The sequence below is a fragment of the Delphinapterus leucas genome, chromosome 5 (assembly GCF_059928025.1).
Source record: "Delphinapterus leucas isolate spDelLeu-1000000601 "Yukka" chromosome 5, BTC_Dleu_Yukka2, whole genome shotgun sequence".
In the NCBI taxonomy this organism is placed as follows: Eukaryota; Metazoa; Chordata; class Mammalia; order Artiodactyla; family Monodontidae; genus Delphinapterus; species Delphinapterus leucas.
Window position 1 is genome coordinate 69,326,410 of NC_143133.1, and position 144,179 is coordinate 69,470,588.

The window sequence follows — 144,179 nt, forward strand, 5'->3', positions numbered from 1 at the left end:
GTATGTATAATTTCTCACCTTTCTTAGAAATTAAAAAGGGGAAATGCCTCATTAGTTTTAACTAGCAACAGACATTTTTCAAGTGGATTTTTCTCTTTGATTTTTTCCCCTGTTTTTGAAGTCTTGAATTTGTTTTTGAATTTGATGAAAATATGAGTGCATAAATATTAATGGAAAAGATTAGTATCTTTCATATAAATGTTGATAACACAAGATTATGGATATTAAGAATTTTATTAAATGCTGAATTTCATTTCTTAAAGCATGAATTCAATAGAGAAAAATATCATAATTTGTCTTGTCCACACTGTTATGATTTTGATTCAGCGTCTCTGGTTCCTAAGCATGCAAGTGTTAAAAATAACCACACCCCACCCCAGTTTTAATTTTATGCTTCTGGATACTTTGGATTAAGAAAAGGTAAGCCCAAGGTTCCCATAAGACCTCAATTAAAAAGAAAATAAGTGCACTACAGGGTAGCAATCAGTCAACTCATAATTCTCTTGAAATTCTGAATCTTTTTATAGGAAAAAAATCTGAGAATTACTTCAAACATATGCAGATGGATATAGGAATGCCAGAAGACTAATAACAAGAACACCAGTATAATAAAGCTATTAATATGGTCCCAAATTTCAAAATAAGTCATAAAAATGTTGATTTTTCACAGGCATTGTCTGAGGGTAACAAGTATGAAGCATTTGAAAAAAAATTCTTAATAGATAATGAAGAGCCATGACTTTGCAGAAGGTGGACCTGAGCTACTTCCCTTATCCTCCCGTTGGGATGATGACAGGCTGTGTCAAAGTACAACATCCATAGGCTCCATAGAGCTTCTCTGCCCTTTTAGAACCTATGATATTATGGCAGAGTTGAGTTCCTTCAACCAGCAATATGAAAAGAGCCACATCATAAAAACTTTATATATATATATATATATATATATATACACACACACACATATATATGTATATATACCAAAAACTGTGAGTGAAGTAATAGCTTTTGTGCTCTTTTTAAACAAACTATGAACTATTCAAAAAAACTGGAAATGTGGCTCAGGGGGATCATTTATCCAAACCTGAGATAAATTCGAAATAGAGAGATCCCTGAAAAGACTGCTAAACATGAAGATTGGCACTTTAAAAATCACTGAAGTTTAAAAAAAATTATTAGATGGTTCTATATTAGTTCCATTTTATATTCAAACAAATAGAAACATAAATAGAAGAAAAGAGCAGAACAGCCACCATCTTAGCACACTCATGATCTCATAGCTCAATAAACAACTCTCAGTGCTAAATTAAGTTCTATATTACATTTGGTCTTTTATTTAAAGTCTTTATAAGAATGAGATGCACTTTGATTTTCAACTGAATTCTGTGGATGTGATGTGAGTGGTAGTGACACCATCCACATGGCGTGGCTAATAGTAGGAGGTAAAAAATTTTTGTTGAACAAATATTACCTTAATCAGAGCAGTAACTATACAATAATGAGATTATATCTCTATATATGTACATGTATTTATCTACATTTTGTACATACCATAACTCTTTATGTCAATATACAGCTGCATAAAATAGTCATAATATTATGGGCCAAAGAGACCATTGTTAGTTTATTAAAAATGTTTCCCAAAAAATTAATCTTATTTTAATAAATCCATGTAACTTTTTTGTGTTTTTAAAATGATTTATGGAAGGGAGAATAATTGTAAAGACTCTGCTTCTATAATTTAAAATCCTTTTCCATGGAGCATCCTCCCTCTCTCCAGCAAGATTAAAAGCTCCTTTCAATTTATATAAACTTTAAAAGATTAAGAAGTGTGTAAGAAAAAATTCCACGAAAGTAAGAGAAATAATAGAAAATCCTGATCCACATTATTGGAATATCTCAACCGTCAGGATATCATTAGGCTCAAATTAGATTTTAACAGTTGAAAGTAAAAATAAAAATAACAATAATGATAACTTTTCTGGTCAATCTACCATAAATTTTAATAAAACAGGTACCATCAATGCAGGTGCAGCCTTTTGCCAAAGGTATAGATGAGTCTTTTCTGTTGTCCTACAGAAACTGCTATTCACAAATACTTTTACATATGTACATATTTATAAATTTATAATGTATAGTCACACATTAAGGGGGAAATGCAGAACTTATAAGAACAATATTTAAAGTGTCTAACAATACATACCATACAAAGCATTTTTTATTGCTTGTCTTCAGGCATTGTGTACTGTCTTAGACTACCACACCCTTCCCTAAACAGCCCAGAAGAGCTATGATATATTTAAATGTGTAAGAAAATAGGATATCTTCCATTCCAGTGTATGAATAAAGTGCACTTTTAAAAACAATTTAGATGACAAAGAAGGTGCTTTTGGAAGGGAATTAAAGAAATACATTAATTGGCTCATGTAACAAATTTATTTTATTAAGGATTATGGATTACTTTTCGTGAGGGAATTTTTAATGTCAAGGCTGTCTTCACCGCAAATTCTGTTAATAAGATGCATTTGTGACCTTGGTATTAATACAATCATGCAAAGCACATAACAGAATCACACTGAAACAAAGAAAATGAAAAAAAATAAAAGTTAAACGAGGCAAAGAAATAGCAGTTTTTGTTGTGATTTTGCTTATTTCCATAAGATACTCCTTTTATTGATTTTATGAACATACCTATTTATGCACTATACTGAAATACTGTACAAAACAGCAAGAAATGCCACTATTTGACTACTTACGTTTCTACAAAAACACCATCATATAGGTGTATCTATTAGTAAAAGTCAACTAATAACTGCTAATGTATATGTGAGTCAAAAGGATTTTAAGTTTGCCCAAAATGTTGAATCTAGGCATGAGACACAACTATTAATTTCTATTAACATATTTCAGGGACATAAAGAATATTTTTTAAATACTGAAAGGAAAATGAATTTTACTCATTAATAATTAGTAATTATATAAAATTGAAAATTGTGGTTTCTAATTTAGCTACATGTTTGTGTGTGTATCCTAATTGAGCTAATTGTGTGTGCGTGTGTGTGTGTGATGTCTGTGCATGTGAACTAATCCGCAATCTGTTGGTGATGCTTTAAAGTTTCAGTTTAAAAATGTTCAACTCTTACCAAAACCTCTTCAGGTATACAAAGCTGCAAATTTGAGTCAGAGAAATTTAAAGATGCAATTTACAAAAGCAGATTTACATTAATTCTTATCTGAAAGAGCTGCTTTCAAGACAGAAAAATGTGCCAGTTAACTGCCCTTTCCTTTGTAATTAGTGGCTTCTGAGTCCTGATGAAAAGAAGCCTTAAGGCAGAATTTGCAGTAAACAGGAAAGGAGAGAATCATATAAGTGCTTATATATATTCTGTGACACCTATGAATTCTCATTGATGGGAGTTTTTGGCACAATTTTCTAATCCAGTATGAATGTTGCTCCACAGCAGCCAAACTGGATGTTTTTTCCAGTCTCCAGCACCAAGAAAATTTAGCTGATCGATTTCAATACAACACATACTGGAAAGAGTAAGACCTATTTATTGTCTTTTTTTTTAAATTTAAGGTAGTTTCCAATGATTAAAATAATCTGTAGGATTTCAATTATTACTTTCAAATAAACTCTAATGCTAAAAATGTCATGTCCACGACATTCCAATAGTTATTAAATTCTAGGCATAATGAACATCCTGTCAGGGTGACTCATAATTATTTGAATTTGTCATGCTGTAATATGTACATGGCTATGGACACTATACAGGGTAATTAAAAGCTGATTTCAAATCTCTAGTTTTTCTTCTGATGTGTACTAAGCTTCCAATTATACTAGCAGGGATTCTGAGCACTTGGGAAGGGAACTGATGTTGCAGATATGAGGTTCTGTTATTTAGAGGAATTCATCTTGGAACGACAATGTTACCTTACGTTATAGTTAGGCAACAGTAGAAAATACTCCTATGTAAGACCTAAATCAAAAGGGTCCATAAAATGTGGTGTAGGATCTCCATTTTCATCGCTGTTAGGAAAAGAGAAAATAAATCAGGTCATCTGAAATCCACTTTAAACCAGTTCCTAGGGTAAATCTTTTAAAAAGGCAATGGCTTTTTGGGCATGGGGTGCTTTCTGCCTGCAGTACCACAAGTTAGCAAATGCGTGTCTCTATTAGAGGTCTATAAGCTATGTTGCTATATACATACTGTACATGTTGGTTCACAAATTAGCAGTTATTAGTCAGACTGTACATGGCAAAACAAACCAGGTTTAATGTTGCTATACATCCCAAAGACAACCTGTGTCTAGATTCAAGGACTGACCCCTAATACAGGTTCTCTGTTTAAGTATGTAGCCCAGTAAACTAAATTAAATGTACCAAACAAAACTGGGAAAACTATTCTAGACATTCTGTCAATTTTGCTAACACTGTTGAAAGTTTTCTTGGCTTCAGCTGGCTTGTTTTCCGGCTTCTTGTTGGGTTCTGGCGTGGTTGCACTCTTGGAGATGGTGGAGAGAACTGGGTCTTTTGAAAGATTCGGGGCATAATTGGCAACTGCCACTGCATAAGCATTGTTCTGTATCATGACAGAGGCTTTTTCTTTTTTCTATTGAAAAATACAAGAATTAACAGAATGTGGGTTGAGACTGCTTCTTAATATTTTCCAAACTCCAGTTCAAATTCTGAAGTATCTTGATAAGCATCATTATCCATTAGAAAGAAGGAATTTAGGGAAATAAATGTAGTTTATTAAGTCCTAAAACCATGAGGGAGAGGAAACCCCCAGAGTAAATCAATGATATCATTTTCCTGGAGAACCATTTTCTTGTTGTTTACATGGAACACTGACAATCAAAAATACAACTTTAACAAATGACACATTTTTGACTCTTACAACTCACTCAAATATTTGTTGAATGAATGTGTGAATGAGTAAATGAAATGTAGACATAATTTAACATGAGGAATGATCATCTACAGTGAATGACCTCAAATTTTGAATTAATAATTTAATTTCTTTAACTTGATAACAGGATTTCTCCCCTTCATGTCAAAATCATACAGTAATGTTTTACTCAGATAGTAGGAAATTGTATCCATATACAGATGTTAGTGTAATAAATACTAAGAACATAGATGGAAGATGAAATACAAACTTTTGGATTTCTGCCTAGCTCATCCACAACATGTTTCTCCTTATACTTCCCAGTTCAGTTCTCACCCACTTTAGTCTGGGTCACAGTTTTCTCCTGCCTGGACCAAGCAGCATTCCTTTGTACTCTTCCACTTGGCTTGACCTCATCCAATCATTAGTCAAACTACAACCCCCATGGGGACTTTTTAAAGACATAAATTGGATGGGGTCACCCGTCTGCTTAAATCTCTTAAATACCATCTCATGGAACTTAGAATAAAATCAACACTTCCTGCCATGGTGTCTTTTTTTGTTCATTATATACCAGTCTCACTGAAATAACTTGCATTTGGAGGACTTCTTTGTTTGATGCCTTTGGCTATGCTACTTCTGATAGGGCCAGAGTAAAGGGACAAAGTAGGTAATTAAATAGTTAATCCCACTAGGGGACTGTAAGTAAAGAAAAAATTATGGGAGACTCCTGTAAGTTAAGGAACACTCTAGAAAGTAGGTTTGCTTAGCCACGAAACCAAGCAGGCTTGCTTAGCAACAAAACCATGAAACAGAAGCACGAGACATGTCCCAAAACAATAAAACAATGGTGGCATGAGACCCACATCCTGCCCAGTGAGCTCAGTAAATTAATGTTTCCTAGGACACATTCCTATATGCACACTAAAAACAAAAATATAAGGAAAGGTGACATACTAAAACCTGAGATGATTTCACATTTTTAGCACAAGTTACTGCCTTTTTGCTCATTTCCATTGAGGCATGACAGTCCCAGCTTGACCATGTAGGGACAAGAAAACTCCCCTGCCTGACATGGAGGAGGAATTGATGATAGAAGCATGACATCTACTCAAGAATGAGGAAGAAGGGGTTTTTTCCCCCTCCCACTGTTCCTTTGATTATAAAACTGTAGCCTGCTAAGTTCTTGGGGCACAGCACCCTCTGGCCTGCCTGCTTGTAAGCCTCACAAGCATCCTATTCTAATACATCACGTCTTATCTACCTCTTTGTCTCTCACTTAATTCTTTCTGCACTGAGACATAAAGAACCAGAGCTCGGAGTCCCCTGAAATGCCACCTAGTGGTTTCACTTCCTCATCCTGGAATGGCTTCCCTGCATCCCATTTTCCACATGATCAATACCCTCTCATATTGTAGTCTTGGTTGAAGTGTCATTTCCTCAGAAAGTACTTCCTAACCACTCTATCTAATGTCATCCTGGCTCCCCATCTATACTCTTTTAGAGCACTCAGTTTACTTCCATCATGTCATTTTTCAAAATGAGTAAATTCTTTCTTTAGTTGTGTGATTATTTGACTGACATCTTCCTTTCCTTTTAGAATCTAAGTTCATTGAAGGCTTGCGCTATTTCTGTCTTGTTCACCATTATAACCTTAGCATGATTCCTTCCATGAAGTAGGCAGGTAATATGTAACCAAATTAACAAAACCTGAAAATATTTACTCAACATTAAATAATAATATTTAATGAAACCTGGAAAACTATTTAACTGCACTTCTGTATTAATACAAACTCATTGCTAGTTATCTAAATGCAAACAAATTTGAGCCAGCAATGAATTATCCAAAATAGTGAATAGTGTAAATCAACAGATTTATAGGACCAACTGACCTAGAACAGAATTTCAAGTATCAGTATCTCACAATGTCCAAGTAAAATAAGATAACAAAGGGCCTCTGAAAGCCCAGGAGGGTCTGTAAACAGGCTCACATTTCCTGTCCTTCACTGACACTGGGTTTCTCCCTCACCTCTTTCCCTTGCTGTTAAGGCATTCTTCCAGAACTGGCTGGAGCAAAAAAGGAAAAGGGGTAAGGGATTACCATTTGTAGCTTTATGAAAGCTATAAAACAGCTTTTCCCATGTTACACATGGAGGGTAATCCTCAAGCATCTAACTGGTAGCAATGATAACTAACACCCTGTGAGCCCTAGGATGTGTCAGGTTGAGTGTTAAGCCTAAGGGTGTCATTGCTGACAAAATTCACTACTGGATAAGAAGTAAGTTCTATGTTGTAACCCCAAGTTACAAAATCAGAAACAGAAGCTAAAGAGGTTTTGTGACATGACCAGGTCTCCTGTCTACTAAGTGGCTAAAAAAGCACACAAACTCAAATGTGTGTGGTTTTCAAACCTCTGCTTGGAGCATGCCTCGTGACTACCTCTGAGGAAGCTTGTGAGTATCTTTTTCTCAAGATTTTCCAATTGAAGTATATATTACTAGGTCAACCTTCTAAAAGGACTTTTTAACCCATAAAATTCTGACACATAGTGTTTATATTGTTATTATTTCAATTATACCTAAACATCACTTAAAATGATATCGAATTGCAGAGATTGGGCAATGCAGAATTCCTAACAAAGTTCCTGGCACAGGGCAGGCTCAAAAAATGTTTGCTTCATGATAAATGAATGACATCTACTAGAATGATTACTGTGATAATATATATATATATATATATATATATATAATGTATATAAGCATATAATGTATTTTATAGAATACAATAACCATTTATTAGATTAATAGAAATAGATTCTAATAGTGTGTTCTGCAATTCTATTATGTAATTATCCTGAAAGTCCTCAATTTCAGCATCTATAGATGTAGGAGACTGAGAAATAATAAAATAAGCTCAACTGAAAAACAATGCTGTGGAATTTCCACGTTTGTGGAAACTGTTTCACTTGTGATTGAGACATATAAGAGGGAAGTGGGAAAATATGACTATACACTAAAACAGCAAATGATTTATTTTTATACATTATCTGGGGAAAAAAAGTAAATTATGCTGCTTTAGAATCAGTGGATGCTGTTACTTAAGTGGAATGAAAAGGGAAGATAACCCATACTAATTAAACTTTCTTTTTTTTTTTTTTTTTTGCGGTACGCGGGCCTCTCACTGTTGTGGCCTCTCCCGTTGCGGAGCACAGGCTCCGGACGCGCAGGCTCAGCGGCCATGGCTCACAGGCCCAGCCGCTCCACGGCATGTGGGTTCCTCCCGGACTGGGGCACGAACCCGTGTCCCCTTCATCGTTAGGCGGACTCTCAACCACTGCGCCACCAGGGAAGCCCTAAACTTTCTATTTTTTAAATGACATTTTATAAGAATCAGAATATTCTGAGGTTATTACTTTATTAGAGTGTCTAAATATATAATTAAAATTTTAAGTCTGGAAAATTCCTGATTACAGAAATCAAAACATCTTACATCATCGTGGCAAACCAGTTTTGGTTTTCTTGGAGTATTAGATAAAATGAAGTGTTAGTAAATTGAGCAAATGCTTTAGCTAAAATATAGACACCTAGTAGTGAAGTGACCTAGGATATAAATGAAAATAACAATCACATAGTTTCAGAGTTGGAAAGAATCTCAGAGACTGAATAAGGAAATAGAGCTTAGAATAAGGAAATGGAGCTCTCATAAATACAACACTAAATACAACAGTCTTTGGAGAAAACCCCAGGTTTACAAAGTGGCAAATTTATGCTCTTTCTACATACCATGTTGCTTTTTTACAGTCATTGTGGCTACTAGAAAGCCCATTACTTGTAAAACAACAACATGCTCCCTTGTCAGATGCTATTGTTAACTGTCTGCTAACCATCCTGACTGAGAAAAGTGATACTTACAGAAGATTGTTTGAAGGTTATACAGTCCATCCACTTCTCTAAGTACTCTAAAGTCTTTCCTTGGATTAAACTGGGCCATGAGAAAGCTATATACTTGGACCATATTAGCTTAGCTCCTTGAAGAATTGCCTTCACTGAGTTGTATATTAATGTAATGCCTTCAGCTTTTATTGAAGGGGACTACAAGAAACATCAATATAAAATTCATTACTGCTTTTACTGGGAAAATGTTGACATTACTTGCAATAGCACCCAAATTTCCCTAATATCAAACCCATATGATATTGTTTAAAAAAGATTTTTAGTGTAGGACAGTCGTTCTTTCTGAGGAAATTTATACATCCATTTTTTGGTTAAAGAAAGATAAGTTTCCCCCATGGTTTACTCTCATAGCCAAGAAGCTCAAGATTTGAATCTCAGCATAATCTAGCTATGAACTACAGTTAATGTTCTGGCCCAAATGGTGGACATATCTGCAGTCTATTTTCCTTCATCCTGATTTTCTACTTCTATCTATATCTTATTATAATAATTTAAGTACATGCATTCTTTTGGTAAACTGCCTGAAATGCTTTTGGAACAAGGCATGATGTTTAAAAATGCATATAAATGAATAAAAACACCTGAAATACAATGTTTTCTATGAATTGCATGGAGTGAATCACAAAACAATGGCACATTTCATGTTAGTTTGGATATTATGGTGCTATGCCTATATTTCAAGTAATTTAATATATAGTGTATTTCCAGAGAATATGCTTTTCTTGGCCAGTGTAGAACCACTGACTCAGATTTAGAAATAAAAACAATCTCGAGACAAAAGGTATTTTTAAAAATTTAATTCAAATAAACTATGTGCTAAATGCTATGTCAGGTATTGGCAGAGAAATAATGAATAAGACAAAACTATTATCCTCTTAGATCAGGTAACCTACTGTTAGAAACAGATTTGTTTATAATAAAAGTATAATTTAATGAGGTTACATAAAAGAAATTCATGCCAGGTACTGTAGAAGGATAATGGGGGGATGGCAATTAGATACAATTGGATAGATTTGAAGGAATAAGTAGTTCATCAGTTGGAAAAGAAAGGAGAGGGCATTTTAGCAAGAGGGCTGAACACATCTAATGCCATGGAGATGTGTAAGGGCATGGAATTGGGAGATGTTTTTAATGGCTAGAGGAAGCATATAAGCATGGACTTTAGACCTGTGTTCAATCTTGGATTCACCACTTATTAGATGTGTGATCCTGAGCAAGTAACTTTACTTGACCAATCTTATATTTCCTCATTTCTAACATGGAGATATTCCCAGGCACATAGTAGTAAGTGCACAATAAATTACACACACACAAAATTTCTTATTATTTATTATGTAAACAAATATATGAGAAGGCTATATATTTGGACCATATTAGCTGAGCTGCTTGAAGAATTGCTTTCAAAAATGCATTAAAGAGCTGAAAAATTAAATGAACAGATTTCTGTTTTAGAAAGATAACTCTGGCACTACTGTAGAGGATGGATTAAAGGGAGACATGATTTAGAGATAATGAGGAATAAAGAGTCTCAAAATAATGAGAGAGGCAAGGGCATGGTCTATGACATATAGGTAGGAGAATGGACATCATTCAATGACTGATTAGGTCTTAAGGGTAACTTCCAAGTTGTTGGTTTCTGAGATTAGGTTTTGCCATGAACTGAGGTATATATGAAAAAAAAAATGTAGGCATTTAGGAGATTTTTTGTTTGTTTGTTGTTTCTTTCACCTTTTAAAAGAGATATGTAAAGACTGAAATGTCATATTCATGTAGAAATGCCTAGGGAACAGGTTGGATATATGAGCTTGGAAGTTAAAAGAAAGGTATGGAGTATAGCTGTAGATAATAACTGTGGAAGGTAAGATAAAGGTGTTGGCTGTAGTTGTGATTTGGTTATACTTCATTAATTCATACCATATTTATTGAGCAACTAATATATACTAGGCCCTGTGCGAAGGGACAAGGATAAATGATTTATTAAAATAAACATGGTCATTGTTATCATGATCAGTGAAGGAGGTGGTATATAAGCATGCAATTACAAACTGTGATAAAGAATTAAATGGAAATGAGCAGGATACTATACACACTTATAAAGTGATCTAATTATTCAGGGGTGTGGGGAGCAAGTGTTCAGAAATTTCCTGAGGATTGGTATATGTGCTGAAGATGAGTGGGTTTTACCTATTTGGATATAATAAATAATAAACAGTGTGCTTAGTGTTGCTGACATTCCTACAAGTATTGTCAGTAAAATCCTTTAAGTGAGAATCACATATGAATGGTAAAAACAAAAACAGAAAATAAATGTAAATGACTATTTTGGGGATAAACAACAGCAGATGCTAAGGAGATTGGATCTACTCTGAACTCAGGCAAAGAATCTCAAAGAACAGAATGAATAGTGGTAGCTGCCAAGATTTGAGGAAGGAAGTTGATATTCTAAGGCCTGTTTTAAAGGCCTAACAGAAGAGAAAAAGTTGCTGACTTGGACCTGAAATGGAATCTTGGAGTATAACAGTATTCAATGGATTCAATGGGGATCCCTTAAGAATGGAAAATTATCTTACCTGAAAATGTAGAGGTCGTTGCTGTCCTTCAGTTATAGGACAATGAATGGAAAGAATTACAGTGAGCTGAGAAACTAGAAGTGAGAACATACACATTATAAGCAATGTTTTCAAAAAGCTTGAATGGAGAAAAAGAGGGTGGAATCTGATAATGGGGAAATGGGTGACATACAATCTGGAGAGAGTTTTGGTTTTGCCTTTATGATAAATAACATATTAAGCATCTTCAGAAACTTAAAGCAAGGAGACAGTTGAAAAGGAGAAGATAGCTTTGAAGAAGTAAGAGAAGAAAATAATAACTGATGCTTCAAGATTGAAAAAGGAACAAGAAGAAAAGAATCAAGAGATGGGGTGGAAGTCTTGAGGAAGTGGAAGAACACTGGGTGTAAGAGAAGGTTCCGGAAGAACTTGGGGGGTTGCATAAGTAGATATTTTCTTATATGGAAGGGCATAAATATTTGCCCTTCCATATAAGTTAGATTATTTGATCCACCACTACATTTTTAGAATGATAAAATTTTGTTGACTAATTTCACACCTTAGGCTAAAGGTATAGTGTACACACTTGTGCAAGATCACAGAGCAAGGTAGGCTTTGTCTTCTAATAGAGGGCTCAAATGTGTCTTGAATATGAAGTGAGTGGATTTATTTATTTATTTGCAAAAACTAACTTTAAAGATCAACAGAGCACAATCTACATGAAAACTGTATGTTAAATACATATCTCTTTCTTTCAAACATATAATATTAATATGAATCTCTGAGTGATTATTCTTATGAGACAAATTAATACTTGCCAGTTAACAAACCTTTAATAACTTTTTATATACTCTTTGGATTGACAGATAATTTAAGTGCATTTACTCATGTTTACTAACTTCAAAAAAGAGGACTTCCTCCAGTCTGGTTAAACTGAAAGGATGCCAGTTTGGCTGATGGATAAAAACTTTGTATTTCAGGAAAATTATTGTTCTCCACTTAATTAAATCTAAGGATAACTAAAGCAGAGGTAAATTGCACTGAAATATTTTTTTTAGGCATATGTGCTAGTTTGGGGCACTATACTAGATTTCCTTTTAGTTCTAAGGACCTGGTTACTTCCAAGGTAGGTTTAGGAAATACCTCCCCAGATTCATTTCAATCATGAAAATGGATTGAGTACCCATTGATAAATTCACCACTGTAAAGTTTTAAAAGTCTTTCCATGAAGGCAAAGAAGTCTTCTCATTGGTATTACATTGCCAGATCTAATATCAGAAACTTATTTATTCTTTTATTCAGCAAAACTTTCTGAAGTGCCTACTAAGTGACTGGCACTGTGCTTGGCACTCTAGCTGTGGAAAAGTGATTAAGAACAAGCAAGGTGCCTGATATAATGTTCCCTTTAACTTATCCACTGAACTTGAATCACTTATTACTGAAATAATACAAATTTGTTAGTTGTTTTCCTGCAAATTAGGTTGGAACATAAATAATTTCAACCTAGATTTAGCTTCACTATGTGTGATCTGCTATGTGGGTGGAGTTAAATCCAGTATTCATCAGTAGTAGGTTATTGCTTTTAGAATGCATTATCAAGAATGTGTTTTTCGCATTTATAGGTACTTCTCTTTTCCAAGTTCAGGGGGTGAGAAGGCATATTATTTGATATGCCAAATCACAATATCAATTTGATTGACACCCTCATCGCATTAAAAATAATATATCAGTATATTTCTACACAGGGCATTTACACTACAAACCACTATTTATCTTTTGTGACATATTTACAAAGCATTTTATCTTCAAAAAAAGTTAGTATGAAAGTGCATGTGTAACTAATATAAAAAGGAGTAATTGCATAGATAGCAATGGAAAAGCAGTATATTTTATGGGGAATGACAACATCAATCAACAGTAAAATGCAATGGAAATGGTAAAATAACCTAGAAGTTAAGCATGGAAAATTAATCAGATTCCCTTTAATATTTACTCATTGGCTATTAGTATACAAAACATAGCTTATAAAATGAAATAAACCAGCAGTCTTATGAGAACTTATACAGTTTACAAAATTAGGGAAAAAGAGCAAGACTTTTAAACTATAACATCAACTGTTTGTACGCTTTAACTGCAATATTGTCATAGAAATTTGAAAAAAATTTTATATTCAAATAACTGAAAAGGAAAATCAGCAAGTATGTTATTCCAAATTTAATGGAAGGGTATTCAGGTAGATATTTTATTAAAAAGGAGCCCTCCAAGTAGAACTTTTTACTATTATTAAGACTACTTTATATCTCATTGTGACATATACAAAACCTCCTCTTAAGACAGATGAATAATAATCTATAGACTAAGAAAGGAAATGGCTATTTATCAATGCACAAAACTCCCACTTCCTTCAGTACTTGAAACCTAAAAATAGACACCTGAAATAATTACCAAAGAAGTTAATCTTCAAAACAAATACTTTTTCTCTTATAGACTGCAGGAGCAACTTAAAATGTCTAGGCATTCCTACCTAGTTACTTATTCCATACAACATGGGAGAGATTACGATGCTGCCAGTCTCTTACATCCAAGCAACAGAGATGGGGGTAGGTGAAGAGTAACTCAGCCCACTTGATAGGGCCTAAAATTCTATAACTGGGAAAGTTAATGCCCACTTTTCTTTTCCAAATCTTTTTCCTATAAACCAGCGTGGTTAAGAGCATGAATTTAATGGTCAGGCAGATCTGGGTTTAAGTATACTTATTAACTTGTGTGAGCTTGAGCACGTAAATAACCTCACTAAGCCATCCATAGCTTCTTCATCAGAAAAAAATGAGAATTAAAAAGAAACCCTAGTTATAAAGTTGTAAAGATTACATGAGAGAACATATCTAAAAAACTTAGCACAGTGCCTGACACACAGAGCTCAAAAGATGCTAGGAAGTGGTTTTAACGGAAGTAATACTACCAGCACTCCTAAAGGATTTCAGGCAAGAGCGTACTTTGAAAGAAATCTTTTATGTTTGAATGTTCTTAATGTCAGTTTTGAGGAACAGTATCTGTTGCAAGCTAAATCTGTTGGAGGATTCTCTTAATCACGGTGAGAAGGAAGTTCTCACTTACCTTGTCATTTACTACACTCTTTCCATCCCAAGCCCATCCTCTTTTGGTGAAGTAATTAACAGTTGCAAATTCAATTAGGGCAGAGAACACAAATGCATAACAAACAGCAATAAACCAGTCCATGGCAGTTGCATAAGCCACTTTGGGGAGAGAATTCCGAGCACTGATGCTTAGAGTTGTCATTGTTAGAACAGTTGTTACTCCTGCAGAAAGATAGGAAGCAAAAACGTCAACAAATACCAGCAGGACAGCATTGGAAATACTTTTTTTTTCTTTCCCAAAGGTACTTTCAGTGCCACCTCTAGCCATTAAAAAAGCAAACAAAAATCTTCAGAAAGAAAACAGTGTGAAGTTAATTATTGTAAATGGCTATTATACGTTTTGAAGTGATGACTCTGAAATGCTTTCATTTTCCATTTTTGTTTGTATGAATCTCCTTTTTCTCTTAAATACCGTTGAGGTTAGAAAGACTGGTGAAACTGAAATAGAATTTCCTATGAGGAAAGAAGGACTTGAAATTGACCCATTGTCCGTTAACATTAATTAAAAAAAAATCTTTCACAAAGCCTCACATTAATTTGTTCATCATTTATTTGAATCATTCTAAGCAGACGACCAATCATCCACACTAGTAGTCACAATAGAACTATGATTAAGAAGTTCTTCATTCTAAGTATAGCTACCTAAGGATGAAATTAATTCTGGATTGCCTAGCATTGTGAGGACATAATTTCTTTCATAATGCAGCTTAGAATCTTCAGAAAATAAAACAAGCATCTAAATCCCAAACCTTATAAAATTAAAATCACTAAAAAGGTATATTATATACCTTTGTTGGTTTAATAAATAATTTCATTCCTTGCATTATAAAGCTTTTCTGCCTATAGTCTGGGAAGTCACAATGGTTAAGTAAAAAGAAAGCAATAACTCAGAAGCCAGTCACAGTATCAGCAGGTCAAAATGTCTACAATTACCTGTTTTATCAGAGATTCAAGAGAGGATTAGTTATGTACATAGGGGATACATTAAATTAAAAGACAATTGAAATGTTCATTCATATACTGAAATTTTTTATATTTTATTTTTTACTTTCCCTTAGGATAAATAAAACAGCCTTTTTTCTCACTTACCATAGAGTTAGAAGTTCAAAATAGCAATAATTCTATTTAATCATGAGTGAATGCATCTGGGAATATGATGGTAGCAGTAGGGATAAAAAGTAGAAAAATAAATTTATCTCACCTGCTGCTGAGTCAATATTAAAAACCACATTTACAGAAATACATTGTGTTTGCATGCATCAAACTGTGAAAGGTTTTAGATGGTGTCTTTTTTCGAGAATTTGGTAGAGCACATGCCAGATACACCCACACATACCCACAAATACAACCATATCCACCTGTACACACACACACACACACACACATATATATACATGGCAATGCAAATGATGAATCAATATATGAAACTATATTTAACTTCACCAGCAGTCAAGGAAAAAAAAAGCAATAATGAGATACCTTTTCAAAACAATATTATCAGCAAAATGTTAGCAAAACCTTAAAAGATTGATACTATCCTGGCATTGGAGAGGATGTGGGGCAATTGACATTCTCTTTAATAGGGATTACAAATATCTAAGAGACTGTTGCCTAATCTGAGGTCATAAAGATTTAGGCCTATATTTTCTTTTGAGTTTTATAGTTTTAGTTCTTACATTTAGGTCTTTGGTCCTTTTTGAGGTGATTTTTGTGTATGGTAGACGTCCAAATTCATTCTTTCTCATGTGGATAGCCAGTGGGCCCAGCAACATTTGCAGAAAAGACTTTTCTTTCCCCATTAAATGATCTTAGCACTGTTGATGAAATCAATTGATCATAGATATATGGGTTTACTCTGGACTTTCAATTCTATTCCATTAATCTACACGTCTGTCCTTATGCAAATTTCACAGTTTTGATAACTTAGAGCTTTAGAGTAAGTGCTGAAATTGGGAAGCAGGAGTTCTCCAAATTTCTTATTCTTTTTTAAGTTTGTTTTAGCTTTTCAGGGTCCCTTACACTTTCCTATGATTTTATGGTCAGTTGCTCATTTTTTCAAAAATGGTCGCTGGAGTTTTGATAGGTATTGCATTGAATCCCTTGTTTGGGGAAGTATTACCATCTTAACTACATTAAGTCTTCCAATTCCCAAACATGGGATACATATCTATCCATTTAAATCACATATACATATATCATCTCCATTTATTTAGAACTTTAATTTCTTTCGGCAACATTTTTTTTTTTTTTGCGGTTCGCGGGCCTCTCACTGTCGCGGCCTCTCCCGTTGCGGAGCACAGGCTCCGGACGCGCAGGCTCAGCAGCCATGGCTCACGGGCCCAGCCGCTCCGCGGCATGTGGGATCCTCCCAGACCGGGGCACGAACCCGTGTCCCCTGCATCGGCAGGCGGACTCTCAACCACTGAGCCACCAGGAAAGCCCGTAAACTGGACTTTGAATACTGTAATGTGGCAATTCTGGAAATCATATTCTTGCCCTCTCCAGGGTCTTTTGTCAATTTTTGCTTGTTGTATTTATTGTCTCTGTTTGTTTAGTGACTTTTCTTAACTAATTCTGTGAAGTCTGTATTCTTTTCATTTGGGACCACTTAAGTCTCTGTTTTCTTAGCTTAGTAGTCATCTAATGATTGCATAGATTTTTGCTGAAACACTTGAAACCAAAAAAACTCTCAGTCTTTGTCAGGTAATTCGGTGTGCAGGTTGGGATATGTCTTCATCATTCAACCAGGCAGTTTACAACTCTGCCTTCGCATCCACTTCCTGCTTGTATAGAGGCTCAAGCTCAACAAGAGGGGAGCGCTTTGGGCTTCCTCAGTCTTTTTTTGTGTATTCACATAGCTCTATGTATGCATGTGGTCTTCTAGATTCCAGGAAATATGTCAGTGCTTTTCAAATCACTTATGTACAATTAGTTCACCAGCTTTTCCTCTCAAACCTTTTGGTTAGCCCATTGTTTGCCCCAGATGTTATCCACTGCCTCAGGCAGAAGCAGCTAAAATATTTGCCTGGAAATGCTTTCAGTATGCATCCTTCAGGTGGTAGCTTTGGCACTGGGGGAATTCTGAGTCAAATGAAATAAAAACAAGCTTTTTGAGAAGATCTTCCAGGGAGGCATAATACGGATGAAGTAATGACAATTCTTTTTGGATGAGCTCTATTCTCCTCCTTCTGGTACCAGGAATTCAGGCTTTATTTTCAAGACTACCACTTAGGTAGGGAGTGGGTATGGGACTAGTGTAAGTTGCAACACCATAAGGATTACTATTCTTTACCAAGATTCTACCATTTTTCTTGAATACATGTACTCAGGGTTGCAAGCTGTTGGCTAGTTTCCAAAGTTCTGAAAAAGCTGATTTTAACAGTTTTACCAGTTTCTTATTGCTTTTATGAAGATGTGGGATTTTAGTATTTCTTATTCCACAGTTTTTGGTGATGTCACTTCTAACATTTTGAGGGTCTACCCTGAGACCTAGGAGTTATCTTTCTTGATAAGCCAGGGCAGTATAAAATACTGGATAACAGTATAGATATTTCCTCAGAAGGCCTTATCATCAGATGGCTTGGGTTTGAATTCTGGCTCCATTACTTGCTGCCTGTGTGATTTTGAGCAAGTTTCTCAACTATTCTCATTATGTTCATCTTCAAAATAGAATTTTAGACTATATCTACTTCAGAAGAACATTGTGAAGGTTAAGTATGCATTTACCACAAAGCCTGGAACATTGTAGGAATTTATTAAATGTTATTTATTTTACTTCTCTTTTTCGTTGTTATTACTATTACGTCTATCAGAAATCTACTTTACTTAAATGATAGCAGAAAAATATTTAAAGGTAAATGATACACAAGGCCCTTTACATGAATACTGCTTATAAAAGTAAGAAAGTGGCAAAAGTGGCATAGTCAGTGTTTGGTAAATAGTTTAATAAATTGTTGAATACCTACATTAGTAATACCAATACAATATTGAAAAGAATAAAGTTGGGCTATACATTGATGGCAAAAAATCTACAATACATTTTGCTTAAAAATGTTTCATGATTCAAGATTCATGAAAATATACACAAATGGATTTGTGCATCAATATAGATATACTGCATGAACTTAGTAAAAAAAAAATCAGAAAAGACACTCATCTTAAGTTACCACTTTGGTAACTTTAGGGGAGAAGATAGCACATGGTCTGGAATGATGAAACAGAACTGGACTTGTGACTGACTTTTCATTCTTTTACTTTTTTTGGTATTTTATCAGGTAAATATAAAAGGAAAAAATCTCTAAGGATACAATCTAAGACAATAATATTAGTTACTTTGGGGAATTAACATTGAAGGAAAGTCATTCTTAATAATTTTTCTTGGAGTGAACCTGCTTTGCTTCTGTGATAAGAAAAAATACAAAATTTTTGATTTAAACAAGAGATACTTAATGACTTTTAATCTTTTCTAATTCAAGTGTGAATTCCTGGGAACGACTGATATATACATTAGTGTTGACTAACTTAAAGAAAATCTACAAAAAATGCATGTTCAAATTATGGCCAACTATAAATTTAACTATGATTCTAAGTCTATACTGCTAGCTTAAAATTAGATTTGAGTCTAGTCATTCAAGCCAATAAAATGTTGTAGCAATTTCAATATGAATCTACTATGAGGCTCTTTTTCACCATATTCAAATCTTCCCTATATCTAAATTTTATTTTCTTTCGTCTGATTGTGGAAACTTGACATTAAAATTGTTAACATGGACTATAAGCTCCTTCCTCCTTCCCTCCCTTCCTTCCCTTTTTTCCTTTTACTGGAGGGGTAAGATTCTCATATGTCAGCTTTTCTGCCTGCTAGTTGAGTCTAGCCTGGTCCCATTACACTGTAGATAGAAGAGCTAAGAATTAAAGAGCTGCACTTAGCTAGAAACCTCACAAACCTTCCACAAGCCCATCTCCCAACAATGGGCATTCTTCTATACCTAGTAGGGCCTCCATAAATGAATGTTCCCACAACATTACTTTAACAGACTTGTGTCTTCCCTTATCACCTCTGTGTGACCACCAAATCCCAATGCTTCTTTGGGAAGCCTAAGTTGCTTTTTCAGTAAAATAAAAGGTAGGTATTTTAAAGTGCTTTCAGCACTAAAATTCTATGCATATATGTGAAAACTATGCGACCATTTCCCATACACAGACAATATCTAATGTATAGCTATTTTATATTCTGATTTTATTCTGTGTAATATTTATTTCAAGGTGTAGGTGCCCAAAACCTCAACTCATAGTAGCTGAGAAAATGGTGTCAAAGTAAAGAAATGCTAAGTATTGAGTGAAAATATACACTGAAAGGAGAAAATCAAATCAGGGGAAATGATTTCAGCACAGAGACTGAGACTGTGGGCTCCAAGGCCAGATGCCTGAATTCTAATTTTGTGACCTTAGGGAAATTTCCTAGCCTCTTCGTTCCACAATTTCCTCATTTGTAAAGTGGGGATTAGGTATAGTGTTTTCCCATCCTGTTGTTATAGCAACCAAATGAGTTACTGCATGCAAAGCAATGCCTCTGTTATAAAAAAGACACCTCAGTGTGTGTGAGAAAAAAAACATCACTCTGAAAGCAAAGTCAGGGCATATTTAAATCAGAAAAATAAAATAAAATACTCCTTGAGACCTTTATCCCCATCAAATGCTTGTTTGTGGTTAGGGTGTGGGAAGTTAGGAAGTTAGGAAGAAGTGTCAGAAACCAGACAGGCACAAAAACTGCAATAGAACAGAAATGTAAAATTGTTTGATACCACCTGCTGGCTACTGCTAGAAATGGCAGAAACAACAGACATCCTGGAAACAAAATGGTGGATTCCCCACCCCACCCCTGCCTGCCCCTTCAGCCCAATGGACAAAACAATAATCACCCCTTTCCCCGAAAAATGATAATAATAACATTTACAAATACAGTATAAGTGCAGTATGAAAGGTTGTGATTTTAGTTTATTTTTAAGGTTGAAATTTTAACGCATAACTGTACTACATCTGAATAACAAAAAAGTTGAAACTCCTATGTGTTAGAGACGGAAATTAGAACTTGGAGAGCATATCATTGTCCTAAAACCTAATTATCTCAAATTCCACTAATTTAAAATTTGTGAACTATTGATTATAATCTAGAAGAACATGATCGAAAGGTTAATTATAATGTAGACAACACTGTGAGGGATTACAAAGTTTTCTTTATGATTACCTGAATACATCATGGATTTAATAAATCAAAACTCATATCCGTTTCCCCAAACCCTTTGTATCTTGATGTCCCTTTCTCAATGAAAGGCCTCTGCGATCAGAATGAAGTCATTTTCATATTCTGTCAGTTTGGGCAACACATGGTTTCCTCTCCCTAGAATCTTTTCCTTGTCACACATCCTTCTTTTTTACCTAGTTAAATCCTATTTCTTCTCTTAAATTATTGAGTACCTTCTTACTGCAGGTACTTTTTGTAGGCACTGGGAACATACCAATGAACAAAATAGCAGGGATTCCTGCACCTAAAGAATGCACATTGGACTAATGCTGCAGTACACACAGCTCAACTTGTTCTTTCTGCAGGATTTCATCCATAAAGGAAAAAAAATAGGCAACTATGACCTGGTCCTATGCATACCTCCATAGGTCGTGTCCTTTTTAAATTTTCTGTTGGTTTACATGACTGTATATCCCCAATAAACTATATGGATTACAGTTTGTTTGCCTTCTTCTCCCCAAAATGTAAAAGTGTGCATAACAGAGGGTAGGAGATCATTAAGTAGTTTTTAAATTAAATAGTTTTTAAATAAATAGTGCATAGCAGAGTGCAGGAGGTCGTTAAATAGTTTTTTAATTGAAACTACTCCCCCAATGATCTGTAATTGATAAGCCTTTACTTATTAGGATAATGGCAAGAAATCTCTTCCTTCTTTTATAAAGCAAGTAGGCACTGAGTTCCCGTTCTGTGCTGGGCTCTGTGGAGCTGTGAATGGAATGCGAGCCAAACCAAATCAGCTCTCTACGAGACATTTTCTCAAAAGAGCACAAACTAACATAACATCACAAGTGGGCAGGGTCTATGATGAACTGTAACGGGGTGACCTACCTAGACGGGAATTTGGGTTAGACTTCCCCAAGGAAATGAAGGGATAAGTTAAAATGGCCACCAGACAATGGAAGATAATACTAGACTGAGGAAAGACCCAACCACAGACATGGGGAAACACGGCATTGCGAGGCATGGAGAGAATCCTGCAAGGTGGGAAGGCAGAAGAGAAGGGTTTCGTGAAGAAGAGGAGAGAGGGGGAGGCAAGAGCCAGACTATCCAGGGCCTGTTTGATGGTGTTCAGGTGATATAAATTCTTTTCAAGAGCAATGGGAAAGCTTTACAGAGTCCATTTTGAACTGGTTAGTGACATGGTCAGTATTTCTTGTTTAAAAGATTACTCTGGCTATTGTTCCTCTATAGTTAAGGTGGTTGCTATTTTCTTTATTTTTTTCCAGCATTTTCTGTTTGCCTTTTGTTTACTGTAGTTTGAATACGATATGACTAGGTATGTTTATTGTTTGTTTTGATTTGTTTTGTATTTATCCTTCTTGGTGTTCTCTGAGCTTTTGGACCTACGGTTTGGTCATTAATATTTGGCAAGTTTCAGCCTGTTAATGTCAAATATGTCTTCTGTTCTTACTGTCTTCTTCTTCTGATATTCCAATTATGACTATGTTATACCTGTTAAAATGGTAGCACAGTTCCTGAATGCTTTGTTGTTTTGTTTTTGTTGTTGTTTATTCAATTTTCTTTTCCTGTTTGAATTTCAGTCTGTGAGGTTTCTAATGATCTACAGACAAGCTCAGCCTTATTGAGTTGATTGATGAGCCCACTAAAGGCATTTCTGTTATTGTGTTGTTTTTTTTAAAAATTTCTGTCATTCCTTTTGATTCTTAGAGTTTCCATCTCTCTAATTATATAACTGATTTCTTCTTGGATGTTGTTTCCTTTTTCCATTAGAGACATTAACATATCAATCACAGTTATTTTAAATTCCTTGCCTAATAATTCCAACATCCCTGGCATGTCTGAGTCTGGCTCTGTTGTTTGCTTTTTCTTTTCCAACTGTGTTTTGTTTTTTATTTTTCCTTTTGGCATGCCTTCAAAAATTTTCCCCAAGTTTTATTAAGATATAATTGGCATGCATCACTGATAAATTTTTGTTGAAAGCTGATCATGTTGATTTGGGTAATAGGAACGGAGATAAATAGACCTTAAGGGTAGGATTTATGTTAACTTGGCTAGAGGCTGGCTGTGTTTAATGTTTGCTGTCATTATAGGTGCCGCAGGATTCAAGGGTTTTTTTGTGTTCTTGCTTTGGCTTCCCCTTTTGACTTTGGACTTCCCTAACTACTCCTCCTCCCAGGGAGTCTGTGTCTTCAGCTTTTTCTGCTGTAAGCTGCTGCTCTTCTACGGGCGTCACCTTGGCATGGCGGTAAGGTGTACGAGGGGGAGACTGGTCTACAATCTTCGAGTAGATCTCAGGCTTTTAGGCAGCCCGCGTCTCAGACTGTAGCTTCGCGAGTGTTTCTCCACTTGTACAGCTTCCTTCCCCATTCTGCTTACTCCTTGCAGTGGCTGTAGCATGCCCAATCTATTTCCTTGATGCTCTGATCTCTGTTGATAGTATTTCATTTCCTCAAACCTCCTTAGGTGAGAGAGTAAGACTGGCCTTCTGTCAGCTGGGATGAGGCTCTGGCCAAGTCCCTTCCCCTGGACATGGGCTTTGGCTATGGAGAAGGCTCTGGGTATATTTCAAAAAGCTTCTTCTCCCTTACCCTTTCCTCTGCCATTGTCAAGAATGGATATTTCTCAGATCTTTCCCTTGAGAATCTAGTGGGGTTCCGGGGAGGTAAAGCCCACGAATATGTGGGAATCCCCCATAAGATTGTGGCCTTAGGAGTTTCTTACTTTCACATGAGTACACGCTCAGTTTCTAACAATTCATGACAATGACCATTCAAGTGCCTCTACCAGATGCTTGAGCAGCATCTCTTTCAGGTAAAAAGAAAATCTTAGCTGTGTCTCTCAGTGTGTCTGCCTCTTCACAATTTGGGATGGCAGTTTGCCTGTCACCTTGATTCTTGTACAAATGCAGTAAAAGCCCTTAATTTTCATTTGTTTAGCTTTTTCATATTGTAAGGATGGGAGTGACAGCTTGCAAGCTCTTCACATGTCAGTGCTGAAACCTGAAGCTCAGCGCCTTGATTTTAATACATGATTTTTTATAACTTCCCATGTTATTAGTCATACATATATTTTTTCTCTTCTGGGTTTCTGGTTGTGTCTGGGTAGTTGAGTTTGACAGTTAATCAGAAAAGCTAGGTAATATTTAGCAAGGTAATGAATCAATATAATATAGACAACCTTCTGGAAGTAAAGAATGAACTGATATCAGCAGATGACTGATAGTCAACAAGGCAAATTCATGAATCTCTGCATTTGGCCAGCACAATTAAATTTGAAACAGATGCTCTAACAGTTCCCTGTGTTCCTGCTAACTGCATCTTAAAAGAAGAAATTTGAAGACATATAAAAATGAATTAAAATGAATTATAAGGTCAGAGTATTTTTATATCACTATATTGACATCATTTAAAAATAACTTGTTAAAAACAGGAAAATTCAAGAAATCAACCAAATTTTTAATCATATGTACCTGATTTATTCAATCAGCTTGCCTAATATTTCTTCCCCCACTAACTGGCTTGATTATATTTTTGGCAAAAATACTACTTGTAAAATCTGGCCAAATTATTTAATGCTTCACTACAAGCATAAGCAAAATCATATTTTAAGATTGAAAGTAAGAAGAAAATTCATACAATAATGTTACTGACCTTAATTTAACATCTGTACACACTAGTTGTTAAATTAATAAGATATTAAGAACCTTCCTGGGTACAGACTGCAATTTATTTGCAATCAGTGTATGTGAAAGTACATATACATACATGCATATGAATATTCAGGAACTCTGGGGCATCAGTGGTGGAGCCTCAAGCAATGAGGATCAATTAATATACCAAGTCTGTGTTGAGTGCCCCTTCCAGGTTATCAGAGAGCACCCTGAATATTCCCAGAACATAACATATCATAATATAAACCATTGTTTACCTTCCCTTCTCCTCAAACATACTGTAACCTCTTTGAGTGTAGGAATAACATCTTTTTTGTTTACCTTGTGTTGCTAAGGTCTAGCAAAGTGTCTGGCACATATTTTCTAACTGAATGGGTTAATAAATATAGTTTTGAAGCAAATACACCTATTTGTGTGGATATAGACATATATTATAAATGAGTGTGTATGTTTGTGTGTGTTTGGGGTTAAATACCTAAATACACAGAAACAGTCTGATACTAGCTATTTTTTTCCCAGAATTCAGTGACTAGGGAAGTGGATGCCTTGGAAGATTTGGGATTAAGAGATGCCCGATCATTTAAACAGTTTTAAGTAAATATTTTATGTGCTCCATAAGTCTAATCAAAATATTATATATGTAACATTTTATATATATATATATATACACACACAAAATAGTGTGTACATAGTATATGGTGTACTATATACTAATATATAATGTATATATATATAAAACATACAGTTATACATGTAATATATACATATGTAAAATTACATAAATATACTAATGTTATGGTTAGTTCTTAGAAAAGTTATTAAGCTAAGCACCAACTAAAGACTGTTCTCTGGAGTGAGCAAGTAGGAAAGCAGACAAGGTAAAATGAAAGTACCGCCTCATCCTCTCTCTCATTTAACAATTGTGGTGGAAGACATCCAAGGGTATGATTGTTGTGGTATCAGAGACCTAGGCTTCCTCTTTCTTGTTTCTCTGCCATTTTTAAGGTAGTGCCCATGTCCTTGAGGTTGAAGAGGGCTTGCCAGCACTTGGCCTGCATTCCAGCAAACAAGAGGGGAGGGAAAAGGAGGGGCACATAAAATATTTAGGTTCTTAATATCTTATTAATTTAACAACTAGTGTGCATAGATGTTAAATTAGGGTCAGTAACATTATTGTTTGAATTTTCTTCTTACTTTCAATCTTAAAATATGATTTTGCTTATACTTGTAGTGAAGCATTAAATAATTTGGCCAGATTTTACAAGTAGTATTTTTGCCAAAAATATAATCAAGCCAGTTAGTGAGGGAACAAATATTAGGCAAGCTGATTGAATAAATCAGGTACACATGTCTTTGAGAACTTAGTCATATGGCCACATCTAGCAGTAAAGGAGGCAGGGAAATGAGTGGTGTGTACATCAAGTCAGTGTAGTGTTCACTTGATGTACACAGCTAGAATTGAGACTCCTAATGTTCTGTAAGTTATTAGGGAATAACTAATCATCTCTGACAGATGGAGGCCTGTGATGCTTTAGGCACAGACTATATAAATTATCTGAAAAATTGGGAAAGGAAGAAAGGAGTGTTTTATATTAACCCTCTAACGTATCAGACTACGTACTAAAGCAAAACTCTGCATACCTATGTACACTGGCCTCCTGCAAGTTATTCCAATGGGCTTGATTTGCAAATGCAGCTTTGAGACAGTCTCAAGGCCCACTTCCCAATAGTTTGGTCCTATCGAAATAGAGATTCTAGACCTACTATTTCCATGCACATTCTGTCTTTTGACCACTCTCTTCTTTAGTTCTCTCTGTAGGCCGTTTGTTACCACTCGTAGTTCGATTGTTCAGATTCCACAAGGTAACATAATTGCTCTTCTACTCCTTTTACTTTACTATTCTCTCTGGGCAATATAATTTACTCTCATCTCCTAACCTGTTCCTACATGACAAATATCTTTAAGGATGTATCTTATGAACTCCAGTGCCAAATATCTCACTCTGGCCATCTTCTGGATATCTCTAATGGGCTCAATAAAAGTTTATTGAGCTTCCTATATGACATTTTTTTTTTTTTTTTTTTAGATTTTAAAAAAGTAATTTATTTATTTTTATCTTTGGCTGCAGTGGGTCTTCATTGCTGCGCGTGGGCTTTCTCTAGTTGCGGCAAGCAGGGGCTACTCTTTGCTGCGGTACGCAGGCTTCTCATTGCAGTGGCTTCTCTTGTTGCAGATCACGGGCTCTAGGCACACGGACTTCAGTAGTTGTGGCATGCAGGCTCAGTAGTTGTGGCTTACGGGCTCTAGAGTGCAGGCTCAGTAGTTGTGGCATATGGGCTTAGCTACTCCACGGCATGTGGGATCTTCCTGGACCAGGGCTCCAACCTGTGTCCCCTGCATTAGCAGGTGGATTCTTAATCACTGTGCCACCAGGGAAGCCTGATATTAGTTGTTGTTTTTTTTTTTGCGGTACGTGGGCCTCTCACTGTTGTGGCCTCTCCCGTTGCGGAGCACAGGCTCCGGACGCACGGGCCCAGCCACTCCGTGGTATGCGGGATCTTCCCGGACCGGGGCATGAACCTGTGTCCCCTGCATCGGCAGGCGGATTCTCAACCACTGCGCCACCAGGGAAGCCCTAGTTTTTTAATTAAAAATCTATCCAGTCTACTACATGTCTGCACTTTGTTATACATGAGTATACAAAGATATGAATTATATGCTCAGGGACAATATAATCTACTGGAAGATGCAGATAATCAATAGGCAAATTTTGCAGATGGTGTAATAAATAACAGAGAAAATATGGGGTGCTCTGAAACTGCCTAAAAAGTACCTGTCCAAGATTTTGGGATCAGAGAAGGCTTCCTACAGGAAGTGATATATAAAAGGAAATTTGAAGAGTCTGAAGAATATGTTCAATGAAGAAAAAACATGTTCCTGGGTCTAATGTAAGTCAGTGTAGCAAAAGGTACCCTCACAACAGGTTAGGTTGGGGAGGCCCATGAAGGCCACATAAACATGGTAAGTGTTTCAGTCAATGGCTGTAACATACAGTCATGGAAAAGTTTCATGCAGGAGAGGGTTATGTGACTAGATTTGAGTTTTAGAAAGATCACTCTTGCCACAGTGTGTAGAATGGAATGAAGAATAGTAAGACTAAGGACAGAGAGATCAGAGAAACCTTTTATAATAATCCCACACAGTTAAGTCCCATAGAAATCTCAAGTTTTAAGCCTTCACAACTGAATCTATAGTCGAAGCCAAAACCTACCACATCTCCCATAATTCTCTATTGTAGGGAATGACGTTACATTTATCTAGTCACTCAAGTAGAAATCTAGGAGTATTCTGCAATGCCTAATTTCTCTCCCCTTCAGATTCACCATGTCCTGCATGTTCTTCCTCCCTAGCTTCTCTCAGATCTATAACTCTTTCTCCACCAATATTCATTGTCCTATTCAGGCCTTCATTATTTCTCACCCAGATAATATCAATTGTCTCTTAACTAGTCACCCTCCATCACTAATACCATTTCAATCTATGTATACAATATTCCCCATAATGGTCTTCCCCTACACTCAAATGCCTCCAGTTTACTCCCTCACTAAAATACCCTTCAAGCAGTTTCCATGGCTTTAGCATGGAATGTAAGGCTGTACACGAACTGGCCTCTGTCTAACCATCCTTACAAACAAATGAATCCCATGCCTGAGATACACTGAGCAGTAATCTGCTGTTCTTCATATGCTCCATGTTGCTTTTGGTAATTGCACACCCTCTGCTTAGAATATGGCCTTTTCCATTATGCTAATTTGCAAGGCTTGAGTCGATTCTTCTTCCCTTGGGGTTTCTCTGACTTCCTCAGATTTAACTGCTTCCTTCTTTTTGCTCTTACCCTATTTTGGAATATTTCTCTCCCAGCACCTATGATCCTCTATACCACTTATTTATTTACATGTCTCTCTCACTCCTCCATACCCTGAGCAGCCTATAGGCACGTGGAAATGCTACCACCTCATTCAGATTCTGGCAAGAGTAAATCCTTATTTTTTGTTGATTCATCAAATGAAATAATTAATTTAAAAATCTGTGAACAGTAACACTGGGAGACCATACTCACAAATTCTATAAGAAGGAACATACAGGTTAAGAAGCTAATAAGCTTTAGAATGAAACAGAGGTTTAATCACAACACTGTAATATAAATGGAATATAAAAATAGTGTAAATTGATGCCTTTTCCACTTAAGTCGCATATTCTTACATTACTCCAGATAGGATTAAAAAGTATCATTTAGGAGCACCTACTATATGCCACATCTCATTATAAGAACTTTTCATGTATTAATTTGTTTAATTCTCATAACAACCCTGTGAGTTCGGTATTATTATCATCCTCACTTACAGTTGAGGAAACTGAGGCTAAGTGAGGCTGACTACCTTACTGAAGATCACACTGTTAGCAAGTAGTAGAGGTGGAATACAAACCCAGGCAGTCTGCCTTAAAAGTCCACACTCTTCACTAAATTGTACTGCCTAGGGCTTCCCTGGTGGCACAGTGGTTGAGAGTCCGCCTGCCGATGCAGGGGACACGGGTTCGTGCCCCGGTCCGGGAAGATCCCATATGCCGCTGAGCGGCTAGGCCCGTGAGCCATGGCTGCTGAGCCTGCGCGTCCGGAGCCTGTGCTCCGCAACGGGAGAGGCCACAACAGTGAGGGGCCCGCGTACCGCAAAAAAACAAAAAAATTGTACTGCCTAGTCTATAAATGGTCTTCTCTTTCAAAGCGAATTATATGTCCATATAGTGTCTTTTTCAAAATCATGAACCTAACACTTCAGCCCCTAAGCTCTTTATACATTTTAAAGTTATATCGTGTATTAAAATGTTTCGATTGCTTGAGAAATGGCTTATACATAGAGACAATGTGCAGTAAAATCAGGCACAGATTTGGATTCTGCTTCTGCCACAGCAGCTCTGTGACCTTGCTAAGCTTCATTTCCATCTGTAAAATGTAAATGATTTTTTTTTTGGTGGGAGGGGGATTGTTGAGAGGATAGAGTATGAGCATGTATGCCTGGTACATAGAATTGTCCAACAAATGTTAAATTATCCTCCTTTTTCTCTCCCTCTCCCTGCCACCTTCTCTCTCTCAGCCTCAGTGACTTTATCTCTAAAATGGGAATTATGATATATTATAATATAGTATTTTATATACTTACACATTTGCAAATGTCCCATTTGGAACCTGTCAAATAAAAAGTGCTATAGCTTCCCTGTTATTTCTGAGTTGTTTAGGCCCCCAATATGTAGATAAAGCAGCTAAGAATCCAAACCAAGGATGCAAGAGTGCCATCTAGTGGTGGTTTAAGAAAAAAATCAAGACACCTAAGGATTATACTGCTTAAATGGTTGCCTAGAAAGCCCTGGGCTATTTTGTTTTATTCATTTCCCACCTTGAGAAATAATCTAATGTGGCTCACAGGGAAAGAGAAAGGAAAGCCCTGAACTGGATTCTTCTCTGTTCTTCCATTGTTCCAAGAATGTCCAAAATCTTTTCAGAATGGATCCACAGATTTCTGGTCTTGTTAAACTCATTATCTTCATTGCTGAACTACTCTATTCCTAGATTTCTAAAAGGATGTGATTCAGCTCCTCAGTTAGGCATGATTTGATAGCCTAATGCTATCATATGGATTCAGCAGTGTCGTTATGACTTAAGACCAATCTCTCGCAAGAACACCCATCAGTCAAAATCTATTACATTTGAGAGGTGACTTCCAAGAAGTCTAGCATATGGTTTACATCTAATCCCAAATGATATCAGGAATGAGGTGGAAGTTCTGGTTAAGGTAAGGCTAGATCTAAAGATGGTTGAAAACAGCCTTTCTGGGATCCCTGCACCTCTGCTCCATTACCCAGGGAAGTTCAATCCAGCGTAACTGCTAAATACCACAGTGATTGTTATGAACTAACTGCATGTTTGTGTTCCCCCCAGATTCATATGTTGAAATCTAATCCTTGATGTGATGGAGGTGGGGACTTTGATAGGTAATGTGGTCATGAAGTTGGGGCCCTCATTAATGAGATTAATGCCCTTATAAGAAGAGGCCAGAGAGTTAGCTCACTCTCTTTCTGCCACGTGAGGACACAAAGTCAGCAACCTATAATGAAGGAGAGGCCTCTCACCAGAACCCCGCCATGCAGGTGTCCTGATATCCAACTTTCAGCCTCCAAAACTGTGAGAAAGAAATTTCTGTTGTCTATTAACCACCGAATCTATGATACTGTGTTAAAGTAGCTTAAACTAAAACAGTAATATTCTGATTTCATAAGTTTAAAAGAAAATAATATATTCAGTATGATGACAATAAGGCAATAAAAGAACAGACCACAGAAAACACTATCTTGTATAAACTCCCCACTGTTATCAAATCTTTTTATTATTTCAATCTTGTAATTGTATTGTCATAAAATGCAAGGTGACTGTTCAAATATTAATAGTTTTGGTGGTATGGTGGTATCTTATAGCTCCCTGAGGTGATCTAACTAGGGAGATATTACGTTGTTTGTGATAAATAATGCATTATTAAATAATTTTTATCAGAAAAAAGTCACCCAAGTAGAAATCATTTCCTTGAAAGACTAGTAGGTATTTGAAAATAAACAATAGTTTTAATTTTTTTGAGAGTTTAAAAACTAAGAATAAGGCTTCCCTGGTGGCACAGTGGTTGATAGTCTGCCTGCTGATGCAGGGGACGCGAGTTCGTGCCCCGGTCCGGGAAGATCCCACATGCCGCGGAGCGGCTGGGCCCGTGAGACATGGCCGCTGAGCCTGTGCGTCCAGAGCCTGTGCTCCGCGACGGGAGAGGCCGCAGCAGTGAGGGGCCCACGTACCGCAAAAACAAAAAACAAAAACAACAACAAAAAAAACTAAGAATAAATATGCGCTCAAAATTTTGCTATAGTGAAAATAAATATTTAATGATCTAAACCCGTTTAAATAGTAAAATAATCAGAGTAGAAACATCTATTATTTTCCACTTTGTTATTTCAAGGCGTAAGTGAAGAAAACAACTAAAAAATAAAATCAAAACAAAACAACAACAGTAACAAAAAATCCTTCTCTTGAAACACCTAAAATCTCCCTTATATATTCTATAAGGTTATCAAGCTTTCACAGATGAGTTCCAAGACAAAGTACATTATAAGAAATGGTTTTACAGAATGCAGTCAAAAGCAGTCATAGAATTCTCCACCTCAGATTAAAATTAAACAGAAGTTTCTAATGACTAAGGTGAACCTATTATAAGTACCTATACTTTTAAAGACCTGGATTAACTAGGTTAATTTTGCTTAAAAATGCAGAATATGACACCAGGACAGGAGAGAACGTTGAAAAGTCATTTAATGCGTTAGTTACTATACCATGATGTGACAGTATCAACTTCTGGGCAGGAAATAGGGCAAGGAATCTGAAATACTTCAATAAGCGCTGCTAATGCCAAAAGTTAACTATTGTTCAAGTCTGAACATTCACCTCTAGTTCTGATCTATGTTTAGTAAGCCTGACTCTCAAACAGAAATTACCTATGTTTGAAGCAATCACCCAGGAGATTTCTGATTTCAAGCTCTAAAAGAAAAGAAAACAAAACCAAAAAGAAAGGGAAAAAGTAGTTTGATGGCATAATGGTGCAGTAGAAAAAGTGAAAAGATTAGAGTCAGAGAGTGTGAGGTCAAATTCTTTCTTTGTTACTGACCTGCTGTCTGATAGTGGAGTAGTCTCTTGATACTTCCGGACTTCAAAATTCTTGTCTGAAAAGGGGGGATAATTACTTTCCTAATTGGGGATATATTTTTTTCAGAATTAAATAATGATTAAATTTGAAGTTTCTAACACAGTATGTAACCCATAGAGGTGCTCCGAAACACACTTTAAAATTTTTTTCTCATCACTATGACCACATAGATTTCAGTGTAGAAAATGGGATTGGATAATCTGCCCTCATAACTTGAATGGTTATAACTGTATTGAAGTGACATTGGCATGTCCTGAAAGAATCTAAAAAAAAAAAAAAATTCACTGACGAAATAACAGCATACACTTTTAATTCTCTTCCTGTGCCCTTACTAATAATCCATTCTCCTCAATCAAGCTTAAGCACCTATATTCCTGAAACAACTTCTAAACCTGCCCCCAGACTTGGACCAGCAAAGCTTTCTAATCTTCCTTGCCATGGCTTATTAACGTATCTTGCTTCAGTCACTTTCCTAATTGGCAGTGGCTGACTGGGATGAGTCTACCAGCAGGGAGGAGTGTGGCTGGTGGGCTGGCAGCTTGCTGATTAGCGTGTGCTGCCTTGTGCCAAAGTCAATTCTGGGATGCCAGGTGTGCAGCCTGTTAGCGCTCTGCAGCCCATGCCTTGTGGAAGACAGGGATTTGGAACGAGGTTTGCAGAGACTTTTTTTTTGCCCTGCACAGGCTTTCTGTTCATTGCTTTCATGTCCTGCTACCACCCAGACATTCTACTCCTGCTGGCACTTTCTCCATACTTTCCAATTAAAACCGTCCATGTCTCCTTCTAAGGCTGCCCCGATTCTTTTGCCTAGATAGGCTGAAGCTGTATCCAGGTGATTTTCTGATTTTCTCTCTCTTTTTAAAGTTCTTTTCAGCTTGATTGTGGTATAATTGGCAAATAAAACTGTAATATATTTAAAGTGTACAGTGTGATGAATTGATATACATTATGAAAGGATCCCCACCATAGAGTTACTTAACCTCATCTCACATATTTACCTTTTTTCTTTCTTTTTGGTGAAGACACAAGTTCTTTTCCCTTAGCAAATTTCAATTACACAGTACAGCATTATCAACTAGATTTACCATGTTATACATTAGATCCTCAGACCTTATCCATCTTATAACTGAAAATTTGAACCCTTTAATCAGCCTCTCCCTAATGCCTCACACCCAGCCCCTGGCAACCGAGATTCTATTCTCTGTTTCTATGAGTTCAACTTTCTCTTTGCTTGGAATTTTTGCTCAATTCTTATGCAGTGCTCTTTCCTATCTCTTCATGCCTTCAGCCATAGACCACTTGGATTCACAGAACATTCTACAAGTATCCTTGATTCTCAGAAAATACTCAGGCTTGCTATTTGTTGAATATATAAGACAGTAAAAATGTATGTTTACTTTAAGATTTAATAAAACCTGTACACATATTGTTTCAGGGATCCTCTTAGCATCCCAATGAGGTAGACAGCATAAGTTTTACATCTATTCATAGTGGAGAAAATCTAGACTTTACAGAGGTTACATGCTTGTTTAATCTAGAAGTGGAATCAGAACCTAACAGAAGCTCTCTTCATTCTTGGTGCAATATTCTTTCAAACATGTAGTTAAGTGCTCAACATTATTTGCTGTTTTATTTAATAATTTTATTTATTATTATTAGTTGTTTTATTATTATATTTGTTACTTCAGATCTTGATTATCTCTTTATTAAACTACAATAACCTCATTATTAAGGGACTTTCTGCCCAGTAGGTGACTGGTTTCTCAAAAGTTGAAGTGGAATGTTCTTCTTATCTGCCATTTTTATGATCACCTATAGTATGTGTTTCATGTAACGGGTACACAGAGCCCACTTATTATATAGCTTTCCTGAACTAAATGAAGAAGCATGTTTTTCACTCACCAATTCCACTGTAAAAAAGATATTTCTAATATTAAATAACTTGTCGGACATGCTGGTGGAGGGGAGAAATGCTCCAGAGTAGGACTAATGTTGAGACCTATAGGGAACTAGACAATGATGAGGGCAACAGGATAAAGGGAAGGTAAGCATGAGGGAAGGGAGGAAGACTAGTGGCAATATTGAGAAAGGTATGAAGAAAGCAGATATATTGGTAACTCAAAATGATAGTCTAATAATTAGATATTTAATATTTGGTTTTATAATGTATACAGTTTACATAATATAGAATTTTAACCACACCCAAAGAGAGGTCAGGCCTTTGCTCTCAGCTTCTGGGATGTGATTTCTAGGCCTGGAATGTCACACTTGATAAGAGTGGCTTTGCCTGGGGGCTTTGGTGCAGCTCAGTAGTGACAGTTGAATTTAGGGTGGGAGTTTGGGAACATGCCATATCAGCTCTACCTCCTGAGCAGCTGGAAACTGAGATCAGCCACAAGACCAATCAACCATGCCCATGTGACAGATCCCCAGTAAAGCCTCTGGACACCAAGGTGCAGGTTAGTTTCCTGCTTGGCAATATGTGCTGTCACGTATCAGTGCCAGGAAAGTACTGCTGTCCCTGACTCCATGGGGAGAGGCCAATGAAAGCTCTGCATTTGGTACTTTGCCTGGACTCGACTCTATGTGCTTCTCCCTGTGGCTGGCTTTAATCTGTATCTTTTCCCTGTAATAAACCATACCTGTGAGTGTAACAGCTTTCACTGTGTTCTGTGAGTTCTTTTAGTGAATTAACAACTCTGAAAGTGGTTTCGTGAACTCCCTGAACTTGCAGTTAGTGTCAGAGTGACTGCAGCCCTCTGCCCTGTGTTCCTTCTAAACTTCACAGTTGGCTAACCTATTGCAGTGAATAAGTTTTATTTGCTTATTGTTTTTCCCTGTATCCATGCAACCTTCTTTTGGAAACAGCACTCTGATTCCCTAATTTTAAAAATTAGGAAAGTACCCCACTTGACACTTTTAGTCTCTATAATTTTGCTAACCTAACTCTCGTTGAACTCACAAATGTGCTTATCTATACTATCTATCTATCTATCTATCATCTATCTAAAATCATTTTCCATTTACTTATTGCCTCAGTTTAACCTACTTAATTGGCCATCAGCTTAAAAAGAGGTAAAAATAACTGCCCTCTTGAAATTTAAATTCTTGTCGGGGAGGCAGATTAAACAAAAGTATATATTTTTTCTATAAAATATTGGAAGATGATATGTGCAATGGAAAAAAAAAAACATAGAATAGGGCCAGCGGGAGCAGAAGATTCAGGATTGGGAAGCAGTTCACGATTTTAAGTTAGATTGTCAGGTAGGTCTCTTCAAGAAGATGACATTTTAGAAAAGCCTGAAGGAAATGAAGGAGTTAGCCACACAGATATCTGGGAAAAGAGAAACCCAAGCAAAGGGAAAAGACAAACCTTAGAGGTGAATGGCTAGTATATTCATGAAATAAGAAAGAGGCCTGAGTGGATGCTAGGGGAAGGGAGGTCATAGGAGGGGTGTGAACCTGTCCATGATGATTGTATCAGGGATAAGAATGTGACCCATGTCTAACCAATAAGACTCAATTAGGGGACTTTGAGATGGGATGCACATCTAAGATGTTGTTTCTTATGGATATCTATACAAGCTCATGATTAATTAAGAATAAAGTTAACAAAGAGGCTTAAGTCCACTGGACTTGAGCTTCATTTGACATAACAAAGGAGACTCGATTAAAAACTGAACACACACTGGCGTATTTCACTTAAATACAGAAATATCAAAAATTCTGAAATTCCCTTCAAACAATTGAACACTGATGATATGAATATCAAAGAAGTTGGATAACTGCCCAGGTACGTCTTACCTAGAGGTGTATAGAGTTCATAACTCCCAAAATATGCCATCTTGGGATATCCAACCTAAACTAAAACAAGATCTGACCACTCCTTACCTATTTATTGATAAGAAGGAGAGAATTAAGTATTAGATAATAAATAGTAATAATAATAGCAAACGATTACATAGAATTTTACTATGTGCCAGAATTGTTCTAAGTGTTCCATGTATCTATGAATGTATGTGTGTGTGTTGATTCCCTAAAATACTTAATGAGGTAGATATTATAATCCCAGTTTTACAGAGGGATGAAACTAAGGTACAAAGAGGTTTAAAAAGACGTTCCATAGCTTACCTAATTTGATCATAGAAGAGCCAGATTTTGAACCAAGATACAAACATACCTTGGAGATATTACAGGTTTGTCTCCAGACCAGCACAACAAAGTGAATATCACAATAAAGCAAGTCACATGGAATTTTTGGTTTCCCAGTGCATATAAAAGTTATGTTTACACTATACTATAGTGTATTAAGTGAGAAATAGTATTGTCTTAATTAAAAAATACTTTATTGCTTAAAAAATGCTAAGCATCATCTGAGCCCTCAGTAAATTGTAATCCTTTTATAATAGTAACATCAAAGGTCACTAGTCACAGATCACCAAAACAAATATAATAATAATAATAAAGTTTGAAATATGGTGAGAATTACCAAAATGTGACACAGAGACATGAAGTGAGCAAATGCTGTTGGAAAAATGTCACCAATAGACTTGCTTGATGCAAGGTTGCTACAAACCTTCAATTTGTAAAAAATGCAACATCTGCAAAGTGCAATAAAGTACAGTAAAGGTATGTCTGTGCTCTGATTCCAGAATATGTGCTCCTAATCATTTCATGACCTTCATAGCAAACTGCTATTTTTTCTTTTTTTTTTTCTTATTGTAGTAGAAACCACTAGCTGCCAATCCAATATTTAGTCAATCATAATATTGGAACACTGAATTTATTCAGGGTGGCAATTTCTCAGACTCTCCGGTTATGAGACCAAGTTAGGCTAATAATATATAAATAGAGATTGCTTGAAGGGACTTCTGGGAAAGTTCATTAATGGCAAACACAGAGCTGGAACAGGTCTTTTGCCCTTTTTGCTTACTCCTTCCCGTTCCTGGATATGAATGTGATGCCTGGAGCACCAACAGCCATTTTGGACAATGAAGCAAAACGCCATGCTAGGGATATAAAAGAAGAAAGATGAAAAGAGACAGACTGCCTGATGCCCATGATATTATCATATTAGTCATGGAGGATCTACTTGAGGATTTTTTTCACATGAAAAAAAAAAAACACCTCATATAATCAAGCCACTATCTTTTGGATTCCCTAACATAAGCAGTCAAACTGAATCATGGAAATCTGTGATCTAAGTAGAAAAATGAGCAATCCAAACATATCCCTTCTGGAGTTTTAGTTACTCCAAAAATATAAGACAAGCAGGTAAGTCGCTTGCAAATGCAATGAACTTTGTATATACAAACTTTGCAGTATAAGGCATTTGAACTCCCTGTACTCTTTTAGCAGACAAACATACACCCTAACAGATGTTTGTTATTTGGTTTTAGTTCTTAATAGAAAAAAACTCTCTATTCCATAATGAATATAATATTAAGACAGAAATACCAGTACATATTTCTTATATATAAACTTATTCATGTACTCATATGTTCATATATTAATGTGTAGTAATATATTCATAAATAAACTTACTCATAAATTTGAAAAATGATTTGGCTTCAAATATGCAAACAATAATTGGCAAGCTCGTTATCACTATTCTTATTTATAGGAAGTTCTGAAGGATGTTAAGCAACTAAAAAAACCATAAGCCACAATTTCACAAAATAAGCTATATGTTTATACAAACACAAAATGAGGTTTGTACACTGCAAATACATTGTTTAGTCACAGGAGGCTTGAAAGCACAAAACCTGAAGTTTAAGGTTAGAAGTTTCCCAAGTGCTTTCTTGTACCGTTGGCAACAGAGAACAACTACCTCATCATAAGGGTGTTTGGTTTTGTTCAAGGACATACCCCAAGTATCTAGAACCATGTGATAAGTAGGTGCTCAGTAAGTATTTGTTGGTGTTGAATGAACTGGATGTGAGCACTCAGAGAAAGTCAAAGGAGGTTTTCCTCATCTATCATTTCAAGATACGTAGGCAGCCCCTTTGAAGAAATATCTTTGAAATATCAAGCTGCCCCTACAACCACAAAATAAATGCAATATAAAAAAAAACTGAATAGATAAAACCTAATACAATGGAACAAAGTTTCTAATATCAAAGGGGTGCACATTCTAATTTCAACTCCTCTGCCTGCTGTCTTATTTGCTCTGTTTTCTTATTCTATTGATAGCATAAAGTCAGACCTCAAACGCTGAGAAATTTGGCATCTGTGTCCCAGGGCATATTAATTTCTTAACTGTAATAGTTGTTGTTGTTGTTGTTTTAACTTGGCGGGTTACCCACCACAGAAAGCCTCTGAGGCAGGAGGAGGGCAGATGATTTAATGATATATTGTAGACCTGATTTAATGGTAATCAGCTTGTAGACCTGACTGTGGATTCAGGGAGAGAAGTTTGGAGAGGGTAGACACTTTGTTAGGTAACTGCTGCACATCGGTCAGAGAATGATGTTAAGGAGGCAGAAAACAGTGAAAGATAGAATGGGGGTGGAGAATAAAGAGGCTGGGCAGGTTTCAAATCTCATTCCACACGGGATGTAGGATTTTTAGCTTTTACTTTCACACACATATACACATACACTCACATGGAATTATATTTATTACAAACGTTACACAGAATAACTTGTAGAGATAATACTAAGAATGCCTTTACCACCTAACAGTTTATATTTACATGACAATATGACTTTTGGGTCCTTAAACCTGTATCGTGAATCATTCATACATAAATGAATTTACACATTCAAGTATAGCCTGGATTTTTAACTTTGTATGTATTATTTTTATAATCAGTCTTTAGAAACTTTTGTACATTTGTTATAGTTGAACCTAGCAGCCTAGATACTAACACATTCTGTTGATTCACTGTTAAATATTTATCCATCTATTTATCTCTCCTTATACTTAGGTAGTCTTCTATCGGTTTTTTTTGAAAACATACTCCTCTCTATGATTTATGCTATAAAATCTGTCTTTATTTACCTCAATGCAATATTTTGTTTTCCTTAGAACCTTTATTAAGCAAATACTTCATCATTTAATTTTATCTGATATGCTATATATTTATATATAAATTTAGATCTTTCTGGAATATCAACTCTGTCCTAATCATTTCCTTTCTGTTATTAATTATTATGTACTTTTCCCTAAAACTTTATTTTCTGTATTATTTGTGCTCTGAAAATCATGTAACCTTATTTTTCAAGTCATTTGAATGGAAGTTTTGTCATATTTTTAGCCATGTCAGTTTTTTTTGTCTTTGATTCAATAATTTGCAAATTTTGAAATAGATATCTAAGAAGATTCCTAAATCCTGGGAAATCCTTGGTGTGCTCATCAATTTTTTTTTTAAACTCGTGACTTAAAAATTATTTTACGGAGATGAAATTCACATAATATGCAATGAATTATTTTAAAGTGTACAATTCAGTGGCATTTATGCATTCACAGTGTTCTGCAACCATCATCTCTCTCTAGTTTCAAAACTTTTTTATCACCCTAAAACACCCTGTTCTTACTACAAAATCACTTCCCATTTTCCCCTGCATCCATCTACTGGCAACCACTAAACTGCTGTCTGTCTCTATGGATTTGCCTATTCTGGATAATTCATATGAAAGGAATCATACAATATGTGACCCTTTTCATCTGCCTTCTTTTACTTAGAATGACGTTTTCGAGATTCATACATGTTGTAGCATGTTATCAGTATTTAATCCTTTCTATAGATGAATAATATTCTACTGTAAGTATATACTACATTTTGGTTATCCATTCATCCACAGAAGGATATTTGGGTTGTTTCCATCTTTTGACTATTAGAAATGATGCTGCCATAAATACCTGTGTACAAGTTTCCATGTAAACATATGTTTTCATTAATCTTAGGTAATACCTAGAGATGGAATTGTTGGATGATATGGTAATTCTATGTTTAACCTTTTGAGGAACTGCTGAACTGGTGTCCACAGAAGCTGTACCATTTTATATTCCCCCAGCAATATGAATGTTTCTATTTCTCCACATTCTCACCAATATTTATGTCCTTCTGTTTTGTTAATTATTATGGCCATCCTAGTATGCATAAAATGTACTTTATTGTGGTTTTGATTTGTGTTTCCTTAATGTACAATGATATACATCATTTCTTGTGCTTGTTTGCTATTTGTATATTTTCTTTAGAAAAAAGTCCATTCAAGTTCTTTGCCCATTTTTTAAAATCAAGTTTTTGGTCTTTCTGTCTTTGAGTTGTAAGAGTTCTTTATTTATTCAGGATATTAAACGCTTATCAGATATATAATTTGCAAATATATTCTCCCATGCGTAAGTTGTCTTTTGACATTATTGATAATGTTATTTGAGATACAAAAGTTTTCATTTTAGTGAAATCCAATTTATCTATTTTTTCCTTGTTACTCATGCTTTTGATGTCAAACCTAAGAATACATGGCTAGATCCAAAATCATAAAGATTTATCCTATATTTTCTTCTAATAGTTTTATACTTCTAGATTTTACATTAATGCTTTGTATCCATTTGAGTTAATTGTGGTATCTGGAGTGAGGTAGGGGTCCAGCTTCATTCCTTTGCACATGGTGGTCATAGAGCTGTCCCAGCACCATTTGGTGAAGAGACTACTATTTCCCCACAGAATGGTCTTGGCACCCTTGTTGAAAATCCATTGGCCATAGTTGTTTGTTTGTTTGTGGACTCTCAATTTTATTCCATTGTTCTATATGTCCATTCTTATGCCACTACCACACTGTTTTGAATAATGTAGCTTTGTACTAGGTTTTGAAGCTGGGAAGTATGAGTCCAGCAAATTTTTTTTTTCTTTTTCAATATTGTTTTGGCTATTTGGAGCCCGTTGCAATTTCATATGAATTTGAGGATTGGAATTTCTGCAAAAAAAATAAAAAGCCACTGGATTTTTTACAGGTATTGAATTCAATCTATAGATTGCTTCGGGGATAATTCTATCTTAACAATATTGTCTTCCTCTCAAAAAGCATGAGATGTCTTTCCATTTAATTAGGTCTTCTTTAATTTCTTTCAACAAAGTTTTATAGATTTTAGTGGACAAGTCTTTCACCTATGTGGTCAAATTTGTTTCTAGGTATTTTATTATCTTGGATACCATTATAAATGAAATTATTTTTTAAATTTCTTTTCGAATCATTCTTTGCTAGTATTGAGAATAAAATTGAGTTTTCTCCATTGATAATAAGAATAACCAACAGTTATATAGCACATATTAAATGCCAGGCATTGTTCTAAGAGCTTACACATGTCTATGGTCTCAAAACACTATAGTCTATAAGATAAAGGTACACTATCTTAGCATGGCCTACAAGGACTTCCCATTAGGCCTCAAGCTATACTTCTATCTGTATGTATATCAACTGACACTGAAACAGCTCACTGTCACTGAATACACTATGTTCTTTCATCCTTCAATATCACTGCACACTTTATCCTTTTTTGGCTAGGATTCTTGTCTCATATCATCTGTCTGGGAAACTCCTACGTATCCTTCAAGAATTAGCTCGAATGTTGACTCAGCTACTTAATCAGTCCTTTTAGGGAGGATCCATGCTCCTGTCTTTTTTAATGGTTTATATGTGCCTCTTTTATAATGATTTCATCTTGTGTTGCCATTATCTTTCCTGCTTATTCTGATGCCCTCCACTGTACAGAGATAGTTGAATGCAAGGACTGTATTTTATATGCTTTTGCACCTTTAGGGCCTGATGCCATATCCAACTTAGTAGATTCTCAATAACGCTTTCCTAGATGAATGAGTGGACCAAATACACAAAGGTGATCTACTTTGTCACAAAATGTACTCATCCTAGTTCATATATCCAAAAAGCAGTAACCAAATTCCCCTGCATGGTTTAAATCAAGAAAATTAACTTTGTTATTAAACACACTACTGGTAGCGAATGAGGGAGTCTTTTTCTCCCTCTCTTTCCCTTCCTCCCTTATTCTCTCTCACTTAAAGTACTAAGGTCATATTTGTTCATCTAAAAACCAAACAAAAAAATGAAATGAAATGAAATGAAATAAAATAAAATAAAATAAACATAGCTTAGAAATATGGTACTGTTATACTTTACATTAAAACCTCTAAGAATATTCTCCTTATATTAACATGGAAAGAAACGTTGATAAGCAAAATGATTTAACAGAAAGAAGACAATGTAATTCAGAAGATTTGAGAACTTCTTATATTCCTTTTTAAGAGTGTGACACTGACTCTATATTGTACCTCTCTGAGCCTCAGTTTCCTCATCTATAAGGCAAAACGAATACTCCCTGCTCTGCATACCACAAACTACTGGGGTGAAGATCAAGAGAGATAATGCTTTTGAAAGAAAGTCATGAAACAAAATGTGCTGTACAGCAAAGTATGTAGTTATTCACTCACCAAACACAGTTCTTGCAGGCACAGATTCTCTATTAAGCCAGAATGACACTTGGGAGAGAATGACAGTCATGATGCAAGGCAGATATGTCTGAATCACAAAATACCCAATTTTTCTTTTCAAGTGGAAATGAGCTGTCATTACGGTATATTCACCTAGAAGAAAAATTTAAGAAGCTTAAGAAACTGTAATAGTCAATAGTTTGAACATTTTGGAAATGGAAGGGATTAGGCAAAGAACAGTCCCTGATTTAAAAAAGGAAAGAATTTGCCCCATATATGACATGGAAAGTATATAACATTAAAATGCCCACTTAGCATAGCAAGAGTATTTAAAAGAAAATTTTCATATGACCAAAAAATTTGAATGGCATGTGTATCGTGTGGAATTTGTTTTTCTCTCTAGGTCATGCTTACTGACCAAGGGATAGAGGATTCATAAATGCCCTGACCATGGATTATCTTACTTGCTCAGGTTCTCATCCCCTTTGGTCCCAACCTCAAGCCTCTGTTTTGACTGTTTCCAGTCCAGTCCTCTCCGGCTCTTTAAAGTATTGATCTCTGGCCACATCTCCAAGACTGATCTCCTGGCCCAGATTTTCTACTTTTAATCTTGTCACCAATTCTGAATTTATGTGTTAATGTCTGCTCTAATATAGTGGAGTCAGTTCTATCTGATACTCATAGCTACCTTCCTTTCTGCTCTCTGGGTTTTTATCTGCCAGATGTGAGATCATTCGTTCATACAGCTGCTTTTTCTTCAAAAGGGCTTTAGCTTTCCCACACAGACCAATAGTAATTATCCATAATCAAGAGTTGAATAGTCATAGCTTATCCAGAATAGGAGGAAAAGAATTACAAAGTGAGGGGAATTGTAACACTGTGTGAAGGTAAAATTGGCTTGTCTCAAAAGACACACATGTTTTGAATTGGGAGCATAAGTTAGACTAGTTTTTTAAACTTTAATGCACACCTTGGTATCTCCTTGAAATCTTGTTAAAATGCAGATTCTGACTTAGTAAGGAGTCAGGCCTGAGATTCTGAATTTCTAAAAAGCTCCCAAGCACAGTCTGCTGCTCCTTCTTAGGGCACAAAAGGTTTTAAGCAAACTGACACATTTCCAATGACGTTCACCCATTAATCTTCTCAGGAACTAGCTTTTCTTTAGACTCATTTTACTAACCTGTACTGGATTTAATTGTCTCCTTCCCAATTGATTGGCCCAGCAGATCATACTGATTTAACCTAGAGCCATCAGGAGCAACTTGTACAGAATCAGATGCATTGTATGTCCAAATGTAAGTGACCTCCGAGGTTGTATACGCATCTGTAGGAAATCAGGAAAAAAATCTTTTTAAGCATTTTAGTAAGAACTATCAATAACATCCAGCATCAAAGGTCGCATATTTCATAGAATTATTGTTTACTATAAAAATTGATATTTTTTAGGGCAAAAAAGTGCCTTTGAAATTTACAACTTCAGTATGAAGGGTGTGAAGCAGACCAAGAGAGACAAACATGACCACAAGAGTATTTTCACTGTAACCACTTTGAGAGATGAAGAGCAAATTTCTCTTTAGAGCCTGCAAAAATCACTGGGCCCTGAGATGGTTAAAACATCCTCCATATTCGCAAGGTACTAGATGACGGCATTACAGTAAACAGGTTATGAATGCCCAAGGCCCATTTAACCAGTTAATTTAGAAATAATAATCACTCATGAAAAACTTATGTCCATGTGAGAATAATGACATGTGTTTATTTTAGGTATTATTTTTGTAGTTAGTTTTGTAGGTTTTTCTTCAAAACGTTCACCTAGTTAAGAATTAAGTGACTTGGGCTTCCCTGGTGGCGCAGTGGTTGAGAGTCCGCCTGCCGATGAAGGGGACACGGGTTCATGCCCCGGTCCGGGAAGATCCCACATGCCGCGGAGCGGCTGGGCCCGTGAGCCATGGCCACTGAGCCTGCGCGTCCGGAGCCTGTGCTCCGCAACGGGAGAGGCCACAACAGTGAGAGGCCCGCGTACCGCAACAACAACAAAAAAGAATTAAGTGACTTAACTATCATAGTACAATGCATTTCATTAGAAGAATGAGAATTTTGCAGAATATGCAAAATAATTCAGAATGCTATAGTTTCGCAAGTTGAAAACACTTTTTAAAACCTGTTCATTTTAAAATTAATTAATGCACACAGATCTCACTGAACTATACTTGCATAGCATCCTAATTAAGCTATGGATTGGCAGGAGACAAATCACATACAGACCAAGTATAATTTTCTGATTTATTTGACCAAGGATACAGAACTAAGCAGAAGTGAGATGACTCTAACGCTGGAAGGCAGGCAGCCTATCTTGTCTCAGTACTTCTCTGGCCCTGGCATTTCCCTTGTGCCTGTAGGGGGAACAGCTGACCTCTCCATGCGGGCAGAGTCTCTCCACAGTTGAATAACCAGACAATTCCAGCTGTACTACTGTCCTTTCAAAGAACTTCTATGCACTTTTGCTCAAGGGAATGTTTAGAAATATTAGTTACTCCTGGTCCTTGAGCAAAACTCAGCATCACAGTCACATTTTCAGTTGAGGGAGAGAAAGAACCAGCAATATCTCTGCCTCTAGCTCTCCAGGACACTGGAAAAGCTCATTTACCTGCCATCTAATAGGTTTTCTAGGTTAATACCATTGTTCCGGGGTGGTTCTGGTACTTACCTTGATCTAAAGTCTGTGATCACAAATCCATTCCCACTTAAGCATTAGTTACAATAAAGTGAATGCTGTGTCTTATTCACTGTGTGGTCTTTTAATGACATACTACAGTGTTGTCTGGTTTTCAGAATGTCACTAGTAAATGTTAATATCAGTGAAATACATGTATACACCTACATCCACAAATAATTATATTATGTGAAACAGTTTTTGAAATAGCATTCTAAAAAAGTATGTATGTATGTATATCATTATACATACTTCATATCATTATATGTATATATATATATGTATTTGTTTTAATAGCAGATCTATTCCTACAGCTTGCATATGAATGAATTCAGTTACCCTAAGGTCTAAATTTTTATTAATTAATTTCAATTAGTTAATCATTGATGATTCTGCTGTTACGTATAAATAAGTAACATTAGTAATGTGTATAACTAGCAATGCATTTGCAGATCATCAAGTGGCCTTCTCTTCAATAAAATTTCAAATGACACAGAATTTAATAAACCAAAAAGACATCACATACTCCAGTTCATATTAGAAGGCCTCAGAGTACTCAGTAGTTGTGGATCTTAATAAATTATGAGGTTTTATTTTAAGCAATTATAATAATTCTACTTTTGAATTTTGACGTTTACCTTTAAACATAAATAAGAGAAGATGAAACTCTACAAACATAGGAGATATTTTAAAGAAACTAGCAAGAGACTAATGGGAGGGACTCTATCTTACTCATATCTATACTTCTTGCACCTGGCACAATGCCTGTCACGAGGAAAATGTTCTCACTTCATTCTTGCTAGATTAATCAATAAACTCATAATATTTTAATTCTGTTATTTACTGTTATGAAAGATGGAAATCTGGATAGAAGCCTAAGAATATGTTAAAGAAAATGACTGATCCTGCCCATGTCTTTTATAAAAAAGCAATTATTTACTTTCATTTTTTAGGCAGGAATGTTTTTTAGATTGGGGATCTGATGAGATAAGAGAGAGCAGAAAGTTATGCAATGCAGATAAGAGGCATTTCCTGGCCTACCAACACACATATAAACTTGGAGACCATTGTGATTTTTCAGTGAAGTATAAAAGGAGAGAAAGACAAATTTCTTTATAAATTCCATATCTAGATTAAGTTTCCATTAAATAATTTTATTTAATTTTATGCAGTAATCCATTTTGAGTCCTAATCTGTATTAAACATCAAATGCATACTGACCGATTCTTAATATTTGATAACCAAAACAATCCCCAAATCATTTTTATCCAAAAAGAAAATTTATAATTTCTTCTGGGATAATGCCCAGAATACTCTTAGATTTCCATTCAGGAAGTTTTAAATCAAATTAAACAGCAAAGAATTATAAAAAGATATGAGGCAACGGGAATAATGCAAAACGAAACTGAATTCAAAATTTAAATTAGTAGAAAAGATGCTTCTTTTATTTGAGAACAATGATAAAAAGTGCCAGAAATTCTATCATTTGTGGGGACATGAGGGAGTTTTTTAAATAAGTGAGGAGTAAATGACTAGAAGAAAAAGTCATGGCTGCTTCCGCTAAAATTTGTTATGCCAGTATTTTAAGTTTTAGGTTGGCTTGTTAGTCTATACACCATGCTCGTGTCCATACTATTAACACTATGTCTCAAGTACCTACTATTGGCAAGGATAAATGAAAGAATATACAACTTTTTTACTCAATGTGTCAGAAAATAAATATAGAGAAAACTAAATTTAAAAAATTACTTCAATAGAAAATGCCTAACAGTAAGCTCTGTGTGTTGCCTGAAACACTTCTAGATACAGAAAACCATATTCTCAAATGTACAATATTACACTACTCTGAAGATGCACTCTAAGGGATTTTAAAATTTCATTTAAAATATTTTCAGGTGTATTTATTTCAAATTCAGAATTGAGACATCATACGTCATTTATATTTGGTATCTTAATGGCACTAACTTGTCCACTGAAAAATGCCTTTCCTTCTTAGACCATTACTGCATCTTGAATAAATCCTTTCTTTGGTATGAAGGCTTTTCAGTTTTCTATTTAATGCCATTTATGCAATGCAAATGAGTTTTTCTCTGCTGCATCTGCTGCAGTTTTTCCAGCATCATGTTTACTTTGTATAACAAGATTGACTATCTTAAATAATCTTCGAAAAAGTGCCAGTATTGAAGTGATAGTTTCCGTGAAAAGAAAAAAGCGTTTATTGTTAAACAAAGGAGAGATTCTCAAAGAAAACAGAGAGCTGACACCTTTCGTAAGATTGAACAGAACAAACAAGATTGAACTTCTCATTCCACAAAATTACGGCCATCAATAAAATTAGAGGGTTTTGCATTCATATTAGCCACAATTCTTCTCTTTTCTTTCACTTGATACAGTCTGTGGGGAGAAGGCATATTATTCAGTCATACATATTTGTATCAGGTGAGAGAACTGCATTTCTATGCAAGAGAATGAAAAGGCAAAACTGCCCAGAATGGACAAAGATGAAGGTGCCAGAAAGGGCAAAGGTTTCTGAAAAGGTCAGGCTATGGAACACACTCACAAAAGAGAGAAGCTGCTTAGCTGTGTCCATGAATTTATCCTGAACCTGCCCTGAATGCCTTGTGGGCCTAGGGAGATGATTTGACCTTCCCTCTTTTCAATTATTCTGGGAGAGCTAATGCTTCTGCTTGACATATAAGATACAACCTCAGTGACCTAAAGAACAGCCAAACGCACAGAGGCTTTTCTGAAATATTTTATGTACACAGAAAGTGCCCACATGTAGCAATCGAGTTACATCATCTTCTTCAAATTTATTTTAGAAAGAAACTTTCCTTCCATTATTAGAGAGTAGAAAGGTAATTAGAGATCCAGCTTTTTTTTTTACCTATTCTCCATTGCCATTTGCAACAGGTTGATCACTACTTTAACAAATAGAATCTATCCTTAACATTTCATTCTTAGTTGAAAAAAAAGCCGTTTATTTAGCATTTTTAATGGATTAGCACTTGAAAAAGAAGGTAAATGACATAGTCCTGACCTTCAAGGAGCTCCCAGTCTACTTTTTCACATTGATAAAAACGCAGGGTGTTCTTTATTAGCAGTAAAGCAAATGACAATTAAACACAATGATTAAGATATGATATTTGAGAGTACAATAAGGCTAGCCAATTGATTACTTGAGGGAAATCAGTATGTTTTTTATTTCTGCATCTTATTGGGAAAGTATTAAGCATCCCATCATATGAGAAGAAAGTATACAATTAAGTTGTGCTGCTGCCTATCCCTGATTTTATTGACCCAAAACATGTACCTTCATCCCCATACTTACAGCTGCCAAATTTCAGAGGACATGAGTGGGCATCCATTGGAAAATCCTCCAAGTGCATTGGACACTCAGCTTGAACTGTAAGCCTAAAAGTCAAAATTCCACTCTTTGTTTACGTAAATTTGCAAGTCAAGATAAATCACTGCTTATTGTGGTCAACAGAATTAATGATGAGGTAGGACCCTCATTAGGGCATCTGATTAGGCTAATTCACATTTATATATGCTTTTGTTCTTTCACATTTAGGTGATCCTTCAGAAGACATTTGCACCTACAAAATCTGAGCTAAAGTAACAATATGTATTTAAAAATATACTTTAAGCATTTTGTACTATATGGTTAGTTAAGAAGAAGTTATGTACACATTTTTGAAGGTTATTTTCCCATTAACTTCAGTATTAACATTTGAAATCTTGAAGAAAAAAATGAAAAACAAACCTCTGTCATAAAAAGAATGCTATTTTCTCCCAACATTCCATCAATAACCATATAGCAAAATTGATATAGGAATTCAATAATGCCTCAGAGAAGCACCCTTCAAAATTATGTAAATTGTAAATGAATATCATATACTGTATATAGATACATATATATAAATATAAATATAGACATAGTTACATATATAGATATATCTCCTAGAAATACCTTGTTGAGACTGGACTATTCAAATTACAGACACAGGTTATGAATGTTAAAGAAATAGTTTTTTTGTATATACGTAATCACATTAAAGAGTAATCATAGCAAATTTGTTTTAAAGAAAATTATCAACTATTCCATTTCAGACAAAGGTAAATTATATAGAATAGGGACTAAAGTGAACTTACAGAAGAATCTCTGACAATGAGCAAAACAAATGTAACCAACAATTTAATTATAGCTTATATACTTCCAAGAGAGTATTTAAGTAGAACCCTACACAATATTTTTCCAAACCCCAAATTTCCAATCATTGTCTTAATTCACAGGACTAATTAGCGTGTAAAATCAAGGGGGATACAGCATCTATATTGCAAGATTCAGAGAGAGAAGCAGAAAGAATAGCTAACTTCCATTTTAGGCAATGGTCATTTAGCAATGAGAACTTAAAGAGTTTTTTTCTTTAAAGATCAAGACTGTATTATTGTCCCTTCTTAAATAACTTTCACAATTGAAATCCAACACTTAACATTTCATATGAAATAATACATCAAATGCTTCGAATACACATCTGTCTATATACAATGCTGATGAAAGTTATCTATGTTTTAAAGTCTTTATCAAACATTTACCTTTTAGATTATACACCATTTTATTAGATTTGTGATTGTTTTCTTTGTTATGTAATATAAGTAACTTATTTTAAAAAGATTAATTCATGAGAAGAGTTCAAATGGAACAGTGATTAGAGTCAACAACTGTATATTTCTTTCGATAATTTTTTAAGATTGAATCATCTGAACTTGATGTCACATGACATCTCTGAGGTTATAAAAGTATTTTTCTCCCTTCATAAGAAGGATTAAAATATTAAATTAAGTGAAACTTGCTTAAAAATCACTTAAAAATTTGATGGGATATTTCATGAGATATTAAAAATAAAATTATGTGCTTGTATAAAGAAAAATTTAAATCATACTATTAAAGTTGTATGTAACTAAAATATAGTATGAAAAGTAAACTGCCAAAAAAAATCAATTCTTAACAGCTAAGGCAATTTTTAAGCCTTAACACACTAAGATGAGTGTCAAACTCATAACCTTTATTTTTTAAATATCAAAGCATTTATAAAGCATATTCTGGTTACCTCAATAATCTGTTATGAAAATGTTGAACTTACTAATACTTGACAGCTAAGTTGGCTGTTTGGTTAATACACAGATTCCTCAGAATTTAATGGCAACATATCAAACCTGAACACATACCTCATTGTGTATAGCAGAGTCCCATCATCCTGGATTCGAAGAAGCTTGTTTGGCATTGTCATATTATGTGCTACTGATTTTTTCCCGTTGTGGAAGAAGGTATCTGGCGTCCAGATTTTGCTGGCCATTAAATTGTTAAGTCGAAGGATGTTCATAGGACCTTTAAATTTTAACCGTTCATCTTTCCATTTTTGTCGAAAGAAAACATCTATTGTATATTCCTGAAATATAAAATAGAATTATTTTGAAAATAATAAATGTTTTAGATACAAAGACACTATAAAATTTCAACAAAAATAATAACATAAATAGTTTAAAAAGAGAGAAAGCTATTTTGAGAAGTGAATTTTGAAAGATCATTCCTTTATCTTATCAATAAATGTTGCCACTTACAATGGGATAAAGCATGTGTATTTGCACAATTAGCTACATATTATTATGAAAAGAAAATAATAAATTTACTTTCTCTGGTGTCTTTCAGTTGAACAAGGTCTTAGGCAAACTGCTTTTCTACATTGTATAGTTTAGAACCACTCGTAAAGGGGGCATGCTTTGGCCGAGTCTGGGTGGATTGTCCCAAATCATTCATCTCAAGAATGAGTAAGAAGGCAAGCAGGCAGTCTGATTCTCAGTAGAAAAAAAAGAAGACAGGAAAAGAAACAACTATTAAATACACACACTGTGGGATCTATATGACATCTCCTGTTGCCAAAGAAACTATAAAAAAAAATCTTATTGCTTTCTTAATCCTAAAAAAATGGTGAGATGTCATACTGTTAACAAGAATGTATTGGGGAAGATGATTTCAATAAAGTTTATTTAATGAAATTGTAATAAAATACTTTGAAAAGGTATTAGAATACTTAAAATATGAATATTTTGCCAACAAACACCCTCAGGTTAAAATGTACTTTTAAATATTCATACAGACCAGCTAGTGATCAATTCCCCTATTATCATCCTCCAATACGTTAAAAGTTGTTTTATTCAATCTCTCTGTCTCTCACCCTCTCTCTCTCTTTTCTCGTTCCCCACCTCCCCTCTTTTTTCATTTTCTCTCTGTTTTTCTTAGGATAAGAGGATGTATACATTTTAGATGAGATGTACAATTCACAATTATGATCGATACTGACAATTTTTCGATATTAAAAATTTTGGTCAGTGTATGTTTGTGCAGACACTTCCATGATAAATAACTAAAATGTTCATTTATGCACCTGAGATTGGAAATTCAGAAACTGTCCTTTGTGCATAAAGCCATAACCATCACATGTTTGAAAATAAACAACTTAGCAACTGGCAATTTCACTCAACTAAAATTATGTGTTTAAAAAAGGACATTAAAAAGGCCACATACTTATGACAATAACAAATCATTTATACCAACCTTACTCAAGTAAATGAAAGTAAATGATTCCCAGCGATCCCTCAAAAGTTGAATGGATGAAGATAACAAGAAATGGCCACAGGTAATGACATATGGACAGGAAGTAAAGAGTGGCTCTGGGCTCCTAACCCTTAGAAGAAAATATCGTCATCTAATCCACCCTCACTCTCTGTGGTTTAGTCATTGTTTTTAAGTTCAATTCTATATAAGTGTAACTCAATTTTTAAAAAGAAGCTGGATTAAGAGATGAGTTTTTGCTATCTGACAAATTTTTATGCAAATGTTTCTTCCAACTGTGGTTCTCCCAAATCCAAGCCTGATGTGAACACATTGGACATTTGCTTGTTCAGGCACACTGAATATATTTTACAACTTTCTGTAAAACTTCAAATTCAATTTTTCCATTTCTATAAAATTATGAGATGTTTTATCTGTTTTCAGAAGCTCTTGCTATAGCAGCAAATATTTCCTACAGATCCATCACATAGGGAATACTCAAGGTTTCCAAACAGTAAATTACAGGTGAGCTCTTTTTAAAAAGTATTTTTAAGAATACTGTTTTTGAACCTTCGCAGTGTCCCAGGTATGCTCTGCCAACCTCTGCAGAGTGACCTATGCCTTTTTCTTCCCCTCTCCGCAACCAGGTACATTCATGTTATGCTCTGGGCAATTTTAGCAATCCGCATCCTCGCTATTCATCAGATAAAACAAGTTCCCTACTTGTCTGGGCCAAGAACTGTACTCACAGCCATGCTCCCAGTCCCTTGAACATCTGGAAGAAACAGTCAGCTGTCTGTATCTTTACTACTCATAATACAGCTTTCTATTACTAAAGATCGTATACTGCAATTATACCTTTGTTCCTCTGCCTTCTGCTAGATCTTCTAGCAGATCTTCATAAAAGGCACTATGGCTTTCATTGTGCATTATTTTACTTTGTCTTCAGAGACATAAGAGAGTGTAAAGAATACTACAAACACTTTGTAACCATCACCAGCAAGAATCACAAATATTATTGAAGCATTCTCTCTCCTGTGTATCCCTCCTCTATCACATTCCCCTACTCTATGAGGAAATACTCATCTTGAATTTGGTTTTTATCATTCCCATACATGGGCTTATGTATTTACTATATAAATGTATGTGTTCTGTGTCACATTTTTAACATTTCTATAAATGAGATCATACTGTGTATACTTTTCTGACAGATTTTTTTTAGTTACATTGTTGAGATTTATTCATAGCAATGTATCTAGTACTTTGGTTCATTTTCATTGCTACCTAGCATTACCTTGTAAGAACGTTTTACAGTATTCCTCCTTTTTCCATGTTCTTTAATATTTTTTCTATTTCCTTTGTCACTATTGTAAGCAATACTGTTATGAACATTATCAAACAATGCTTTAAGGTGTAAGAGTTACTTTAGACCAGAGGTCGGCAAACTTTTTCCATCAGGGGCCAGTTAGTAAGTGTTCTAGGCTTTGCTGGCCATACGGTCGGTATCACAACTACTCAGCTCTGCTATTGTAGTCTGACACAGATAACACTTCAATGAGTCAGAGTGTCTATACTGCAATAAATCTGTGTTTACAAGGAAAGGCGGTCAACAGGATTTTGCCCGTGGATCATGGTATATCCATCACTGTTCTAGAGTAAATGGAAAAGTGGGGATACAACATTTATTATATGTGCAATCAATAACAAGATATTGTCAAAATGAAATTGTAAGAGGTGTATACATTGTAATAAATAACAAGATACTGTCAAATCTTCAAAAATAACAAGATATTGTCAAGTTGAAATCCTAAGAGATGTATACATTTATATCCCCACTAGGTTCTCTACAACTTGGTATAGACAGAATATTTCATTTTAACCATTATGGTTGGTGTGAAATGGTTCACAGTGCTGCCATTTGGCTTTTTCTATTAACTAGTAAAATTTAACACATTTTCATATGTTTATTAAATGCTCTACTTTTTTATGGATTGTTTGCTCACGTCATTTACTCAGTTTCCTTTTAGGTTGTCCTTTTCTTATTGAGTTATAGAAATTCTTCATATTTTCTATATACAAATATTTTAGAAAAATACAGAACTCACTAAGAATTATAATAAAGATCATAAAGGTATACAAAAGACCATAAATATACCCCTGTATGTTTCTCTTAAACATGTCAAAGTTCTGCTTTTAACATTTAGGTCCTGGAATTACTGTGTATCATATGGGACACAGATCCAAATTTTTCTTTCAAATGGAAAACAACTTTCTGGTACCATTTATTGACTGGCCTATCTTTCCCCACAGCTCAGCAATGGCATTTCTTTCATGTATCTAGTGCTTATATAGGCAAGGATCTCTTTCTGTTTATATTTCAGTCGAAGACATTTTATACTTCCTATTACGGCTTTTTTCTTCTTTATGTGGGAGATATTGTGAAGTATGTTTTTATGATTCCAAATATATCGGTTTCTTTTACTTATATTTTTGTCATTTATGTTTAATTTTACTGCTTTATGATAAGAGATTATGCTCTGAAGATAGCAATAATTTTCAATGTACTTAAAATAGCTTAAGAAAAATTTTTGTTGAACCTGACCATTTCCATCTTTTAATGGTAAGACAATTCAGTCCATTTGCATTTAATGTGATTACTAATATATTGGATATGTCCCCAGGCTATTGTTTTTAGCAGTGACAAAATGATGAGGATAGATGGGATAACTTATTTGGATGTTTCATGATTAACTGATTAAAATAAATAAGAACTCTAGAAAATTATGGAAGAGGAATCATAAAAGAACACAGATACATGCACACATACACAATGAGTAGAGGGAGAGAAAAGTATCAAACTAAGAGAAAAGAAATTTTAAAAAGTATATAGAGATTAACAGTGTCAGATAGTGGTGAAAGATCTTGAACGCTTAGTAGAAAAAAAGAGTTCAGAAACCAAAATGCAATGGGTTGAGGAGTGAACAGAGCATACAAGTGGGAAAAAGTAAAGTATAATGTACTCTTTGCCACTCCTGATTTTGTAAAATCCATTAAGGGAAATCAGAGTTTAACCAGTAAAATCTAGAGGCTAACTTATACCATTTAGCTATTGCCGTGTTAAAAGACACCTAAAATGCAGTAGTTTAAAATAGCAACCATTTATTATTAGCTCATAAGACTGAAGGTCAGCTGATCTCACCTGGGCTCAGTTGATCTCAGCTGTTCTTGCTCATGCATCTGTGGGTTAGGCGGCCATTGGCTGATCTGAGCTGTTATTGTGTAGAGACACTGGGGCAACTCAGCTCTGCTCCAAGTGTCTCTCATCCTACTCCAGGGACCACTGGTCTACCCTGCACTTACATTTCTCATGATGATGGCAGAAGTACAAAAGAACAACCCCCAGTGCACAAGCCCATTTCAAGCCATTGCTTGTGTGATGTCTGTTAACAACCCATTGGCCAGAGAAAGTCACATAACTGAGTTGAGTGACAAATACTTTAGCAGGTCACCTCACTCTCAATGGGAGGGCATTATGAAGTTAATGAAAAAACATGTTGATATTGAAAGAGGTGAAGAATGGGTGCCATCATTGCAGCCTATCACACTAGCCCTCTGTGAGAGAAAAATAAAAGATTTTTGTGAATGAAATGAGATGTTTGAGAACATCTGAAGCTTCATCATGTGACTCCAATGAAAGTTACATGGGTCTAATATCGGGGGGCAGGTTGGTTATAAGTTAGTAAGTATAACTGCAATCAACTGTATTGTACCTCAATTAAGTGTGGGCCCGTGAGCAGAAGCAAGATTATCAGCTTAGAGCAGTAGCTTACAAAGTGGGGTATGTACATCCATTTGGGTGTAGGAAGAAAATATTAGAATCTTTATGTTTATATAGAATTCTTATCTAAATATAAGAAGTAAATTAAGCTTTACTAATAATATATGGAATGATATTGGCACTCTCACTATGTCCATAAGTAGTAGATGATGGTCATGCATGAAAGGCATGCTATGGGAAGAGAAGAAGCCACAACAGGGAATGGTCAAGTGATGCTGAATTCATTTGCATTCAGTGTACTGTGGTTTGTACTCAGGTGAATTTTCAAGTTATAATAACTAGTTTTGATTAAACTAACTCTAGTGAAAATAGCCAATTGGCTTAAAAATTATTGCTAAATGACACCATGGATCGAAGAAAACACTAATAATTACACAAGCACAAGTGAAAAATAAGAAAAGGGGATATCACTTCTATGCCTAATATGAGTTCTTCATTAGCCACATAAAGAATGATGAACTAATAAACTCTACAAAGAAATATGCAAAAGCAAATTCATAATTTTCAATAAGGCTACTTAAAATATGGGCTTATACCCACTACATTTAATGATGAGCTTCATCTGAAGCACATGTTGTGCCATGAAATACTGGTTAATGATAGCATAAGGACTATAAATAGTAAGTTGTTTTGAAAGTAAGTTGTAAATAGTAAGTTGTTTTGAAAACCAAGTATCCAGAACATGAAGATGAACAGCTAAACTTGGTAGATGGGTTTTTTAAAAATTGGCATGATGGTTCAGTAATCCATAGCCAATGATGCACTTCTTAAATTTGCATATCTTTTTCATCCATGGCAATTATTAAGACAATATTAAAATAATATAAATTTAGAATCAGACTTTTTTTTTTTTTTTTTTTTGCGGTACGCGGGCCTCTCACTGTTGTGGCCTCTCCCGTTGCGGAGCACAGGCTCCGGACATGCAGGCTTAGCGGCCATGGCTCATGGGCCCAGCCGCTCTGCGGTAGAATCAGACTTTTGATTGCTATATTATAAAATATTAAAGAAACATATTTAGAAATAATAAAGCACAATTTAAACATATTAAATGCTAAAATATTCTCAGGAATAGAAATCTTAAGTATGAGTAAAAATAAATCTATTTTAATAATGACACAATAATTATTCCTGAAAATAATATGTATTTTAACTTTATCTCATTCCAATTTCTGCTTTTGTGCTTCTCAGAATACCTCAATATATTAGTACAAAAGCATATAGATACAGATATATAGATATATAAACAAATAAATACAGCTGATTCACTAGTTTTTATGGTTTTGCTTTCAAGATTAAAATAACAGGGAAAGGAGACATTTCAATCAAATAATATTCACGTTATATCCGCTAAGTTACTACAGGATTTCCAGACAGATTATTTGCATGTGATTCTTTTAAATGCATATATAACACACATTCTCAGTACTTGAAAAGAATATTTTTGAAAGGTTTCTTAAAATAAAACTCAAGTCTGTCATGAGTATATACTAATATAGTAATTATTTGATTTGTGTGTTACAAGAAAATTGCCAGAAAGTACAAAACAATGCAACTTCTTCATACAAATAAGACCTAGTCCCTTGAACCAAGGTTCTAAAAGAAATAAATAATACCAAGATCAACTACAAAATCGCTCAGAGAATACACAAACAACTAAGGAGCACAATTAGAAAGAAACAAAAAAAATTCATAAGGACCTATCAGCATGCAGCTATCCTCTGTCCTGTGTATAGGACACATGAGGCTGTTAACTGAGACTGAAAAGTTGAAGAATCCGTACACTTCAAAATTTGAAAAACTCTTTATGGGAAATTTAATCCAACTTCTCCTTCTTATAGATGGGATTATAGATAAATGTAGTGACTGCCCTGTTTCCAAGCTTGTAAGGGGCAGAACCCAGACAAGGATGTGATTTCCAGCCTAATGTCTTTACTACTACTAAGTGTTATTTCCATAAAATGTATTGCTAACAGAGAAATCACTCTCTATTGCACAGTTTATTGAATAAACATGATTTCAAGGACACATTAATTTAGTGAAGACAGCATATTTTTTAGTGCCTGGCTACATTAATTATAAGTCAGTGCTTGTAGCCAATTTCTGAAGAATTAGATCTACTCACGAAAACATAACCAAATTGCAGGACTGCTCTTGGAGTGATTTCTCATTTACTTTGATTTACTGAGTGTATTTTTTTTAATTTTTAATTTAATTTAATTTAATTTTGGCCATGCTGTGCGGCCTGTGGGATCTTAGTTCCCCGACCAGGGATTGAACCAGAGCCCTCAGCAGTGAAAGCACAGAGCGCTCACCACTGGACTGCCAGGGAATTCCCTCCTGAGTGTATTTTAAAGTACCAGATTTATTTCATTATACCCTTTTGCTATTAAAGGTTAGTCTCCTCTAAGTTCCTATCAGTGTGTTTCTTCAATAATGAAGAAAAATGTGGTTTATGAAGCACGTATGTAGCAACTGAAGAAATAACACCCTGAGACTATACAAGAATGGGTAAGATCTAACACTTTCAGTTGGTACTCAAAGGGGTGTGAACCAGGAATTTAGTCCAGTATTAGCATTGCAAAAATTGCAAAAGATGAAAAGCTTAAGAACAGATCAGCAGTGTCAGTAAACCCAATTAGTGCAGTTCATAAAATCTTATTATGCAAAGACGCTCACACAAACAGACAGCAGACCACCACAGCTACTGCATGTTCCGACTATTGTGCAGGTTAGATGCCTGGGCTTTCTCTTTGGAACTAGATGCCTGGCAGGTTTACAAACAAATTAGAAACTGATACTAAAGGTTCAGATTCTAACAGTAAATTATTAAAATATATCTAATCAAAATACTTAAGATGATTAATAGAATATGTTAATTGCAATTCACTTTGATACAATTTATTATTTAAAATTCATAATAACCTTATTAAATATAGAGAACTATTCCCATTTCACATATTCATTAAAAAAAAAAAGAGGGCTTCCCTGGTGGCGCAGTGGTTGAGGGTCCGCCTGCCAATGCAGGGGATACAGGTTCGTGCCCCGGTCCGGGAAGATCCCACATGCCGCGAAGCAGCTGGGCCCGTGAGCCATGGCCGCTGAGCCTGTGCGTCCGGAGCCTGTGCTCCGCAGCGGGAGAGGCCGCAGCAGTGAGAGGCCCGCGTACCGCAAAAAAAAATAAAAGAGAGAAAGCCAAAATTTGAACTCAAACCTTATGTTTCCCAACATCATGTTCTTTCATTGTACCATATGTAAAAACAATCCTTGGAGGTGGGACATTAAAGGGAAATTTCCTTCTTTATAGACTAAAAAATAGACACTAGTCATGTATTATGGAAAGTTGCAGGCTGAGACTGAAGTTTTGGAATCTCTGTCAAAGTCTTCTTCCCACATTTAAAACTGACTCAAACACAAGATTGAGGGATAACAGCAATAATAATAAGTTGAGTAATGTGAAATAGATGTTAAGTGCATTCAATCTTAAGTCAGATAGAATAGGGTACTGGACCTTTAGCAGGTCACTTAATCTCTCTTTATTCCAGCTGACATATCTGTAAAATGGTGATAATTATACAACTTACTTCCTTTAAGGATGAAGTGATATAATACATGTAAAGTTCTTAGAAACAATTTGGACATCAAAGAAGGTAGCCTGGTATGAATCACCTTCAAAGTGTTCTTCTCCCCCCATTCCCCATACTCAAGAAGGTGGCCTGGCAAGAGAGGGACACCCAGAAGCAAAAGGGCACAAAGTAAAGTGCCAGGGGCAGGAGCTAAGTAGGATGCCACAAGAGGTCCACGAAAGAATAAACCAGCTGTGCATCTGGTGTTTTGGATAATAAAGAGGTCTTTGAGAAAAAATCACAAGTGTGCCCCATGAGAGGTCCTGTATTTATCTACTGGCCATTCAAATGTCATTGATTGCCAGGAGAGAACCACCAACAGAATAAGCTAAGTAAAAAGGAATTTCCCCCCCTTTTTATAATCTCCCTTTTTCTTGCTCCAACTCTGGAAGACCCAGAAAGAGGAGAAGAAGCGTAGATCATGGCCTCTCACCAACTGTGCACCCCTTACCTGTGACCACGGCTAAGAAAAGGAGAGAAGCTCTAAATGGCATATGAGACTGAAGTTAAAATTGGACTGGACTGGGCTCTTTGATGTGTGAAAGTGAACAGAAAGCTACAAGATGCACCCCAGATATTGCCATGATATGGCAAAAGAAGATCCAAAGAGTGAAGTGCTGCTGAGTTTGATCAGTTGAATTTCTAAAGCCTTGGAATGAAGCCCAAATGCTTTCTCACAGCCTCAAAAGCCCTGCAATGACCCCTCCCTCCCTACTTCTCTAGTCTCATGCTTAGCAATTCTCCATATATGTTGCCTATAGCAATGGTGATACTGCAGGGCCTCTGACGTGTCATGCTTCACCTCACTACCCAAACTCATTGATCTCCCTTGCAGTCTCTCTTCCCTGTCAACTCCTACATTTGGCAACTTTTACTCCACATTGAGAACAAGTACAAAGACCACCTTCTTCAATGTATCAACAGTATCTAGCTGCCCAGAACGTAGGAAAAAAGCAATAATTAGTCCATGAATAAACGAATGAGAGGAACCACTGGAAATTAAATATAGTAACAAGGATTCTGGGCCATAACAGCTCAAATGGTGCACAAGGAGAAAGGCATCAGCAGAGGCAGACGGTAGAAAAGCTCTCAGATATCTTATCTCAGTCCCCTGCATGCAATACCCTAATCCTTAAATTCACAAGTGTGAAGTGTGTATGTTTATGTGTGTGTGCGTCTGTGTAACTATATTAAACTAATCACAGTAGGCTTTTCTTTTATATGATATTTACTTTTTAAAATATATTGACACATATAAAAAAGTCAGGCTATAATAAGATCTATGATAACAGAAATCTATGTTTTAAGTTTTATTTGGAGATGCTTTTATGGTGTTTTGGGGCATTTGGCTACAACGCCGTTCATGATCTGATTCTAAGTTATTTTCTAGCTTCATCTCCCCCAAAATCTCTAAGAGTATTCTGGGCTGCAGTCACACTGAACTTTTACATTTTACTAAATTCAACAAGCTCTTTCACTTTGTGCTAAAACACTTTTCCCATTACATAGCCAGCCAGTCCTTGTTTGTCCTCCACTATCTTCTTTTCCTAGAAACCTTCTCAGATATAGATATTCTCTACCCACATCTCCTCTGCCACCATATTAATCCATAAATACTTCAATAAAAACATGACCACACTGTTTTAAAGTGGATTTTTTTTTAATCTTAGCTGTTCCCCACTACACTGTGAACAACATGGGGGCAGCAAATGGGTTATACTTAAGTATTTCAGCTCCCAACACTGTGACAGACAGAGTATGTACTTAGCAAATCTGGTTGAAAAGAACAAACACAACGCATGCCTTCTAGTAGCTCAGACGGCAGTAAAGAAGAAAAACACGTTCAGATTTTTATAATCTAGCGTGCAAAGTCATAAAAACATGTGGTAGAGCACAGGTACAAGAAGGACTGACTCTACTTGGAGTAGCCTAGAAAAACATCAGGGAAGATGAAATGGAGCTTGGCTTTGAATAAATGAAAGCTCTCCAGTTGGCCAAGGAGGAGGGTAGGCATAACAAGAACAGGGAAAAACATCTGCAAGGCCAGAGAGTTGTTAAAGATAATGGCAGGTTCCCAGAACAGTGAGAAGTTCAACGCAATCTTTAAAAATAAAAGCCTGACTGATAGTTATAATGCCTTGCAGCTACTGCCCCCCGCCTTGCCTTCTCTCCCCGACCACGCTGCTTAAAAATGTTGCCTCCACCCTTTCTCCATTTCCTCACCTCCCACATGCCTCAGCCCACTGCAATCTGGTTGCTTTTACCACAATCAACAAATATCTCCTTGTTCTAATCTAATGACACATTTAAATCCTTTTCTTGGCTTTACCATAATATATGACACCGTTGTTTTCTCCCTACTTTTGTAATGCTCTCCTGCGTTGGCACTAAAACCACAGTCTCCTGGTGTTGTAGTTAACTCTCGGGAAAATGCTCATCATGGGACCTGAGACCTCCTGTGTCTGACAATAATCTACACGTAATGGTATCTCCTGGAGAATGTATGGGAGTAACACCAGTGGTTGGTTTCTATTATTCCTCCTCAAGACATACAAGTTCTGCATAGTTTTCCCCAAAAGACGGTCCCACCCTTGTAACCTGGGGAAAGAACTTGCAACTTCTGCAATTTTTATTTTAAAAATCACTTCATATTCAGAAATCCTAGCTGTTTTTTATTTAGTTTTTACAAAAGAATGGAGGAGTGGTAAGGAATGCCCCCCCCTGAGGCAGCCAAGTGAGCTATGACTAGATATATGTAATTCCTACAAGCCTCCCTCCTGCAGAAAGGTAATGGATCGAGTCAAACTAGTTCAACTACCTTTATCTGCACTCTTTTATGGAACTATTAACCCACTCCCTGAGTGAGATTTCACTGTGGGCAAAACCTATGGGTTCATCCCATTACTAAATGAATCATACTTCCTTCAGGATACAGAATCCTACCTGGACAGAGGGCCATAAATTATACAGACCCTGACTACTGAACATTGTTGCATCTGATAAGGAGGGAAAGGCAGTGGTCTCTGGTGTTTGTTCTTAAGGATCAGAGCACAGTCTAGTCAGAGAAGGGAATGCACCTCCATTTGGACAGACATCCGTGGTTGCTCCTTCTCAGATTCCTCTGCAATCTTTTTTATCCTCTTCTAGTCTAGAGCTTCTGTCAGGGTACGATTACCATCTCATCCTAATCTCTTTCCTTGCACAAGTTCACGTATGCCTTCAACTACCATCAGATGGCTCCCAAGCCATCTGCACTCTTGAGCTCCAGGTCTATTCCTGCTACCTAGACATCTCCAGTTAAATCTCTCACAAAGACCCCAACTCAATACATCCAAAATGTAAATACTCATCCCCTAGACACCAAAACAAAAGCAAACAAAACTTTTCTTCCTGTGTTCCATATCCCAGTGAATGGTACCACCATCCACCCAATGCCCCCAAGCCTTCATCCTATACATCTCCTTCAACCTCTACTTCCAACAGATCACAAAGGCTTATCATTTCTGTCACATCTCTTAAATCTTTTCAGTTCTTTCTTTCAGGGTAGTAGTCCCTCTACCCTGACCCAGTCTACAATCATTTCTTGGCTGGCATATATCAGCTTTCAAACAATTTTTTCCTTTCCTTGTCCTCTAATATAAATTATTGGATTGCAGAAAATCTGACTCTTCACATTCCTTCTGTATTACCCCAGTCGTCCACCAATCCTATGACGGTTTTTGGCTGCCCTCAGCATAAAGTCAAATACCTCAACCCTGTTAAAAGGCAGACTGTCATGCCCCACAACAAGCAATTATGATTCCACAGATCGTAGAAGGAACCTAGAAAACCACTTTTTAAATAAATACTCCAACTGATCCCAACACAAGTGTCTATGATTCTCATTTTGAGGAACATTATTAAAAATTCTAGGAGGGTGCTGAAAAATATTGGCTGAATATTAGCTAAGTCTAATTCCTATCCTTCCAAAATATCAATAACTGTCCAGTAATCAACTTCTACATTCTGACTTGAAAGTGAGGAAACATTAACAGACGGCAACTTCTGATAAGTGCTGACAGCTTAAACTCAGTGTCAATTTTCGACCAAATATCAAGATCTAATAATTCTCTAAAGCTCCCTATGATGTTAACTACTGAACTACATAATATCCCAATAGCTTCTGGGGTTTCTAAGAGTTAATGCACTCTGTGTTTTCATAAGATAGACAAGTACTAACTAAGGGGATTGATATGATCAATAAACCAAGGTCACCACTTACCTGGCTGCCTGTTTCTTAATAGCCTAATGGTAAACTCTAGATCAGAAATCTTGAGATGACTTCAAAGTGTTCATCATTCAAGATCTAACCCTAACACTTAGCAGTGCAAGAGGTAACCATTTGGGCTGAGTTCTTAGTCTAGGTTTCAGTGCAATAGTTGGTGGCTATACCACTTATATCTGAAGAATATGCTCACACAGTGAAAATGCTTACTAGAATGGGAAAAGACCCCCTATATAGACCAAATAAAAAAGTAAAAAATACACACAGAAGAGCTATAAATTGCTTAAATGTGCAGTCAGCTACTACCAACTTTGTCAATTAGCTGCTAGTACATCCCCAAGTTTACCTTCTTACTCATGAATTTTTTAAATCTTCAAATTAAAAAAAAAAGCTGTACTTAATTGCAAGCACTGTAATTACAATCTTTAATTATAATTTAGATCTGCAACTTTCTTTGGACAATTACACTAGTTAATGATTCTGAGACAGCAGTGTGTGTGTATGTGTGTGTGTGTGTTTGCTCTTTTGCTTCTTAATTCTTTTTGCTAGGCTGCTTTTTCCTCTCAGGCTAATGTCATAACAAATCTACATCACTGACCTGCACAGGAGGACTTAGGAGTTTAAGTCTTGCTACTGAGTATGCACACTGCATAGAAATAAGGGTATTAGCTAAACTACCAAAAGTGAAATTAAATTTATTCTTTACTGTTTTCCCATTAACAAATTGCTTCTGTAAGACATGAATTAGATATCTTCATATCCACTTTTATGTATAGGTAATAATAACGTGGGTATCTTGTACCTCTGCGTCATACTAAATTTCTTTCTCTTTCGAGTCGCACATATAAGTTTCATTTCTTGACCTGGCCATCCATACTAACATATATTCAAACTTTTCCTCATTATTTGTTTTGCTTTCCAACAAAAGTAATATCAAGATTGGAAATCACTCCATGTGAGCACCGTGAGGTCCAAGTCATTTCTCTTCACAAAATGTATACATGTTTTTAAATTGAGCTCTGTCTTCCCTGATATATTTATAATATGAGGAAGTGTGTGTGTTTGTGTGTGTCTGTGTTACATGTGTATATGAATTACTCAGCTTTCATTTTCTCCTCTAGATTTGGACACATATCAAACAGCAGCTGTTGCATGGTCAAACTACCTCTTGACTCTCCCTCAAAATCCTCCTCATATCACACATTATTATGTACACCTATTATTAGTGAATTGCCTCTCAGCTCCAAGTCCACCCTCCTTTCCCCTTCTTTGTGACACAGGAGAAGGGCTCTGTAAACAGTGCTTCTTCACCAGTTCACACAATATTAGGCTTTGCCATTAGAAGGTGCTGGAGGGATACTGCCATGTCATAGCAAGGAAAGAGGGCTTTTCTTTCTGGTTCTCTTCCTGGTTCAGGCACATTGTCATTCTCTGACACAGCTTCAAAGGACTGCCGAGCTGTGAGTTGTCAGCCAGCAGGCAGGCTATTCCTCTGACCAGCTTCAGCATGTACCCTCATATGTTTCTTCACCAGCAGGAGGTGCATACTCCTCTAACCATAAAGTCCTCTCCAGTGAGCTCTAAGTCTTGGCCTTAGGGGAAGGACTCCTTTACAATTCCTGAGTTCCTTCCTTGTTCATGATGCTTCACCCCAGAGGCAGATGCAGCCCTCTGCATCTGCTAAATCTATATTGCTTAGAGTCTTCTTTTACATTTTTATTTAACCATCTTGTACTAATCTATAATTCATTCTATGAGATTTTCCCTGTTCTGATTATCATTATGGATCCTTTCCTCTAACTGGACTCTGATGATAGAGTAAGTAACCCAGTTAGTGGTCTTGCAACTAATTAGACTCCCCCCAACCCAACTATTGGTAAGACTGAGTAAACAAGGTGCATAAAGATGGAAACAAAGTAGAAAATTTGACATGACCAAAGAGAATTCTATAGGACTATGTTAGGCTAGGTGATTCAAAGAAAATGTGTATTAGGAAAAAACGTCTAGGGCCTTCAAGCATCTCAAGAGCCTAAGAGATGTTAAATATGTATTTCATTTTAGGGAATTTCTCAATATACAAGTACATGTGCTCACAAACATACACACACATAATCCAAAATACATAAAGAAAACTAAAAAAATAAAAATAAGTGATTTTTTAATATTTAAATGTTGCCAAACACAATTCTACTCAAGTTAATTCAACCTATATGGTTTGGAATATGAGTGCATTTTCATATTTAATATAATGTGTGGTAGTGTCCCCCAAAATAAGAAAGCCTAACTTGAGCCTGTTAAAATTTCTTTAAATTCTTGGGCTAAAGTCACTGAAGACACCAACATTCTGAATTCAGTTCACAGATGAGTTTAAAGTTGCTCTATTTCCAACGACTATACGCCTAACATGAGCTCCCACCTTTTTATTTTTATATATTTATTTTTGCATATAACTTATTAATATTTATTTCAAATTTATTTCAAAATGACAGCAGCAGACAGGACACACAACTGCTAGACACGTTATTGCCTGATCGTGACTGCTTCACACAGACACGGTCCTGTCCCAGTTCTGGGACTTGTTGTCCTTAACCTTGAGTGTTCAGCTTCACACATCAGCATTCCCTGCTCTGGGCTGCAACTTGACATCCGTGGATTCCTTATGCTAAGCTTTAATTCTTGCAGGAGAATTATAATGCTTTTTCCCATTTTCTTATTTGATTTTTCCCAGAATTTAGGATTTGTAAAAATATATAAATTTCCCATCAAATGCCTGGAAGAAATTCCTACATGGAAACACTAACTAAACGATCACAGTTTCTTTTTATTTTCCTTTTTCTTAAAAAAAAAATTCAGCCTTATTGAAGTATAATTGACGAAAAAAATTTAAGGTATTTGAAGCAATCATAGTGGTGATTTGACATACATAGTGAAAGGATTCCCTCTGTCTAGTTAATTAACATATCCATCGCCTCATATCTATTTATTTATTATTTGTTTGTTTTTGGCAAGAACATTTAAGTTCTACTCTCTTAGTGAATTTCAATTATACAATACAGGGTTATCAACTATAGTCACCATGCCTTACATTAGATCCTTAGACCTTCTTCATCTTGTAGCTGAAAGTTTATACCCTTTCACCGACCTTTCCCTATTTTCCCCACCTTTCAGCAGCTGGCAACCACTTATCTAACATCTCTCTTTATGACTTTTTTATTCCACATGTCAGTGATACAATGCAATATTTGTCTGGTTTATTCACTTAACATAATACCCTTGAGGTCCATCCATGTTGTCAAAAATGCCGGGATTTCACTCTTTCTCATGTGATACGTATATCACATCATATTTCCATATCTTGGCATTGTGGAAAATGATGAATAAAAAAAGGAGTGCAGGGAATTCCCTGGCGGTCCAGTGGTTAGGACTCGGTGCTTTCACTTCGGGGGTCCAGGTTCAATCTCTTGTGTGGGGGAACTAAAGATCCCACAAGTTATGCAGCACAGCCAAAAAAAAAAAAAAACCAGTCGTGCAGATTTCTCTTGGGGATCCTATTTTCACTTTGAATATACATACCAGAAGTGGATTACTGAATAATATGAATGATAGTTCTATTCTTAATTTTTTGAGAAACCTCCATACTGTTTTCTATACTGATTATACCAATTTACATGGCTGCTAACTGCACAAAGGTCCCCTTTTCTCCACATCATTGACAACATTTATCTCTTGCCTTTTTTTAAAACTATTTTTATTGAGGTATAGTTGATGTACAATATTATATGTTTCAGGTATACAACATACTGATTCACAGTTTTAAAGGTATACTCCATTTATAGTTATTATAAAATATTGGCTATAATCCCTGTGATGCGCTCTACAATATATCCTTGTAGTTTATTTATTTTACACATAGTAGTTTGTACTTCCTAATCTTGTACCCCTATCTTGCCCCTCCTCCCTTCCCTCTCCCCACCAGTAACCACTAGTTTGTTTGCTCTATCTCTGAGTCTGTTTCTTTTTTGTTATATTCACTAGTTTATTTTATTTTCTAGATTTCACATATAAGTGGATAAGTGATATCATATAGAATATCTTGTCTTTTTGTTGATAGCCATTCTAACAGGTGTGAGGAGAGATCTCATTGTGATTTTGATTTACTTTTCTGTTATGATTATTGATGTTGAGTATATTTTCATGTACCTCTTGGTCATTTGTATGTTTTCTTTCAAGAAATGTCTATTCAGTTTTTATTCCTTATTTAAATTGGATTGTGGTTTTTGTTTTTGTTTTTAATATTGAGTTGTACCAGTTCTTTATATATTTTGGTTGCTATCCCCTTATCAGATACATAGTTTGCAAATATTTTTTTCCCATTCTGTAGATTGCCTTTTCATTTTATTGATGGTTTTTTGCTGTGCAGAAGCTTTCAGTTTGATATAGTCAGTCCTACTGGTTTATTTTTGCTTTTGGTGTCAAATTTTAAAAAATCATCGCCAAGACCAATGTCAAAGAGCTTACTCCCTATATTTTCTTCTATGAGTTTTATGGTTTCAAGTGTTACATTCAAGTCTTTAATCCATTTTGAGTTGAAGCTACCAGCTTTCTAAATTTTTCAGTGATCCCAAAGAATGGTCAGAACAAAGAAGAGGAGGATTAGTTTAATCCATTATCACCAGTGGAAAAAAATCTCTTCATATATTTTGCCAAAAATATAACTGTTTGTCTAAAACCCTCAAATAACAAACAATTGCATGTCTAGAAAAAGCATATATGAAGATTTGTTTACTTCTGATTTTTTCAGGCAAAAGAACTCACTCTGCAAAATGAACAAACAAAAAAACTTTAGCATAGTAACTCTTAGTATTAATATTCACTACACAAAATCTAAAACATTGAAAACTTTGATATTTTGGGGTCCTATATCATTTGCCTTTCTGTTTTGGCTGGTGATAAAACACCATAGCTAACCATATAAGAACCATAATTTATATAATATTCTGCTAATTTTTCAATGTAGTGCTTGACAAAATTCTGACTCTCTGCACTTGACTCCACATAGAGGTTAGGTGCTCATTCTCACGGTCTCTAAGATAGAGAGCATTTATTAAGACAAGCTTCACAGAAATATTATCTTTACTGCCAACCAATAATGTTTGGGATACACACTCTTACTAAAAATATGTATCTGTGATCTTTTCAAGTTTGTGTACACTGAAATTAACCTATGGAAAGAGGAGGATTAATATTTCACGTCATGATATAGGATGCTGCAAGGGAGGAGGAGAGTTATGTTGAAAAGTGGGATTTTTCCTGTTGTTGCAGAATTGTAGCTAATGCCTGAAGTTGGGGAACAAAAGCACTTAAATCATCACATTCTAATTTGAAAGAACTTCAAAGATCAGCAGTGTTTGGTATCAACCACCTCCCCAAAATTGGGGGTCATCACCCCTCTTCCACTTTACATCTTCAGCCATCCAAGTTAATGTAAAAAAGAACTATGAGGTCAGAGAAATGGCTCTGGGTGGAAGAAAAACTGATTTTTTAGTGATAAAACCAGCATATCTGCTCCCTAAAGGAAAGGTAGGGAGGTCCCAATAAAATGGATAATTATGGGAATGTAAATTGGTACAGCCACTAATGAAAACAGCGTGGAGGTTCTTCAAAAAACTAAAAATAGAGTTGCCATATGATACAGCCATCCCATTCCTGGGTGTATAACTGGAAAAAAACAAAAACTCTAATTTTAAAAGACACATGCACACCAGTGCATGTTTAGAATAGCCAAGACATGGAAACAACTCAAGTGCCTGTCAATAGAAAATTGGCTTAAGAAGATGTGGTATATAAGTATACAATGGAATATTACTCAGCTGTGAAAAAGAATGAAATATTGCCATTTACAGCAACATGGATGGACCTAGAGAATTTTATACTTAGTGAAGTAACTGAGACAGAGAAAAACAAATAATGTATGATATTACTTACATATGGAATCTAAAAAATAATACAAATGAATCTATATACAAAACAGATATAGACTCACAGACATAGAAAACAAACTTAAGGTCACCAAAGGTGGCTGGGGGAGGGCAGGGGAGGAGAGGTAAATTAGGAATATGGGATTAACAGATACAAACTACTATACATAAAATAGATAAGCTATAAAGATTTACTGTATAGTACAGGGAACAGTATTCAATATCTTGTAATAACCTATAATGGAAAATAATCTGAAAACAAAATAACTGAATCACTATGCTGTACACTTGAAACTAATACAATATTATAAATCAACTATACTTCAATAAAAAATAATTGGCTAATATTGTTAATGAGCATCTGCAAAAAAGGAAAACCTTTAGTTTTGTGTGTTTATCCAGGTGGAAAACCTGCACACTTATCCTTCCCCTTGGGGTATCAGATAAAGGGAAGAAATTGGGAAGAGATGACATGATGGAGAAAGGCCAGGCAAAGCAGGGACAAGGGCATCTCCTCTAATTCTCATTCCCTGACCATAAGGAAGGTGGATGAAAAATAATTTTTACAAAAAATCTTCTATAATAGAGCACTGTAGATAGCAGAAGTGGAAGATGGATTACTAAAATTCTTATGCTTAACCAAGGATTTATCGATGATGTATCTAGTCCACTGATGTCTAGTCCAACAGACTAATTTCCCTCTTCTACTGATGTCATTTTAAAGAAAAATAAAGACCAGTTCCATAGAATTCAAGAATGTTAAGATTCTAGTTTTCTCTAGATTAATTTATATGTATGAGTATATGTAGTGTATTTATGTAGCTAGGATGACAAGAAATCCACCTTACTCAATGTTAATAGAAGGTTTCCATTTGTAACACCGACCCTAACCACAACCTGTAAGAAGCAGTTATCTATGAAACTGCCCCAGACGTATGGAAGTCAAGTAGGGGCCTTAATTGAACAGAGTGGTTTGGGTTTCCCTGGTGGCACAGTGGTTGAGAGTCTGCCAGGCAATGCAGGGGACACGGGTTCGTGCCCCGGTCCAGGAAGATCCCACATGCCGCGGAGCGGCTGGGCCCATGAGCCATGGCCACTGAACCTGCGCATCCGGAGCCTCCGCACCAGGAGAAGCCACAACGGTGAGAGGCCCGCGTACCGGGTTCTCAGTAATATCATTATTTTTATTTAAACAATTGTTTGCCACACTGCAGCTGGGTAGAAAATTTTGAAGATAATATAAAATATGAAGGGTTAATCTGAACACTCAAGTTAGAATGGTGCACACAGATATAAGCAGATTAACAGCTTTAACTCTCCATGTATTTGGGCAGACTAAATAGGCATGAGACAGATCCAGAATCTATGACACTAAAAATACGTGTTTATTCTAAATTACCCCCCAAACTTCCCATTATATGAAGTAAAAATACTGTTTAATGAAAAACTCACCATATCTGTATCTGAGACGGGGCCAAAACTGGTCACATAGATGTTAGTGAAGACTTCAGTAATACTGTCTGGTGTAAGAAAAAGAGATTGAATATAGACATTATATAATGAGAACCACAGGAGAGAGAAGGGGTCAAGTACATGGCATGGTTAGAAAGTTCTGTGATATTTGGGAATATTTCGTTTTTGCTTTCTTTTCAATGTTCACAACCAACAAAAATAGCTGTATTACTTAATTACTTCATAGGGTCTTACAATCCTAAATGCTAAATGCTTAGAAGGATTATGACATTCTTATTTGGAAACTATACCTGACTAGAGCATTTTGTTTTCAGCACACTGCTCAGAATGAATAGTTTCTCAGAAACTATCTTAAATGTACCACCAGTATGGAAAATAAAGTACAGTTGGTATGGTTACTGTTTGATACAGTCCTGTAATTGACCATTAAACGAAATATTTCAAATGGTATTTCATGCTGGTAGAGATTTAGTTTGTAAATTAGTGTATCTTCTCAATAAAGCACAAACACATTGTTAATCATTATAAATAAACATAATTCATATTTTATAAAAAGCTTTATCATTCAGTAACATAAAAATAAAAGCAAATAACATTCATTAATCACAAGGATTACTTCCAAACAAGCTTGCCTTTACATGTATCTAAGAATGCCTAAACCGCAAAGATTAAATTGAATTAGATTGGAAATTTATGTAACTTATAAAGTGTAGCACAATTAACTGGATTGCTTTATTAACCAGATGATTTAGATCTTTGATTTTAAATAAGCCAAATGGCAATGGGGGGAAAGCTCAAAGGAAAAATTTAAAACTAAAACCCCTTCAGTATTCTTATAAGAAAAAAGTACATCATTAATTTCTACCATCATGAACTTAATGCCTTAACTGCTAAGTGTCAAGTGTGTAATTCTACACAAACAATATCATGAAATATTTTAATATTATACTGAACATTAATTCACAACCATGAAAGAGACAGTAAACTGAGTCTGGAATATTGTATCCACTAAAGCAAAAAAAAAAGTAAAAGGGTTTTGAAATAACAGAGTAGACTGAATGCTTACTCTTAAAAGGACTTGAAATGTAATAATCTACATGAGAAATCTATGAGATAGATTCTCTGTTATCATCCCAATATATGTGTACACTGATGTATGGGAAGTTAAGGAAATGTGCCCCATGACCCACACTCTGTTGGGTGGATAGAGCCAGGTTTTAGGAACCAAGCACTCTGGCTCCTGAGCCCTCAGGGTAAACAAAGCACTGTACCACAGTCAAGAATAAATTTAAAACTAAAAGTGTTTTCTTATCAACTACATATTTCTATTTACCACAATACTCTGTGCCAAAAGCACACTTATGGTGTTCCAAATAAATATATTCCTTCAACATTGTTATTTTATATACTATTTTATTCCAAAAAAAATGGTATTTGTGAAATTTTGTTGTAAAACTCATTTGAAACTCATTTCTAAAGTTAATTCTCAGCTGCCACCTGCCCCCAAACACCTGCACAGGGTCTACTTCATAGCTATACAATTTGTGCAGTCACATAGGTCCCTGTGCTCAGAAAAGTCCCATGCCTTGTCTAATGTTCTGTTTTTCCTTCCTTGAAATTCTTCATTATGTTTTGCATAAAGGGCCATGCATTTTCATCCTGGACTGGGCCTCACAAATTATGTAGCTGGTCCTGAATTATATATGTCTTTTTCCTCTTACTCATACAAAATCAATCGTGCTCTCACATTTATTCAATAAACAACTGAATAAAACGTTAGTCACTATAGATATTGGTTTAAAATGTTCCAAGAGAGAGAAATTAAAATGTTATGGTAGTCTTCACCCAAATAGAGGCAAATGGAATTTATTCTCCTTAATCTGGAGTTGTAAAGTTAGAAAAGAGAGTTGATAAAAATACATGAATATATTCATGCTAAGGACATGAAGAATATCCACTTACACACCAAATGGCAAGTAAAGCGTAAAGGAGAATATGATCATCCTAGTGGCTGCAATGAGGTGCCAACTAAGAATCTAAAGAGAGAAAAATAAAATTACCCTCAAAGCTCTAAACAGTAAGAGCAACACCTCAAGACAGAACAGAGATAGGCAAAGTTACCTTAAAGAAAATAATTTCAAAGTTTATGGACTTCATAAACACAGTTAAAGAATGTATGCATTTCAAGGAATATTCTCCTGCTATGCATGTTCAGAAAAAGTAGAGGAAAATAAAGTGTCCCTAAAGCTAGAGATTATAGTGTTACAAAGGCAGCTTACACCCCTGCGAAGAAGTGAGTTGCGTACAGTCACTGCTGCTGAGAGATCCAGTAATCTGAAGTCTGGAATACTTACTGAATTTAGAGACCTGGGAGCCATTAGTAAAGGAATGTGTGCAGAGGCCAGCTTGAAGTGAGGGAGGTGAGAGAAGAGGAAGAGCCTAGAGTGATTTTAAACAACCTTTGAGAAGTTCGACTGTGAAGGGAAACAGGACTCCAGCAACAAGGGAAGGTGGGGGAAAAGAGACAGTTTTTGTTTGCTTGTTTAGGGTGGAAGATAATTAAGGATATGGCAATGCAGATGGAAGGGACTAAGGGAGCCGCTGAATATTCAGGAGACAAGATCAGTGAAAGAGGAATATTCCTGAGTAAGCAGGTAGTGCATTCATTAAAAGAGGTTGACATTATATACATGGAGGGAAGAAGGAGGAGGGAATATCCTTAATTATATCGGGGCGAGAAGACAGAATGTTGAAATAAATGGAAGTAGGTTTTTAGGTCTAGTGGCAGGAAAGTTCCTGGAGAGGAGAGAACTTCTGAGTTACGTGCAAAACATATGTGCATTATTTTTATTATAATAGATGATGATTCCAAGTAAAAACTTTGATAGTATAATTATATTAATAACATTTACAGTAGTATACATCCATAGAAGACCAATGTAGCATCTGCTGCCAGTTCTTTGTCCATAGCCCCTTGACAATCATGATTCCTCTACATCAGGGGTCCCCAACCCCCGGGCCGTGGACCGGTGCCGGTCTGCAGCCTGTTAGGAACCGGGCCTCACAGCAGGAGTTGAACGGCGGGTGAGCGAGCGAAACTTCATCTGCTGCTCCCCCATTGCTCCCCATTGCTCGCATTACCTCCTGAAGCAACCCCTCACCAGTCCACGGAAAAACTGTCTTCCATGAAACCAGTCCCTGGTGCCAATAAGGTTGGGGACAGCTGCTCTACATGCTGGGATGTTCTGCTGCAAGCTCCTGTGATTCTCTGCCTGAGGGCTTTTCCTGGCTGAGCAGGACAGAGTGTAATTGCAGAAAAGTTTGTGTTCCTGGGAACAGCCATCAACCAACGATGGATGAGAGTTGGAGGAACTCAAGCTTTCTCTCCCTCTCAGTGGAGACAACTCTAAGGCATGCTCTACACCATTTCCCAGATGACTTCAGGGAGGAAGCTATAACTGCCCTCAGCAGTAACCTGCTCACCATGGTACCCTGCTTTGGCTGTCCTCCCTTCCCTGTATCACTTTGACTTCCCTCAGCTAGTGCCGGCCTGATATCCCTTCCCAGATGATTGTGTGTCTTAGAGTCTGCTTCTGTGAGAAGCCAAAGCCAACTACAAACATCATTCACATACTCTAAGAAGAAAAAAAAGATAATAATTAAGGAGTCAGGAAAGATATTAATTGTATTAAAAGACATTAATTAATTGCAGCTAACCATCCAAGCAATAAGCTATATCGTCTTCACCCCTGTAGTTTAGATATAACACTAATACTAATAAGGGCACACACTCATAAGATGGAGAGTAAAATCAGACTGTAAATGACATCCCTTCAAGAGGATGAGGATGCTAATAATTTTGCTCACCATGTATCATAAATAAGATGTCGTGCACATATTTTAAGACAAGTTAGCCATTGCTGTTTTGCTTTACTCTCTCAGCAGCAACAAAGACATTTTGCTTCCTGGGATGATTTCTATTAACAGCTACATGTGCCATTTGTCATCAGTCAAGTTCAGTAAAGTCAACAAATACTTAACCGACTTTTGTATGTATGGCGCTTAGTGTTTTCTATTAAAAGTTGAAAACTTGGAATCTGATCATATAATTTGTCACCATTCCACCACAAAAGAATTGCTGCTGCTTATCCAATATCTTCCTCCCAGTAGACACTTAACACGTGTTTGATAAATATAGTGCCCATAAAATCAGGAAGAGTTAAGACCAATAATAAAACCAATATGAATTGTGTTTTCTTACAATCATTTTTCATGATAGTTCTAAGTTGTGGACTTTGATTCTTTGCAATGATTTGGAAACATGAAATATAAACATATATTGAATACATGAAATTTCCTCTCAGTGTGACTCCTGGTGCTTTTAAATTTTTGAATCTTTGTATATTGTTTGTTCTTGTAGTTTTGTTTATTTACTTTGATTTTTTTCCTACTAATGAAAATGCATTGATTTAAAAAGTATAGCACATTTGGGGATCTGAAACAAGAATCACGATGGCTGTATGTTTATGGACAGGACACAAAGTCCTCAAAGGATAAACTAAACATACCCCATCATGACAGTCACTGATTATGGGTTACAAATGAATCTGACTTTGAAATCACTGGAGGGTCTATCTATCCCCCAATAAGGTTTGGGACTGTTCTGGCCCTTAGAACCATCACCAGGTAGAAGATTTGTAGTGCCTTCTCTTTCTTTGAAATGTCTTTCTTCAGTACCTAATGATTCAGCTTGCTCTGGTGAGGAAGCTGAAGACAAACCTCTCTCCCCAAAGCACTAGTAAAGGAAATCAACTAGGAAAGGGAAGAGGAGACTGAATGCACATTGATTCCCATGGATTTAGTGGGACCGTTTGGTTCAATTAACAAATAGCTACTAAGGGTTTACTAAGTATTGTCCAGAGACATCCCCTGCCTGACAGACAAGGGAGAGAATGTTTTCAAAGGGAAGCTGTTAGTGGTGCCAGAAGCAATTTATGTTTCTCAAGGTAATGTTTCATCAAGACTTTGCTACATGCTCAGTGTGGGACTCTGACAGGGGAAAGAATGAAGATGTTCTCAAAGATCTCACTTTTACTATCACAGGTTAGATTCTCTTTTGAGGAGATTCTAGTGACCCCATCCCATTTCAAGTTGTTAAAGATGGCATCCAGAGCACATGGGATACCCTAGAACACTAAGAGTTCAAAGTTTAGTATGAGCACAGGCTATTACATATCTAGTATCCCTGGGTTAGTTAGAAACTTGGAGCTTGTTAATCACCAACCTGAAATCCTATGCTGTTGTCTGACTACTGATAGAAACCAGCTTAACAACTAAGTTATGAGAATTTTAAAATAAAAACTATGCTGATATAAATTTACATTTTGCTCCCCAAATACATATTAATAAAAAATGATTCTTATGTCCAATATATATAATGATAAGCTTTTACCTTAAGATAATGAATTATTTTATAAATCAACATAAATTGAGCATTCTTAATGTGCTAAGAACTACAATTCACATATATATGTGTGTGTGTGCATATATATTACTAATACAAAGGATTGAAAAAATTCCACTGTATTAATTTTCTTTCTTATAAAAAAAGGTGCATAAGTTAAAGCTTGCTAATTGACTCTTTCTGTTATGACCTTTTCACCATCCTCACAAAATACTGCTGTGGACAGCGATATTTCCGTTTACTTTGCAAAATAATTTTTCAGTTCTTTCTTTTCTATTTTGTAGAAGGAAAGCATTTAAATGTAATAGAAGTATAGACATTGAAAACACTAAATTTCAAAAGCTCATATAGGCCATGGCTTCAAATATTCAAATTTCTGCCTCCTCTATTTCTAGTCTTGGTAAAAGCCACCATCATTTTGTCAGTTGTCAAACTTTTAGTCTCAGGCTGAACTTCTTACTCATATCCAGCATTTTAATTGTTGACTGGGTTCTGTTGATTATATTTCCTACATAGTTCTTGACTTTCCCTTCTCTCTCAATCCTCACTGGCAATGACCTCTGGAATGGCCTCTTTTAGTTTTCCTGCTTCTAGTCTCACCAACTCCTATACCCTCCATGACACTGCTAATAATAAATCATGTGTTGTCTCTTCTCTGATCAAATTTTTCTCAATGACTCTCCTTTGCCTAAAGATCAAGTTCGAAGATCACAGCATAGCACATCAGACCCTTCATGATCTTTGTCTCCTTTCCATCCTGATCCAACACTGTCCCACACTGTATACCTTAGCCATACCCAACTCCATGTTATTCTCCTTCATTCTTTTTCAGGAGGGGGGTGGGAGGAGGTGCTTTCTCTTTCCTCTACATAAAATGCCCTCTCATTTAATCCTTGTTCTTAAAAAATAAGTTCAAATAACACTTCCTCTTTGAAGTTGTGCTTGCCATCCCTGAGTATTTAATTAGTCTTTCTGTTAGTTCCAGAAATGTTTACTTCTTCAAATGAAATAATCAAATCATATTGTAACTTCTAATGCATGAGGAGCTGTTAAATGGTTGTGTGTTACCCCACTCTACTCACCAATCAACAGTGCCCAGGACTTTGTTCTATGTGCATAATATGGAGCAACATAGATTATCACAGAAGATTATGGTCAAGGATAAGGCCCTACCAATCCTGTCATACTCAAATATGAGATGAAGTAGTATCTTTACACCTATGGATAACCTGCAATAAATTACATGTAGAAAAAGTATTATGATGGTAAAGTGCTGAATTACATTAAACATATAGGGAAAAAATTTAAGGCATGGTTTTAGATTCAGATGCTAAAAGCATAAGATCATTTGCCTTTATTTCTAATAGAGTTCAGTTCTCATATTCAACAATCCAACATTTTTCATCTACAACATCCTAAAGGTAAATGCATGAAGAGCCTTGTTGGCAATATTACAAACCTTTGCTATCTTTCCCTGAATCTCTTGGATCAGCTTCAAAAAGAAATTCTGTACTTATAAAATGGAGCTAACTGATATTCTAATTTGATGATAGTATCAATTTCTTCTTAAAAATAAATTTGGCCCAAATTAGTATAAAAGGAATCTTTTAGTATATTAGTCTAAAAGGAATCTTTTAGTATATTAGTATAAAAGAAATCTCCTAAAGTAATTAACTTATCTCCCATCACTGGATGCTGTTTCCTGACAGTGTGTATATTGGAAAATGTTATGATTACTTTACACCTAACATGTAATTAGGAACTTTTAGTAACTTCATGTAGCAACCCTTAAATACTTGTCTTATCTGTTGAATTCCCATTGTGTGATAGTAAAAGGAACTTATTACCTATTAAGCATTTACTATATGCATGGACTGGGTTAAATTTTTATATGTAATTTCATGATCACCCTGTGAACTGTGCATAATTATATTCATTTTATCTCATCCAAATTCAACAGCTACTTAGAGAGCTGTACTGAAACATTTTTTGTGACTTAAAAATCCCATGCTAATAACTATTTCAATAATAAAATTCATTCAAAAACACAACCATTGGAAGAATTTTTCATTTAGTTTAAGATTATTTGGTATCTTTAGTGCCAGTATAGTCACATCATATATATATTTATTACACACTTGCCATGCACCAGTCTAAAGTTATATATCTGAGGAGATAAAATAATGTAGAAATAATAATAAAGAAACCTACAGTCCAGTTAAATAGTTGGTGCTGGTTTTATAAAACATGATGTCATTTCAACTTTTCATTCCATCATATACCTGATATAATATGTATATGTTACATATTAGTATGTATTATATATACCTAAATATATATATATATGTATGTGTGTATATGGTTTGTTTATATATGTATTATATATTGTTGTGTATACATATATATAATAATATGTGATTTATATGTATATATTTGTGTGTATACACACACCAATATATAAATTTTGGTGTTGAACTGTCCCATATTTAAACCAAAAGCCTTGGGCTTCCCTGGTGCCACAGTGGTTGAGTGTCCGCCTGCCGATGCAGGGGACACGGGTTCATGCCCTGGTCCGGGAGGATCCCACGTGCCGCGGAGCGGCTGGGCCCGTGAGCCGTGGCCGCTGAGCCTGCGCGTCCAGGGCCTGTGCTCCACAGTGGGAGAGGCCACAACAGTGAGAGGCCCACGTACCACAATAAAAAACAAACAAACAAACAAACAAACAAAAAAATCAAAAGCCTTATATCACTCTATCTTAAATCTGGAACTTCTGAAGAGGGCTACATGTAGAAAGATACTGATAAATGGATACATAAATTTTCTTTCTTTCTTCCTTTCTTTCCTCTTGTTTTTCTTCCTTCAAAAAAATGATAATTGAGGGACTGATTGTTACACTACATAATACACTTAGATAAAAGACAAATAAAGAACATAGTATGTAGCCATCATGGTCTTTGAGGGGAAAGAAACAAGTAAATAGATGACTGTCTACAAAGCATGTGTAAATGGTAAAAATAATCAATCATGCCAAGCGGTGATGTCAGGAGGTAGGAGGTGGCTGATGGTAAGAAGAGGAGTGACTCTGAACCAAAACTGGGGTGTCAGAGAAGGCTTCTCAAGCCATCCTTTTATTTATAATGCATGCTTCTTTTTAAATTTTTAAAAATTTTAAAAGTTGTCTTAGTTTGCTCTCAGAACCTTTCCCTTCTATCATTTCAACTCATTTGATTACATGGCCTCATAGTTGAAAGAAAGAAGGAAAGAAAGAAAGAAAGAGAGAGAGGGAGGGAGGGAGGGAGGAAGGGAGAAAGAGCTAGCTAGCCATTAACTGTAATGATTATTAATTCTTATGCTAGGCCCCCCCTTTTTTTTTTTTTCGTGGTACGCGGGCCCCTCACTGTTGCGGCCTCTCCCACTGCGGAGCACAGGCTCCGGATGCGCAGGCTCAGCGGCCATGGTTCACGGGCCCAGCCGCTCCGCGGCACGTGGGATCCCCCTGGACCGGGGCACGAACCCGTGTTCCCTGTATCGGCAGGCGGACTCTCAACCACTGCGCCACCAGGGAAGCCCCTGATAGGCCCCTTTGATGCAATTTTAGGAGACCTAGACTTCTAATTAGGGAGAAATCTTAAGAAAGTAGATTACAGCATAGGGTTTGGACCTCAAAGTGAGGGCAGAAACACAGCAGAAGGAACTTAGAAAAGATGCACTAGATGCAGGAGATAAATGAAAGGTTGAAAAAAAAAAAGATAACTGTGCAATTGAAGTGATAGAAGAATTCTTTGGTGGTCTTTTAAAATTGTTTTGGACGCTACACCTAGATCTGGTCAGAAAACTCAGTTTAATGCAAGTTCCCAAACTCAGTCTCCTTTGTGATTCATAACATTATTTTACTTTGTTCTAGATCTGTCCCTGAATCCTAATTATGTCTATATATTTTTCAGAACATTAAAATATTTTTATTTTAGACATTTACTACTATATAAGAAGTAGAGATATGAGAAAAATTTTTTACAGTCAAAATTTTTAGTCAGAATATTTGAAAAGATATATATATATATATATATGTAATAACATTCAAGACTCATGCATGAAAAAACTGTCCTTTCAAGGATAGTGATTACAGACCATATTTGAAATAAAAAATTAAATTTACTCTTTTTTAACACCTTTATTAGAGCATAATTGCTTTATAATGGTGTTAAATTTACTCTTTATTAATCTATAGTATACTTTTAATTTCTCAGCTCTGATCGTATATCTTCCATAAAATATTTCAATGAAAATAATCACGTTGCTTCATTCCTTTTTTGATTTGCATTTAAATTTTATCCTTTTTCCTTCTCTGCTCTAATACACTGTTATGAGCATTTGATTTTTCCCCACTGTCCTAAATTCAGTTTCCAACACCACGTCCTATAACAGTATTCGTTATATAAACTTGTAGGTTGATACAGTTGGGGTTTTACCAGAAAATGATTCCCACTTTGTCCACCCTTACTTGTTCCTGCCATTCCTGGTAGTCTTTCAAACTGCTGTTTCAGCTCTCCAGGCAGTTTTAAAAGGCAGCTGTTGTACAACCCCAGCTAATAGATCAAGAGATTCACCCCATGTTTGCCTTCACTGAGCTCAGAACGTGGAACTCTCAGCTTTTGCTATAAGGGCAGAGAAACGTTGATAAATGAGCCTTTATACCTCATGCAAGAAAAACACATCCAGTTTATAGTCACAGGGACAGTTATAGCTAAATCAAGGTATTTCACTTGTGCCCAATACGTCTCACCCCCAGCTCTCCTGTTTGTAGGGAGCTGACACTATGTGTCTGAACTGTTGGGTCTCAGTAGTTTGCTTTTATTTGTGACTCACCGATTATGATGAAAAACCAGAAATAGTAAGTAAGCTACATAATTGATTTTTCCTTTGGTCCTCCCAGAAATAATAATGTTTGCTTCTTTTCTCAGTGTGGATGTTTTTATGAATCCCATCTGTAAATGTTCACAAGAATATAAATCTAATACAGAAATGAAATACATCATTTCCAGAAAATATTGTGGCCGCTCTCTTTAGTTCCTTAAGAATATATCACCACAGAAAGAGAAGAACTGAGACTGCCTTTTGCCCATGTAAGAAAAATTCTAGACAGACTTTTTAGACTTATTTAGTCAGGTAATTTCATCCATTGTCCATTTCCATTGACTGCACAGTACTTGTCTCTGTGTGGCCAGAGAACAATGAAGCCAGATCACTACTAAGGCTCCCTAACAAGGGAGACAATTTTCTGCAATCAAGAAGGCTGTGGGCATCCATACTGATTTTGGAGAATGGCTGGAGCAGAGTGCCTGGATCAGACAATTTAATGGGGAATGCATAGGCAGAGCCAGACCTAGATCAAGCTGTAAAGTAAAAGAAGTTTTTCTCTGAAAGGCATATTATCTTTTCATGCCTTACTATTTTCTTTGACCAGTAGAGTTGTCCCCATAGCCCTCAAAGGTTCAACAATCACTTATTCAGCACCAGCTGGGTGAATATCGTTTTCACAGTGCTGTGGAGGTTACAAAGAAGTATAAGGGAGTTCACTGTTCTTTTTTAAGTGCATAAAACAAAAAGCCACAAATTGTAAAATAATAATACTCATTACATTTATTACAATGCTTGCTGGTGCTTAGGCTAAAACCTTGTAATTATCTTTGCCTTTTCTCTTTCACACCCACATCCAATCCATCCGGAAAACTGTTGGTTCTATAATATATCCAAAATCCTGCTACCTGTCAAGATCTTTACTGCTACCACCTTGGTCTAAGCCACCACCATCTCTCACCTGGATAACAATGGTCTCCCAGCTTCCACCTCTGCCCTCATACAGTCTGCTTTCATTATATCACTGAGACTGGGTCTTATAAAACATGAGAAAACGGAATCATGCCATACCACCACTTGGAATTCTGAAAAAACGCCCCATTTCACTCAGAGTAAAACCAAAGCTCCTATATTGACCAACAAAGCCTTAAGTGATGTAAGCCATCCCCTCTATTATATATCTCACTTCATCTCTCTCTATCAACTTGGCCTCCTTGTTCTAGACATACTCCCACCTTAAAGCCGTTGAACTAACTGCATCCCTCCCCATCCTAGGATGCTATTTTCCCAGCCATCCATATATGTGACTCCTTCTTTAAATCCTCATAGAAATGTCAACATCTCATCTTGCCTTCAGTTTTCCCAATACTCACTTCCCTGCTCTACTTTTATTTATTTCTTTTTATTTTCTCCATAGCATTCATCACTTACTGTCATACTACATAATGTACTTCACTATGTGTATTTATTTTTGCTCTGTTCACAAAGATGTAAACTTAGGGGCAAGGATCTGTTTTGTACACTTATAATGTTCCAACGGATTAGAATTATTGTTGACACATACTTGGCATTCAATGAATGCTTATTAAAAAGTAAATACATTTAGGAAAAAATGAATAAAAACAGCTTTTACCATGTGTATACTACATGCCAGGACTTTGCTACGTGTTTTGCATATATTATCTTATCTTCTCTCATAAAACACTGTGAGCTAGGTATTACTCCAAATGCAGAAGCTGACATTTGGAAAAAAATGTGTTACTTGTCCAAGGTTAAAAAACAGTTAAGTGACAGAGCCCGGATAGAAACTCACGTCCAACTAAAACTTGGAATATTAACCACCATGACATGTTGCAAGTAAACTCTTGTTTCACTACACAGCTCTGCATAATCCTAAATTCTGTTATGTGTAGGAAAGGATTTAAGCTTCCTAGATTGGCAAGCAGAAAGTAATTGTCAAGAGCTTTGTTATTCCAGAGTCTAATCCTAATTAAGAAAAATTTTCAAAGATACTGGTTCATAATTTCTATAGAAAAAGGAAAGAAAAACAGAGGGAACGTGTGAATTTTAATGTGTTCTTTTATTTCATTTCATCATATCCTGATTCTCAATTCTTCCTGGGAATTACTCCTAAGTTTCTCTAATGCTTGAACTCTCTTCTGGACCTTCGATTAACACAATACCCAAACCATTTGGTAAATTCAGCATTTTCAAATAAACTAGGTGACTTTTTAAAAATCATTCAAACTGCTTGTTTGGAATAATGCAAAGCAACCAACCAGTGGAACCACAGCTGCTCTCAGTGGTTTCTCTTGAATTCAGTTATGGTCTCAAGAATGAAGACACTTGGTCCCACCTTGGTGAAGCACGGTAATCCTTTAACTTCCCTCACTCATGGCACCAGTGTATACTCTTGTGCACATTATCTTATTTCAGATATGAATCTGTCATCTAGTCTTGCCCCATGTATGTCAGACTTGGCACCACCTGTACCTCAGATTCCAAAATTCTTTGGGATGAGGCCTGGATATAATTATACACACTAACTCATTTTATACACACCGTACAGGCAGCCATGAACTGACTAGACTCCTAATATGCACATTCTGATAAAAATATCCTAGTCTACTCCCTTCCGAGGCACCCTCCACCCACACCAACACTTCACTTTCTCATTTGCCTGGTGAGTCATATCAGTGCTGGGAATTTATATTAAATGCTTCAATCCCAATTTCTTATTTTGTTTTTTGCCAGTATTCTCTTAACCTGAATAGTCCTTATAAATGCAATTGTTCGCTTCTTACAGTATAACCATGGGGGAATGTGTAGTAATCAATAGAGTCCTAGCATTTCGATGTGCTGAACAATATGTTTTAGAATTAAACATCCATCATGCTTTAAAAATACTCCAACAGATTGTCTTTCTAAACGGTGCCTTAAACAGCGGTTGTCCCTCTCTCTGCAAGCTCAGTGAAGATAATATAGCCTTTGGGGTCAGGCGATGCTCCATTTCCCCCCCAGGAGACCTTTTAACTGCAAATAACTTTTCTTAAATGGATTCTCAAATTTCTTCTTATTAAATCAAAGAAAACAAGAGAAGAATTTTTATGTGCACAAAGCATTCACTTTAGCACTTCCTGCAGGATAGCTCATTTAAATGTGTAGGATTCCTGATACTCTCATGGCCAAAGATCCCCCCAGGGCACAAGAACCTTCAAATAATCAGGACTATGTTAGGCACAGCACTACCAGAGCATGATTGGAAGAAAATACATTACAGTCTAATATGCTACACGTTTTCTGTCTTGTTTTTATTTATTTATATTTTTCTGCATTACTTTCAAATACGACTAGGTCAGTTAGAATGGAAGTTCAGTTGTAAGACTCTTTCAAGCTCTTTCTAAATATACACTTCATCAGCTTACTAGACCACTGGAGCTAACTGTGGTTAAAATAGTTTTGTTTACATTCCTCGTCCGTTATTCTCATAATGGTGATGTATTATTACCTGTTCCAAGAGTCAAGAGCCCTCATCTCTGTCTTCATTGAATCTGCTGAAATGTGACATCTCTTGCTTCTCATCAGGGACCAAGATCATATCCCCGTTAATTGTTAGATGGATCACGGCACTCAATGCTCCCGCCAACATCATGCCTCGTGAAAGAACACCATTTCCCTCAAATTCATCCTTTAAACTCCGAAAATCGCTTTCTTCAACCACTGCTCTACTGTGTGCCTCAGAAAACCTTAATAATTCTGGAGTTCTCAGAAAATCAAAATCAGCTTTCTACTGCTCTGCTTGTAATCTCTTCTCCGAAGACTTCTAATTTTATTCTCCTGTCCAGTCCCTCTCTACGGATTTGCCAAAGTCAATCTACTTGTTGATTTTTTGACTTTCTGGAAATCTCCCGTTCAAGAACCCACTTGCCTCCACCTCTTCACACTCTGGCCCAGGCACGAATCAGCGTGGCAATTACTTAGGAGGTGAGGCAAACTCACTGAGCAGAAAGTGGCCACTGCTTTCCAGCTTCCCAAATTTATGGCATCTAACAGCTCCTCTCTTTGAAGTTTATCAAGCAGTTACAGGATTCATGGCAGCCACAAGTAAGTAAGTCTTTGAGGAATCTAGAGTCTGCATATCAAAATCACTTCTGAGACTCACACAAGCCCTGGGTCTGCAGAGATTGTCACAGGGCAATCAGGAACAAATTTAATGGTTTCAGAGTTAGCGTATTCTATTTTCCTAGGGAGGCAAAAGGAACTGCCGTCCTGTGGAGGTTTGATCTAGTGTTAGGGGGAACCCTTATTCCCCAGTCCTCACATTTTCCTGAGAACAGTATTGAAATAACACTTCCAGCCCCATTCCCCACTCATTCATGCCTCCCCTGAAAGAGAACTGTGGCAAGTGAGATTCGGAGAAGGAACTGAACACTTTGTTGGGTTAAGATCTACCTGCCCCAGGAGTGCTGGGTCCTGTGTTCTTGCTTCCTGTGATAAGCATGCAATATCAAGCATAAGCTTTTCATCCAGAGACAGAGCTGAAAGTGTCCCTTTCTGGCTACATTACTGGGGTTCCATACATATGAAACAGTGACTACGAGTATGTGTGTCTATCTACAGGCCCCAATATTCCTGGAGTGAAGTATTAGGAAGCCTGACCATGATCACACGTGTAAGCCACATTCTCCCATCCAGCTTGGTCAGAAATAAAACTGATATTCTAATCACCGTATGTCTGCTTCCTATGTCTACGTTTTCTGTGAGTTTAGGAGGGGAATAAAGGAGTCTTATTACTGGCCTCATAGACCTTCAACAGCTAAAGAGAAGGAATTACACGTCTTTCACCCAAAATGTTGAGTTTCAGTTGATTAGGACTGTGTGAAGTTTAAAGCCCTCAATTTGAATCTGAATTCTGTCATTTACTATCTTTATAATATGAGCAAGTTATTTAATCTCTCAGTGCCTCAGTTCCCTCGGTTGTGGATTCAACTAAGATTTTTTTTTTTTTTTTTTTTTTTTGCGGTACACGGGCCTCTCACTGCTGTGGCCTCTCCCGTTGTGGAGCACAGGCTCCAGACGCGCAGGCTCAGCGGCCATGGCTCACGGGCCCAGCCGCTCTACGGCATGTGGGATCTTCCCGGACCGGAACACGAACCTGCGTTCCCTGCATCGGCAGGCGGACTCTCAACCACTGTGCCACCAGGGAAGCCCTCAACTAAGATTTAATGAACACATGGTCTGTGCCAGATACTATTCTAGGATCTGAGGACACACACACAAATAGAGTAAAATGTGTTCATGGAGCTTTCATTCTGTAAAATTGAAAGAGTTCTACAACATAAGGTCAGTATAAGGATTAAACGAGTTGGTATATAAAACGTACTTACAGTGGTACCCAGAGCATAGTAAGCACTCATCAATTAGTAAGCACTCTATAAGGGATGGTGATGATGATGATGGTGATGATCTTTACCGCATTTAGGGAAGCAAAGCCAACTCTAAATCTTGCTATTAATGCAGTTCTTTCTCTGTGATTGTCTCTGAGCTTCATTCAAGATACCCCATGATGCATTGATGATTCTCACCAAAAAAAAAGTCATAAATTCTGATTTCTAAACTCCACTCTCAAACCCTACACTTAGCTCCTTAGAGGATACTGTTATTTAATATGGTATGCTATGTCAGAAGGAATTGAATTTTTCTGACTTTGAAAGTACAGAGGTTTCATTTTTGTCTGTGTTTTGTTTTGCAACATTCAACTAAAACATGCTTTGCATATCATACTTTCAACTTGATTATGGTAGACAACATTGAAAACATTTTCTCATGGTCTTCAATGTGGCAGTAGGGCACTGCTAAATAAATACATCTGTGAAGTCGACGAGAATGTGGACAAAACAGAACTGCCATTTCTTTAAGAATATTCTAACCCTTTCTCAGTTTCACACACTGGCTAATTAGGAATTCCAGGTGTGCATGCTTGCTGGGTTGGGTCTAGTATAGATGTGGCTACACTAGCACACTCCTGCCCCTACGTCCATGCGTAACCACCTTCTGCAATGCAACTGATCTGGATTCAACTCAGAGGGAACTCTCTACACACTCTTCTAACAGAACCCTTTCATCTGCATGCCATGCCAGTTATGAGGATCTTATGTACTGGCTTGGTTACTTGTTAGAATTGTCCATTTTAATTCCTACCTAAAAATACGTGACAGATCCATTTATCTTAGCCACATTAATGTTCTCTACATAAGGACTGATGATGAATTGTTTTCACAGGTAATGGATAACTCTCAAACACAGCTCCTTGTCTTAATACATTCATTCAGCTATCAAAAAACATGTCTATTATTTACAAATGCTGTGATCTGCAATTCTGTCTTCATTTTGAAACAGGAAATGAAAGCCTGGAGAATTTAAATATAGTGTACATGGGGTCATAAAGATAATAATGAGTAAAGGCATTAACTAAAATATTTTCCTCCTGACAAAGTCTATCAAACTATAGACACTGGTTTGCAAAAGTTGACCAAAATTTGCCCATTTATGTTGTAAAGTCTAATAAAAGTCACTCAAATTTAAGGAGATATTCTGAAACAAAATCCTTATGGGATTTGACATTCTCAGGCATATTCTCTCTACTACTGTTGTAAAATCTAATGCAAATCACTCACTCCAAATTTAAAGAGATAATCTTAAAATAAATCTTAATTGGACTTAACATTCTCTAACAATTTAGGGCTCACCTTCAATTGTGGACACTCATGATATCCATGACAATCACTGTAGAAATGGCACTGTCAGCCCCATCAATTATCAGACGATTGAAAGGCGTCATACCTTTCTTTCCTCAGTAATGTGTTGCTAAAACAACACATCTACAATTGCCTGTTTCTAATATATTTTTAATGTACCAAGTAATATTTTAAAAAACTTTTGGTAAGTTCTCTAATTGTTTAGAACTCTATTTTTTTAAAAAAATAATTACTTTCAACAAGGAATGACCCCTCATATAGTGATTTTTATTTTTGTATTACAATACAATGATAAATGAGAGCATGAAAGATCTATAAGAGCAGTGGGAGCTTCACTCACATCCCTGAAAAGAGAGGAGCAGAAAGAAGAACATGAATGTTCTGATGAAAAGAAGATTCCTTTCTCCTGTCCTACTAGCTCTGGGAGCAGTGAAACCAGATAAAATGCCTTATGGTTCCTTGGGAATCTGATTTGTTCAGGAACTCCAAAAATAATAAAAACAACACTCCTTAAAGCTTGAAAAAAGAAACTTCATTAAAAAAAACACTGCTTTGCACGGGACAGGTTAACTTACATTCCATCCAACAAGAAAAGCACAGTTTGGAAACAGAACTAGAATTTTTTAAAAATGTAGATGAAATCATTATAATAAACCATAAAACGCTACTAAGTAAAAGATTTAGAATTGTCTCTAAAATTTTAATGATTGGTTGTAAGCAAATGCCGTATAGTTGCTGGTCATTATTAAGAGGAGAGAATATAAGCCTTAGCAGACTTACACGCAGTAAAGCAATGGTTTGCAAAAGGACAAAAGATGATAAAGGTAAACTGGTTTATTCGATTATTAAACATTTACTGAGTGACACTCTATGCAGGACGCTGTGTTAAGTGCTGTGCAGATTAAACAATCAAGATGACTTAGTTCCTATATTCAAGAAATTCATAATCTACTCAGGAAGCTAAGGCATGCACAGAAGTCACGGTAATTCAGATCATCCCTATTTAAGTAAAATTAAGCAGTTTTTACCCATTTGCCTAAGTCAAAAACCTTTGAGATATCCCTGATTTTTCGTCTTCTCTCACCTCATCTGGTCTAACAAGTTTTATTTCCACTACCTGCCAGACATATCGAAAAACAGATGTTTTTAAAAAATGAATAAAGCTGCAATAGATAAGGCAGATGATAAGGGACAGATAATAAATGTAGGGAATGAAAAGTAAAGTGTTTCAACAAGACAGAGAGGAGATAAGTGGCAGGGGGAGTATTAAGAAGTAGTGGATACACACTATTATATATAAAATAGATAAACAACAAGGGCCTACTGTATAGCACAGGGAACTATACTCAATATCTTACAATAACCTATAATTGAAAGGAATCTGAAAAAGAATATATATATATATACTTATGTATAGCTTTGTCGTACACTTGAAACTAATACAATATTGTAAATTAACTATATTTCACTTAAAAAGAAGAATTAGTGGCGACAACTAGTCAGTAAGCATTAATGGACAGAGCTAGGAGATGTTTACACCTGCAGAGGTAGAGCGGGCATGAGGTCTCTAATCTAAGAAAAGACTTTAGAAAAATGCACACAAGGGCAGCTGAACTCCTGGGGAAAGATGAGACTGCCATCAGGAATGAAAATGTAAGCAAGAAATATTTCCGTGTATTAAAGGAGAAAGAAAAGAGGTCATCAGAGAGAAAAGAGGCAGAAACACACCAATACTAACTAAAAAATATGACAAGATAATGGCCTATTTGAGAATATATAATGACATAAAACTAACTTAAAGAACAATTTAGCAATGGAAGGCTTAAAGAAAAAATTAAATTTATTATATAGAATTTCTAATGTGTAATAGTTTAGCCTTTCAGCTATAAAGTTAGTATTCTGAGAATACTTCATAAGACATTTAATAAAGATGTCAAGAACATTAACAACCCTAAAATGGTTTTAAAAGACATCTATTCAATATAGGCAAGGGTGATAAAAATAAAATTAAATGTTATGAAAGTATTAATAATGCACTTTAAAAGTCAGTCATTTTAGAATGTATAATTTTATTTATATTAATGGCAATTTTGAACCATTATTGACATCTAAAATGCATTGTTGGATATAATTCAACTTTTCCAGGACAACTGTAAGGGAAAAAATGCATTCACATACAATGGTTTAAAACTACAACACCCACAGCTGGTAATATTGTCACATAAAAACTAAAATGAAATTTCTTTATCCCTTGCTAAGGGTTCATATAAATAAGATATTCTGTAGATCAAGCGTCACATCAATGTCATATCATCCTGTAGATGGCTTGTCATCACCTCCGTGAAATGTTCATTCCTACCCAATTAAGGGGCATGTAAGATGCCAAAACTTGGAATTAGAGAAATCTAAATTCAAATATGAGTTATATACCAATAATCTTGTAGCCCTGTGCACACATCTTAAATTGTGCTGCAGTTTTCTTACAGATGGGGCTCAGAATGCTCATCTGACGACGTTCTTGTAAAATGAAATGAAATGATGTCTGTAAAGTGCACTGTGCTTGGCACAGGCTAAATAGTAAAAAAAAAAAAAAGGGTATATTTTAAGTTGGTAATAGAAATTATATTAGTTTTATATTGTTTAACAAATGATTACAAACTTAACAGCTTGAAACAGCATCCATTTAGGAAGTCCAGTTTGGCATATGTGGGTTCTCTGCTCAGGGTCTGAGGCAGAAAACACGGCTGTGTTCCCTTCTGGAGACTCTGGGGAAGGATCAGCTTCCAAGCGCGTTCAAATTGTTGACCTTGCAGCTGTAAAACTAAGGTCCCCATTTCCTGCTGGCTGCCCTGTCTCATCTCCTTGAGGCTGTCAACATTCCTTGCTATATGGCCCTCTCCAGCAGTGGAGAATCTCCAGGTCAAATCCCTTTCCTGTTTCAAATCTCCCTGAATTCTCTATTTCTGACCATCTCCAACCTCCAGAACCAGATTTAAAGGGCTCATATAATTATGTCAGTCCCTCCTGGATAACTTCCTTTCCTTAAGGCAAAGTGCCATATAACAAAAACCTAATCGTGGGATTGATGCATTCACAGTCCCAGGGATTACAAAGGACTTATAAAACATGCAGCAGGAATCGTGGGAGATATCTTAGAATTCTATCTACCACAGCATTGTGGCAACAGTCTTAATAATTGTCTACTGTATAACACTTTCAATAATTTTAAAAACTTATCTTTTTTAAAGTTTGAAGAAATCATAAGTAATTATGATTAGAAACCTCATAAAATCCCTAAAGTTGTTATATCATTAATGTTTAACTATATTTACACACAGGAGATACAACATATTTATGGGAGTTTGAATTGCTAAAGAAAATCTAGAAGAAAGTAGATTATCATTTACTTGCCTACTCATGCTTTCTCAGAGACACCTTATTCCCCTGTTTTGTTCTGTACTTCAAAAAACGTAACATTGAAAACCAGAAATTCCCTTTCATTTAATTCCAATGTGTGACAAAAAAACACCATGCAATTCACAGATTCTGACAAACTTCTGAAGTTTGATTCTGCAACAAGCTTCTACTGGAAAGGCACCCACAAAAGGAAAAGTTTAATCATAGTTAACCCTAGGGTAAGTAGTTAAAGATCATCCAATTCCATGAATTCTCTTAGAAAAAATAACTACTCGTGTCCTGTTTTTAAAGGAACTCTCATTTAAACTCATTATTTCCTAAACTGTGAACAAATCTCCACATTATGACATATTAGCAAGAATCAAAGGGCAATTGGGAAGCTGGCTACTAATAAACATCTACCATATGCCAGGTACTTTTATGGTTACATTACACACATAATTTCATTTAATCTTTTTAACATTCTTAAGAATGTTGGTTATTTTATACCTATTTTACCTATGAAGGACCTGAGGCTCAGGGACGGGAACTAATATGTGCAAAAACCATATAACTAGAACGTGTTAACGCCAGAATACAAACCTATGTTTAACAGACTCCAAAGCCTAATCTCTTTCCTGGGTACACTATACTGCCTGGTAAGATTAACATGGGTCAAATGGGCACAAAGGAAAATGCATCTAGGAGACAGGGTTCTTGCATTTAATATTCCTTCATTTCTTTGGTTTTTATCGACTTATCCTTCTTTCATGTGCCATGTTCTTCAAATGTGATTTACAACAAGCCAACCAAAGCTGAAATTTATAAGACTGATTGCATCATTGCATTATTAATTCCACAAATAATCTAAGTACTAATAAAGCAATGCTGAAATGATCTACCTAAATGACATGGTCTTCTTGTGTCCTTCTCATTAGCTATTCTTGAGCATAATAACAGCAAAAGCTGTGATTCACATCAAGTAAGGAGTAAAACCAGCAGAGTGAGAGGCAAAGATTCTGGCTTTAATTCACCAATACCCTAAGAGATTGTACTACTAATCAATGTCCTTTCTGTACCTTCATATCTGAACCCAGATCCAAGTCCAGGGTATATGTCAAAGTCAAGGCTGGCCAAGAAATGTGATAAGGAGACCCCCTAATCAAATAAATGAGTGGGATTGCAAACCATCCTTCACTTTCCAGAGGTACTTACCCAGAGGCCCCTAGAGCAGAGATATAATCATTGCTATCAACTATCTCTGTTGCATTTGGGGGTTCTTAATTCCTGATTTATCAGATAAAAGCTCTGGAGAAACATGCATGGGTCAGAATGCACATTCTATCACAACATAATTATGTGATAAAGGGCAAATAAGTGGTCTCTTGCTCTCATTTTCTTAAAGAGAGAAAAAAGTGGAGATCATCAAATTACTACCTTGTGGGACTGATAATGAGTATTAAATCATAGGTGAACTGCTTAGCATATTACCTGACACTCAAAACATGTTGGATATTATTATTATTAATTTATTATGATCAGCATCATTTTATAATGTAGCCTCTGCAGGACGACTGTAAGGCCTCTGTAGACTTATAAGAGAGCCTCTGCAAGACAACTGAAAATTTTCAATCATCCATATGAAACTAATAATGGTTCTGCATAATTTCAACATGGAAAAACATTTAGACTTATGCTACTCGGGTTTCTGAAATATATTTTTGTAGTTTTGTTTTTGTTTCTATCACATGCAACTAATGGCTCTTCCAGTGCTTCTGTTTTGGAGTTAGAATGCGGTGCTGAGTGCCCTATAGACAACAGAACCCATGGGGCCTTTGGTTCACAATCATCACTCATGTGGTTTGCCCAATGCAGCAACAGTGAAGGCCACAGAATTAGTTCTTTTGCTATATTAAATCCAAGCTCATCCTAATAGTTCTAATTCTATGTGCTATTGAATTTAAGGTCCAGCACAGCAACTGAACCTATATGTCAATCAGCAGTGTTTCTAAGAAGAGTGACCCATTGGAAGAAATGCTGGAGGTCAAAATCACTAATATTTAAAGATAAAACTCGAGACAGCCTCATCCACCAGAGGGCAGACAACAGAAGCAAGAAGAACTACAATCCTTCAGCCTGTGGAACAAAAACCACATTAACAGAAAGATAGACAAGATGAAAAGGCAGAGGGCTATGTACCAGATGAAGGAACAAGATAAAACCACAGAAAAACAACCAAATGAAGTGGAGATAGGCAACCTTCCAGAAAAAGATTTCAGAATAATGATAGTGAAGATGATCCAGGACCTCGGAAAAAGAATGGAGGCAAAGATCGAGAAGATGCAAGAAATGTTTAACAAAGACCTAGAAGGATTAAAGAACAAACAAACAGAGATGAACAATACAATAACTGAAACGAAAACTACACTAGAAGGAATCAATAGCAGATAACTGAGGCAGAAGAACGGATAAGTGACCTGGAAGACAGAATGGTGGAATTCACTGCTGTGGAACAGAATACAGAAAAAAGAATGAAAAGAAACGAAGACAGCCTAAGAGACCTCTGGGACAACATTAAACACAACAACATTCACATTATAGAGGTCCCAAAAGGAGAAGAGAGAGACAAAGGACCAGAGAAAATATCTGAAGAGATTGGAGTCAAAAACTTCCCTAACATGGAAAGAAAATAGCCACCCAAGTCCAGGAAGTGCAGTGAGTCCCATACAGGATAAACCCAAGGAGAAACATGTCAAGACGTGTAATCAAATTGGCAAAAATTAAAGACAAAGAAAAGTTATTGAAAGCAGCAAGGGAAAAACGACAAATAACATACAAGGGAACTCCCATAAGGTTAACAGCTGATTTCTCAGCAGAAACTCTACAAGCCAGAAAGGAGTGGTATGATATACTTAAAGTGATGAAAGGGAAGAACCTACAATGAAGACTACTCTACCCAGCAAGGATCTCATTCAGATTCAACAGAGAAATCAAAAGTGTTACAGACAAGCAAAAGCTAAGAGAAATCAGCACCACCAAACCAGCTCTACAACAAACGCTAAAGGAACTTCTCTAAGTGGGAAACACAGAGAAGAAAAGGACCTACAAAAACAAACCCATTACAGTTAAGAAAATGGTAATAAGAACAAACATATTGATAATTACCTTAAACATGAATGGATTAAATGTTCCAACCAAAAGACACAGGCTTGCTGAATGGATACAAAAACAAGACCTATATATATTCTGTCTACAAGAGACCCACTTCAGACCTAGGGCCACATACAGACAGAAAGTGAGGGGATGGAAAAACATATTCCATGCAAATGGAAATCAAAAGAAAGCTGGAGTAGCAATACTCATATCAGATAAAATCGACTTTAAAATAAAGAATGTTACAAGAGACAAGGAAGGACACTATATAATAATCAAGGGATCAATCCAAGAGAAGATATAACAATTATAAATATATATGCACCCAACATAGGAGCACCCCAATACATAAGGCAACTGGTAACAGCTATAAAAGAGGAAATAGACAGTAATACAATAATAGTGGGGGACTTTAACACCTCACTTACACCAATGGACAGATCATCCAAAATGAAAATAAATAAGGAAACAGAAGCTTTAAATGACACAATAGACCAGATAGATTTAATTGATATTTATAGGACATTCCATCCAAAAACTGCAGATTACACTTTCTTCTCAAGTGCACACGGAACATTCTCCAGGATAGATCACATCTTGGGTCACAAATCAAGCCTCAGTAAATTTTAGAAAATTGAAATCATATCAAGCATCTTTTCTGACCACAACGCTATGAGATTAGAAATGAATTACAGAGAAAAAAAACGTAAAAAACACAAACACATGGAGGCTAAACAGTACGTTACTAAATAACAAAGAGATCACTGAATAAATCAAAGAGGATATCGAAAATTACCTAAAGACAAATGACAATGAAACTACGACAATCCAAAACCTATGGGATGCAGCAAAAGCAGTTCTAAGAGGGAAGTTTATAGCTATACAAACCTACCTCAAGAAACAAGAAAAATCTCAAATAAACAATCTAAGCTTACACCTAAAGGAATAAGAGAAAGAAGAACAAAAAAAACCCCAAAGTTAGCAGAAGGAAAGAAATCATGAAGATCAGAGCAGAAATAAATGAAATAGAAACAAAGAAAACAATAGCAAAGATCAATAAAACTAAAAGCTGGTTCTTTGAGAAGATAAACAAAATTGATAAACCATTAACCAGACTCATCAAGAAAGAGGGAGAGGACTCAAATCAATAAAATTAGAAATGAAAAAGAAGTCACAACAGACACCGCAGAAATACAAAGCATCCTAAGAGACTACTACAAGCAACTCTATGCCAATAAAATGGACAACCTGAAGAAATGGACAAATTCTTAGAAAGGTATAACCTTCCAAGACTGAACCATGAAGAAATAGAAAATATGAACAGGCCAATCACAAGTAATTAAATTGAAACTGTGATTAAAAATCTTCCAACAAACAAAAGTCCAGGACCAGATGGCTTCACAGGTGAATTCTATCAAATATTTAGAGACGAGCTAACACCCATCCTTCTCAAACTCTTCCAAAAAATTGCAGAGGGAGGAACACTCCCAAACTCATTCTATGAGGCCACCATCACCCTGATACCAAAACCAGACAAAGATACTAGAAAAAACGAAAATTACAGACCAATATCACTGTTGAATATAGATGCAAAAATCCTCAACAAAACACTAGCAAACAGAATCCAACAGCACATTAAAAGGATCATACACCATGATCAAGTGGGATTTATCCCAGGGATGCAAGGATTCTTCAGTATATGCAAATCAATCAATGTGATACACCATATTAACAAATTGAAGAATAAAAACCATATGACATCTCAATAGATGCAGAAAGAGCTTTTGACAAAATTCAACACCAATTTATGATAAAAACTCTCCAGAAAGTAGGAATAGAGGGAACCTACCTCAACCTAATAAAGGCCATATATGACAAACCCACAGCAAACATCATTCTCAATGGTGAAAAATTGAAAGCCTTTCCTCTAAGACCAGGAACAAGACAAGGACGTCCACTCTCACCACTATTACTCAACATAGTTTTGGAAGTCCTAGCCATGGCAATCAGAGAAGAAAAAGAAATAAAAGGAATACAAACTGCAAAAGAAGAAGTAAAACTGTCACTGTTTGCAGATGACATGATACTATACATAGAGAACCCTAAAGATGCCACCAGAAAACTACTAGAGCTAATCAATGAATTTGGTAAAGTTGCAGGATACAAAATTAATGCACAGAACTCTCTTGCATTCCTGTACACTAATGATGAAAAATCTGAAAAAGAAATTAAGGAAACATTCCCATTTACCATTGCAACAAAAAGAATAAAATACCTAGGAATAAACCTACCTAAGGAGACAAAAGATCTGTATGCAGAAAACCATAAGATACTGATGAAAGGAATTAAAGATGATACCAACAGATGGAGAGATATAACATGTTCTTGGATTGGAAGAATCAATATTGTGAAAATGACTATACTACCCAAAGCAATCTACAGATTCAATGCAATCCCTATCAAATTACCAATGGCATTTTTACAGAACTAGAACAAAAAATCTTAAAATTTTTATGGAGACACAAAAGACCCCGAATAGCCAAAGCAGCCTTGAGGGAAAAAAACGGAGCTGGAGGAATCAGACTCCCTGACTTCAGACTATACTACAAAGCTACAGGAATCAAGACAATATGGTACTGGCACAAAAACAGAAATATAGATCAATGGAACAAGATAGAAAGCCCATAGGTAAACCCACGCATCTATGGTCAAGTAATCTATGACAAAGGAGGCAAGTTTATACAATGGAGAAAAGACAGTCTCTTCACTAAGTGGTGCTGGGAAAACTGGACAGGTACATGTAAAAGACTGAAATTGGAACACTCCCTAACACCATACACAAAAATAAACTCAAAATGGATTAGAGACCTAAATGTAAGACTGGACACTATGAAACTCTTAGAGGATAACATAGGAAGAACACTCTTTGACATAAATCACAGCAAGATCTTATTTGATCCACCTCCTAGAGTAATGGAAATAAAAACAAAAATAAACAAATGGGACCTAATGAAACTTAAAAGCTTTTGCACAGCAAAGGAAACCATAAACAAGATGAGAAGACAACCCTCAGAATGGGAGAAAATATTTGCAAATGAATCAACAGACAAAGGATTAATCTCCAAAATATATAAACAGCTCATGCAGCTCAATATTAAAAAAACAAACAACTGAATCCAAAAATCGGCAGAAGACCTAAATAGACATTTCTCCAAAGAAGGCATACAGATGGCCAAGAAGCACATGAAAAGCTGCTCAACATCACTAATCATTAGAGAAATGCAAATCGAAACTACAATGAGGTATCACCTCACACCAGTTAGAATGGGCATCATCAGAAAATCTACAAACATCAAATGCTGGAGAGGGTGTGGAGAAAAGGGAATCAAAAGGGAACCCTTTTGCACTGTTGGTGGGAATGTAAATTGATACAGCCACTATGGAGAACAGTATGGAGGTTCCTTAAAAAACTAACAATAGAAATACCATATGACCTAGCAATCCCACTACTGGGCATATACCCAGAGAAAACCATAATTCAAAAAGACACATGCACCTCAATGTTCATTGCAGCACTGTTTACAATAGCTAGGTCATGGAAGCAACCTAAGTGTCCATCGACGGATGAATGGGTAAAGAAGATGTGGCACATATATACAATGGAATATTACTCAGCCATAAAAAGGAATGAAATTGGGTAATTTGTTGAGATGTGGATGGATCTAGAGACTGTCATACAGAGTGAAGTAAGTCAGAAAGAGAAAAACAAATATCGTATATTAACACATATATATGGAACCTAGAAAAATGGTACAGATGAACTGGTTTGCAGGGCAGCAACTGAGACAAAAGTAGAGAACAAACATATGGACCACAAGGGTGGAAAGCGGCGGGGGGGTTGAGGTGGTGGTGGGATGAATTGGGAGATTGAGATTGACATGTATACACTGATGTATATAAAGTTGATGACTAATAAGAACCTACTGTATAAAAAAATAAATAAAATTAAATTAAAAAATTAAAAAAAGAAAAACTACCTCCAATCACACTATTTAATATTAAGGCTAATTATCAATTATTTGAAATCTTTAAATTATTGATAAAAAAATAAAGGTAAAACTCATTGTTAAATGCCTCAAATGTATATGAGAAGCCCAAATAAGGAGCTACCCAAAGTACCAACAAGTCTATGTATTTTTATGTATATGGGCATTGGATTCACATACATAGTCAATTGACAGACAGTGAATTCTAGGTATTCTGCCAGGCACTGAGGACACAGTAGCAAACTAGAAAGACATGGCCTCTGCTCCTCATGCATTTAATTCCACTGTCCCTGGCAATTACTGTCACAGAGGTTTGAGATTGCAGGCTAACACTTCAGACTATCTCCTCTTAAATCCCTGCAATTTGAGCTCTGGCTTCCCAGCCCAAACGGCAAAGCTCTTTATGCCTGGGAGTTGGGGAAGAAGGTTTTGAAGGTGTATCATATCAATTTGTCAAAAAAGCATAACAATGAACTCGTAAACACACTAAGCATGTTACCCACAAAACATAGTTCCTGAATTATATCTTGAAATAAGATATGACTGTATCACCAAGCAGTGCATATTATTTGTCACTACTGAAGATGAGTTACACCCTGAGAAATGGGTACTTCTTGCTAGGAATGGTAGTCATTACGCTGCCAAATATCTCCAATTCTTCTACTCCTGAGTTAATGGTAGAGTTGTACTTCTCTGACCCCTTGAAGTTAAGCATGTTTATATGCCTTCCTTTGAGCAAAGAATCTGAGCAGTGACATTGTGTCACATGTGGGCAGAGCTTTAAGTGACAATTGCTCCTGATCACATGTCTTTTCCCTGACACGGTGACCAGCGATATTTTAGATGGTGGAGGTCCATCAGCCTGAGACCCTAAGGGATGATGATGGATAGGCGAGCCCAACCCTTACATACCCGTCGCACCTCAGTGGACAGTGTTGTGTCATGAACAAGATAAATAAGGGAGAAATAAAACATATTTTAAACTGAGAGTTGTTACTGCAGCATAAGCCAGTTAATTCAGACTAATACCTTAGTAAGGAAACGTAGGTCTCTGACCCTATAAAATTGACAGCCATCTCAGAACAGTGGTGCACAAAAGCTCCTCTTTGAAGTTATTGAGGAAAATGCTAGCCAGACTCATCTGGTGACAGACTGATCTTACTATACACATTTATTTTTCCTTTTTAATTAAAAGGTTACGAATAAAGTCCTATGAGAGAAAAGAGGAAAACACCATCATTTTTAACCAGAAACTTAAAGATAGATAATTCAGTCCAGCACTGGGACCTCCTGCATCAGAATCAAGAACATTTGATGAAATGCAGATTTCTGGGCTCAAACCAAAAGTGACTGAATTTTTGAGAATGTGTTAAATTTTCATTTAACAAATTCTCCAACTGATTCCTTCACACCCTTCATGAGAAATCTTGGTTTAGGACTAGGGCCTGCAAACTAATAATACTCAGGTGTGTGTTGTTTGCATTACACAAGATTTTGTTTTGATTAGCATTAGAATTGGTTGGTCTTTAAAATTAAGAAACTTCCCATGAAAACTGATATTTCCAACAACTTGTGAAAAATAATTGGAGTATCTAGCAACTCTAATCTCAAACACTTATACAGCAATAATCAGATAAAACTTAACCCTCTTTAAACAAGGAATGTACCTGCTCCAGTTCTTCAGTTGTCATAATGTCAACCCATTTTTTACCTGACCTGCCCAAGAAAAGCATTAGGGTTTGGGTCCCCTTATTCTGGTTTCTGGAAGCTATGTTATACAGACTGGAGGTTATGCTCTGGAAAGTGGGGAAAAAAGAAAGCCATTGGAGAGTATTGAGCAAAAGAATTACACAACCAAATCTAGTTAAAAAGTAAAAAGTAAAAATCAATATAGAGAACAGGGTAGGGCTAGATTTATATACACAAGTGTTTTGGGGGACAGCACATTATTTACTTGCAAGGCAGGTAACTTAACTGAGTGACATGAGCTGAATGAGATCTCTGGCTAAAGGTGGAGGACACACCTCCTGTAATAGGGAAAGCCATTACTTAGTTTCAATTGCTGTCATCAACTCAATTTCAATTTCAATTTCTGGCATCAGGAATTTTGGCCTAGGATCACCAAATATGCCATTTTTGAAAGAGAAAGAAATCCACGCTTTTATTGGAAATTTCCTAATTTTTAAATGTTTTAAGCTAATTATTTATTTAAAAACAAAAATAAGTTAAACAATCAGGTTAATATCTGTATATTTGAGGATTGCAGAATTGGAGTCAGGAGACTGGAAAAGAGTAAAGAGAATTTGAAAACTCATTCTCAGATGGATTTTTAGCTCTTGTAGCTTGACAAATGTAGATTACCATTAGCCATGAAAGAGAACCACAGGAAGAAAAGAAGTTTCAGGTAGAAAATTATGAATTCAGTTTCTAGAAGTTTGAGAAATGTATATATGAAAAGGCATAGCTCATCAGTAGTCTATTCATCTATTCAACAATATTAATATTATTAATATTATTAATTCATCTATTACAACAAATATTATGATTACTATCTACCTTCTAGAAGCATTACACATAGAACAGGGGCTAGAACAACAGACAAGGAGTCATAATAAATCTCTGACTTTAGGAGACCTTAGATGCCAAAAGGTAAAATGGGAGTTACAAGAAAGTATGTTAATTTTATTCCAAGTATAGTAATGGGTGGTTTGTTCAACAGAGATGTGTGTGTGAGGGGATGATAGTCATGTAAGGTTACTAGAAAGTATGACATCTAAGCTGGAACCTAAAGAAAGGCAAATGTGTTCCCGGTAGACTCAACAGCCTGTATAAAGGCCCTCAGGCTAGAGAAAGACAAATGCATTAAAAACTGAAACAAGGTCAGTGAATCTAAGCCACTTCATGCAAGATAGCCATAAATAGTGAGCAATGAGGCCAGAAAAGTGAACAGAGGCCAGAGACTGTAAAGTCTGCTACGTTAAATGCTCTGGACTTGATCCTAAAAGTAGTGCGTGGTCATAAAGAGAGTTCATCTGGGCAATAACGAGCAAATTTACATCAGAAAACAGCAGCAGGATGAGAGAGAATCTACATATAGGTTAACATTTGAGGCCATGGAATTGAATGAAATTCTTCTGGGAAAATCATGAAAGTGAAAAGCAATAAGAGTTAAAAGGACAGGATCTTGGAGAGCACCCGTATTCAAGAAGAGAGAAAATAAAAAGGGACCAAGGACTGAAACAGATGAAGACACGTGGAGAGACCAAGAGTCAGGAAAGAAGTGGTAGATCTGTGTTACCAAACAGAGCAGAGAAGCCAAAGAGGGTGAGCTTCGAAGAGATGTAGCCATTTACATCACAGAGAGAGAGAGAGAGTGTCCAGCAATGTCTAGAACACGGGCAATTATAATTTGGCACATTTATCACTACCTCACTGGTACCAACCACTTCCTAATCAACCTTGCTCGGCTTTAAGAGAAGCTCTTAATTGGCATTTTTGTGCACTAGGAGTACCTACTTTTGTACAAACTCCTAATTTATAGGAGTTGGAAGACCAAACAGCCTTTATTCTCTTAGCTGGCCATACTTTATAGAGGCCTAGCAGCCTTATTCTGCTAGCTTGTATTCAGGCCCATACTCTGTCTATTTTTCTACAATGAAGAAAAAATTGGCTTCAGATTTCTGTTCCAAGAACCTTATTTTCTACTCTATTTGTCTTGAAACAAGTCACAAAAGGATGGGAGAAATTTTAGATGGAAAGGGCATTGCAAGTCATTGCTACAGTCTCCTTACCTTCATGTTTTGGAAACTGAGGCACAGAGATAATAATTGGCCTTTTATAAAAAGAAAGGGGTTTTTCATAGATAAACTAGTGTTTTTTTTAATGCTCTCGTACACTGCTTTGCCCTCACAGCCTCTTCTGATCAAAGCAAAGGCCCCTTCCCCTCTTCGTGTCTTTAAAATAAAAATTTAATCAGTTATTTAAGAACTTGGATCCTCCGGGTTTATAATCTGGTCTCTGTCAGGCACCCTCATACAAACCATGTATAATATTTTTAAAAGGAAATTACAATTTTCATCTGTCCAAAAAGAAAATTTTGGAGCAAGTTAAATAGAACATAAAATAATTTAAAGAGAGAGCTCTATTATTTTTCTGCCCTCAAGATTACATATGTGGTAAAATTTTATTTACCACAATACAATATTCAGAATTAAATCAGTTTTATAATCAATTATTTTATAATTTTATAACCAATTAATCAAATTGTATAATCAATTATTTATACTGGATTAATTCACAAGCTCCATGTCAATATTTTCTTTCCCACAACTAGCTAACTGTAACATCCAACAAATCTTTTGAAGCAGAGTTCAAATATCATGGCGTTATCACAACATAGCTTTAATTTTTTAAAATATATAGAGAGACAGGGATATGTTCTTATTTATATAGAATGTGACAGAATTAGAGTGTACTGATAGCTGGATAGAGAAATTGTATTTAACATACACCATAGACTTTAACGGTCAATCTAGTATTTACTGGCAATTTTGTAAAAGTGTATCATAAGGAATAAATTTATCTATGATTATACTCTGATAAAAATAAGATTTATCACTGCAACCTTTAGAAACATAAATTATGAATTCCTAATTATCAGAGTAAACCAGAGGCAGTAATGATAATAATAATAATAATAAGTGAACACTTAGCCTCTTCTTGTCATTGCATTATATTCTGTATGAATGCTCCCTGAGGTTGTACAGCATGGCAGCCCTAGCTGAGTACTTTCTTGCTACTGAAAATGTGACCCAAAGACCAGCAGCATTGGCATCACTTGAGGGCCTGTTAGAAACCCAACATCTTGAGATCTACAGAGATATATTGAATCAAAATCTGCATTTTAACAGTCACCACCCACGTTATTCATATGCAAATTAAAGTTTTAAGTACTTTAGGTATATTGATCCATCATTGGAATTAATATTTTCTATTTTACAGAATAGAAAATTGAGGCACAAAACGATTAAGTAACTTTTATTAGCATTAGTAAATGTGGCAGGCATTGCCAGTAGCCTACTGAATAGCCAACACAACTTCCTTCTTTCTAATAAATCCTCAGTTTTATAAGGGCAGAAATGTGCCCAACCCCAGGTAGGGCACTCATTTTCCCAGATACTCTCCTAGATTGAAATAACTATGAGATAAATATAGAAATCGGCTGCAAGTGCTGGAAAGGATTATTTTTCTGATAAAGGGAACTAATGGAACTGGCACCATCCCTTCATTTCATTCCAGCCTTAACCATGGATATGATAGCTGGAGCTGCAGCAGCCACCTTGGGATCAGAAGGTAACAACATAAAGGACTGAAGTCACACTAAGGAAGAGGAAGTGGAAAAATAAAAAAAGTCTCAGTTCTTGATGTTCTTGATGGCATCACTTAAGAACTCAATACTAGGAGCCACCTACCACTAGACTTCTTGTGAGAAAAACTGATTCCCCACTGAAGTCACTGCAGATAGATTTTTCTGTTGCTTTCAGACAAACGCATCCTTAACTGATAAAAGCTACCATGAGGGGGCTTCCCTGGTGGCTCAGTGGTTGAGAATCTGCCTGCCAATGCAGGGGACACGGGTTCGAGCCCTGGTCTGGAAAGATCCCACATGCCGCGGAGCAACTGGGCCCATGAGCCACAATTACTGAGCCTGCGCGTCTGGAGCCTGTGCTCCGCAACAAGAGAGGCCGCAATAGTGAGAGGCCCGCGCACCACGATGAAGAGTGGGCCCCGCTTGCCACAACTAGAGAAAGCCCTCGCACAGAAACGAAGACCCAACACAGCCATAAATAAATTAATTAAAATTTTTTTTAAAAAAAAGCTACCATGATATTCTTCTTTCATCTGTTTTATTATTTTATTCCAAAGTTATGTTGTTCCAACTGGCATTAAATTTGCACTATAAAAAGCCACTGGGGATTATGATATCCTCTGCTAATGTCTTCTTCAGACAGAAGTATGTAAAGTGTCACATCACCCTCTCTGAGCGGGTGGGGGAAATTACAGAAATGACAGGCTGCCAAACAGTTCCCTAAAGGGAGAGGATTTGATGAAGAGTCACTTTCCGCCCCACTAACCTTCATATCCACTCACTTAAACATGAACCTGAGCACTTTTCCTTATCTGCTGATAGATTTTGCTTAACCTCCCAGCTGTTCCAAAGCGGCAGCAACCGTGGCAAAGATTGCAGCTGCCCCTACAAATGGTAGCAGTCAGATACCTGAGAGTGAAATGCTTGTATTAGAAGCTGTCACCAGAAATGACAAAGACTAAATGGGGTGTGGCAGCAGCTAAAGGAGAGTGACAAAGGCAGGCAACATCCGTGTAACAAGCAGACCTCCATCTACACATAAATAGCTCCATCCTGAATCAGCAACTGGGCCCCACGTGACTTCTCATCAGCCCCGTATTTCACAGATAATAATGGAAATGCTCAACGACCCTCCCTGCTAATGCTATGAGTCAGATCATCAGTTTGGTGGCAGCCAAAAACACCTCCAGGAGTTCTGCAGATTACCTGGGGAGCTTGAAAGAATGAGAGTGGGAAGGAATTCTTCTGCTACAGAGATATTCTCCTCACTACTTCATCTGCCTGGTGTTCTCCTTTAAGAATTCAGACACTATTATTCAGATTTATATGTTTTAACAAGTCAATTTTTTTTTTTTTTTTTTTTTTTTTTGCTGTACGCGGGCCTCTCACTGTTGTGGCCTCTCCCGTCGCAGAGCACAGGCTCTGGACGCGCAGGCTCAGCGGCCATGGCTCACGGGCCTAGCCGCTCCACGGCATGTGGGATCTTCCTGGACCAGGGCACGAACCCGTGTCCCCTGCATCGGCAGGCGGACTCTCAACCACTGCGACACCAGGGAAGCCCTTAGCAAGTCAATTTTTGATATGTAATCTATTTTAAATGGCTACATACTGTAATATAGACACTACTGATAATACAGCTCAGTTTATAGCTTTCCTGTTAGTTCTCTTTGATCCTGTAATTTTGTAATCATTACTAAAGCAAAAGCTACTCAGAATGATAAACGGATACTCAGTTTTAGTTTTTAGTTATCAAGGGACTTTGTTCTCTTAGTAATGCTCTAATGGCAACTCCCTTTAAAATCGCTGGACACTCACCCCCATTCCATTATAACATTTTCACCACCTAAACCCACCCATTCACTCTCTTAAGACTCTAGAGTTTCTCTTCCTCTAATAGCTGTTGGATGATTCCTTTGCTATTCTCCAAAGCACAGTCATCAGCTTCACATTTTTTGCTTCGATGATTATCCTCTCACATGCCCTAGATAACTAATTAAATCTACCCTCCCATATTCCCCTCTACCCGACCTGAACACCAGCCACGCAATTCCATTTTCTTTTAATTAAGACTTCCTCTCTCTTGGTATCCAAAACTTTAATCCTCCTTGTAAACCTGGCTAGCATTTTAGCTCACTATTTCCTTTCTTGAGAAATTGCAGAGTTTATGCAATCATGCAGCAAAAATGAATTTGTTCCATTTACCCTAATTCTCTGCCTATGGCTGATTTGCTTATTTCTCTTGTAAAGGCTTCAAAAAATTCATATAAGTGAAAATCTGTGGACCCTCCAACCTATATATATGAGTAGTAACTCATCATTTTTAAAGCTTCAAAATCTAAAATCTTCTCACCAGTAAATAGGAGTAAAACGGAAGCCTCTCATCTTTTTCTAAAACATTCCATGACGTTTGTCTTCCTCCTCCAAACCACTCCTCCAGTTTAAGTCTGGAGCTCTCTTCGTCCAGGGAAGTTTTTAACACACACACACACACGCACGCACGCATGCACACACACACACACACACACACACACACCATTCTAAAAGCAGCTGATCCTTTTACGTTCTTAAGGGAAGTCAAATGCCTTCCCAGTACTTACTAAAATATTTACGTACCACTACAAAACATAACCTAAACAATGGGTTTGGGAATGCTCTTAGGAGGCATTTATAATTTTTATCCTCTCTTCAACCTTCCTTAACTTTGTGGCATAACTCTATTCCTCTACTCAATAGACAAGATCCAATTGTACTACGCAATATATGATATTCCTCAAATATTCAGAGAATTTATGAATTATTAACCATCTCCACAAAATAGCTGAAGATAGCAGTATCTTCTTTTTGACATATTTTTCCTCTGGATACTATATCAGAAGAAGAAAGCCTTACCTTTTCTTTTATTATGTTTCAAATCAACTTAGTACTATTCCGACTGAACATGTCCTCTTAAGAATCCTGCAATACTTTAATACAGAAAGAATAATGCCACACATACTACTGGGACAATCTTTGTGCTACATTTTGCATTTATTCCCCTAAAAAGGAGCTACCATCCTGAATCTTAACAAAGATATTTATAAAAAGAATGCTCTTATAACAGAGTACTATATTTTTGAATTTTATGCAAAACCATTTTTATGTTCTTAATGTGCATGTTTTAAATATTAAAACAAAATTTAAAAAAATTTAAAAAAATTTAAAAAAATAAAAATGACATGACTTAATTCATATTAAATTAAGATGGAGATGGAGTCATACTTTTCCATATGCTAGTGTTTTCATTTGTTAAAAGGTATAATAATAACATACAGAGACATCAAATCTACCTTAATATAAGTTACTTAAAATGCAAAAACCCAATGGAGAATTTGAAGGGATTATATGTATCTTATAAGCTGATATCCTCAATTTGATGAGTTTCTATATGAAATCCCTTTAGATTTAAACATTAATTTTATTCTTATGATAACTTACTCCTAAATGAGAAGATCTAAACCTTGAGGAATGAGGGTATTTCAAATTAGAAACAAGTTTTCAGAATTCTGTGTTGGGTCAGAAACATTAAAACTCAAAGGAAATACACTAAATCCTCATGATATTACAACTCATATCATTAATTTTTTTATTCCACAGTTCATGTCTAGTTATTATTTAATTCATCTGTAGCTCAAAACAAATTAAGATGAGGCAGAAAATAAGTTTTCCTTAGAAAGAGAACTGAGGAGTATCCAGAAGTTTCGACTGGAATAAACACTTCCCTTTCTACCTCTAGGAATGCCACTCTTCCATAAATACTCTCAACACCCCTGCTACAGACACAGAAAGACATGCCCTCTGGATGTTATACTCTTCTGTAGATATCACAGTTCTCAGCCTGACAGTAAGTATATCAGAAATCTCTCTTCTTTTTATGAGAAAAGACTTACACTTCAATAAAGAAAAAGCATACAATAATTATACAATATTCTTAATTAAGGAGAGAAAGAAGAAACCACTGTTAAGATAGTTGAAAGGCAGAAAGAGCCAAAATATGATATGATATGAATTTCTGCAAAGACTCAGTCCTGTTCGGCATAGTATTTGCAGCATTTACAGCAGGACCCAGCAAATCCTTGGCCCTTAGAAAGAAACAATGGAATGAATGAACTAGGCTTATAGAGACAGAAATTGGCTAACTCCAGTTGTATGATGCAAGTAAAAGTGATTTCTTTTCTTTATTTCAATAGCATGTTCTTATAATGGAACATGTGTTGTACTGTTTCGAGTCATTTTGAGAATCACACTGTACCTACCTTATCTGCCCTCCAAGGGGCTTCATCCCCTGGAGACCAACACTACACCTTGTACATCATTATATCCTGCAGAGTGTCTGGCACGTCATAAGTCTTCAATACACATGTGTTAGGGAACAAACTACTAGAATAACTTCATTTGACTCTTTTCAGGTTAACACATCAAAAAGTAATGAATTGCTGGCTGGCCAAGCTGTGCACTTGGCCATCTCCACTACCAATATAGATTTCTACAAGATGATTGGAGATGTAGCAATCAAAAAATAACACTAACACAAATGGATCCGTCATGCCTATGGTGCAATTTATCCGCTGTGTATTAAGGAGTGAAAAAAAGAAAAATGTTGATTGCACCTGAGCTTAAAAGCTGGCAGGAAAACAACAGAGTGAGTGGGGTGTGCTTGTGCCCGAAAAGAGCAAAAATAACAATCCCTCAAAAGTATGACTAAGGGCAATGCCTCTCTAGCAGCAATGGTTGAGAGAAGAAGCTGCTATTTACCAAAACTGTTTTAAGGTGAAAAAAAAAAGCCTTAGCGTTAGTTCATTGAAACATGGGTAGTATCCTCTGGGTCACTCACTTCAGTGATGCTCCCTTGAATTTTGCAGGAGATGCTGTTTGGGAAGAAAGTGCCACCATCCAGTCTAACGCAACCCATTGCTGCCGTGTACGCACTCAGTCTGCCTTTCCTATAAAATAATCACAAGCTATATATACAGTTAAAACATCAAACTGAGAAAGAGTTCTGCAAAACCTCACTCTAACCATTTCTGAAGAAGCCGGTCTTAGCACCACTCCCTAAGAGGGTAGGCAAGCAACACACAGCTTTAGAGTGAGGGTGTACAGAAACGCTAAGATGTTTCTTAGTCGGCTTGTAATACTAAAAAGAATCCAAAAGCCTGCACATAACATGACTGCGTTTCTCGTTTTAGTTAGCATGCGCTGTGAGGAAGCCCGCACTATGAAGGAAGCCCATGTCCAGAGTTTCCAGCCTCCCAAACAGCAACCCACTTCAGGCACCTAGTACCTTTCCACGTTCTGTTTCATGCCTCCCACAAAATAATTTTCAATAAAGAGGAAATGAAAAAAACTTGATATCCATTATTTACATATTTACCCAAAGCTAATTACACACTTCTGTGAAGTCATCCCAATTTATTTTTATTTTCTCACTCATGAAATAATCAAACTCGCAAACGAAAGTGGGTGGAGAAGATCTGGTGGCAGAGAGTGAAAAGGGTTCTGAAATCTTCTTATGCCTAAGAAGGTTATCCCACTCCAGGCACACTGGGGGACCTCAGAAGACCTAGTCAGGAGGGAAGGGAGAGTAGATTCTCTGCTGCCTCCTGCCTCTTCAGGAGCATCAGCCCCAATCACAGCTGCTGAATGAGGAGAATGCCAAACATCAGAGCTGTTGAGCGGAGGACCAGTACCTGAAGTTTACCCCGCCTCCACCTGAGACAAGAACTTCTTAAGGGCTCAGCCGCTTCCTTTCTGCTCAGCGCGCAACCCACTTGTCCCCTGCCCCTTTCAATTCCGTATAGAGATTTCAGATCATTCTCAGTGTGTTATCTCCTTCCTGATGCCTATACCACCCCTCACCTCATAAGATGCTGTCAAGCATCAGGCACGCACCCGGTAGCTGCAAGACCCAGAGCTCGTGCCATTCAAGTTCCTGGCACATCCCAGGCTAGGATGGTGGACACGCTCAGTTTCATGTCCCTAAAATCATCATCTGTATCTCATAGTGAGGTTTTCATTCTGTAAATATGATTTTGTTCTTATAGGCAAATTCAGTATCATGAACTGGTGATGCCCAATTGTTATATGTTACAATAATCTGACATATTTCTTTTGTGATTGGCTTTGTTTCCAGAGATTCTGTACATACACAAAAGTGTGCTACGAAATGAAACTAATAGCATGAGAAACATACAAATATATCTTTTCTCTGTGCCACACATTTATCCTTTTTAGAAGTCACAGCTTTTACAAATTAAAGAAAACATTGAGTGATGGACTTATGCATTCATAGTAGAAGTAGTAGTAGAATCGACAATAACAGCAATAATATCTACAAGTATTGAGTTCCTACTCTGTTTGCCGGACGCTCCAAAATTTTTTTTAAATTAAATACTTAACAAACCAATAAGTCACATACTTTTAGCCCCCCATTTTACAAATAAAGAAACCAAAGCAAGGAGAGGTTGAGTGAAAAGTTTGTAGTTCATATAGTATGGCAACAGAATTCAAATTCAAAGATGCTGGTATTCAGAGGCACTGATCTTAACCACTTCTTTATAAAATAATACGATGCTATTTTGAGGTCAGACTCCCTCTTAGGTTCTGGGAGAGACCAGATTTTTTGTACTAATTTTTGCCCACCGAATATCTTATATTTTATTTTTATAAAATTGAGAGTAGTAAAATTCATAGAAACATGTTATCATCCATCTCTCTACAGCCTGAGGAGAAATATCCAAGAGTGAAGTTGGAAACTGACCCTCATACCCTAAGTCTATAATCTGACATCATGTTTTTCATGGCTTTAAGCATAAAGCTGCTTCAAGTTTTAGAGGAAAAAACAAGAGCACTATGTACCAATTCTATCTAGACAAGCTCCTTGAAACAGCTTTTCAAAATGCAGTTAAGCACAGTACTCTATCTAGATTTTCCAGACTGAATCTATAATTTAGATACCAAGCCTTGTCATGTCTAATAGTTGTCATTGTTGAGCACTGTGAATGTTAGCTGTTATAAATATACGAGGCCTGTCTACACTTTCCTTTTCTTCAACGACCTCCTAAACACAGTCCGAAACGCAAGTGTGGCTCCTTTTATTCAGTTAACAATTTGAAAGCCTCTTATGGAACATCAAAATCCATAGGTGGTACCTGAGTTGTTAGCTCCAATGACTAAAAGGAAGACTAAAGGAGAAATTGATTCAGTTATAAGTTCTAGCTAAGCTGAACATATGGTCTTGGTAGATACATTTCCAGACTTACAAGGGACTAAGCCAACCAAATGCACAAGACCTACCAGTATTTTCTTGGCATGTTTTCAAGGATACTACCTTCTAAGATGATGTTCTTGAAGAACTCTTCTCTGCTATTCCTAACGGTCCTAATACCTATCAATGCCTGCCACATTATGCTTTCTTATTTACGTGAACCATACCATATTATTGTGAGACAGACAGGGTAAGTAGAGCCTCCCCTCCAATTTCACAGGTAAGTAAATGACGTCACAGATGGGATAAATGAATCATCCCAAATCCCCCAAATCACACAGTTAGTTCAAGGCAGAATCACATCTAACGTAAGCCAGGATTTGGAATAATTGTAGTGATTGTTTCCATTCACCAAGAAGTCAGCCTAATACGCTGGTGCTAACAGTGAAAGGCCAGTACAGTAATTAAATGATAATTGCTCTGATGATTTTAAGGATAAGGTAAGTTCTATAGTCGATTCTTTTCATGGGAGCATACTAAATAACATAAAATAAAATAAATGAATAAAATAAAATTCATTCAAGAAATATTTAAATCCATGCTTACTATGTGCCAGGCACTGTTCTAGATGCTTGAGAACCAGACAACAAAACAGACAAAAATCCCTAACCTCAATTAGCCTTCATTCTAGCAAAAGAGACAAAAGTAAGCAATTGACCTAATGATTTAAAAATTATCTTGTATATTAAAAAATAGTAAGTGCTAAGTGAAAACAGAAAAAAAGGCATAAGAAGGAGCAGTATTGCTAAAGGATGAACACATAGTATTTATCGCATTGTTCTGGGTAGGCCTCATTGAGAAGGTGAGCTCAATGGGTATCCAGGGAAGAGGGAACAGTTGGGGAAAAGCTCCAAGGAGTGTGTGTGTATCGTGGTGTCTTCATGGAACAGAAAAGAAGCCAATGTGACTGTAGCAGTCTTAGCAAGAAGGAGAGTTGTGTGAGGTGAGGCCAAAGAAGAATAGGGAAACAGATTATGCAGGACTTTGGAGACCATTGAAAGAAATCTGTGTTTTATTCTGACTGAAGTAGAAACCATTGCAGGATTTTGAGCAGTTGAGTAATGTGATCGGGCCCTCAGTTTAAAGAGGACCCATAGGTCTGTACACCTTAAATGTTTACAGTGCTATATGTCAATTATACCTTAATAAAACTGGAAGAAAAAAAAGAAAACCCATAATTAATTATTAAATACTTTAAAATTTTATCATTCGACCTATTGTACAATCCTTTTCAAGTATATAAGTCCCAATTTATCTTCCTCCTCTCAGAATAAAATGCTAATATTCCCATTTTCCCTAAGAAGATATCAAGGCTCAGAATGTCTAAGTAACTTGTCTGGGATAAGAGCTAGTAAGTTGAAGAGCCAGGTGAAAAGAATAATTTTTCTAACTCTTAATACAAAACTGATTGCTCTTTCCTATGTACTCATTTATACTAACGTTACAAAGGAGAAATAATAATAATTGAGATTAATTATTCAGATTATCCATCAATAGAGATGTTCAGTTTGATATATTAAATTGAATCAAACCCATTTTTCCCCTTATTATTAATTTCTGGGATATAATGATACAAATAATTTCCCTGAACTTTCTATTTGAAATGACATATGAACATTCAGGCTGAGAATTTTGGACAGAGAAGAAACCGTAATAATAACTAAAACTTACAACAGTGTATTTACAAAGGTTTTCAAACTCTTCTAGTTATTGTTATGTATTAACCCTCTACTATATGCCAGTCATGTGCTAAATCCTTTGCATATATCACTGCATTTAATATTCATCAAAAACCCCTAAGAATAGTAATAGTAATCCTATTTTACAGATGACAGATGTAGCCCCAGAGAGGTAAAGTACTGAAAGGCCACAAGACTGCTCAGTACTCCATCTAGAATTTTACCTAAATCACCACAGTCTAAAGTTAGGTTCTCTTCACTCAGCCACACCACCTTCCTGCAGCAGGATGCACAAAGTATCACCTCAACATTCCCAACTAAAAGGTCAGCCAGATGTGAGTAGCTCCATTTCCCAGATGATTAACTGGTCATAGAAAAGTTAATCAAGTAATCAATATATTTTTTTTAGAGTCACCATATGCAAATCAATATTTAGGTCGTGACAGTACAGAGCATTTATGATACAATACCTTGCCTCAATAAGTTTACGCTCTTGTTAAGGTAACAAGAGACACATAAAAAGGTAATAAATAATCCAGGATAGCACATAATACGTACCAAATGAGAAACAAAGCCAACAACAGCCAAAGAAATTCAACAGAGGGAAAATTGAATCTGGGTGCTTCAATTCAGTTAAGAAAGGTTATTACTGAAAAGGATCCACATTGAGGTGGTCTTCACAAGAAAAGAGAGAATGAGGAAGAATAATTCCAGTGAGAGGGGAATATTTTCCCCTCAAAGGCTAAGGGAGCAGATGTGAATGGATTATCAAGAGAAAATGAATGTGTTTGAAGTACAGGATAGATGGGTGGCAAAGAAAAAATTAAGCCAGAGAAGTAAATTGTAAAAACCTTGATTGTCATGTTCGGAACCTATGGGAGGAGGGAAGGAATTGATTGTGTTTAACTGCTAGAATGTTGCATGTACACTGTAGTTTATGTAATCCTCTCAACAACACTATAAAGTAGAAATACATCATGGCCATTTAATTTATTTATTTTTTTAATTTTGGGAAGGTATAGTTGATTTGCAATGTTGTGTTAGTTTCAGGTGTACAGCAAAGTGAATCTGTTGTACATATACGTATATCCACTCTTTTTTAGATTCTTTTCCCATATAGGCCATTAGAGAGTACTGAGTAGAGTTCCCTGTGCTATACAGTAGGTCCTTATTAGTTATCTATTTTATATATGGTAGTGTGTATATGTCAATTCCAATTTATCCCCCATTTACCCCCTGGTAACCGTAAGTTTATTTTCTACATCTGTAACTCTATTTCTGTTTTGTAGATAAGTTCATTTGTACCCTCCTACATGGGAAAGGAAATAGTCACCCAAGTCCAGGAAGCACAAGACTCCCATACAGGATAAACCCAAGGAGAAACATGCTGAGACACATATTAACTGAACTAACAAAAATTAAATACAAAGAAAAAATATTAAAAGCAGCAAGGGAAAAGCAACAAATAACACACAAGGGAATCCCCATCATGACCATTTTAAATGAAAGGAAACAGCGATTACCTGGCCAAGACACAGTTTTGGGTGTGTAGATGGAGCAGAAATTCTAATCTAGATCCATCTGCATGCAAGGCCTATATTCCTTCCCCCCTACCCCCTCATCACCATCTACAGAAAGCAATGGGGAGCTATCACAGGTATTTGATCAAGACAAGAGAGTAATATATGAAAAGTATTGACTACGAGAAGACCAATCTGACTGTGAAATGTTAGCACATGTCCACTATCAGAGAAGGATTGGGGAAGGAAGACACTAGGCAAGAAGAGCCACTTTGTCTATTGCATTAACCTACAGAATGAGTGACAAGGATCTATATTCGAATGCTGATGACCAAAGTAAAAAGAATGGAAGAGATATTTTAAAAGAAATATGAAGAGATAAATGGCAATATCCATGTCCTTTAACAGGTAGTTTTTACTTCCCAACTATACACCCACAGTGTAAACATTTCTCTTAAAATCTAATAGACAAAATCCAAGATCCAGCTTAAATATCTTAAGTCTTTTAGACAGCACAAGATTTATTAAAAAATAATAAAATCTAAGCCTTGGGAAAATATCTGCCTTAGTGCAATCTACCTCCCAAATTACCATCATGAACTATGACAGCCTCATGCTAGGCATACTTCTGTTGTATGAGTTTGACATTAGCTCCTTGCTATATATGCTAACATGGACGGTAATGCCTTCTATTCATGGTCATTAGAAATGTTAATTACTAAGAAAAGATTCTTTCCCTTTAGTTTTTCCTTATTTTAACTTTTCTTTTAACTTTTTATTTTATATTGGAGTAAAGAACTTATTTACAAAATGGAAACAGACTCATAAACTTGAGAGTTTTTCTTTTAGTAGACTAAGTGTATATTAAACAATTGAATTATCTCTGAGAGATACAATGCATCATACTTCTGAACATTATTCTTCCCCATCACTTCTCTCTTGAAATGCAAGGTACCACTCAGGATTCAAGTCCAAAACCACTATCAATTAAATGGCATATTATTTAAAAACAAGTTGGGTCTTTTCCAACCTTTTCTGACTCCTGGGCAATGCAAACCATACAATTGCCAAATATGTATAGAATTAACAACCACTTACATTTTTCAAAAGACAGTATTGACATAAACATCCAGGTGTTTAGTCACTACACATCTTTTCAAGCAATTTAATATTGCAAAGTTGCCAACCTGGTAATAATCAGGCTAACTATATAAACCTTCAGTCAGTACCAAGCATTCAACTAATTCATCTTAACTTTGAATTAGTTATTAAACTGAACATCCTAATTAGTATAACATGCATTTGATAAATGTGTGCATGCAGATATATACATACATATATATATATATATATATATATATACATCTCATGTTAGAATTAATGAGTAACAATATTTTGACTCAGAATCCTTTCAGGAATTACACACCTACCTTACTTGTGCCTAATCTCCTTAGTATCACCCATCTATGCTAAAGGATAATTAAAATTTAACACATTAGCCAAGCCTAGTTTCCTTTACCTTTATGGATAAAAATAGATCTGTTTTTCTGAGTTGAGAATGAATGTTTAAATTTGAAATCAAACTGTACCACAGGTCAATAAATTAGGCTTACAGCTGAAGTATACCCAAAATGTCTTTGAAAGTTTCAAGAATGCCAAACCGGTGCTGTATTTTAGAAACGTCACATGCACGTGTAAAGAAATATCATCACAGAATCCTGTGATGATTGCTAAAATTTATCTGGTTGCTAAAATTCAACCCAGATACTCTTTTATATTTTTATGTTTCTCGTTTCTATATATCTGTACTAGTGTGAAAGTAGGCATCTGTAAAATTCAATGAAGGAAACGAAAGATACTATACAAGCATATCTGCCCAATAATGTCACGCTTTCACATAGTCTAAGTTTGAAAAACTTAGCCATTATAAATAAACTAATTTAAAAACTATTCATGCACAAAGTCTGGGCTCTATATGACTTCAGGTAGTCTATAAAAGGTATGGTAAATACATTATATCTGTATAAAAGGAATCAGAGATAATGTTTATTTCATATACCTTATTTTCTATTACCTATGTTTTTTAATATGTGACAATGCATTCATGTATAAAATGTATTAAAATATAAATATTACCCTTAACTTTTAAAGGCATTATTTTGTGAGCATTTAAGAAAAGAAAAACTATTTTTACCTCCCAGTCCTGGTCTAAGCCGATTATCGTAACCATCCAGAAGTCTGTCTAGAATTCTTGTAAAGATGGTAATGTTATTTTTAGCCTCATCTTCTTGGATGTTAGCCAGCACCAACCTAAACAGATAATTTTACAAGCTGATATATATGCATACGTGTGTTTTGCAAGTGCCAACATGCTCTTCCTCCTTGATTTGAATTTTAAGGCTCCCTGAGCTATTAGTGTCACCCGTTTTCCTCCTTTTTTTTTTTCCACTCCTTTAAATGCCAGTATGTCTATAGGGAAGGTAAACATGCTGTTGGAAATAGATAATAAATACTAGCTTATCAGAAAGTTTGATGCCAAAATTATTTCAGATTTCTATCACTTCGCGTTTTGTGTGACCTATTCAATTTTTCTAAAATGCACTCCCTAGAATATATTATGGTGGTAGATTATCACATGCAGATACTATTAGTAATATTGTTCTGCATTTGGAAAGGTACAAAAACCAAAAGGACTACTGAAAGAATTCTTCAGTGATTTGAATATTAATTGGAAAATAAATTGCCTCCTTGGAGGCACAGAATTTTTCCATCTTTCTCAGAAATGTCTTTTCTTTTTATGTCTTTTTCTCTTTTAAGCCAAGATGATTTTCTAACTTTGGGTATACCTCCACCCAATGGCCAAGTGCAATATAGACATCAGGGAAACTCCGCTGGCTGTGTTCCAGACTCCACTGAAGTCAGGAGGTGGAGGTGGGCTCTGAAAGCATCAGCAGCACAGACACAGCTGCAGAGAGCCTTGGAGGAGTACCCCTCCTGACTGGTCTCTGAGGAGAGCAATAGAGGTCATCCAAAGATTAAATGCCCAGCTACTTTGTGTGTGTGTATGTATGTGTGTGTGTGTGCGTGTGTGTGATAAATTTGAGGAAAGAATAAGTGGTCTTAAAATATCACCAGAAGAGGGTTAGAAACACTGATTTTCTCCATTATTTCTCCATCAGAAAGCCAGACACCTGGTTTTGTGACATCCAGCAATTTGGTGCAGAAGCAACTGGATGTATAAAACAGAATGTCCCTTTTCGCTGCCATTTTTTTCCCCAGAATGATTCAGAGATTTAAATTACTGGTCCAGAAAAAGAATCATTTATATAATAGAATAAAATACTGGCATGAGCATTACTGGTCAAATATAGAACAGAAAACTAGTAGAAGAAAATATGGTTAAGTACTGAGGATTTTCAATGATTATTAATGGACCACAGTTTGTTCACTCCTCTAAAATCAAAGATTATATGTAATTGCATTCTGATCAAGGTGTACTGTGTGAAATATCATTGACAGAATTCATTTGCATTTAAATGATTACACAGCTAGTAGCTAAAAATAGTCATAATACATCGAAAAATCAATAACCAACTTCAAGCAAATATCCTCTTGGGAGAAGAGAAAATATTAAAATATTGATATAAAGATAAACATTTAAAAAATTATGTAAGCAAATTAGTTCATACCTCAAGCCTCAAAAGTTTTTATGTTGCCTTAAGCTAACTTTAAAACCAATCACTAAGATGGTCATGAAGTTCCACTTAGAGATTTTCACTGGAAAGCGCTTTTTAATCACATGTCACATTTTCTTTCTAAACTCAATATTAAGATATTAAATGAGGAGCTATTTTCCAATTAAAAATAAGACTTCATAAAGAGATTTCTTCTCAGTTCTAGAAAGTATTTTCAAACTTTGACAAACTTTCATTTTACTGAGATAGGGAAATGAAAAATTTAAAGGGAAATAAAGGTATCATAAAATCATAAACACTAATTTTTTTAAAGGAATAATTACATGGACATTATTATGAATCATATTTTAAGTTCTCTGGCATTTTGAAAACCATACCCTAAATTTAGGCAATTAATAAAAGCTGCCCATTGATGATAAAAAAAATCAGAAAAGACTACAATTAAGATGATGCTATTGAAAACAACAGAAATTAAAATTGATATTTGTAGAATACAGGCAAAACAGAATTTGTTACATTTTCAAAGTAAGTACTTTTTATGACAGTACCATTTTAGAAGTAAAAATTTCTAAATCAATAATATGAAAAGTTGATTAATAAATCAAGCTTTTGTTTTATTTGTTTGTGATTGTGAAGTTGTATAGTACCTCCACCTAGAGGTTTCAGATCCACACATCATTTAGGTTTTCTATGTTGACTGAAAGAGCCAAGACCAAAAGGAAAGAAAGACAGAAAGAAAAAGAAAAGAAAAAGATTAACACTCAAATCATTTTAGCTTATGTTTTCTGTTGGGCTTAAAGGAAAACCGATGGTTTCTTTACTGAACTTTGGTGTTATTATAATCGCATATAACAACCACTTCAATTCCTTGCAAAAATATGCCATCTAAAGGGCACTCTTTTCTCCCGTGATTTATTTTTTTAGAAAATGTTTGTATTCCCTTTTATATTTTATCGCTAAAAACAAGAAGCAGCGAACTTTTAATAGTCTCTGTCATTGAATAGTTCTGTTTCTTGGTACAATATGTTTTCATTAGAAATGATCCTTCAAAATACTTCAGCTTCTGAAAAGCCACCTCTGCATTGATAACATTCAAGAAACACACCTTCACCCTGAATTTAAAATGGCAAATACAGTAAATAATTGTCTCACCTGGCTGGGTCCCACACCAAGAAAACAAGAAGCAGCAACTGCGTGTTGCAGATGTGCAGTTTCATCTTCATCACCGCTCTTTGTAAAGTCATGGAAGAAAAACAAAATACACTTAAAATTACATTCAGTCCCACCGTCCAAACAGCCCAAAAGAATGTCATTTCAACTGGGAATTGGAGTTAAAGATATAGAGATTATTCCAGCGGAGTGTGTGTAGGGTGTGATGACTGGAGGAGGGTCTTTTCTTTTCTTTTCTTTTCTTCTTTTTTTTTTTCTTTCTTTTTTTTTTTTTCTCTTAACAGAATGATGGCCAAATAATCAGACTTTGCTCTGCCAGGAACTTCCCTCAGCCACATCGTCAGCAAACACTGTTTTGTGGACACACACGTATTAAGGACACACGGGACCCTGCACTGACATTTGAGCTAGAGAAAAGAATGGGTTGGAGGGGAGAGTGAAAAAGGGGAGGAGAAACGGGTATTTCGTGCCACATCCCCTCAACCAAGACCGCCTCCGCGACCACAGCGGGAAAAGCAAGGGGCAGCCAGCCCACTTTTTTCGATTATTCTTCTTCCATTACAATGAACTGCAGTCCTCACGTCTTCACTACTTCAGTCCTTTTAAAATAAAATAAAATCACCTCCCTCCCTGCCCAACCACAGTTGCCCAAGACCACGTCTTGGAGGCAGCCGGGTTCGGATTAACTGCTGCGAAACAACGCGTTTGACAGCTGTTCCGGAGCCGAGGACCGCAATCCGAGCCGGAGCGTGAGGCTCCGGGATCCAGCGGAGGCAGACAGGCAGCGGCGATCACAGCGTGCAAAGTTAAAAGACTATAAAAGAGCCTGGCTAACGTGCTGCTGGGCGGGCGTCTCGGATCTAATTGTAGTTGCAAATAGGCTTCTGGTGAGGAGTATCGAAATTATTTTTTAAACATGCTGGGGAGGAGGGGGCGACCTGAGCCGCTTCGGTTTCCAGGGACCATCGGAGAGTGAATGGGGGGAGATGAGCCATGCACGGAAGGCAAAGGTAAATGGGGAAGCAAGGGTCCCTGTTGGGACCAACGTGTGCGACCTTACCTGAAACGGCAAGCAGAATTGGGTGTTTTCCTCCCTTTGCCCTGATCTAGAGGAGATAGGAAACTTGAGAGAGAGAGACAGACAGACAGACTGCAGCAGCAGCCCGGCGAGCGGGAGCGATGGGCTGGTAGCAGCCGAAGGAGAGCGCGAGGAGTGGCGGCGGCGCGAGGAGTAGAAGGAGGCGAAGGCGTCCGTAGTGGCGGTGATGGGCGGAGGAGGAGGAAGAGGAGGAGGGGAAAGCGTTGGCAGGAGCTGGCTGGGTGCGGGGGGGACGCGAGCAGCGGCACGGTGCGCGCAGGCAGCGGCGGGCACGAGCCCCACGCCTGGAGGAGGAGGAGCCAGGCCCGAAAGGAGGGCTAACGAGGTTCTCGGCAACGCAGGGACGCCCCCCTACCCCCGCCCAGATACCGGGTAACCGCCCACCGCCCGCCGCCCGCCGGGCACCTGCCAGGGCACATCCCCAAGCGGCGGCGAGCGCCTCTCCCCGTGCCTACGCCGCGCCGGAGGAGCGGAGCCCACTCGCCGCCCGGGACTGCGCCCCGCGGCCGCCCTCAGGGACTCCCTGGAGGCCCCGAGGTTCCAGGGGGCTGCTGGTGGGTGCTGGTGCGGCTTCGGGGACGCGGTGTGTTTGTGCGGCCCTAGATCCCCGGTACCTCTCCCTGCCGCCCGCCCCCCAGCGTGCCCTGGCTCCGGAGCGACGTGGCTGCCGAGGAGAGGTACAGCTCCCGCTGGAAGGCGAGGGGACTCATCACGCCTGTACTTGGTCGTCAGCGCATCCACGCAGGACCAAGTTCGAGGCATGTTGCGTGGAATCAGACAGCAGGAAGTTTCTCTGATTTCCTGAGCCCTTCTGATGTACCACTCATTCCTTCACACTCCTGCAATCAGGACCAATTTCCCTTCAAAGCTCTGAGGGCTGGAGACTTCCCTGGAGCTGGTCAGTCAAGTCATCTGCAAATTATTGGGAAACCCGCTCACTCTCAGCAATTCTCTTCCCCAATATCTTTTCACAAACGTCCTCCCTACCTGGAGGACAAACTCAATCAACCGCTCCAAAAAAGTTTACGTACTCCCCACCCTACCCACCTCCACCCCCAGCAAAAAGGAACCTGCTGTGCTTCTGCTACCTCTGCAAATTCTTTCCGCAGCGGGGCGGGGTAGGGGCGGGGTATGTAACATGTTTTGAGGTTTTCCCCCTTTAGGGGTTTTTGCTGGTGTAGAGACCTGTTGTAATTTCAGTCCCATCGTACACTTTCAGCCTTGTGCTTAATTTGTCTCATTTCTCTTCTACTTTATCCGAGGCGATAAAATCCAAACGTGCAACTTGAACAACAAAAAGAGAGACATTTTCCTCTTGGTACTGCAGGTAAGACAGAACGTTATGCATATCCTTCTGAAGCAAAGCAGAACGGGTGTTTGTCTCTTCAAGAAGTTGTAATAAATGGTAGACATTTTAAACGAAAAAACAAAAAGTATGCTGATATGTTTCTGTCCTTTTGCATTCAGAGTCAATATATGCCAAACACTTCAATTTTGTTAGATATGAACCCAAATTCAGATATTTTTCCTAGATGGTACAGTTTTCATAACAGGCACTTCTAATCGCCGGTAAATTTTAGCTTTGCTTTGAAGATTATGTGAGGACAATAAAACCTTTACATTGCAAATTTTTCAAGCTGTTCTTTTTAACCTATTAATCACCACTTTCTAAATGAGCATTTAATAAGCTACAACCTAAACAAACATTTGCTCTACTTAGCTGCCTCTGTGAAGAATGGAACACCACCCAGCTTTCTCCTCCATCATTAATATTCCCTTCCTGACTTGCCCACTGCAGAGTCTAATTGAAATTCACAAAGATAAAGGCATGCCATTTAAAACCTTGCAACTAGGGAATCTAAACATCTTCTACTTAGTGTGAACACTTCACTTCCTACTGTATTTTCCTATTTTCCATTTCTATGAGTCAATCTTTATTAAGATCTCTAACACTTCGCCATTTATATTACTACTAAGTTGTTTATATTTTGATAATGAAAGTTGAACAGCCCATGGTTTCTTCCCAACCTTAATTGCTATGCTAGAAAATTTCTCCTTCATGGATGTACAATTTTTGTAAATATCTTCATAGATTATTTGCTTACCACTATAGTCTTTTCCTTGGGTGCTAATGACGAATTATGGATTGTAGCTTTAATTGTTTTATCTCAAAATTTGTATTTATTGGAATTTGTTCTCAAAAAAAAAACCCTCTACCATTAGCACCCTTAATAAATTTGTAATCTCACTGCCGTATGACCCGTTTATGTGGAAGTTCACAAAGTTCAAGCTGTTTTGGATGATTTTCACCGTTTGCTTTTTAAAAAACTATGTTAGAACAATCTATAGATTTAGATATACACTTACTTGAGAGAGACTCAGTAAAAGCTAGATTCAAAAAATTCATTATAAAACCATGATTTTTAGTTCTTCCCCACAAAATGCTTTGCAATTTTATTGAAGCCGGATAGCTGTGATTTAAACTTCAAAGTACATTAAAGGAAATGGAAATCAGAAAAGCCGATTGCAAGCACCGGACCTCCACTTTTATTGCTATATCTTCACTGATATTTCGCTGTGTTACTAGTCCAGTCAAATTTCTTCTAGGATTGTCCAGCTTCCACAAATATCTGAAAAATCCAGCCTGATATCCTTCTTTCCTCTCTGTGATGGAGTGCAGCGAACTGCCTGTGATTTGAGAGCCAGCCTGCGTAGGTCATGACTAAGCTCTTCCTACCCACTCCTTGTGGAGCAGGTCCTAAGGCAACCAATCCTGTAGAAGAACTGACAACTAGTCGATTACCAGTAAATCCAATCCCACCCAGGCTAAAGCAGTGCAAAACCTTCTGTTTGAACATGTTTGAATTACTCTCCCACAAATTGGATTTAGGGGGGCGTCACTTCTTATATAGTTCCCATCCCTAACAACCAAGTCCCTAAGGAGATTTCCACATGAGGACCAAGAAAAAAAGAAAATGAAGAATTGGGAGATCATGATTTTGTCTCCTGATATCTCACAATATTGTATAGTTTTAAAATTCATTTAAAATTTAAAATTCACAAAACTGTTCGTGTTTTTTAGCAGATATTTTGTAGAGCTTCCTTTTTTAGGGCTCAGTTATATTGAGACTTGGCACCACTGCTCTAGGGAACTACTACTCCATAATCTATATATAGGGGACCTAATGAATCTTTAGGTTCTATAAGATGTGTATATAGTTATATATAATATATGTACATATATATTATATACATACATACATGCATACAGATATACAGATATTTATCTGTAGAAAGACAGATACCTGAACTAATAAAATAGGCATAAGGATTTTAATGAGAATAGCATTTATATAATACATTTCTACAAAATGCTTTCAGTCTCACTGTCTTAGTGAGTCCAGTCATCACTGGTCTTAGTGATGTTTACATACCTTGAAGAGAAGTACCAGAATTACTTCAACAAGAATAGCATCTCACCATATTTACAAATTTTTAAATATCAGCATATATTTCATATAATAAATTTATACACACTTTACATTCTTATGAGTCATTCATTCAAATGAGAATATATATTTGTGAAAAAATAGAAACTAAAGCATAGATTATCCTGTTTTCACAGAATTAAATATTATTCTGTACTTTTCCCCAGAATACTTTACTAATTTCAAAGTATGCTTGGAGTGCAAGTCTGTTCTCACATATTCACCACATTATCATTCAAAAAAAAAAAAACTGGAGCAAATACCCATTTGTTAATTCTCAAGTGGAAACCATGGCTTGGTGAAGCTCCATTTTTCCCTGTAAGTTGAATTTAGATAGATAGTTCTAATATGTCCACTAGGCTCCAAGATTTTGCAAGAAGAGACAGCTGGAAAGTGGGAGTAACTAGCCTTATAAACAAATAATTCCAAAACTACTCTGTTACATTAATGTATCTAGGTCACATTTCATTACAGCTAAATATATCACATACACTAACTTGGATACACTAATGCACATTACCTTCTTCAAACAGAATAACTCTCTGTTTATAAAATAATTTTACAAACCCTTATCCAACTTGCAAATCAAATATATCATGCATTCTAGTGCATTTCTAAGATATTAAAAGCTTAAAAACTAAAATCCTAGTGATTTCTAAGATTTTAAAAACTACTTACATCAAACACATATACAAAGTAATTTGAAAGGAAATCCTTTTGCTATCCTACTTCGTGAAATTATAGGCAGAATATTTTCACGTTATTCAGTTGCTTCCTAAAACAAAGAGAACATTTCAGTAATGCAAACCAAAAACTCCCTCACTGCAAAATACACTGTGCATTTCATTGAAGGATAAGCTGCTACATGATTGGCAACTTTTGCCTGTGAGGCACGTTCCCTAAATAATAATCATTGTAATGAAAATAATAAATGTAAACCTATAATGTCTTCATTAGTATAAAAGCTTAGACCCCATTCTAAATACTTTGCACATATTTATTTAATTAATCTTCACAAGCAAGAGGTTATTATTATTCCTATTTCACTGATGCAAAACTTGAGGCACAGAAAGGTTAAGCTAGCTCAGGTATTCCAGTTGGGGAGCCAGGAGTAGAGCCCAAGCGATATGGTTCCACAGTCTCCATGTTTAATTATTATTCTGTATTACCTCTACATTATTCCTTGACAGCCAAAATTTTAGCTTCTCATGTGTAGTCTCACTATTGAAACTTTGGACAAAACATTTAACTGTTGATGTCTTGGTGTCGTCTGAGTAGTATAAGTCTGTTAATAACAGCCGTATATTCATTTAACAAGTCTTATTTAGTGTCTGCTGTGTATGTACAAGACCCCATTAGATACCACTACTCAGGATATAATTATGACTAAGGCATGGTCCCTACCCTCATGGGAGCTTATATCAAATTGAAAAGGCATAAAATAATGTATGTTGTTAATTGTAAACAAATTAACGACTGAAGCCTATACATGTACCCTAAAAACTTTGTTTCTAAAACAATACTACTTTTACTAAGGGTAACATACAGCATAAGAAAAAGAATGCGACATAGGGAGTGTTTCCTTTAATAATTTACAAATCTAGATGTTACCATGTAACAATTAATAAATGGATTCTTATTATTAAGAACATGATTAAGTACCTTCTATGAAACAAAAAAAAACACTTAAGCCCCTAGGCCCAGGAAAATTTTATATCCAGGATAAAAAATAATCTAGTTTATGGGGATATTTTCTGAATAATAACACCTCATCAGGAAAAATCATGCAAAAGAAACCACTAACAATAACAACAACAAAATCAGAGGACAGAGGAAGTCCAGGACCTAATTTGAACCTATGTACATACATCTCAGGTAGGATAATATTGGTCTCAACGAAGGATTATTCCAATATCATTATTTTTAGCATCAAAGCTCTTCCATCGTGAGAGGAAGAGAGAATATACATATTGTGAAGAAATAAGTGAAATACAATCAGGCTATGAGTATTTCATGGTCAGTCAGAGAGACATGACAGAGAAAATAGAAACCAATCTAAGAAAAAATGAATAATACCATGGCAAATTAAATATGGATACCAAATAATTTTAAATAATAATATGTAGACCATTTCTACTTTCTAGAGACCTCTTTTATTTGCCAGAGTGACCTGCTCATAGATGCCCAGTAAATAATTGCTGATTTCTTTGTAGAGTTCAGCACTTTGGAACACAAAGTGGGAGCCTTGGTTCCAGAGTTTAAAATATTATGACCTTTGGCAGTCACAGCTGTGATATATGGTAACTCTTGAAGCTCTCACCATCTCTCACCGCTCCCTATACATCACTGGAAGTCACCTTCTTTCCTCAAAAGGTCTCTTCTCTGGTGTCCTCTATCTTACCACCATCCTCCCACCAAAATTCTGAAAAATGGATTCCCCGAACACACACACATTTACTGTTGCTGAGAAAATACCTCCTATCTATCCCCATCATCTGACCCATTCTACCCATTGCCAGTCCCATCTCCTGAGCTCTGTCCTCATTTGGGCTACTGCAATGCCAATACACAGTAGCCAACTGGTTTCTCTACCTCCAATCTCAGTTTTTTTCAATTTGTTTTCTACAGGACCAAGAAAAGAGTCTTCCAAAACCAATTCGATAGTGTCTGTCAATCATTTAAAATCTTTTGTTGATAAAAGTATAAGGTGCAGACTTTTACACATCACATATGATCCCTGTTTATATCTCCAGCCTCAACTGTGATCTTTCCACGGACACCTTGTCACACACATGCACATGCCGGCACGTGCGCACACACACACACACACACACACACACACACGCACACGTATCCATAATTAGCATTCATTTCTCAACATCATCCCGTTCTCTACACTCCCTACAAAGGAAAGTGTTTACATTTCTGTTTCTCTCAACAGCCAGTAGTTTCATGTCGCTATGCTTTTGGTTATCATTGCCCCTTCAACTGGAATGCCATCTTCACATTGTCTATCTGGTGAGCACGTCACGCCTCAGCCCTATAAACTATTTCTTACCCGTCTAGATACAATTGTTCATATTGTCCTTTTGTGCGCCTGCTGAACTTAGCACAGGCATTTAACGTGAAACCTGGAATATCCCATTTAACTTATTTATTAACTTTTCTATCTCACACCTGTGAGCCTCATCGTAGTCATCTTTACCTTCCTGGTGCCTAGCATAAAACCAGGCATATATAATCTTTCAGGAAATTCTTGAGGAATTTATGAAAGAATGAATCAGTGAATGAATGAACAACCTGATGAATAAATAAAAGAACACATGAGCATCTGTGCCTTCATATGTATATGAGAGACAATATTTCTTCAGAGGAAATGAGATGCAAGAGAGTAGTGGTTAAGTGCTCAGACTCTGGTGCTAAGCCTTTCGGTTCAAATCCTAGTTCTACGGTGTAATCACTATGCAACCATGAATAGATCCCTTAGCCTCACTGTGCTTTAGTTTTCTTACCTATAGAATAAGGAGAATTGTAAAACCAACTTCACAGGTCTTGTGTGAGTGCTCTGAGTTGACACACGTGCACAGAATAGCAACTGGATCACAGACAACACTGCAGTGTTTGCTGGTATCACTGACATGTTTGAAAGCCCTTAGTTCACTGCCTCGGCATTTAGTAGGTGAGATGAAGTTACACTCCTCACCCTTGAATTTATTGCATTTTTTAGTCTTATCTTTCCACTGTATGTTCCCATCCACTTTTTCTCACTAACATTCAGGTTCCCACCTTCACAGAATAATCAGGCAGAGCCCTCCTCATATACCTACATTCTCTTATGTTGCCTTATTTTTGTTCTTATGAATACATGGTTTCCCTCATTCTCTCTCTTTTTTTTCTGCTCTTTTTTCCCTGTCCTCCTTTTAGTACACCATGCCCTCCTTTTTATTCCAGCTCGGCCTGCATTTCCATCTTTTGTTAGTTCCCTAATGTCCCCTTTTCCTCCCTCTTTCTTGATATTTATATATAGCATAAGTCTGCTTTTGTGCACACACTTGTCTAACATATGGATGAAGGTGTGTTTATAAGAATGCATACAGGCAGGGAAGTGTCTATTTTGTCCAGTGGGAATGTGAGTGTCTCTGCTACAAAGGTACGGGCAACCCTGTCTGTGTTTCTGTCTGTCGGTCTCTCTATAAACCATGCTATTAAATTATTCAAGTGCATTGTGTGATTCATTATAGGAACTGAATAGAAAAGTCAAGTGACTTTCTCTTTTGAACTGGCTACTGGTTTTCCTGCAATAAAGAGATTGCCACATGTTGGATCATTTGTTTAAAAGAGGCCCATATCTGTAACATCCAGAGAGCCAAAGACACTAATCAATGTAGAAGTTTTCAGCCACCCTGCCAGCCATACCCTAGATTAAAATATGATTAGAAGTTGCTATTCCTTTTTTGTGACTTCCAGGTGTCTAATATTCCCATGCTACTCAGCTGGAAGAGAAAAAAGTAAGAGACATTTTTGTGTTAGGAGTTAGGCGTTAACAAATTATCTTTAAAGAATATTTTTTGGGGGAAGCTATTGTAAAAGTGGCTTATGACAGGCATTAATGCTGTCTGGCAAATAGGGCCAGTTTCCAGCCTAGATGTATGAATAGACAGAATTTCATTACTTTCCTTGAAATTAGAGGTGACAATGGAACTTTCTCTGACCAGTGGAAGTTGAGCAGAAGGGACACAGGCCATTTCCAGATGGAGGCTGGGTGAGCCTGTGTTCATTCACCCTGCTGTCTCCTCCATCATCTGGTCGTAGCCAGAGATGCTCCAAATGGTACCTTAGTGGTTCCTTGAGGAGGGCATCCTCTGAGCTAAGATCAGAGCTCCTAGCTGACCTGTGATGGACATACAGAATGAAATAGAAATAAATATTTGTTGTTTTAAGCCTCTAAATTTTAGGATGGTGTTTAACTTGGCCTCTCCTGACCACTGAAGGATGAAGAGAAAAGGAAGTTTTGTTGTGTTTTCTTTTTCTTTTAATTTTTATTGGAGTATAGTTGATTTACAATGTTGTGTTAGTTTCAGGTGTACAGCAAAGTGAATCAGTTATACATAGACATATATCCACTCTTTTTTTTACATCCTTTTCCCATATAGGCCGTTACAGAGTATTGAGTAGAGTTCCTTGTGCCATACAGCAGGTTCTTATTAGTTATCTATTTTATATACAGTAGTGTGTATATGTCAATTCCAATCTCCCAATCTATCCCTCCCCCACCTTATCTTATCCCCTGGTAACCATAAGTTTGTTTTTTACATCTGTGACTACTTCCATTTTGTAAATAAGTTCATTTGTACCTTTTTTTTAATTCCACATATAAGCGATATCATGTGACATTTGTCTTTCTGTGTCTGACTTCCTTCACTCAGTATGACAATCTCTAGGTCCATCCATGTTGCTGCAAATGGCATTATTTTGTTCTTTGTTATGGCTGAGTAATATTTCATTGTATATATGTACCACATCTTCTTTATCCATTCATCTGTTGATTGTCACTTAGGTTGCTTCCATGTCCTGGTTATTGTAAATAGTGCTGCAATGAACATTGGGGTGCATGTGTCTTTTCAAATCATGGTTTTCTCCAGATATATGCCCAGGAGTGGGATTGCTGGGTCATATGGTAGTTTTTAAGGAACCTCCATACTGTTCTCCATAGTGGCTGTACCGATTTACATTCCTATCAACAGTGTGAGGGTTTGTTGTGTTTTCTTTTTAATACGAAATATTGAATGATGGAGTGGCATACAAAATATTTTCTGGCAGGGAGACTTTCTTAAACATCCTGAAATCACAGCGTATAAATAGTTGCTTACCGAAGTCTGAACCAATGGATTTCTTTGATTTGGGGTAACACTTGTTCTTTATTTCCATCTCTTAACGGTTCTCCGCTTTCTTTCTCCACCTAAACACCCAGAGGGGTTGAGACAAAGTCTAAGGTGGTTCCTGACAAACAGTTTCTCTGAGCCTCTGCTTCGTCCTGCCCCACAGCAGCAGAGACACTGGGTGTGGTGCTGATGAGGACAGAGCATGGTATTCAGTGAGTGCCAGCAGGAGCTCTGATAACCGAAACATCGGTCAGGTTCCGGAAATGGGACGGAAAAATGACAAAAAGAGAAGGGATAAGAAAAAGAGGATGACTGGGACAACGACGGTTAGATGTTAAAGTGAATGAGAGGTGGATAGGAAAACTGGTCCTGATGAGGAATTCATGTTAGGAATATGTCTCTGTGTCTCTACTACATAAAGAAAAAACAAAAGAAATTGACTCTGACCTAAATATAGTGAGAAAATTTTAAAGCCATTTGCAGAGATTTCCAACCAGGTAGAAAAGGCAAGTTAGTCACGAACTTTAATTCTATTGTTGTCACTATACAATTCACAGGAGCAAACATTTCTAGATTCAAATTTCTTTTAGCCAATCAACTTCATTCAAGTACAAACCATTGCAACAATGTAACATGAGAAGAAAAATATACTTGTCTTGAATAAGCTCTTGAAAGACCCAGAAACTATGATTTATCTCTCTTCTTATCACTCACTGTAGTTCTCATATTGTAGATGCTCTGTAAGTGTTAATAGAAGAATGTAAGGCTGTGTCAAGGAGTTCATATATGTTGTTCACTGTAGCTCATCTGTTCTCCCCTGATCCATTTGGACCCTCACCAGCCTGGTCTCCATGCAGTAGTCTGAGTTGTCTGTCCAAAATACAGATCTGTTCATGTCACTGCCTAACTTAAATTCCTTCACATATTTCCTATTTCTCATAAGGTCAGGACCAAAATCCTTATCATGGCCAAAGTTAGTCCCAGATGCCTTGATGCCTGCCTGGCCTTGAACCATTGTTTCCTTTGCTTCATCAACCACAGCCTTCTTCAGTTCTTGGAATGTACCAGGCTTCCTACTGCTATTTCTCCTCCTGCCATAGGTCACTGTAGTACCTATCTCCTCTGCTGGAAAGTTCTTACCCCTTCCACTCACCTGATTTGCACCAATTCATATTCATATAAAAAAATAGAAAGCTCTTCCTCAAGAAGGCTTCTCTGACATAGCCTCCCCACTTGTCTCTGTTAGGTTCCTTTGTTATATGTGCTTTCTCTTAAAGAACTTGTCTCAGTTTTTTTATTGATATATGATTGTGTGTCACTATTTGGTTAAAATCTATTAACCAGTCATGCTGTATATTCCATGAGCTCAGGAGCCATGCTTATTTTTACTTAATGTTGTACCCCCTGCAATTAGTACACTGCCTGACAGAGATAGTTGTTGAAACAAATAAAGGGATAAACAGATGTGTAACAAACACAGGATTAGATGTATAAATGTTGCTTTCAAAACTAGCATCTCATATCCTTATACATAAATCTGCAGTTCAGTAACTTGGATTGTTGCCACATTCATAAAGAGTCTATGGAGAACTAATAGCTGAACTTCAGGTCACAGCCTCTCTGCGTTTATGAAAAATGAGAAGGGACACAGTGTTGGGACTGAGAGGGGAAGTGGAGTGGCTGGGAGAATTAATTCAACCAAGGCAGGCCAGCAAGAGGAAACGATAAGAAAGATAATGGTGTATTGGTTCACAATGAGGAAAGTTGTTTCTGCTCATCCAGTAGCATTTGGTAATGGTGGAAGCCAGTGGATTCCTTACGTCAAAGAATAAGACATCAAAGAATGTGCAATACCTAGGTTCCAGTCTTCAAGAATTCATCATCCCAACTTATCTGGCCTTAGTATATTCTGCCTGGAATGGGGTGATTTATCCTTATTTAGTTTGAATGCAGGACTAATTAGCAGCCCCATATGAACTATCTGGATGTGGGATCTATAAGTATTCTAAAAGGAATTTTGCCATATAGGAGTTGTAGTGGATGGAATATAAGATACCTTTTATTTCTTATATATTCTTATATCTTGAAAACTCTGCTTATCTACTAACAGAATAATTTCCCTAGGAATTTTATTACAAATGGGAATTTTCTTTTTGTATCAGTTATTCCTAACTCTTAAGTCAAATGAACTGTTTATCTGTCCCATATCCCTATAAATCCAAGTGTATGCTCAGAGAAATGTATTTTACATATTATAAATATAAAATGAAATTAATATTTGCACATATATATATATATATTTATAGCACAATCTGAACTAATCAATTAAGACTCAGGGGCCAGTAAATTAACCAGCTACTGCACAAATCTGCCCTGCCAGCTGTTTTCATATACAAAAGTTTACTGGGTCATAGCCATGCCCATTTGTTTAGGTATTGTCTAAGAGCTGCTTTTGTGCTACAATGGCAGATGGAGTAGTTCAACAGAGTCCATGTGGTCTGCAAAACTTAAAACATTTCTATCTGACCCTTTAAGACAAAAAGTTTTCCAACCTCTGAATTAAATCAGAGTTGCACATATGATCTGAGCAGCAATTTAGAAAAATTGGGCCATATAACAGGATGGTTCTTACATCCCTCCCTTAAACAATTTCTATTTGGGAGGCACCTTTCTAGCTCCCATGGGAATAAGTTCAATTAGTATCAAAAAATGCCTTGGTGAATCAAGTAGTTATATATTTTTCTGAAAGAATTGAAAGATATTTAAATATACAATTTATAGAATGTAAAGCACTACCCTAGGTCCTATTTAAAATTAAAACCAGAAAAAAGCGGGACTTCCCTGGTGGCGCAGTGGTTAAGAATCCGCCTGCCAATGCAGGGGACATGGGTTCAAGCCCTGGTCGGGGAAGATCCCACATGCCGTGGAGCAACTAAGCCCATGCGCCACAACTACTGAGACTGCGTGCCACAACTCCTGAAGCCCGCACGCCTAGAACCTGTGCTCTGCCACAAGAGAAGCCACCGCAATGAGAAGCCTGTGCACCACAACGAAGAGTAGCCCCCTCTCATCACAACTAGAGAAAGCCTACGTGCAGCAACGAAGACCCAATGCAGCCAAAAATAAATAAATTAATTTTTAAAAAAAGATTCTTAAAAAAACAAAACAGAAAAGAACAATGTGAACACCCTCAAGAAACAGTTTGATAAAAGAACATGAGATCTGCACCAAAAATCTAAAATAAGAGGTCTTGTGTGCATCTTCCATTTTGGTGAGTGTTCTTCCCCTGTGCTCCCATACCATCCTCTGCTTGCCCACACTGTATTGCAAAAATATGTTCACCTATCTCCACAAGTGGAATGTGAACTCCTTGAGGATAGGAGCTAATGATGTATTTCTGTACCCCCTTCTGGGTAGCACAGTAATGAGTTCTCAATAAAAATTTGTTGAAAGAAATGATAAAACGAAATATGGATAGATGGCTAGGTCAAATAAACATCGTTATTCTGCATGATTATACCAGTGATTGGTCATAAGATACTGAAGCAGGTTGAGCTAGAGAGGTGAAAACGTGTTTTGTGGAGATAAACACCTTCTTACTGATGATTCTATGAACACGCATGTTGATGTTACCTGTTCTTGTTACTTAGCAGAGGAATTTCCCAGTGTATCAGCACAGTTTATGTCGCAGGATTGTCCTAAACATTTCTACTATTTAACTCACAAAATGTACTGAACTAAACAACCACAGATAACAACCACAACTTACATCCATTGACGTTTTATCAAAGTACCTGAAAGCAGAGATAAAATGAAACTGAATTTAATTAAGAAGAGATTGGATTCTTTATTCAGGTATCATTGCCTGCCAATGATCAAGCAATTGTCTACAAAATCAAATTCTAACGTATTGGTCTCTCTACAGATGATTGTGAACTCTTGGGCACTGACTTTTGTACCATTACTTGGTAGAAATTATGGGTATCCGAACAAAACATGGAGGTGGCTCTGGGAAGAGAGAGAGAGATCTCCTTTAAATGTACAGTAGGAACATTGATTTACTGCGTGAAAATATCAGTGCAATGACTTAACTATTCTTAACACTAGTTAAGAATTAACAAAACTTTGGAGGAAAATAAAGCAAGATGGTGCCATTTTGTTCCTGTAATATTTTTCGTCGGTTATAACTGCTCCCAAGGATGGATCCCACCCTAAGCTCTGAAAATAACTAGAACAAAATAATGTAGAGTCTCCTGGGACCAGTTTAATTACAAGACCTCAAGTCAGTCTTGTTGGGGTTCCATTCTGTCTGTCTTTATAGTTGTAGTAACAGAGTCCTTTGGTTGAGATTAAGTTCCAACCAATTCTTGGTTTTGGTAAGTGGCATGGCACTTAATTCTTCCACACCTGACTCCTGCTCTGATTCCATCTTTAATATCCCCTCTCTTTAAATAATCAGTTACTGTTTCGTTTCTCCTAGTCTTCCTGGGACCTCAATCAGAGTTGTGAACTCTGTCCCTCTAGCTCTGTTCTCATTTCCTTGTTTATTCTCTTCCTTTACATTTTCTTAGGGTTTTATCTAACAGTGAAAAAGGACCTGGCCCCTTAAACAGCACTATCCTGGAGAAGGCTGACAAAGTTTAATGGATAAAGAAGTGTTCTGACTTTAGATAATCATAGACTCAAGTGTTCACAAGGGACCTTAAAGGCCCTCTAAACCTATCCTCCCATCCCCTTCTACCTAGGACCATGACTGATCTATAAAGCTGAATAACTTCAAGATCCCATTGATTTTATTTATTAAGTCATCTAGGAAATCAGGGAAGAATCCTCTCATTACCACCACCCCAGAAGCTGGTTTGTTCATTATATTTTCTGGTTGTAATTAACTTTAAATGTTTCAGTATCAGTGGTATGACATACGTGTATGGACAAGTTAAATTTAACTAACATTCTAGAAGAAGTTAATTAGCCTAAGAAATGTCTCAATATGAATCAACCCCTTTGGGTTATTGATTTGCATAAGCCTTAGGAAAAATAACTTTTGTTGGTGATAGCAATGGGATTTGAGATGTGCGAGAAGTTAAGAGGAGTTTAAGAGGATCCAATGTCCTTGCATGAACAAGATGCAAGAAGCTCAGCAGCAACCGGTGTCCATGGTGCAGCAGGCCATGTCTAAATCCTTTGACCTGGAGACACCTCACCACTGGATCCACTTACAAATACTGCAGATCCTGCCATCAGAACTTCCTGTGTCCCCTTCAGAGAGAGTGTTTTTCATGGATGATGCTGGTCTGTGAACCTGTGGGCAAAAGAATAAACCTCTCTGAATTGAACTAAAAGGAGTTCTATGACTGTGCCTGCTTATTAATAAATACCTTTTATTTGGGGCAGATTTTGGCTTAAGAATTACTTTCATTGTAACTTAACATCTGATAGAGAGGTTGCAGGGTAGGGGCTGCCTCTAACCAGGGGTGGTTACTGATGTTTGCCGGAAGAACCTGACTTTACTAAAGGACCAAATTGGTTCTGGCACACTTGGGTGATTTGAAACTGTTCACGGGAACTGTAGAGTTTGAAAATGAGAAAACAAGGAGTGAGAAGCTGATATTAAAAAAAATGTTGCCAGGGCTTTATACTTGGCGTAGGGTTAAAGGTAGCAATAGTGACACAGTTTGGCTGGAATGGATACAGAAAGCTTACTCACATCTGAGCCTAGGCTCTTGAACTTGGACAAGGCCTCCCTGGGAAAAGAAACTTATAGTATAGGTAGGAGATCTTGGGGCAGAAAAAATGCCTTATTTCTAGAACACTTACTGATAGTGGAAAGCAACTCTTGAATATGGTTGTTGGTATATAAATCAGAGCCAGCGATATTTTAGGTCTTAGCTTCCTTCCCCAAAGAAAGCACACCATGCTAGCATGGGTACGACTGGAATTGAAAGATTACTGATTTATAGCCATGGATCAGAGCTCAAGAGAAAGACGAAAGTTTAGCACGTCTAAAACTAGCCAAAAAAGTCATTAGATTCTATTAGATTCTCTACTAGGGGGAGGGCATGATTAATGAGTTAATAACCAGGGTTGGGAAGGCTAGAACATTGCAAGAACAGGAAACCAAGCACAGCCTTACGCCATCTGGCCTTGGGAAGGTCTATACTGCCCCCACTCACAGATTGACATTTATATCAGAGCCTATTTGGAGAAAATTAACATCCAGTCCCCTCTCTCCCCTCATTCCCCATCTTCTCTTTCTCAAAAAGCAGCAGATTAAAAAAAGAAATGCTTCTGCTTCTTTCTTTTGGGCTGAAACCCTGCCTGCAACCACTGGGTGCCAGGGAAGGGGAGCTACCATGACAGACTTTATTTTCTTTAGTCAATTACTTTTCATAAGAGTTCTATCACATTTAATATGGTAGAAGTAAAGAGCTTATAAACAGTCTTTTTTCAAGTTAAAATAAGTAGTCTATAGTCACATTTAAAGAATTTGGGGGAAAATGTAATTTTTCACTCATTTATAAATCATCCAAATTAAAAAAAAATGTAAATGGACACTTAGTCCTTGTAGTACATGGGCTCTGCATAAGTGAAGGAACCTGGCTGTATAGCCCAAGATATTTCCATTTAATGGCTAAATAATTAAAATAAGCAGTTAATTTATTGCATTATCAACTATCTTTACAAAGAACTTTTCTTACTGAATTTGACAAACCTCTCAATCAGCTTCATGCAGTAGCCATGTAGCGAGCATTGTTAAAAGAAAGCGAAAGAAAATGCGAGAGCGAGATCCTTAGTTCATTTTGGCTGCAGTAATGGAAGCAAGTTCTCCATTTTTAGTAAAACTTAATAATAACTCACATTTATCAAACCTCTACACTGTGCATGACACTGCTCAGAGAACTTCAGATACAGCATCTCACCAGTCTATCATAACAGCCCTTTCAGATATTAGCTCTGCTTCAAAGATTAGGAGAATCAGGTTCAACCTGGCTAAGTTATTCATTCAAGGTGACAGGGCCACTCAGAGCTGTGTCATGGCTTTCAGACGCACTAGACATTTTTTCCTTTGTGGGCCCCTTTGTAAAAAAAAAAAAATTCAAATAATAATAATAAATTAAAATAAAAGAATATTTTGTTAATTGAATAAGTATAAAGACGATTATTACCCAGGCTGGATTCACTGTTACATGTTCATTATTCTTAAGTTGTTTCTTTCTGATTTTAAGAGAATTTAAAATTAAAATAGACACCATGCCTACTGTGCCTAAGAAGCAAGTTGGCCCTGCAGACAGAGGATTCAAACTCAGATCTATGGAGTAAGTTAAAAAAACTACATCCTAAGTCACCAACATCACCTACTTTTCCACTTCTCCCAAACTTTAAAAAAAATGTATATTAATGTAACAGGCTTAGGCTAAATTCTATGAGTTTGTAGAATTCCAGTTTCTTTTCTTCCAAGATAGAACACTCCAGAATTAGTTCGGGAATGTACAAAGAAAATTGTCACCACATTTGTAATGCTGCAAAGTGAAAGGAAATGTTTTGTTCATAATCATATGAACTCTTCAAGCCATAAAGAACAAAGATGCTTAACCTATCTTTAACATTCATTTCTGTGTTATTGAACCAAAACTGCCTGCAGGTGCATGTGGCTATTTAAAGGGAATTGTAAATCGCTTTCATATCTTACTAATGTAGTGAGGATGTATAAATAGTTGCACATGGCAGATAATTAGTTTATGCCAACACATTATTGTGCTTATGAGCATCTGGATATCAACTACTTGGCAAAGCATCCAAAGGAAGTTATTGCTAACAAAATACTATGAAGTCATTTGCAAAATGCTGAGTGGTGAATATTCAAGTGACAAAAGGAATATGTTAAACTTGTGCTAATGTATATTAAGATTTAATTTAAATAAGGAAATTCAGAGAAAAAGTATGCTTCACAATCAGGAAATGGTGTACTTAATATTTCTTGGGACCTGTTTTCCTTTTATTACTTTCTTGTTAAATAAGAAGAGAACAAATGCATACATAAAAATACACATGTTATATAAATTGCACTTCTTCTACTTTACAGAAAACACTTAGAAAAACATTGGAAATCTTTATTCCTAGAAAAAATATATATACGTACATATATGTGTTTACGTTTATTATGCCATACTCTTTAAAAATTCTAAAAGAAATTCTAGGATACATTGTCATTCTTTCTCTTGTCAGGCAGTCTGAAATCTGTCCACCCACAGAGAAGGCTAAATTGCCAAAAGCCCTTGTAAACTGTGGGCATTGTTTTCTCTTATACCCCATGTACCACTCAGCTTGGAGGTGGATAGGACTCCTATTTGGTACTCATTGCAACATCCAGACCATTCTCTTCCCTACTATCAAAAAAACCCAGCTTCTTTGAAGCCACTGTCTTCAGTATGTAGCCTCTTATCCACTTTTGCTGCTAATATTTCCTACCTTTCACCCCTTTTTATTAGTACCTCAATACCCATCATTCTGTAGGTAGGTAAGACCTATTGACACTGGAACCGTTTCACCAAACACACTCTTGACTTTTCTTACCTGACTCAGATTCCGTGATGCATCGTCTTATTCATTGCCCTACCTAGACCCCTTCACTTACTCCTCTCTTACTTTGTTGAACTAATTTGGGAAAACCCCAATCCTCTTTGAATCCAACTCTCGACAGACTTACTTGGTGCCAGCAACTGAGTAGCTGCATGTGCCTATAGAGAAACACAAAATGTCATGATCAAAACCCTCAAGTGGACCCATAGTACACCAGGGTAATCCTATTGTATTTCTTTAGACAGCTTTCTCTCACTCTGCTGCATGATTATTTCATACCTTTTTTTTCAAAATTTTTATTGGAGTATAGTTGTTTTACAATGTTATGTTAGTTTCTACTGTGCAGCAAAGTTAATCATCTATACGTATACATATATCCCCTCTTTTTTGGATTTCCTTCACATTTAGGTCACCACAGAGCATTGAGTAGAGTTCCCTGTGCTATACAGTAGGTTCTCATTAGTTTTATACATAGTTTAGTTTTATACATACCTATTTTATACATAGTAACAATAATGTATATGTCTCAATCCACATCTCCCAATTCATCCCAAACCCTCTTCCCCCTGGGTATCCATACATTTGCTCTCCATGTCTGTGTCTCTATTTCTGCTTTGCAAATAAGATCATCTATACCATTTTTTTTAGATTCCACATATATGCATTTATATACAATATTTGTTTTTCTCTTTGTGACTTACTTCACTGCGTATGAAAGTCTCTAAGTCCATCCATGTCTCTACAAATGACCCAATTTTGCTCCTTTTTATTGCTGAGTAATATTCCATTATATTTATGTACCATATCTTATTTTCTTTTTTCTTTTCTTTTATTACTTTTTTAACATCTTTATTGGAGTATAATTGCTTTACAATGGTGTGTTAGCTTCTGCTTTATAACAAAGTGAATCAGTTATGCATATACATATGTTCCCATATCTGTACCATATCTTCTTTATCCATTTATCTATCAATGGATATTTAGGTTGCTTCCATATCCTGGCTATCGTAAATAGTGCTACAGTGAACATTGGGGTGCATGGGTCTTTTTGAATTATGGTTTTCTCTGGGTATATGCCCAGTAATGGGATTGTGTGGTCATACAGTATTTCTATTTTTAGCTTTTTAAGGAACCTCCATACTGTTCTCCATAGTGGTTGTATCAATTTACGTTCTCACCAACAGTGCAAAAGGGTTCCCTTTTCTCAACACCCTCTCCAGCATTTATTGTTTGTAGACTTTTTGATGACGGCCATTTTGACCAGTGTGAGGTGATACCTCATTGTAGTTTTGATTTGCATTTCTCTAATAATTTGTGATGTTGAGCATCTTTTCATGTGCCTCTTGGCCATATGTACGTCTTCTTTGGAGAACCGTCTATTTAGGTCTTCTGCCCATGTTTGGATTGGGTTCTTTGTTTTTTTAATATTGAGCTGCATGAATTGTTTATATATCTTGGAGATTAATCCTTTATCAGCTGCTTCATTTGCAAATATTTTCTCCCATTCTGAGGATTACCTTTTCATCTTGTTTATGGTTTCCTAAAAGGAATCCAAATTGGAAAAGAAGTAAATCTGTCACTGTTTGCAGATGACGTGATATTATACATAGAAAGTCCTAAAGATACCACCAGGAAACTACTAGAGCTAATCTATGAATTTAGTAAAGTTGCAGGATACAAAATTAATACACAGAAATCTCTTGCATTCCTATACACTAACAATGAAAGATCAGAAAAAGAAATTAAAGAAACAATTCCATTCACCATTGCAACAAAAAGAACAAAATACCTAGGAATAAATCTACCTAAGTAGGCAAAAGACCTGTATGCAGAAAACTATAAGACATTGATGAAAGAAATCAAAGATGACACAAACAGATGGAGAGATATACCATATTCTTGGATTGGAAGAATCAATATTGTGAAAATGACTATACTACCCAAAGCAATCTACAGATTCAGGGCAATCCCTATCAAATTACAAATGGCATTTTTCACAGAACTGGACCAAAAAAACTTACAATTTGTATGGAAACACAAAAGACCCCGAATAGCCAAAACAGTCTTGAGAAAGAAAAATGAAGCTGGAGGAATCAGGCTCCCTGACTTCAGACTATACTGCAAAGCTACAGTAATCAAAACAGTATGGTACTGGCACAAAAACAGAAATATACATCAATGGAACAGGATAGAAAGCCCAAAGATAAGCCCATGCACCTATGGTCACCTAATCTATGACAAAGGTGGCAAGAATACACAATGGAGAAAAGACAGACTTCAATAAGTGTTGCTGGGAAAACTGGACAGCTACATGTAAGAAATGAAATTAGAACACTCCTTAACACCATACACAAAAATAAATTCAAAATGGGTTAAAGACCTAAATATAAGGCCAGACACTATAAAACTCTTAGAGGAAAACATAGGCAGAACACTCTTTGACATAAATCACAGCAAGATCTTTTTGACCCACCTCCTAGGGAAATGAAAATAAAACCAAAAATAAACAAATGGGACCTAATTAAACTTAAAAGCTTTTGCACAGCAAAATAAATCATATTTCATACTGTTTTGTCTCTCCTCAGACATCCACAACTCCTTCCTGCCTTTCTCTCTGCTGATTATTTTGCTTCTCAGGGAAAATAGAAGCAAAAAGGTAACAGGGAGATATTACATGCTCCCACCAACAAATCTAAAATGCTATGTGTACTCATGTCTTCTACTTGTACACTGGCCTCTGTTCCATCCTGTCTCCTCAAGGGCACAACTTCGCTCATTTTCCCCATTTGATTCACAGCATGAATTTTTCCATGACTACAGGCTCATTCTCATTAGCAGACAAACATACTATAATATACTTCATTAAAAATAAACAAACAATAGCCAAAATCCTTCCCTTGAACCTGTATTCTCCTATAGCTACTGCCTAATCAATTTCCTTCTCTTTTAGCAATATTCCTCAGAAAAAATTCTATATTCAAATTTTCCACTATTTGTCTTCCAGTTTTTTTTTCCTGGACTCATTTTGGCCCCAGTTACAAAAAGCTCATGTTAATAACACCAATGGCCTGCATGTCACCATTTGTAAGGATCACTTACTTCTCAGAATTCACTTCCTTCCTCAACAGTATTTGAAACAGTGGCTCACAACCGTCTCCTTGAAATATTATCTTTACTTGACCTCTTGGACACCACTTTGTCTAGTTATTCTCCTACTTCTCTGGCCATCACTTCTTTGTCTCCTTTGCTGAATGCTTCTCATCTTCTCTACCTTCAAACTTCAGAGTTGCCAAGACTCCATCCTCAGATTGTATTTCCTTGCTCTCTGTTCTCACTCTGTAGGTAACCTCATCCATTCATGGCTTTAAATACCATCTATACATACACTGAACCTCCAGTCTATGTCTCTACCTTAGAACAATTCCTGAATTCCAGACTCATATATCTATGTGCTTACTTAACATATCCGTTTGGATATTTAGTTGATTATGGCATTAAAGACCTAAATGTAAGGTCTTTATATTACATGAAAAGTTGATCACATCCAATACTGAACTCCTGGTATTCATCCCCCAAATATGTTCTTCACATAGTCCTCTCCAGCTCCGTAAATGGCAAGTTCATTCTTTACATTGTTCAGATCCAAACTGCAGAGTCCTTGTTGCCTCCTCTCTTTTACCCAATCTATCTGCAAAACTTCTATTCTTACCCTGAAAATATCTAGAATTCTTCCCATGCTCACTAGCTCTACTGTTTAGTCCAAACTAAACTCTGTTACTCGGACTATGAAAATTGCTGATAAGTGTTCTCTCTACATCTATCCTGGCCTCTCTACAGCCTATTCCCTACACACCCACATCTCTGTGTAAGAGGTGCTTCGGCTTTCCTCCCAGCCACTTGGAAGCTAAGCTAATTGTACAACTAGCCCTCAGGGGATAAGGAGTGGACCCCAGATCTCTCTCTATATATATATCATTCTGACCAGTTTTCAGCATTTTTCATTTTCTCTAAAGTCACTCAAAATAAATGGTATTTCCAGCCAGAGTAATATATACATATTTAAAACTCCAATATTAAAGAGATCTGTACTGAAAATTTAAACTCTGCTTCTCACCCCTAAGTTGCTCCATCTCAAAGGCAAAAATGTTTAACCCTTTAACTGATTTCTCTAACAGTTAATATTCCTCTATATTCAGGCAAAATGCATAGATTCATATTTTCTGGTTATTTTATTTCAAATATTATCTACAGAGTTCCTGCTCGGACGATTTTAGGTCTCTTAAAACTCAACCCAACTTTCTATCTCACTGGTCCTATTTAGTTTTTTTTTTTTTTTTTTTGGTCCTATTTAGTTTTATCACTATTTCTAGTTGAATGAATAAATATTGCATATGTGATTATGGCTAGGTAAATATTTTGCCCTAGAGAGCCAAGTAGAGTAATTCTTATTCCATTTTATTTCTTTTACAGTATTTTCTTTTTCCCTAAAGTTTTAATTATCTTACATGTTCTTGACTATATCCTGAAATGTTTTTTCAATCACTCATGGTGTCAGAAATTCTACTGAAGGCATCTCTCTACTTTTTTTTTTTTTTTTTTGTGGTACGTGGGCCTCTTACTGTTGAGGTCTCTCCTGTTGTGGAGCACAGGCTCTGGACGCACAGGCTCAGCGGCCATGGCTCACAGGCCCAGCCACTCCGTGCCATGTGGGATCTTCCCGGACCGGAGCACGAACCCGTGTCCCCTGCATCGGCAGGTGGACTCTCAACTACTGCGCCACCAGGGAAGCCCCTACTTCTTTTTTCTTTCTTTTAAAAAAATTTTTAGGTGTTTCCAGTTTCACTGAGAAATAACACACATCACTGTATAAGTTTAAGGTGGACAGCATGATGGTTTGATTTACATGTATTGTGAAATGATTACCATAATAAATTTATTAAACATCCATCATCTCATATAGATACAGTAAAAAGAAGAGAAACAAGTTTCTCCTTGTGATGAGAGCTCTTAGGATCTACTCTCTTAATAACTTTCTTATAATATCATACGGTGGTGTTAACTGTAGTTGTCATGTTGTACATTACATCCCTAGTACTTATTTACCTTATAACTGGAAGTTTGAACCTTTTGACCATTTTCCTGTAATCTCCCCTCCCCTTAACACTTTTTTTCTCCTAAAGACCTCCCTGCTGGAGTCCTTATTCTCCTCATCAGTTCTACACTGATTGATAGGGTTTTTGACAAAAATATTTATTTAAGTTTCATTTCATCACCTGTAACAAAGAGTTAGGACAATTTTCTACATATCATGCTGGGTTATTATGAGGATTAAATGAGCTATATAAGAAAATACTCTATCAACTACATAGAGCTAAAAATGCATGATAACATTACTACTATCATTATTAAAATTGCCATTCTCATGTTGAGTTATCAAACCAGCTTCACAAATACAAGATACTAAATTCAAGACTTCAGAGAGAAGAAG

The 144,179-nt window shown here is 36.5% G+C and overlaps 1 protein-coding gene across 1 annotated transcript; it reads right to left on the reverse strand.

Moving 5' to 3' along the window:
• Positions 1-4,174: 4,174 nt before the first annotated feature.
• Positions 4,175-119,897, reverse strand: GABRA2 (gamma-aminobutyric acid type A receptor subunit alpha2). Its single transcript, XM_022565004.3, has 10 exons — positions 119,625-119,897; positions 116,972-117,087; positions 71,216-71,283; positions 50,677-50,897; positions 48,776-48,858; positions 43,912-44,055; positions 42,732-42,884; positions 14,509-14,711; positions 8,801-8,980; positions 4,175-4,610 (listed from the first exon to the last, which is right to left on the reverse strand). Exons 1-10 carry the CDS (start codon positions 119,783-119,785, stop codon positions 4,314-4,316), a joined length of 1,626 nt encoding a protein of 541 aa, XP_022420712.2. The 5' UTR covers positions 119,786-119,897; the 3' UTR covers positions 4,175-4,313.
• Between the last annotated feature and the right edge of the window lie 24,282 nt (positions 119,898-144,179).

Bases quoted from the DNA above. Each gene is read 5' to 3' on its own strand.
- GABRA2 (XM_022565004.3), bottom strand. From the start codon at position 119,785: ATGACATTCTTTTGGGCTGTTTGGACGGTGGGACTGAATGTAATTTTA. The intron at 48,859-50,676 runs GTATGTGTTCAG...TTTGACTTTTAG, and splicing joins ACTCTGCTATACACAATGAG to GCTTACAGTTCAAGCTGAGT. The intron at 8,981-14,508 runs GTAAGTGAGAAC...TGTTTCTTGTAG, and splicing joins AGAGTGTAGTAAATGACAAG to TCCCCTTCAATAAAAGCTGA.